The sequence below is a fragment of the Rhinolophus hipposideros genome (assembly GCF_964194185.1).
Source record: "Rhinolophus hipposideros genome assembly, chromosome: 15".
NCBI lineage: Eukaryota > Metazoa > Chordata > Mammalia > Chiroptera > Rhinolophidae > Rhinolophus > Rhinolophus hipposideros.
The window spans coordinates 65,534,451-65,678,629 of NC_138061.1; positions in this window are offsets into that span (position 1 = coordinate 65,534,451).

The following is a 144,179-nucleotide window of genomic DNA, read 5'->3' on the forward strand; positions in this document are numbered from 1 at the left end:
CTCTCACTTGGAGTGAGATCTGTGCTCTGCTGTGTGGGTCCCAGTGTCCTCTGCGCTAGGACCCAGGCTGGTTCCTCATGCACCAATTATCATTGTCTCCTTGCTCTCCCATCTCCACGATTTCTTATCATGGCCATGTGTCAAAATGGACTCATTTTTTAAAGATCAATTTCAATACGCCCTTCTACCAGATACTTATATTCCTCCCAGGTCCTTAGAGATTGTTCTTTGAACCTTTACTAGAGTTCTTGTTTATTTCTTATTTAACATGATGTAATAATAGAACATATTATTATGAGGGCAATATAAGACTCAGGAACAGGGGGGTGACCTGGAAATGAGAAAACTCTGAAAAGGAATTAGAAAACAAATTTAACAAAAAAATGTACCTCTGCATAAATGAAACAATTACGTTTACTGAAAGATGCAGCAAGACCTGAATAAATAGAGAGACCAATTATGTCCCTGAATGAGAAGACTTAATATTAAAGATACCAATTTTCCTCAAATTAATGGATGCTTCTTTGTCTCAATGGTAATCAATTCTTCTCTTGTTTTCTCCCTCCACATCATGATTTGTTTTAAAATTTACTCGAGTATTATATGTTTTTTGGCCATTGATACCTTTTGCTATGAATCTCATATTTATTTGTATTGGTTGTACTTATGTTTTGTATTCTAGAGGAGCTTTAAAATCTGCTTGTCAAGTTTCATAAAACATCCTGTGAGAATATTGATGAGTGTATCGAATCTACTAATTGATTTGTTAGAATTAATAATTTTTTGGTATGAAGAGTTCTCATCCAGAAACATGATCTGTCTGTCATTGATCCAGTGTTTTATATTTTTCAATAATGTATGATTGTTTTATTTATATACGCCATGTACATTTCTTATTAGTAATTTTTAGAAATCTAATTGGCTTGTGAATTTTGTTTTAATTAAAGTTTATTGAGGTGACAATTGTTAGTAAAATTACATAGATTTCAGGTGTACAATTCTGTATTACATCATCTATAAATCCCATTGTGTGTTCACCACCCAGAGTCAGTTCTTCTTCCATCACTATATATTTGGTCCACTTTACCCTTGGACACAGACAATAGTTTAGTGAATTTTTTAAAGAGAATTCTTTCTATTATTTTTTAAAAAGATATTGATTTCCACATGGTCTTCTTCTTATCAATCACCCACTTCATTGAATTCTATTATAGTTTTAATATTTAGTTATTTTTATTGGTATTCTAGTTCCATGATCATTTAAATCTGCAAATATAGATAAAGTTTTCTCTCTGTTTTTTTTTTGAAATACAGCATTATTTTTCTTGACTGATTGCATTAACTAAAACCTCTGTGGAATGCCGTGTAGTGGCAGTGATTACAGGCTTGTTTCATTTCTGATTTTGTTATATCTTTAACACCTAGAAAATGAAGCAATATTCAAAAATTTTAGTTCTATTTCCATCTTAGTTGCTACCTGTTGCCTATTTTCAATCCATTTATAAAACAAAGTGCTTGAATTCTTTGAGATCTTATTTCCCTTCCAGTTTATATATTCTTTTAACATGGGATTTAATGGCTGGACATGAAAAAAAATCAGCTTCTGAAAACAAAAATGAGAAAGCAATGAAGTCTCATTGATTATAATAAAATGGAGTCTATTTGATAACTAGATGCTCATTTCCCTAACAAAATTTAAGAAGTCAAGGAACCTGCCAGTTGGAGTTGCTAAATCCCAAAGAGAGGTTTTTACCCTTCTTGAAGTCTCATATACCAGAGAAACTCAGTGATTGAAAAAACATTTTTTTCTTTCTAAAAATTCAGTGTGCTAAATCAGCCAATAATGATTAACAATTAATTACCATAAACAACCATACCCCATCTACCTCCTTTGATTTTTCTTTTGTCAAGACTCTGATAATAATGGACAAAGTAGAAAGAAAAATTGGAGAGTATTTGATGGTTGTGCTAACAAAACATGGGATAGTGAGGGATGCAGTGCTAGTTTAGTCTTCAGTCCACGCATAATTCTTCAGACAAATTGTCTGAACAAGGATCCTAAAGAGTGTCAAAGAAAATGGAGTAGATCAGAGAGTTATGGGGCCTCCATCCACTCAAGAGAAAGCTACGGGGCCTTTTGGAAGACAGTGATGGATTCAAGCCATGTGAAAGAAACATATATCACGTACCTTGACCTCATCCCTATCTTTGGAGGATGTATGTAATTTATAGAGTGTTTAAATTAGACAAATGGCCCAATCGATTTAGAATAAGGGACAGGAAACACATGTTTCTTTTGCATTAAACTGAACTTAACCAGAGTAGAAATGCTTATGATCTCCCGAGTGATAGAGCGTGGTCTCCCTCCAAGTGTTCCTAATTACAGGGATTGCGCATTCCCACAAAGGCGATCCATTATGGAGTGTGCTGTCTCCATAAAGACCAGGAACACGCTAAGCAGCTCAAGCTAAGTGGTAATTCATATCATTGTTTATAGGAAGACAGAACAAGAGTGAGCAGGAGAGTGAGCATGAGAGCAGGAGAATGAGAAAGATCCTGAAGAAAGGACACTTTAGGCTAGATAGAAAAGGATTGAAACAAACCATGTCAAAAGACTGAAGATGACATCAGTCTTTTAGTCAGAGGAGTTGAGCTGTGAGGTGAAGAAAGAGAGGAACTGTGGAGGGTTAAGTTCAATTTTCTTTATATTTCTTACTTACACCTGGGTAAGTGACCAGAGTGAATGCTCAGGAAGCCAAAGGTGTAGGCCTCTGCTTGGTGTCTTTTCCTGGGAAGCGGATAAAGTCACTAAAAAACAATATGCTAAGGGCTACTTCGTTGAGAATCAAGTGACCAAATTCTAAATCATAGACGTGCTGTCTGATTTATTGAGGATTTCACTTCAAGGTTTAGTTTACTGTTCATTTGCATATAACATTGACCTGTGAATGGGACGGCTTTTTCTTTCTTTTTCTTTTTGGCTTGAATAATTGAAATTACATATGGTATACATTATGCATAAAATTACCCTTAAAATTTTTTTTATTAGTTTCAGGTGTACAAAACAATGTAATAGTTAGACATTTACACCCTTCACAAAGTGCTAACCTCTCCCCCAATCTACTACCCCCTCTGATATTACAATTCCATTGACTCTATTCCTTATGCCATATACAAAAATAAATCCAAAATGGATTAAAGACCCGAAACCATAAAATTCCTAGAAGAAAATATAGGAAGTAAATCTGCAGACATTACCCTATCAATAATATTTTTACTGATATATCCCTGAGGGCAAGGGAAGCAAAAGAAAAAATAAACATGTGGGATTACATCAAACTAAAAAGTTTTTCCATATCAAAGGAAACCATCAATAAAACAAAAAGACATCCTACTAAATGGGAGAAGATTTTGTCAATGATACATCTGATAAGGGGTTGATATCCAAAATTTATAAAAAACTCATACAACTCAACCCCAAAAAGCAAACAATCCAATTAAAAAATGGGCAGAGGACATGAAGAGACATTTCTCTAAAGAGGACATACAGATGGTCAACAGACATGAAAAGATGCTCAATGTCACTAATCATTAGCAAAATGCAAATAAAAACCACAATGAGATACCAGCTCACTCCTGTCAAAATGGGTATCATCAATAAATCAATAAACAGCAAGTGTTGGAGAGGATGTGGAGAAAAGGGAACGCTCGTGCACTGTTGGTGGGATTGCAGACTGGTGCAGCCACTATGGAAAACTGTATGGAGGTAGCTCAGAAAACTGAAAATGGAACTACCTTATGACCCAGCAATTCCATTCCTGGGTATCTATCCAGATAAATCCAAAACACTAATTCAAAAAAATACATGCTCCCCTATGTTTATTGGGAGGGCTTCTTCTTAAATGCAGTTCACTGTGGTGGCCCCCTGTGGATTTATGGCCTCATCCTGTGTTTGGCACTGCCTTGGCCTCTGCCTCTGCTTCTGTCAGCAAAGCAGCTGTAGCAGCCTATCTTACCATGTTGAAGATACTCATCTGATGGACATTGTGAATTGGCTTTTGGCAAATTGACTTTCAGTGAATTGGTCCATAGCCTTTCTGTAGGTTAATCAGGGTTCCCTTACATCCAGGCTATCAGTCTGCCATATTCCTGTAGGCTCTTTACGACCCACCTGAGCCCAGCTGGGAGTCACTGGGGAGGTGGCAGAATCACATCCAAAATGTCACTCCTCCTCCTCCCCCCATCACCCTCCAGTGTGCATCAATTACCAGCAAGCTCTAGACCTCGAAAGCAGTCCCCCAAATGCAGATGCAAAGGCAATATGTCCTACTTTCTTCACAAAGCCCACATTTCTTAGCACGCACACGAGGCCATACATAGCCTGGCATCAGTCTCCTTTTCCATCTCATCATTGCGGTCCTCAGACTGCATTGTTTCTGGAGCAAATCATTCTCTCCGAGGTCACTGCCTGTGTCTGAAATGCCCCTGTATTCCTTCACTGTTTGCCAGAGCCCCTTTGCCTGCCTAGAGCAGTTTAAATGCCACCTGTGTCCTTCCCAAACACCTCCAGGCAGACCCGTTTCCTGTTCCAGTCTCTGTCTTTTCATAGCTCCTCAGAGATTCTTCTATTACAGGGCCTGACACCCCCGCGCAGAGAACCTCCCAATGGAATGTGAGTTCCATGAAGCAAGAGGGTGTGTCTTACTTTCCCTGGTGTCTCTATGGCCCAGCACAAGGCCTGGGCTGAGTCACTGCTCCATGTGGGGGGTTAGTCATCAGTGGACAGACAACCAAAGTGATGGGCCTGAGAGAATAGGACCCCATGCCAAGGGCACATTGAGCTTTCATGGGCTGAACAAGAAGAATGCCAGGGGAATTTGAGGGAAGATGGGAAAGGAGTACAGGGTCTCCTTAAGGTATGAGTCTTTTCCATCCTGGTACATCTAGAGTAGGGAATGAACGTTCGAAAGCTCAGAATTCTCTGTCTGTACCATCTAATCATTTACACTCCAGGACCAGCTAACAAGATGGTAAACCTTTTAGTGAATTCAAACAAGGATCTCCAATTTATTTCTAGCTAGCAGATTATTTAGTGATTCATATCACATGCTCTATACCAGCATTGCCCAATCAAACTTTCTGCAATGACAGAAGGGTTGTATGCTCACTCTACCCAATATGGCAGCTTCTTGCCACACTGACACTTGAAGTGTAACTAGTGCAACTGAAATACTGATGTTCTCGTTTTTCAAAAACATTCATTAATTTTTGGCTACTGTGTGGGACAGTACAGTGTTACACAAACCACATGGACTCGAAACCATATACCTCTGCCAAATATATACTGGCTGTTTGCCCTTATTTCCTCATTTATTAAATAAAGATAATAGTATACTTACTCCTTATTTTTTGCAATGATAAAGTTAGTTATTAATGTGTTAGTTATCTATTGCTGCATAAAACATCACCCCAAATTTAGTGGCTTAAAAATACAATAATTTATTGTCTTCCTGGTTTCTGTTGGTCGGAGATTTGGGCAAGGCTTGGTGTGTAGTTCTTCCTGGTGTGTCTTGTGCAGTTGCAGTCACGCCAGCCTGGGCTGCAATAGTCCGATGGCTCGACCGAGGGAACCCTCTTTCAGTGACTCATTCACATGCCTGGCAGGTTGCTCATGGGCCTCCCAGCATCGCATCTGCTTCCCCCAGAGTGCATAACCCAAAAGACCAGCGGAAGCAGAAATGCCTTCAAAGTGTAGCCTCAGAAGCCACACACTGTCTCACAACCTGAGGGCCATCTTGGAGGCAGCTACTGCACTCTGAAGTGTTTGAAGGGGTGCTTGGCACACAGTGAATGCAGTGATTAGTGGTTCACTAATTCACTAATTATCTGATGCTTCCCAAGTGCAACAAAGCCTTGTGGCTCCCAGCTGACATTCACAAGTGCTGGAAGCCCCTGTGCTAGGGCAGAGCAGGGGGCCTGGGGCTGCAGACCCCCTCTGAAGTGTCCATAGCCTGGCACTGACTCCCACTGTCTCCCTCCCAGGGCAGCACCGGAAGACAACTTCATGGGAACTTTTTGTGAGGGTCAATCAAAAATGGCCAGGGCAGTCCCACCCAATTTAGGATCTGACATAACTTTGAGAATGCAGAATAGGAAAGGAACTTAGAATCAGAAGCTCTGGCACCAACTCCCAGTTCTTACACTCAGGATTAGGAAAAACAAAACAGAAACATTTTCAGTTCATGTGCCCAAGAGGGAATGCTATTCTTGTCCTATATGATGATTGTTTAGATTAATCCATTTGACTGGTTTGCACAGGGGGCTTCCTGTGTTCCAGGCACTGTGAAGACTGTGGGAAGGCCCAGTCTTCACGCATGAAACAGACTGCAGCACTGATGTATGTGAAATGCATGCAGAGCTGGGAACTCTGGCTGTGTTGATGCCTGGTATGAAGACCCAGTGGAGGAAGAAGCTAGCTCATCAGAAATGCAGAGAGATAGCCTCTGTGACCAAAGACAGCCAGGACACAAGTGTCAATGCTAGCATGCATGTGAAACGGGTTTGTAAACTGCTCTCGTTTATGCACTGATCCTTTGCTGCTCCCAAGGCTCCCTTTTTACTTTTTTCTGCCCTCTATTCTTAATAATATTTCCAAACGAGTAGTACCAACCACAGTTCTGGGGACGGTGTGATGGCCTGATATTTGGGGTTTCTCTTGATCCTCACATGCCTGGAGATTTCCTCCTTCTGGCAGGTCCATAGCTCAACCATCAGGACTGGCCTCTGGATGGAGGGTATGTCCCCTTTGCAGAACACAGTAAGAACCTGGGTTGCAATTCATTGTTAAATGGCTCTTGTCTTGCCACCTGTTCCCCTAGTACAAATGTCTTAGGAGACAATGACATAGGTGTCTGACAAAGCTACTTGGCCATCACTCTACAGCCATATATCACCCTGACCCTTGCCTTCACAGCCCCTCTCCCTCAGCAGACAGCCGGGAGCCTGGACAGACGCCGTGCTGCCTCTTCTTCTGAGCCATCGCTCTCCCTAGACAGGCCTGTCTGGCCCCACTGGCTCTGTGTGCACATTAATAACAGACAGGCATTGGCCTCCCTGTGGCCTCCCCTGAGGGCCTCTCAGGGTCTCTGCATGGGTCCTCTGCCCCTTCCCCATTTTCCTGGATCCAGCCAGCTATGAGCAAACACTCTCCTTCTCTGCAAAAGAACCCCTGGCTTCCTGTGGTTTTAGCACTGTGAGAAATGGCAATTTGGGATATTTTACAGGGCTGATTATCCTTTGTCCTCCATGGCCCACCTCTCCCAAGCTCTGAAATGTGAGGAGGCCCGTCAGCTACCCGGTGTGGCTGTCCATCCACGGGAAACTCTCTTGGCTATGGAAGATGGAGCGGGTCCTGGCAGCTTGTTTATTTATCTAGCTGGACTCTGACTCTTAGTAGTCAGCTCATAGAGGAAGAGGCTTTTGCAGCTCACTGTGGAGACAGTGAGCAGAGAAAGCACAAATATTCACTGAGGTCTGAGTTTCCCTTCGTGTTGTCTGCTGCACTGTTGAGCAGCTGGGGTTCAGGGTCACAGCGGAGAAGCATAGACTCACAGCCCTGGAGGCCTCAGGGCACCCAGCCCTCTCTTCCAGGGACCGAAGTACTTTGTTAATCTGATTGTGGAACCCAACCTCTAGCTTCCATCCATCCTCTCAATCTGACTCCCTCACCTCCCAGACAATATCTGTGTGTATTTCCAGATATTTGAATGTTAACATTCACCCATCTGGTTGAGATATTTTTATATACATGTAAGATGGACTGCAGTTGCCAAGGAACACTATCTGTTTCCTGTTGTATAATCGGAATGTTCAGCAAGACTTACCATCAAATAATTGCTCACTTAATAATCTCATTTGCTGAATGAGATAAGAAATGGAAGTTTCTCATAGATGAAGTGACTTACCCAGGCTGATGGAAATTCATTTGACCACTACAAATCAAGATTCTACTAACTTTGTGAAAGAGTCATTTGATCAGCAACAAAGAGGTCGGCACCTGGGCCAGGCAGCAGGGGACAGAGCCTGAGCTCTGGTGGTGGATGGCATCATGCTCCTCTGCTATCCATGCCAGGAGGGTCCCCCAATTCTGAGCTGAAAGACTCATCAGGACGAGGCTTCCTCTGGTTTCCTACTTGCCTCGTCTTGCTCTTGTGCTGAAGGGCTACTTTCCCCAGGCGCCATGCCCTGTCAGGCACACAGGCCTACGGGAGAATGAGGGAAATGCTGTTGGTCTTGCAAAGCACAGATCATGGAGGGGACTTCTACACGGACCCAGTGGCCTCTGCCCCTGTACATGTGTGGGAGGACACGGCTCTGCCTGGAAAGGTGGCCTGCTGGTTTCACCTGTGTGACATCACCTTAGCTCAGGCCTTCTCCTCTCCCACTCAGGCGTCAGGTATCAAATAAAGGGGTGTACATGATGGCCTTTACCATTCTTTTTGCATCTGACATTCTATGATGTATGAAATAGTTTTCAACTTGCTACACAGCAGTTATGTCAACATTTATATTTATGTTTTTGCTGCCTTTGACAGGGGATGGGTCCCTTGAGCTATCTTGCTTTCTTTTAATTCATAGAAAAGAACAACTTTGGATATTCCAATAGAGGAAGCTGTTTTTTGTTTGCTTGCTTGTTTGTTTGTTTGTTTTCCCTCTTCCCTAATGACCAGAGTTTGGCCAGTCTCCCTTTTCACTGAAGACCTGGTCTTCTGGAGATGCAGGCCTGGCGCCTTGTCCATTCCTGCCTACCTCCTCCCTCTTCCTCTCAGGGAAGGGGGCCAGATGTTCTCCTTGAACTCAGCACTCAGGACAGGGACTGCTTCCAGAAGGGGCAAGTATGGGGGTTTGTGCAGGTGGGAATGACCAAGTTCCCTGTCAGCCAAAGACTGAGGAGCTAGGAACAAAAGAGCGGAGTGTCCGTGTGGCCTCCCAATGGTCGAAATGTGTGCAGTCCTGCAGTGATAAAGCACAGATAGGTCCTAGCGACTGCAAGAGAAAGTAGAATGTGCCATTTCTTTTTACTTTTTTTAATGTGGGTTACTTGAATGTGGTCACTGGGACACATTAGAAATCACTTTCTCTGATTCACTGGTCAGTTAATTCCCTCCTGAAGAGAGACCTGCAAATGAGGGAGTGAAAGAGAAACAGCCAGGGAGCCTTACCTCTCTAGAAATGAGAGAAGCAGCAGGCAGGCAGGCCTCTGTAACAGCTTCCATACCCTTGTCTTAATCTTGTGTGTGTGGGAAATTTTGTATAAATAAATAATATATCTGATTTGATGTAATTTGAGAGTCTTTGTCTTTCAAAAGGGGAATTTAATCCACTAACAGTCATTAGAAGCAGTGACATACTTGATGTTATTTATGCAATCTAATTTTATGACTTCCATTTAATAGACTATCTCAAAGGAAAAGCAGCATAGTAGTTAAGTGTGTGGGCTCTGGATTCAAATTCTAGCTCTCAAAGCTACTAGAAGAACCACCATAAGCAAGCTAGTGGTTCTTTCTGCATCTAAAGTTTCTCTTCTTTAAGACTCATAACCCAGAATTGATAAAAAATTTGGTTGAATATTTATAAAGTATTTAAAATAGTACTTGGCAAAAGGAAATACTCTACTTGTTTTATTTTCAAGTTTTGCAATATTTCTTAATTTTTGGCTGGTTATTTTTTCCCCTCTCAGACAGGTTTGATTTAAAAGTCCTACCTTTTATTAAAGCTGCCCATTTTAATTAATATATATTTGCTTTATATTATGTTGTAAATTTTCCTGTTAATTAAAGAATAATTAATCTCAAGACACTGAGATGTATGGTTTAAAGATGCTTTGAATACTACTGAAAATAACAACAAAACCTAAAAGAAAAAGGAGAGAAAACGAGCAATTTAAATGAAACAGCAAATTGCCACAACTTCAAACCAGAAATGAGGTAAAACACCTGCAAATGTCATGCCGTTCAGCCAACAGGAAACGAACTTACCTTCAGCACCGGGACCACAGGCCATGCACAAAACCTCCCAATGGTTATTACCACCTAGAAATTGCCTTTAACCTTAGAATGGCCATGGTCTAATCCACGGATGGCTTAACTATGGAACCACTTGGCCACAGTCAACACGACTCACCTGCACAGACACTTTGAAATCTGTGGACTCCTGCATGAGATTACCTTGTGTTCCCTGCTGCCGATGCATTAGCTAGTAAAATGCTTGTGCTCTACTTTATTGACTTCCTTTATGTGATGAAAGAAAATCCAACACACTGCCTTTGTTTTGACAGTTCACTGTGGCAGAAATAACCTCAGTGAGATGTGTTTGCATGAGATCAATTTAAGGCGCTCTTTGTCTTGGCAGGAAACATTTTCCTGGTGCAGCCTTCCTAGGTGGAGTTCCTTCTTGCAGACTGTGGCTTCTAGAGCAGAGATGTTATTGTCTTCCCCTGAAGTGAACTGATGCCCCTCTGGGAGATTGGATAAAAAAGTTTCGACATTTCTTTTAGGGGTGGTCAGCTCTTTTGTGAGGTCAATCTCCTTACCTGCCTTTCTTCTAAAAGTGGCCAGGCCAGAGTGATGCCTTTGTCTTAGCTACTGGGGTTGGAGGTGCTCCCCACCAAGGCCCCTCCTCCAAGCCTGCAGACCTGCTGGCTCCCACTTGGCTTCCAAGTACCCACACACCCAGGGCGGCCCCTCACCTCCAGAGTCTTCACATCCCCTCTCATCCTCTCTGGGACAGCCTGGCTTCCCATCACCTCAGCTCCACATTCCAATGCTTTGGGGTCTTCTCCACTCAGTTTCACTAGGAATAAATGAGGCCTTGTCCCGTGAGCTGGGACAGGCTAAGGCTCTACCTTCTTGTGTGTTCTCCCATCTTAGGCAATATGCCTGCACTCACCTGGGTTCAATGCCTTTGGGAGGCCTAAGAGTATAGGAGTTACATTTGAGTTAACTCTAAAGACAAAATTAAAAGCGATTAACATAAAATATTTTTTACACAGAAGCTAATTGTGTGAGTATCAGACAGTGAATGTTTTGGAGTGTGGATGTCTTGTAGCTTCAGTGGGAACCAACATCATCACACTTGGCTAAAAAGGCAACCTTGGCCTGTACTAATGGAAAATGGGGTGTGGATAAGAGGAGGAGATAGTTCTTCTGTCCTCCATGCTGGCTATTTTGCCTGGAGCTTCATATTTCAACTGTTGCATAATAGAAAGAAACTTGAAAATGAATATTGGAGAGAGTAATTAACATCTTGCGGGAAGTAGAAAATATGCTGTGTGGAGAGGAGTGAAAGAACTGTCTAATCAAAAAGAGCTGTCTAATCTGGAAAAAAAAAAGCGATGGCTTTGGGGAAAAGGTTGCTGTCTCCAGATGTTTTAAAGAAATACGTGGTAGAGAAAATAAACTGATTCTGTGTAGTCACCATAGGGTAGAACTTTGATCTGTAGGTGGAAATAATCAGGGACGGATTTCATTTCATTCTATTTTAACAACACCAAGGGAAGCTGTCGTGGGAAAGTGGTCACCATGTCACTCCAAACTGGCTCTTTTTCTCCAGGAACTCGGGTGGGTATGCTCCAGGTTTCTTGCCTCTGAGCATAAGCGATTCTACATTTGAGGAGCCAGAGGTGATGGCATCCCTCTTATGGCTCCTGAGGTTCGTAAAGAGAGCAGCAGGACCACACTGTGCTCATGCAGGATGCTGGCCTGACCACAGCGACAGGGATGTTTGTTCAGCTTTAAGTCTTGAGCTGATGAACCGGGCCTGGAATTTCACCTGCAGCCCCTCCTGCACTCCTAACATCTGAAGGGAAGGCTCCAAACCCCAACTCAGTCCATCTGTACCGAGTTCAAGGTGGAGGGTGATTCACTTTGGCCTGAGGATGAAAGGCAGGGGCTGGAGCTCTGGGGTGAAGGCTGGGCTGCAGACATGCTGTGTGCGGCTTTCTCTCTCCCGGGGTTCTTCCCTGTTTGTGAACCATTCCCATGAACAATTTAGGTGCTGTCCTTCTCGGAAGGTTAAAAGCTAAGCTGGCTCTGTAGGAAGCAGCTCTAGTGTTTATTCAGATCCAGTGAAGTTGTCTGCCCTGCGCTAGTCCAGCTGAAGGGCACCTGGGCCAGTGGGCTTCAGTTGGCTCTTTCTGCCTTTACTGATGGGAAACTCCTCGGTATACTGGCAGACCAGTTTGATGGCGCTGAGCAGGGCTCTGAAGGCTGACCCTGACACCAACGTTCTGCGTACTTACAGCGTTTCATTTGATCACTCAGGAATAAGAATCCTTCCCCACGTCTTAACAGGCAGATTCTACTGGTTATATATGACAGTAAAAAGCCGAAGCAAAGGAAAACTGATGTTGAATTTACTAACAAAATCAAGTTCCAAGGGAATCCTGAAGTTGGTTCTCATTTTTCCCAATTAATCTACACCTTTATTTTGCTTACATTTTAAAATGTACATTTTAATATGATTTTATACTTTCAAAGGGAGCAAAAACAGTACAAAGGATTCCTGTATACCTTTTGCCAAAATTTCCCAGATGCTAGTGTCTTATACGCAATGATCAAAACCAGGAAGTTAACTTGATATGACACTTGTCTAATTTATAGACTATGCAGGTTTCACCAATTATCCCAAAAATGTCCTTTTCCTGGACATTTCCCAAAAATGTCCAGGCTCCAAACCAGTGTTGTATGTTGGATTTAGTTATTCTAGCTCCTTAGTCTCATTCAAGCTGGAATAGTCTCACCTATACCTTTAGCCAATTCAAATCTAGAGGAGAATGTATCCACTCGAGAAATACTGAGTGTCTGCTTGCCTTGTGCTGTGCTCTGCTAGGAATGAAGGAATGCCACATTGAAAAGGACAGAGACCATCCCTGCCAACCAAGGGCTCTCAGTCTAGTGTTGAACACACACAAGAAAACTAGAAGTTTCCATGCAGGATGGCAATTACTGTAAGAGGAAATGAAGGGAGCATACAAGCTGGGAGGACAGACAACTAAACCAAGTTGGGAAGAGGAAGGAAAGGACTCCTGGAAGAGATGATATTGAAGGTAAGTCCTTGAAATGACTAGGAGGTATTCAGGCTGGGAGAAGGACACTGCTGGCTTGAGATTTTACAGGCAGTGGCAATGGCAGTGGTGAAAGCCCCATGGCACAAGCCATCTGCTCTAATCACTGAACTGAAATGCTTTCCAGAGTCTGGACATGATGGGGCTGGAGAGGCAGGGAGTGACCAGATTGAGCAAAGGCTTGGAAGTCATATCAAGAGTCTATTGTTGACTACAGAACAATGGAGACATTGAAAAATGTTTTGTACAGGAGTGTGATTGGATTGTGTTTTAAAAAGAGAAGAAATGATGTTGGCCTGAGCCAAGGTTAAACAGTGGGCATGGAGAGATGTGAACAAATCCGAGATTTGGAAGAAGCAGAACTGACAAAACATGGAGATTTGTTGGATGGAGAGGAGGAGGGAGAAGTGGTGGTGAAAGATGAAGACAGGCTTCTGGCTTTGGCACTGAATGGAAGTTGGAGCCGTTCTCTAAGGTAGAAGACAAGAGAAGGAAGAGTTCTGAGGATGTTTTTATGCTAAAGTGTTTGGGTAATGAGTGTAAATTGGAGTGTGAAGCTGAGGTTCTCTTGACTCTCAAGTCCGGGGCTGTTGACTTTCTGGCATGCCTCCTAACTCTTCATCCAGCAAGCCATGAGGTATGAAACACCAAGACAGGCGCTTCTGAGAAGCAGGCGGTGTGGTCTGGTCCTTCTTCCCAGGGAACTCATAGCCTGGGGCCATCCCAGTGCTGGGCAGACGGTACAAGGAGGCCCATGCCTGGGTGGTGATTCCACAAGGTAGGAGAGACTGGACAGATTGGATCCCATGGAGATGGAGTCAGACTGGCGCCTTAGATGAGGGGAGTTGTCCTGACACTGCAGGGTGGTTTGTTGAGAGCAGATGGAGCATAAGGCCAGGCCAGAACAGGACCCAGGAAAATGCCAGGGAGTGGTGGTGGGTGCACCTGTGGGGACAGAGTTTCGAGTGCAGTTTCCAGGCTCTTGGCCTCACATGGAAAGGTGTTGGCTCAGGTAGTAAATGGCCATCAACTGTGATTGGATGCCATCAGCTGTGGCTAGTTGGCCATCAGTTGTAACCAGTGAACCATTGGCAACTAATATAACTGCCGTGGCTACGCTAGTAAAAAATGGGGGCTAGCAAGTAGATGGTGGCTCAGCTAGCACGCGCGGATTGCAGCATGCACGGCGGATTGCAGCTAGCGAGGGGAGTTGGTCAGTTGGCAGAAAAGTGGACAGCAGGTCGCACGTCGTGTGAATCCAGTCTCCAGTGAGACTATAGTGGTGTGACTCTCCTACTTATGGCTCCGTGGGTGTTCCTGTTTGGCCTCACCATATCCTGCATTCTCATGTGGGGAGCGGGAGCAGAGACCCTGCAGGCTGTCCCGCCCGACAAATAGCGCAGCAAGCAGGGTCTCCTGTATGACTCCCCACACGACAAATGGCACAGCGAGCAGGGTACGGTGCCGGCCAAAGCTCTCCGAAGGGTGGTGGAGCAGTTTGTGTGTATGAACACTCAATTTCAGGAAGACCAAGAGGAGAAGTTGGAGGAGAGCTGGACCCCCATGGAGGGGTGGGAAGACGTGGACGGTTCCCCAACCAGCAGAGGCCGGAGAAAGTGAAGGTCGTTGCAGCCCTGTGGGCTGGGAAGTGCTTGCTGAGGCAGCCCAGATGCAGGACTTGTAGTCCCAGGAGGAAACACTTGCTGAGTCCTCCATGGGAGATGAGGGTGAGGTCAAGGTCATCCCTCAACCCCAGGACCGCCCTGGTGAATGACTATGGACTATGGAGAATTGCCTTCCATCCCTGATTTAATGGACACTTGACTGTTTGGGAACATACCACCATGTAGTGGAACTGGCGGATGTTTGCTTTTGTGTCTCGACCGGCCGCCATTGAGAATATGTAAGCACCTTGACTGTGAGTCGCTGTTGTTCCAGCACGGCACCCCGAGAGGCCCAGAGAGAGAGTGGCAGTGCCCTGAGACCCTGGCTGTGTCCAGGAAGTCTGGCTGTGCCCAGAGAGAGTGGCAGTGCCCTGAGAGCCCTGGCTGAGTCCAGGAAGTCTGGCTGTGCCCAGAGAGAGTGAGAGTGGCAGTGCCCTGAGAGCCCTGGCTGAGTCCAGGAAGTCTGGCTGTGCCCAGAGAGAGTGGCGGTGCCCTGAGAAACCTTGGCTGTGCCTGGGGAGACAGGTGGTACCCTAAGAAGCCCAGGAAGTCTGGCTGTGCCCAGAGAGAGTGGCGGTGCCCTGAGAAACCTTGGCTGTGCCTGGGGAGACCAGTGGTACCCTAAGAAGCCCGGGAAGTCTGGCTGTGCCCAGAGAGAGTGGCGGTGCCCTGAGAAACCTTGGCTGTGCGTGGGGAGACCAGTGGTACCCTAAGAAGCCCAGGAAGTCTGGCTGTGCTCAGAAGAGCTAGTGGTGCCCTGAGAAACCCTGGCTGAGCACTCTTTCCTCCAACCTGTCAAAGAAAGGCTGGCAGGGACAAGGGAATGAGTCAGCGTAGAGCTTCTCATTTCCATTCTGCCATTTTACTGCTGAGGAAGGCAGGGCTCTGAGAAGTTAAGTGATCTGCCCAAGGTCACATAGATAGCATGTGTAGAGCCAAGATTTGGACAAAAAGCTGACTCTAAAGCTCTCTCCTGTGCTCTATGCCTTCTGATATCAAGTGGAAATTCAGGTCCAGTTTAAGCAACTGTCCGAGTTGTCCAGGTGTGGGCTGGTGGGGGGATGCCTGGATGGAAGGAACAGAGAGGAAGTTTACAGTTCTCATCTGAAGTAGTCATTGGCACCACGCGAAGCCCTGGGCTCATCAGAGAAGTCCTTCCCTAAGAGGAGAGGCCTAATTCTGGGAATGTGGTTGAGGGTGTAGCAGGGAGAGAGGTCACACAGCACTGGATTGGGAACAGGCTGGCTTCCGGCAAGCAGAATCCAGCCAGGGCAGTGATCAGTCAGGCCGGCCCATCTGGGGTGAGTGAGGCTCAGTCCCAATGCTCCTTCTTCGTTCCTGATTCAGGATCTTGTTCTTGATCCACTGCAAGGTTAGTCTTGGGTGAAAGCCGGTCTAGAAGTGGTGATGCTCCAGCTCAAGCCTCCGCTCCAGGGGCTTTTGCTAATGTTTTTTACAGACACTGTCTCTTCCCTTCTGACGTGCATTCACCCCAGTTTGTAGACCTGCTCTCTGCAGACTGGCTGGCTGGAAGCACTTAAGAAGAACAGGTCTCAGCTGGACTCTTCCTTTCCTTACAGCATCGGATAGACAGACGTTTGCTCCCGCCCTGCTGTCTGTACGCCTCTCAGCAGCTCAGCTGGAGGGGGAAGTCCAGGGAGCGTGGGGCAATTTGGCGCAAGTGAATGCTCCAGGGTGGGGCACTAAGAACAGGAAAGAGAACAGCACTGGGATGAGAGCACTGGGAGAGCACCCTGCCCCAGTTTCTCATCTGCCAGGATTGTAACCGAGGAGCTGGCGCCATCAGGCAGAGTTAATTGACATCCGCAGTCACATCTTCTAACCACTGTGCCCCCTCTGCACTCACAGGCTGATTATAGATCTGAGAGGCAGGATTGATGGCTAATGTAGAAAGGGACTTACTCCTAGCTGGGTACAGGGTTTCTCCTTCTGTCAACATACCCTGGGAATCCAGTTCGAAGGAGCTTTTTGGCCGTGTAGAAAGAGCAGAGACAAACAGAGGCAACTACTTGTACTTATGGACCCACTCAGTCCACCACATGTAGCTGGGCTGTGCCTCTGCAGAACGAGTCAGGGGTCTGCCCTGCAGAATCGGAGGGAGGAGGTGAGCCATGTGAAGATTTGTGTGTGTGCTAAAATTTGACTTATATCCTGGGAAAAGAACCTCAAGCTTCTTCAGTCCCCTTCTATCATGTATTCTTGGCAGCCCTAGGAGATATTTTCCCTATTAAGCAAACCAACAGCTGCTGATTTTGGCTACAGTTTGCCGTGTTGAGTTCTTGGGAGGAAAGAAGATGCTCAGCTGCCCTCAAAAGCTACCAGTGGAAATCAAAATAAAAAACACAGAACAGATGGGCCTGGAAGATGGAAACCCAAAGGGGCATTGTGGGTTCCCATCCTTAGCAGAAAGCTGTGCACACTTTACCGTTAAGGAGTTCTCCTCCTGCATAGGCATTGCCCAGTGTGCTCACCTCTACACGGCAGGGCTGCATGGTGTCCTCAGGACTCCTCCCATCTGACCTTCAAAGTAGGAGAATTAGGTAAAGTGGCAGATTACTATGAGGGGACAGTGAGCAAGGCACTGGGAAATTTCTTGGATCAAACTTCTTCACCCGTCATCACATTACCAATTCTACCATAAATGACTCATTCCTGTGGGTGTCAGTTTCTCCAATACTAGGTTCTGATCTGAACCAACTGAAACAGCACTTAATATATGTTATTACTGGTTTCTATGTGTCAGGCACTAGTGTACAGATTTGCAGGTTGCGTTAAATCCTCATCCTATTCTTGTGCTGTACTCATTGTACTGATTAGAAAGCTGAGGCTCAAAGAAGTCAAATAATTTATGCAAAATCAGAGAGTTAGTAATTGGATTGACATTGCTGGTTAGTCCACCACCAAAAATACTTAAATATCAGGATAGACTGCCTACCTGGGAAGACTGATGTCATTCATTCAATACATATAAATGTAAGTAGAAATATCAAACCTAACCCAGCAGCAATATATGTCCATCTACTCTGCAGTCAAGGGAAATAATGCAAAGATGGCCATACACCAAGAATCTCCAAATTACATGAAGAAGATACTGCCTTAAAAAACAAAGTTTAGGAGACGCAGCCCGCATCTTCGGCTGTGGAGACGCGGCCTGCATCTGCAGCGGTGGAAACGCAGCGGGCATCCGCAGCTGCAGAGACGCAGGGGATCCCAGGACGGAACAGAGAACACAAAAGCCAGGAAGTGGGTTCTTTCCTTGCGTCCCACAACTGACCTCTCCCGCCCAGGGGGCAGCATATCCAGCATTTGAGGCAATAACCTCAGCTGAGACTTCCAGCTGGGCCCTAGGTTGGACAAAGGACACAAACTCCATACCTGGGCCCCTCCCCCCACTCTTCCAATCCTATCCCTGCTCTTCCAGAGACTTAAACTGGCCCCTGAACTGAGGAGTAGTGTCAGATTACAGAGCAGCCTTAGTGCTCAGGCTCTGGGAAGACTGGCAGGCAGCTATGGCCCAGGGAAGAGGCTGGGAAGAGTGTAATTTTTGCTGGGCTAGGAGAGAAGAGACTCCTCCACCTCCAGCCACCACCTTTTCTGGTCTGCGGGAAGAGTGTTACACAGCTGGGCTGGGAGAGAAAAGACCCCTCAATCCCCAGCCCCCACCCTTTCTGGCCTGCCTAGGGCGGGGCAACTGCAACTGCGGAGGCACTCCCAGAGATCAGCAGTAAGAAGCAGATGCAGCTTTGGGCTTTCAGCAGCTCAGAAATCTCCCATCTGCCACACACACACACACACACACACACACACACACACAGAAGAAGTGCCCTAAGACTCAGGAGAACTGGACACAGGGCTGGTGGTGCTACTCTCAGTGCACATATGTGCAGGCAAGGGCAGAAACTGCACTGACTTTGTAGAAACTACCATCCAGACCCCTAAGCCCCACGCATTTAAATCTGCAGTCCCAAAGTCACTCTGGGCACCAGGTGACCGGCTCTGCCAAGACAACACACAGAGGACTCTTTGGTACAGCAGAGGACAACCTGGAGATTACTTGGTGGGCTTAAACCAAGAATGGCGCTGCTTTTTTTGTTTGTTTTATTTCATCTTTATATCTTTGATATGTTTGCCTGTGTTGAGTGTGGGGTGTCGATTGTTTTTACATGTAAATGTATATGATTTTTTTCTTTGTTGTTGTTGTGCTTGGTGATTTGCTTTGTTCTGAAATTGACCTACCAGGGCCCAGCTTAAGAGGCACAAGATTCAACACACCCAGAGGCCAACTCCAGACCAAACCAGAGTTCTACTGGGTTTGACCTACAAGTGACACACACAGAGGGAATTCTCTACAGGCACAAGACCCCATAGAGGCCAAACAACATTTAAGCCATCAACCCTCATGCAGGAGAACACCCTGCTGTGGGCAGAGCCAAGTCTCACAGCTAGTCAGCCTAGGAGTTAACCCCACCTCATCACAAGCGAAAAGCAATTAAAGATCTTCTTTAACAGGACTATATACACAACTCAAGAGTCACCTTTGGAGTTCATGCAGAGAAGAAGAACGAAGTAGTGCAAGTCAAATATAAAGGACACATACTACATGAGATAACCAAGCAAGAACTAAGAACTCTAGGGGATCTGCCTAATACATCAAAGCAAACACAGAGTAAGCCAGAATGGGGGAAACAAAGAAACGTGTCCCAAATAAAAGAACAGAAGAAACCTCCAGAAGTGGAACCAAATGAAACAGAGGTAACCAACCTATCAGAGACAGAGTTCAGAACACTGGTGATAAGAATGTTTAAGGAGCTTAGAGAAGACATAAAGAAGGATGTAAAAATTATAACAAACAACCTGTTAGAACTAAAGAACACAATTACTGAAATAAAGAACTCACTTGAAGGAATTAACGGCAGCTTAGATGAAGCAGAGAATCGAATCAGCGACTTAGAAGACAAGTTAGCAGTGATCACAAAACAGAACAACAGAAAGAAAAAAGAATAAAAAACAATGAAGATGGTTTAAGAGACCTCTGGGATAACATCAAGTGCAACAACATGCGCCTCATAGGAATACCAGATGGTGAAGAGAGGAAGCAAGGGATCGAGAACACATTTGAAGTAATAATGTCAGAAAACTTCCCTAACCTGATGAAGGAAACCAACATACAGGCCCAGAAAGTGCAGAGAGTTCCAACAGGATAAACCCAAACAGGTCCACACCACGACATATTATAGTTAAAATGGCAAAGCTTAAAGACAAAGAGAGAATCATAAAAGCAGCAAGAGAAAGACAGAGGGTTACATACAAGGGAACTCCCATAATACTATCAAATGACTTTTCTACAGAAACATTGAATGCCAGGAGGGAGTGGCAGGAGATACTCAATGTGATGGAAAACAAAGGCCTACAATCTAGATTGCTTTATCCAGCAAGGCTATCATTTAAAGTTGATGGAGAGATAAAGAGCTTCCCAGAAAAGAATAAGCTAAAGGAATTTATTACCACCAAACCAACATTGCAAGAAATACTAAAAGGACTTCTGTAAATAAAAGAAAGATGAAAACAATCTAACTACAAATTTAAAAATGGCAATAATTATGTACCTATCAATAATCACTTTAAATGTAAACGGATTAAATGCTCCAATCAAGAGACATAGGGTGGCTGAGTGGATAAGAAAGCAAGACCCTTGTATATGCTGTATACAAGAGACTCACCTCAGATCAAAAGACACACACAGGCTGAAAGTGAAGGGTTGGAGTAAGATATTTCATACAAATGGAAATGAGAAAAAAGCTGGAGTTGCAACACTTATATCTGACAAAATAGACTTTAAAATGAAGAACATATTAAAAGACAAAGATGGGCACTATATAATAATAAAGGGATTGATCTGACAAGAGGACATAACCCTAGTAAACATCTATGCACCCAACATAGGAGCACCTAAATATATAAAACAGATATTAACCGACATAAAGACAGAGATCAACAGTAACACTATCATTGTAGGGGACTTCAACACACCTCTGACAACAAGCGACAGGTCTTCCACACAGAAAATCTATATAGAAACAATGACCTTAAATTACACATTGGACCACTTGAATTTAATTGATAATTTCAGAGTATTTCACCCCAAAGCTGCAGAATACACATTCTTCTCTAGCACACATGGAACATTTTCCAAGATAGACCATATGTTGGGCCACAAAACAAGTCTTGATACATTTAAGAAAATTGAAATCATTAGAGTTGTTTTCTCTGACCACAGTGCTATGAAATTGGAAATGAACTACAGGAGAAAACTGAAAGATACACCAATTCATGGAGGCTGAATAACATGTTACTAAATAATAAAAAAAACAGAGCTTTTCCCCATTGAGTATGATGTTAGCTCCCAAACCCTATTTACGAAGCCACTATCACCTGATCCCAAAATCAGACAAAGACACCACAAAAAAAGAAAACCGCGGGCCGATATCTCTAATGAACATGTAAAAATCCTCAACAAAATATTAGCGAACAGAATTCAGCAATACATTAAAAAGATCATACACCATGATCAAGTGGGATTCATCCCTGGTATGCAAGGGTTGTTCAACATCAGTAAATCAATTAATATGACACACCATATCAACAAAATAAAAAATAAAAATCACATGATCATATTGATAGATGCAGAAAAAGCATTTGATAAAATCCAGCAGCCATTTATGATAAAAACCCTTAAGAAAGTGGGAATAGAGGGATCATATCTCAACATAATAAAGGCCATATATGATGAACCCACAGCTAACATCATACTCAATGGGGAAAAGCTAAAACCATTCCCCTTAAGATCAGAAACAAGGCAAGGTTGTCTACTTTCTCCACTTCTATTCAACATAGTGCTGGAAGTTCTAGCCACAGTAATCAGACAAGAAAAAGAAATAAAACACATCCAAATCGGTAAGGAGGAAGTAAAATTGTCATTATATGCAGATGACATGATACTATATATAGAGAACCCTAAAGACTTCACCAGGAAACTATTAGAGCTGATAGATGAATTTAGTAATGTAGCAGGATACAAAATTAATATTCAGAAATCAGTTGCATTTTTATATACCAATGATAAAATATCAGAAGGAGAAATTAAAAAAAAATCCCATTTATAGTTGCTTCAAAGACTATAAAATACTTGGGAATAAATTTAACCAAAGAAGTAAAAGATCTGTACTCAGAAAATTATAAGACACTGAAGAAAGAAATGAAAGAAGACATAAATAGATGGAAACACATACCACGTTCATGGATAGGAAGAATTAATATAGTTAAAATGTCCATATTGCCTAAGGCAATATACATATTCAACGCAATTCCTATCAAACTACCAATGACGTTTTTCACAGAAATAGAACATATAATCCTAAAATTTATATGGGACCATAAAAGAGTCCAGATAGCCTCAGCAATCTTGAGAAATAAGAACAAAGTGGGAGATATAATGATATCTGACATCAAATTATACTACAAGGTTACAGTAATCAAAACAGCATGGTACTGGCATAAAAATAGACACATAGATCAATGCAACAGAATAGAGTCCAGAAATAAATCCATGCCTATATGGCCATTTAATCTACCACAATGGAAGCAAGAATGTACGATGGGGTAAAGACAGTCTATTCAATAAATGGTGCTGGGGAACCTGGACAGACACATGCAAAAAAATGAAGCTGGACCACCACCTTTCACCATATACAAAAATAAATTCAAAATGGCTTAAAGACTTAAATGTAAGATCTGAAACCATAAAATTCCTAGAAGAAAATATAGGAAGAAACTTCACAGACATTAACCGGAGTAAGATTTTTACTGATACATCCCCTCGCACGAGGGAAGTAAGAGAAAAAATAAACATGTGAGATTACATCAAACAAACTGAAAAGTTTTTCACAGCAAAGGAAACCATCAATAAAACAAAAAGGGATCATACTGAATGGGAAAAGATATTTGCCAATGATATATCTGATAAGGGGTTGATATCACAAATTTATAAAAAACTCACTCAACTCAACTCCAAAAAAACAAACCCAATTAAAAAATGGGCAGAGGGTATGAGGAGACATTTTTCTAAAAAGGACATACAGATGGCAAACAGACATATGAAAAAATGCTCAACCTCACTAACCATCAGAGAAATACAAATAAAAACCACAATGAGATACCTCCTCACCTCAGTCAAAATGGCTGTCATCAATAAATCAACAAACAACAAGTGCTGGTGTAGATGTGGAGTAAAGGGAACCCTTGTGCATTGTTAGTGGGATTGTAGATTGGTGCTGCCACTATGGAAAACAGTACGGAGATATCTCAAAAATCTGAAAATGGAACTACCTTATGATCCAGCAATTCCACTCCTAGGTATCTATCCGGAGAAATCCAAAACTCTAATTCAAAAAAGCTTTATGCACTCCTATGTATATTTCAGCAGTCTACACAATAGCCAAGACATGGAAACAACCAAAATGCCCATCGGTAGGTGACTGGATTAAGAAACTGTGGTACATTTATACAATGGAATATTACGGAGCCATAAAGAGGAAATCTTACCATTTGCAACAACATGGATGGACCTAGAGAACATTACGTTAAGTGGAATAAGTCAGACAGAGAAAGACAAGTACCATATGATCTCACTTATATGTGGAATCTAAAGAAAAGAATAAGTGAATGAACTAATCAGAAACGGTTTTGTAGACATAGAGGAAAAACTGAGGGTTGCTAGATGAGAGGGGGTGGGGATAAGGGGGAAGGTGAGGGGATTAGAAAACAGTTGGTAACCACAAGACGGCCACGGGTTTTGATAATTAATTTGTGGAATGTAATCAATAATGTTGTAAGGATTTTGTAGGGTATCCGATGGACATGCGTCCTATTTGGGAGACCACCTCAGGGAAGATGTAGATGCCTGATCACTGCACTGTACACCTGAAGCTGAAGCTGAACAATAATGAATTTCAACTACAAGTTTATATATATGTGTATATGTATGTGTGTGAGTGTGTGTGTGTATGTATATACTTACAAGAAGCGGAGTACAGCATTAGGAATAGAGATAGTGGAAATGTAATGGCTCTGTGTGATGTCAGAGGGATAGCGGATGGGGGGAGAGGGGTTCACACAGTGTGAGGGATATAAATGATAAACTTCGAAGTATTACTTTTTTGTGCACCTGAAACGAATAAAAAAAAAGCCTACAAAGCAGAATAGTTATAAGTATTCTATTAATTAGCTTAGCTGTATAACATATATTCTGTTGGTGATTGAAATGTAAATTATATATTTTTTCTTCACCCATTTGTTTTCTAAACAAAAAGTTAGATAAATGAGTCAAAATTCAAACAATTAAATAAAATTTACTTAATGTAATATGTAAAAAAAACCAACAAAGTTTAGTGTACCAGGATATTCTTTCTAATAAATATAATTAATGTTAATATATGATATAACATTGCAGAAATAGATGAAAGTATTTTATATATAACTAAAAACAAAACTTTTATATCTCTATGGTAATATGTGGCTACAAATTTATGCTTTCTAATCCCCTCATCCCCATCCCCCTTCCATCTAGCAACCATCAGTTTTTTTCTATATCTCTGAGAGTATTTCTGTTTAGTTTGCTCATTTATTCTGTTCTTTAGATTCCACATATAAGTGAGATCATATGGTATTTGTCTTTCTCCATCTGACTTATAAAAAAAGTGAAAAAAAGAAAAAAAGATTAAAAACAGAACAAAACAAAAAAACCTTAAAGATATGGAGAAAAAAATATCAACAAAATAAAAGAACACGTTAAAGAGCAGAATTAAAATAGCTGAAAATTGAATTTGTAAGCTGGAAGATGGCAACAAAGAATTCTTTCAAAATGGCATTCCAAAAGACAAAGAAATCAGACGATTAAAGGAGCACTGGGAGACAGAGTGGGTTTCTTAAAGAGTTCAAGACTTTGCCTAATTTAACTTGCAAAAAAAGAGAGAAAAACAAAAAAGGAAACCAAAGTAGACAAGTGTTGAAAGGAGGCAATAAATAACAGATGATAAAATTTTTAGAAAGGAAGACATAAGCTCTCATATTGAGGCAGCCCACTGGGTGTTAGGTAGGACAGCAGAGAAGTCATACCTACACACCATGATGACATTTCAGAAAAATCAGTGATGCAAAAAGTGTCCTGAAGCCTAACAAAGCAAAACAAAAGAGAATGTAGTTTCTCTATGAAGGAATGAGTATCAGATTGGAATCATATTTCTCAAAAATAAAGAAAGGATTTCTGAAAGCAGTACAGCACTATCGTCAAAGTTGTTGGACTATGATTTTGAACTAGAATCTATTCCACAAAAAAAAATTAAATACAAGGTAAAAATAGTTTTTTATTTTTTTAAAAGCTCTTTAAGGACTCAAAAAGTTTACCAATTAGAAGCCCAATCAGAAATTTCTGGGGAATCTATTCCAGGAAACTAAAACAAAAATATTGATAATTAAATCGAGGAAGACACGAGATATGGAGAATAGTGCTTAGCCAAAAGAAATAGTTAATTATGAATTCTAAATATTATTTTAAATATATTTAATGACAATAAAAACTTGAATCCATAATCCTAAATGGTTTCAGAATAGTTCAGATCATGGAACAAAGGAAAAACTTTATATTTGAGAACTTTTAACAGCACTTTTTCCAGCTTTTGAACAAAGGGACTCACATTTTCATTTTGCACTGGCACCACAGTTTATATGGCCACCTCTGTCATTCACACACAGAAGACTTGAGATTTCTTTTACTGAAGAAACTGGAACAAAGAGGATCCATATTTGGAGACATCATGCACATTAGAAAATTGGGTGAAAAAAACGAGAAATATTTTACTTATTAACTGATTTAGAGACACCTCAGACCTCCACTACCAAGGTGGGGGATTGTAGGGTCTTTTCCTGGAACAATTGAACCACTAATGGAAAAAGGCCTACATATCCTGACATTTAAAGGTCACTAATGTCATTGTTGGTGGGCATTCCATCAACCTGCAGTGAAACTCTCCAATACGTAAGCTCTTCCAGGCACACACACTAGTTCCAAATCATTTCATCACTTCCAAACAAGACTGGTGTCCAGGGCTTAATGCCTTCACTCCCACTTCCCCTCCTGACTTTAAATTTGGGAATTGCATTCATTTTCATTTAATATAATTGTTAATGTATTGCATCTCGAGTTCTATTTGGTTTCTTCCCAACATTTATCACAACACACAATTACTTCACTATCATTGACTTATGAACTTTTTCCTGCTTGTCTGTCTCCCTACCAGGCTGCATGCTCCCAGAGGAGAAGGGCCACCACAGTCTTATTCATGGTTTCCTCCCCAGAGTCTCACACCGTACTTTCCCCAGTTTGTTTTGGTAAATTGAGTTGGATGAACAAACATGAAAGGACTTACTAACCATACATTTATGTGAACAAAATGACAGCTTCTTATTATAGAATGGATGGAGAGCAGATTTCAACAGGGCCTGTGGTTGTATGATGCTGATTCTAAGAGCATGAATGATAAGTATGCTACCTGGGTCCCCATTCCCCCATGGGCATCCTGGGAGTCAGGCAGGATGCATGATTGCATGGTTTCTTAGCTGGAGGGGAGCAGAAGCAAAGATGGAAATACCCTTCTTTACTCTTCCCCCTCCCCACCCCACATGAAGTTTGATTTGATCCTCAGGATTCTTATTCTCCGTTGCATTTCTGGACCCTTCTAACCTTCTGTTATCTCTGGTTTGAGCCCTGATAATAAATTTCTTGGTCACACTCTTCAATCAGGTACTTACAAAGCACCTGGCTGCAGGAATGACAGGAGCCAGACTTCAAACAGTTTTCCAGGAGCCCAGGAAAGTAAAGGCTTTTCCTGCAGTTCCTCGAACCAAAGAATTAAGGAGAGGCTCTGGGTCACTGAGCTACATCATTGTGAGGAGGAATTCCAGGGCTTCCTCTAGGACAGGCGGGGAGGCCAGCTTCCTTCGCGGCAGAAGCCGCCTTTGTCTTTCCATGTTGACTTTAGAGCCTTTTTTCCATCCCTGAGAACTACCTTTTCCCTTCACAAGAGAGTCCCACCTCCCAGCTGTTGCTCGAAGCACCATTTTCTTTCTTTCTTTCTTTCTTTTTTTTTTTAATTTATTGGGGTGACAATTGTTAGTAAATTTACATAGATTTCAGGTGTACAATTCTGTATTACATCGTCTATAAATCCCATTGTGTGTTCACCACCCAGAGTCAATTCTCCTTCCATCACCATATATTTGATCCCCTTTACCCTCATCACCCACCCCCCACCCCCTTACCCTCTGGTAACCACTAAATTATTGTCTGTGTCTATGAGTTTTTCTTTCTCATTTGTTTGTCTTGTTCTTTTTGGTTTATATACCACATATCAGTGAAATCATAGGGTTCTCTGCTTTTTCTGTCTGACTTATTTCACTTAGCATTATACTCTCAAGATCCATCCATGTTGTCACAAATGCTCCTATATCATCTTTCCTTAACGCGGAATAGTATTCCATTGTGTATATATACCACAACTTCTTTATCCATTCATCTATTGAAGGACATTTTGGTTGTTTCCATGTCTTGGCCACCGTAAACAAAGCTGCAATGAACATTGGAGTACACGTGTCTCTATAGAGGAATGCTTTCAGATTTTTTGGGTAGATACCCAGGAGAGCGATTGCTGGGTCATATGGTAATTCTATTCGTAATTTCTTGAGAAACCTCCACACTGCCTTCCATAACGGCTGCACCAGTCTGCACTCCCACCAACAGTGTAGGAGGGTTCCTTTTTCTCCACAGCCTCTCCAACACTTGTTATTATTTGTCTTATTGATGAAAGCCATTCTGACTGGGGTGAGGTGATATCTCATTGTGGTTTACATTTGCATTTCTCTGATGATTAGCGATGTTGAGCATTTTTTCATATGTCTATTTGCCATTTGTATATCCTCTTTGGAGAAATGTCTCTTCAGGTCCTCTGTCCATTTTTCAATTGGGTTGTTTGTTTTTTTGTTGTTGAGTTTCATGAGTTCCTTGTATATTTTGGATATTAGCCCCTTATCAGAGGCACTGTTTGCAAAAATCTTCTCCCATTCAGTCGGTTGCCTCATTATTTTGTCAATAGTTTCTTTTGCTGTGCAGAAGCTTTTCAGTTTCATATAATCCCATTTGTTTATTTTAGTTTTTACTTCCATTGCCTTTGGAGTCAAATTCATAAAATGCTCTTTGAACCCAAGGTCCATAAGTTTAGTACCTATGTTTTCTTCAATGCAGTTTATTGTGTCAGGTCTTATGCTTAAGTCTTTGATCCATTTTGAATTAATTTTGGTACATGGTGACAGATAGCAGTCCAGTTTCATTCTTTTGCAAGTGGCTTTCCAATTCTGTCAGCACCATTTATTGAAGAGGCTGTCTTTCCTCCATTGTATGTTTTTAGCTTCTTTGTCAAAAATTATCTGTCCATATTTATGTGGTTTTATTTCTGGGTTCTCAATTCTATTCCATTGGTCTATGTGTCTGTTTTTCCGCCAATACCAAGCTGTTTTGATTATTGTAGCCCTGTAGTACAAGCAAAAATCAGGGAGTGTGATACCTCCAGTATTGTTCTTTTTTTTAAATATTGCTTTGGCTATTCTGGGTCTTTTGTGGTTCCAAACAAATCTGATGATTTTTTGTTCTATTTCTTTAAAAAATGCCATTGGGATTTTAATGGGGATTGCATTAAATCTGTATATGGCTTTGGGTAATATGGCCATTTTAACTATGTTGATTCTTTCAATCCATGAGCACGGAATGTCTTTCCATTTCTTTGTGTCTTCCTCAATTTCTTTCAAAAATGTCTTATAGTTTTCAGCATATAAATCCTTCACATCCTTGGTTAAGTTTATTTTTAGGTATTTTATTCTTTTTGCTGCAATTGCAAAAGGAATTGTTTTTTCTATCTCTTTTTCTGAGATTTCATTGTTGGTATATAGGAAAGCAATGGACTTTTGTACGTTGATTTTGTAGCCAGCAACTTTACTGTATTCATTGATTGTTTCTAATAGCTTTTTGGTGGAGTCTTTAGGGTTTTCTATATATAGCATCATGTCATCTGCAAAGAGGAAGCACCATTTTCTTCCCAATGACCTCTGTCCGCAGGTGTCCCGAGGCATCACAGGCCTGTTTGCCTGGTCCCTGCTCACCGATGATGCATTAAGGAGCACGCGGCAGTCACTGCCTGCCTCCCGCAGAACGCCAAGGCCCACAGGAGGAGCCACCACACTTATTTGGAACAGGTAGCTAGCATGGATCGCGGGCGTCCCTAGGCGCAGTACATAAAGTTTAAAAGAGAAGTCTGTGTCGTGCAACAGTGCCAACAACTCAAGGTTGCAATCAAGATAAAAACCGAAAACAGAAAACCCGCTGGAGACCTACCACTCCGTGGCCCGCAGTGCCCTCCCCACAGATTTCAACCATTCCCTGCCTCTGCCGGACTTTTCTGTGCAGAAGCTTCCAGGCTTCTTCTCCAAGTGGCATCACCCGTCAGGAGCTGACGGAGCCGCCTCCCTGGTTTCTCAAAGCAGCTTCTCTGGATCCCTTTTCTGCCACGTCGGATTCTCTTCTCCATGTCCTACCACTTTAACGTCCTCGTCGTCGTCATCATCATCATCATCATCATCATCATCATCATCATCAGTTCTGTTACCTGCTAGAAACTTTCACATGTATTAATAATGTTCTTCCTGACAACTCCAAATAGGATTTATTTTTTATTATATTTTACAATATTTAGACAAAGCTTAGCTTGTGGGAGGCACAGAACACACATACAGAAATAAATGAGACCGTCAGCACAGCAGAATCTGTGTTCAGCTCCATCCCTGACCACCCTAGGCCACCAAAGAGGTTACCTTTCTGTAAGGAGGAAATGACACCCAAGCACATATTCAGACTCTTCTGAGGGCTCCTCACTGGGTAGAGCAGAGGCCAAGTCTTGGTTTAAAACACTCCTGAAAGAACTGGACTATAAAGCAATTCAGTTTTGCGCAAAATTACTGTATTGAATGTCTATTGAAAAGCTTAGTACAAGTTCAAAAGGAAGAGACTAATACTCATTCTAAAGTCACAGAAACAAACTTGTTCTCTACACTTATTTTGTGCTGACTTCTTTTAAGCAGTCTAATGAGCTATTTTAAGAAAAGATATACAGGAAGAAAATGAAATGTATTTATTTTAATGTTACGTGTATTCCTAGGTTACGTGTATTCCTAGGTATTTTATTCTTTTTGCTGCAATTGCAAAGGGAATTGTTTTTTGTATTTCTTTTTTCTGAGATTGCATTGTTAGTATATAGGAATGCAATGGACTTTTGTATGTTGATTTTGTAGCCGGCAACTTTACTGTATTCGTTGATTGTTTCTAACAGCTTTTTGGTGGAGTCTTTAGGGTTTTCTATATATAGCATCATGTCATCTGCAAAGAGTGATAATTTAACTTCTTCATTCCCAATTTGGATGCCTTTTATTTCTTTCTCTTGCCTGATTGCTCTGGCAGGGACTTCCAACACTATGTTGAAAAGCAGAGGTGATAGGGGACAGCCCTGTCGTGTTCCTGAACGAAGAGCAAAGGGCTTCAGTATTTTACCATTAATTATGAGATTAGCTAAGGGCTTGTCATATATGGCCTTTATTATGGTAAGGTATTTTCCTTCTACACCTATTTTATTAAGTGTTTTAATCATAAATGGATGTTGTATCTTGTCAAATGCTTTTTCTGCATCAATTGATATAATTATATGATTTTTGTCCTTTATTTTGTTTATGTGATGTATCACATTGATGGATTTGTGGATGTTGAACCATCTTTGTGCCTCTGGGATGAACCCTACTTGGTTGTGATGAATAATCTTTTTAATGCATTGTTGTATTCGATTTGCTAGAATTTTGTTTGGGATTTTTGCATCTGTATTCATCAGAGATATTTGTCTGTAGTTTCCTTTTTTGTGTTGTCCTTACCAGGTTTTCGTATCAGGGTAATGCTGGCCTCATAAAATGTGTTAGGGAGTACTGTCTCTTCTTAAATTTTTTGGAAGAGTTTGAGCAGGATTGGTGTTAGATACTGTTTGAAGGTTTGGTAGAATTCACTAGTGAAGCCATGTGGTCCCGAACTTTTGCTTTTGGTAAGGTTTTGGATGACTGATTCAATTTCGTACTGGTGATCGGTCTGTTTAGATTTTCCAGTTCTTCATGGTTCAACCTTCGAAGGCTATATGTTTCTAAGAACTTGTCCATTTCTTCTAGGTTATTGAATTTGGTGGCATATAGTTATTCATAGTATTCTTGCATGAATCTCTGTATTTCTGTGGTGTCTGTGATAACTTCCCCATTTTCATTTCTGATTTTGTTAATTAGTGTCTTCTCTCTTTTTATCTTAGTGAGTCTAGCCAAGGGTTTGTCAATTTTGTTAATCTTTTCAAAGAACCAGCTCTTTTCACATTAATTTTTTTCTATTGTCTGTTTGTTCTCTATTTCATTTAGTTCTGCTCTGATTTTTGTTATTTCCTTTCTTCTGCTGACCTTGGGTTTCACTTGTTCTTCTTTTTCTAGTTCTTTAAGGTGTAACATGAGGTTATTTATTTGTGATTTTTCTTGTTTCTTGAGATAGGCCTGTAATGATATAAATTTCCCTCTTAAAACTGCTTTCGCTGCATCCCAAAAATTTTCGTAGGATGTATTTTCATTGTCATTTGTTTCTATGTATCTGTTGATCTTTCCTCTAATTTCTTCTTTGAGCCAGTTGTTCTTTAAAAGTATGTTGTTTAATCTCCATTTATTTGTGTTTTTTTTCCTGCTGTCTTTTTGCAGTTGATATCCAATTTCAAAGCCTTGTGGTCAGAGAATATGCTTGGTATGATTTCAATCTTCTTAAATTTGTTGAGGCTGATTTTATGTCCCAACATATGGTCTATCCTTGAGAATGTGCTATGTACACTCAAAAAGAATGTATTTTAGGATGAAGTGCTCTATGTATGTCAATTATGTCCATTTCATCTAATGTGTCATTTAGGGCTGCTATTTTGTTATTTATTTTTTGTTTGGATGATCTATCCATACATGTTTTTATGATCTGTTAATGATGTATTTAAGTCACCTAATATAATTGTGTTTTGGTCAATTTCTCTCTTTAGTTCTGTTAGTAGTTGCTTGGTATATTTTGGTGCTCCCTGATTGGGGGCATAAATATTGATGACTGTTATGTCTTCTTGTTGTATAGTCCCCTTTACCATTATGAAATGTCCATCTTTGTCTCTTGTTATTTTTTTCACCCTGAAGTCTGTTTCATCTGATATAATTATGGCCACACCTGAGTTTCTCTGGGTACCATTTTCTTGGAGTGTCAATTTCCACCCTTTCACTTTGAGTCTATGCTTGTCCTTGTAGCTGAGATTTGTCTCTTGGAGACAGCATATGGTTGGGTTTAGTTTTTTGATCCAATCTGCTACTCTGTGCCTTTTTATTGGTGAGTTCAGTCCATTTACATTTAGGGTGATTATTGATATGTGAGGATTTCCTATCTTTCTATCTTTAGTTTTCTGGTAATGCTGTGTCTCTGTTGTTTCTTTGCCTTTTTGTTGTTCTCTATTATTTCTGTGTGGTGGTATTTTATGATGTTTCCCTCTTTTTTTTTCTTTTGTTACAGTATGTATTTGAGTTCTGGATTTTTTTTTGAGTGGTTACCCTTAAGTTTATATAAAAGAAAGTTTGATATTTATAGTATTCCATATTTATTTTAATTTAAAATGCCATTATTTATTTACATGAAAAATAGTACTGAATAAGAATGATATTTGGCTTTTAGTCTGTTGAGCTCAGCTATGAAATTCACATCTCTCTTCTATAACATATATTGAAAGGTAGGAAAATTCAATTTGATTGATGGACATTATTAACTAATTTGACATATATGCCAAAGCTTGGATGAATGGTGAGCGACAGATGAGCAGTAAGTGTGGGTATGTGATGAGCAGATGACATTCAGCATGCTCTACAGGGTCTAACACAGAAGGTGTATTTCCACTGATTGAAGGTAACAAGTTGCTCTCTGTGAATCTTTAAAGGAACTAATTCCAAAGCTTCCAGCTCCTGGAGAAGGATGGTGTCTTTTAAAATTTTCTCCAACTCATTGTTTTTTCTAGCTGTTTTAATTTCTGCTTGTTCTTTCAAGGTGCAATTGCTTTTAGATCTTCTTAGGCTCTTGAAGTTTTCATCTGTCTCAGGGTCTCCAGATGTTAACAGAGACAATATTCCATGGTGTACTCTGTGGGGCAAGGGTAGGTGCCATGTCTTGGTTCTTGTCACTTATTATTTTCTGCTTTGCAGCTTTCTTAGCCTCATATTTCTTTTGATTTTTGAGGGCTGCTTTTGATAATGCTTATCATTTCCTGCTTATTTTTATTTGGGGGTAGTTTCTCCTGAGGCCACCTTGGAATTGGTGACTGGTTTCTTTCTTACATCTGGGAGTCTATTAACCATTGCAAACTTAGGTTCCTCATATGGGTACTTCACTTGGAACCCCTTGGTAAGCTATTGTTTTTGCTGGAAATATTATAGTTCATACATACATGGCTGCTGTGATAGAGCTGGTATGTCAAACCTTGCACTTAATATTAACATACAACCTGGGAACATGCATGGTAGTCAAAATGTGTTACCCATTTCGGTACCAAGCTAAATATGTAGGATCAGAGGCTACTGGTTTAGAAATAAGTTTGTATTTTTAAACATCCCTTCATTATATTTGTCCCTCAGATTTCTAAATCCAGTAACATTAATATATGTTTATGAGGACTAAATAAACTGCATTTAGAACACCAGTTCCAAAGTCAAACACAGTACCACATTTCAAGTTGAAATTGTTACTTTGGCAGACATAAAACCATAAATACCATAAAACTAAGTAGAACTAGAATTGCAAATTATATCCTAAATGAGGCTATGTTTTGGTAATTGAATGGATTCAGCACTTTCTCTACTTTCTGCCAGCTAATGCATCATTTGTACCCTGTAGTAGGAAGTTCCTGTCTTGTCAAATCTCTTTTAGCTATTACAATGCAGCAATACCTTTTCATTCGGTAGCACCATAACCTTATCAACCTTAGAGGAACGGTTGTTGTTGGCAGCTGCATGAGGTCCACTAAAATTGGGGTATCTAACAAATGGAAGAACACTCTTACTCTTTGGAGCATAGAGTCCCCTTGTATCCTTGTATCCAAGTGATAATAAACAATAATTAATTTATTGGAAATGCAAATTACTTGCAGTTTTATTACAACTGTCTTTAAAGAAGTGAGCTTCATTGCTAACATTTTAGGCACAAATAGTTTCACTATCTGAGCAGGATGGATACCAATTTTGCATTTTTTTCTGGCTGAAAGACTTCAAGCACGTCCCAGTGTTCACATTATAGAACTACATTTCGAGTCTCCCAGGGATACATGCATGCGGGAGGGTAAGGCTTCTCTGTTGCCAGGCCACGTTTTTTATTTGTTTTGATCAGTCAAACTGCCTTTGGAGGTCAGAGGAGTGTAGTAATCCAGTATTAGTGAATTGATAATATTTATTGTTTTTTCCTTGCCTTAGCAAACAAGGTCCTACACTTACTAAAGGTATAGATTTTGCAATTTTCCCAAGATTCCCTTGGAAACATAGTGCTTTGTGTAAAATATGGTGACCCATTCACTATAGAGCGTCATTTGGACCCTCAGATGGGTTCATACACTGACGGTGGGGTCTTGGAAACTCTTCCCCAGAAGAACGTAGGCTCTGTGAGGGAAGGGAGCTTCTTGGTCTCACTCACCACTGATCTCCAGCCTGTAGCACAGAGCCTGGCACCTAGTAGGTGCTCAGTATATATTTGTCCAATAAATGGACGTTTGTCCCTTCCCTAGCTCTTAGTGCCCAGTGTGCTCCATAAATAGCTACTGGATGAAAAATAAATAGGTGAATGAAACAGTAAATGCATATTTGTATTGTTAATCCTGCTGCAAGTGCCCCCCAGACATGGTGTAGCAGCGCCTGACCACAGAACATCTCTTCCCCATCTTCCCTCCTGGTCCTGTTCACATGACAGCATTGTTTATAACTAGGTTTCCTTTGATCAATTCCAGAACAAGGATGAATCACGTCTAGGTAGAAGACAGCATGACTGTGGAATCCTGAAATATCTCTCTTGGCTTGACTTTTTCAATGAAAAAGAAGAGCCTGGGGATGGTGAGCCCTGAATGAGAGAGAAAGTTCTGATTTTCCTTGTTTGTGATTTAGATTGAAACAAAAGCGAGTCCCTGACCTGATCATCCCTCTGACCAGGTCTCCTACTCCTGTGCAAAAGGGGAGGCCATGCCAGGAAGGGCACAGCAGTTGCAGAACTCTGTGAATCAGTGGGTCACAAGCCAGCCAGCATCTGGGGCCAGAGCTGCCTGGAAGCTTGTCAAGTGGTCAACCTGGGAAGGTATGAACAACAGTGGAAATGGTTGGAAGAGAAGCAAGAGAACTTGCCACAGCAGCTACCAAGACCTACCTCCAAATGCGCCTGCTGTCTTTCCTTATAGGGTGGAGGTGTCTAACCCTGATCCTCCCCATTAGAGAATGCGCCTCTTTAGACTGAGTGTAAAGTGGAATGCATCCCTCCAGATCTGACTGCCACCCCTCAGGTCCCAAAGATAAACCCGGATGAGAAACAAAGGATGCTGTCCTGACTTGCCAGAGTTCCCTCTTCTCACTGCTGGGCCCCGCCCACGGAAGGAGCTGTCTGGGCACACCGGGAGGAGTGGATATTCAAAATCATGTGGCCAGGTCTTCTGTCCAAGTAGTGAAGCAAGGCTCCTCCACGGGAACCCTCCCTCATGTGCCTGTCCTCCCTGGCGCCTGGCTGAGTGGGAGACCCTCTCTTTTCCACCAAGGGCCAGAGTCCTGGTTTGTGTCCTGAAGCTGCTTCACACATTCTTGCTTTTAGGTCCTTTGGTGTTTAGCTCACTGCTGGTGAAAACTTGGCACACTCCACATCTGCATCCAAGTAACTCATTTGTTTTAAACTATGGAAACATCTGAAACATTAAGGCAGTGTTAAAATGTGTGTGTGTGTGTGTGTGTGTAACAGCAGATGGGAGAATCCCTTTCCTCGGCTATTTATAACCTTTCCCAGGCACTAAAAGCACAATCAAAGCACTTTGATTGTGCCGTAACTCGGCCGTAACTCTCCCCATTCAAAACACGCTGAGTGCAGTACTTTCTTGTTTTATGCACTTTTTTGCTCTTAAGTGCTCTCTGTTTGAGTTTCTGATCTGATAACTTTATTTAAAAAATTGAGTTTTATTGAAATTTCACAGTTGTCTGAGCTCTTTCTTCTGACCTCTGTGGCTGCTTCTCCTTGTCTGTGAAGCTGGGCCAGGATGGCGCCTCTCGTCAGGGCCATCAATTGTCACATGTCTTGGTCACTCAAATACAGTTACCCAGGAGACCCTTACACCGCAGAAGAAATATTGTGCGGGAGACGCAAAGTCCTGAACCTTCTGTCCCTTTCACTTCATCCCTGCCTCTTGACAGAAGCCTGGTGCCCAGAAGGTACTCTGGAAATGCTTGTTGAGTGAATGTTCCTGCCTCTAACCTCTTCTTTCTGCTACCCAAGTTCTTAAAATTCTCCAGTTAAATCATGATCTTTCCTGGATCTGAGCCTATGAACAAGCCCCTTTGTCTTTCCACCTTGTTTTAAGAACTCACCTTTTCCAGGTTCACAATGGTAAATTGCGTGCATGTATTTATCTTTGAAATGAAGAAATTGAAAAAGATCTGTAAAGGGGTTGGAAAACTGAAAATGATGCCGTAAAGAGTGTTGAGACATAAAGACAGTTTTGGATGATAGGAGGCATTGCAGCCAGCAGTTTCTAGGATTCAGCCCAGAGGGAAAGGACAAATTTCCCCAGAGAGCTCGAGCAGTGGACCACACAGAAGACTTGGAGGGAAAGGCCGCGGGGACCCTGCTGAGTTCTGTGTAGCTTCCCTTTGCCCATTCTGTGTGTGTTAGAGAAGGAAGATATGTCTACAGGCTCTGAGCTTGAGTGGGCCGGGGCACAGGGAAACTCAGCTGAAAATGGACCACAAATCAGGAAACACCAACCGAATAACTCACCCTGCAGTGAACTCCTAATCTCCCGGCAGCAGAGGCAGGATAAGCTAAGTTGATATCTATACAGAAGGGAGAATCAAAGTTAACTATTAAGTGAAAAGTGACTCAGACACAAAAATTATATGTATATACATACAACACATGCACACACATACACACTCCTGGGAGAATAATTACCACCACACTAACACTAGATTTAGACTTTTAAATAGATATTCTCTTACAGATGTTTTCTGATTCCTTGTTCCATATGATGGCGTGGTGGCTGATTCGGGTTGCGCTGGTGGTCCATGTTCTGGGAGCCAGCTCCTCATCCCACAAGCACATTTCATACCCCTATTTTCCTTTCAGTGCGGCTCCATTTCTGCTCTGCAGCCAATTGTTTGCTAGGTTGACTATGGTCTCTCAAGAGAGTCAATAGAGTCTTTGGGGGATATTTACATGTCATTGGATATGGTTTGATGTGAGAACCTTTGATTGAAAACCAACTTTTAAGTAATTCATTGATTGTGTCAATGGAGGCCGCAAGGGCTTCCCCACTTCTAAGGGGCATGCAGAAAAACTTAAATTTTCTTTTAAGGTTGAATGGAACCCTAGCTCAGCTCCCATGTCCCTGGTCTCTTTTGGCTTTTGCATAACTGCTGGGCAGTACTGGCACAGGGTGGAAAGGCAGTTGTGCCTCCTGGTTCTGGGCCACAGGGAATACTAGGTTCTGAGGACTCAGCCGGAGGTTCCAGAAATACCCTGCGGGGACTCTCACCCAGCCAGTCATTGGCTGTCTTGGCTGAAGACCCAGTCTTCCTTCAAGGTATTTAGAAAGTGCAGCATGAATGCTTTTGACATGGCCCCAGACATGGGAAAACAAAATGCATCATAACTCGAGGACAATTCTTCTTCTTCTTTTTTTTTTTTTAAACAATCTTTCTTTCTTTCTTTCTTTCTTTCTTTCTTTCTTTCTTTCTTTCTTTCTTTCTTTCTTTCTTTCTTTCTTTCTTTCTTTCTTTCTTTCTTTCTTTCTTTCTTTTCTTTCTTTCTTTCTTTCTTTTCTTTCTTTCTTTCTTTCTTTCTTTCGTGACAAGTTCTGTCACCAAGCTTTTTTTTTTTTTTCTTTTTTTTTCCTTTTTCAGGACTTTCTTCCCCAAGTCAAGTTGTTGTCTTTCCAATCTTAGTCATGGAGGGTGTCGTTCAGCTTCAAGTTGTTGTCTTTCAGTCTTAGTTGTGGAGGGTGCTGCTCAGCTCTAGGTCCAGTTGCCGTTGCTAGTTGCAGGGGGCGTAGCCCACCATCCCTTGTGGGACTCGAGGAATTGAACTGGCAACCTTGTGGTTGAGAGGACGCGCTCCAGCCAACTGAGCCCGGATCCGGGAAGCAGCTCAGCTCAAGGTGCTGTGTTCAATCTTAGTTGCAGGGGGAGGAGCCCACCAACCCTTGCGGGACTCGATGGGTAGAACTGGCAACCTTGTGGTTCAGAGCCCACTGGCCCATGTGGGAATCGAACCGGCAGCCTTTGTAGTTAGGAGCATGGAGCTCCAACCGCCTGAGCCACCGGGCTGGCCCTCAGGGACAATTCTTGGTAGCAAGTTCATGTCACTCAGGTGTTCCCAACAAAAAATATGTGCTTGCCTGTCTCTAGAGAATCCTCCATCCTCAACTGCCTGTAGAACAACTGCAGGCATCATGTCTCAGGAGACTTCAGGGGACCAGGAACTACTGCCCAGAGGACAAGGGACAACCAGAGAGTGACCCTGGTTCTGCTTTCTATGAAGAAGAAATTCACACTATCTGAATTCACAGTATCCTAAGATAATCATTTTTAATAGTCTAGAACCAATCTTTCATGTCTATTTTAAAAAATTTTTTAATTAAATTTATTGGGGTGACAATTGTTAGTAAATTTACATAGATTTCAGGTGTACAATTCTGTATTACATCGTCTATAAATCCCATTGTGTGTTCACCACCCAGAGTCAGTTCTCCTTCCATCACCATATATTTGATCCCCCTTACCCTCATCACACACCCCCCACCCCCCTTACCCTCTGGTAACCACTAAATTATTGTCTGTGTCTATGAGTTTTTCTTTCTCATTTGTTTGTCTTGTTCTTTTGTTGTGTTTGGTTTATATACCACATATCAGTGAAATCATAGGGTTCTCTGCTTTAAGAATACACACAAACACACACACGTGTGTATGTGAGTGTGTACAAACATATACCCTATGATTTCATATAAATGGTTCATCTTCACAGCCACTCTGAGAGGTGTTTTTATTCTTATCCTAATTTTAGAAGGAGCAAATATAATCTAAGCGAGATTCACTTGTGCAGGCCACAAAACAACTAAGTGATGGAGCTGGGATTTAAAACTGAGCACTTCTGAGTTATGGCGACCTCTCTTTCTGGTATTGGAGCCCTGGGTTGGGGAGACTGGTGTGAGGCTGGGGTTCCTTGCTCCTCAGGGGGACCTCTGCAGGGACATCCCTCCCTATTTTTAACTGCTACACATGGGTTGGAGACCACCCTGTTCCATGTCTCCAACCCTCCTACTAGTCTCAACTTGGCTCCTTCTGTGTGTCCTTAGTTATAGGACTTCTGTTCAGCTGTACTTGAGATGATTCTCAATGATGGTTGTTCTGTAGTTTAGTTGTAATTTTGAGGTGGTTGTGAGAGGAGGCAAACACAGCACTTACCTACTCTGCTGTCTTGACTACAATATATATATATATATATATATATATATATATATATATATATATATGTATATATATATATATATATTCCTTTTCTTTCTTATTTTAAACACCTATGGATTTGTTGCATAGTGAGTGTACTCAGGGTTGAACTTCAACCATTATAGATTGATTAAAGTCTTCTTCAACCATCAGTTTCAATCCCAGCTTCCTTTACAGGGATGACTGTTAGAATTTTCTGTGTTTTCTTCTACATGTTTTCTTTTTCTTTTTTCTTTTTTTTTAAAATCTAAATAAACTCAAGTTTATTTGGAAATATATTTATGTAGTTCACCATATTATCAGATTAAAAGAAGACAATTACATGATCACCTCAGTAGATACAGAGAAAGTAGTTGATTAATCACCCATTTTGGGGAACTTTCCAGAATGCTGGGTGAGAAGCGAAGGAGCGGCGGCTGCCAGAGGTGCACACAGCAACATGCTCCTCCTCCCTTCCCTACACTGCTGGCCTCGGCCTTCTCACAGGCCGTCAAAAATGGTTCCACATGTTTTCATAGAAATACAGGATGTTATTTTGTGGTTGGCTTAATCATTTTTAGTTGGCCTTTTAAAAGTATAAAAATACTTAAAGCCAAACATTGTCCTTGAATGCAGTTTTAGTTGTAGAGCATAGATATTGATATGAAAGTGTCTCCTTTTCATTAAATTATAAGTAATCTTCTATAAGTAATTTCTTTTTTGACTCAGGGGATAGAGACGATTTTTAAATTTTCAAATGGATATTTTAGTTATTTTTTGTTGTTGTTGTATTTGGTTTTATTGAATAATGGTTGCAAATACAACTTGTGCAATTCCCTCTTCTGGAGATTAATTGAGATTTTATTTGCTATCAATTGCATGGTTTGCTTTTGTAAATATTTCATGAAGACAAGAAAACATTCTCTGTAGGGCTGTAGCAGACACCTTTCTATATATTCATGAAATCAAGTTCCCTGATTGTATTATTACCTTGATCTAATGTTTTTATGTCTGGTACAATCTTCTATACCTGAACTGAAGGAAATATATCAAAATCTTCTGCTATGATTCAGCTGCTTTTGAAAGCTTTTAAAAGTATTTCCATCAAGTTTTGTTTTATGGTTAATGACTATATATATTTTACGAATCGTATCTTTTATTATTGGTGCTATTGTCTCAATTTAATTATTTTTGCCATAAATTCTACCTAATCTGATTTTTATTTTGACTAACCCTACTTCTTTTGTGTTATACTCTACTTATTATATCTTTGCCATATCTCATTTTTGTCATTGTGGGCTTTTTTTTTTGCATGTTTTAAACTTTTTAGTTTGAAATAATGACAATTTCACTGGAAGTTGCAAAGATAACACAGTGAGATTCTTTGTTCCCTTCATTAAGTTTCCTATATGGTTACATCTTACCTAATCAGAATAGGGAAATTGACACTGGTACACATTTATGTGTAGTGCTATGTTGTTTTATCACTGGTATATATTTGTATAAACACCAAATCATTCAGGGTACTGAACTGGTTCATCATCACAAACATTACCTTCTTGTCGAATCTTTTTTTTTTTTTCATGTCGAATCTTTGTAGTCATCTCTGTAGTCATCTCTGCCTCATCATCCTTGAGTGCTGGCAACCACTAATCTGTCATTTCTATAATTTTGTTATTTCGAGAATTTTATATACATGGAATCATATAGTATATGAGCTTTTTTGATTGGCCTTTTTTTTCCCCTCAGGGTTTTTGAGATCCATTTGAGTTGTATGTGTTAATAGTTCATCTCTCTCTTTTTTTTTTGTTTGCTGAATAGGATTCCACGGTATGGGTGTTCCACAGTTTGTTTGACTATTTACCCATTGAAGAATATTTAAATTCTCTCCAGTTTTTGGCTATTACAAATAAAGCAGCTGAAAACAATCACATAAGTTTTTGTGTGGACATAAGTTTTCATTTCAATGGGATAAATGACTGGGAGAGCAGTTGCTAGGTTATATAGTAAGAGTATATTTATTACCATATGACCCAGCAATCCCTCTCCTGGGTATCTACCTGAAACATCTGAAAACATTTATACAAAAAGACACGTGTGCTCCAATGTTCATTGCAGCTTTGTTTACGGTGGCCAAGACATGGAAACAACCAAAATGTCCTTTGATAGATGAGTGGATAAAGAAGTTGTGGTATATATACACAATACTATTCAGCAGAAAAAGCAGAGAACCCTATGATTTCACTGATATGTGGTATATAAACCAAACACAACAAAAGAACAAGACAAACAAATGAGAAACAAAAACTCATAGAGACAGACAATAGTTTAGTGGTTACCAGAGAGTAAGGGGGGTGAGGGGGAGGGAGATGAGGGTAAGGAGGATCAAATGTATGGTGATGGAAGGAGAACTGACTCTGGGTGGTGAACACACAATGGATATATAGGTGATGTAATACAGAATTGTACATCTGAAATCTATGTAATTTCACTAACAATTGTCACCCCAATAAATTAAAAAAAAAGAGTATATTTATTTACTTTTCTAAAACCCTGCTGGACTATTTTTGAGTGGCTGTAACATTTTACATTTCCACTAGCAATGTATGAGATATATAGTTTCTCCACATCCTTGCTACAATTTGAGATTGTTACTATTTTTTTAATTTAGCTATCCTCATAGATGTACAGTATAGTTCATTGATATTAATTTGTGTTTCCCTCGTGGCTACTGATGTTGAACATTTTTTTGTGTGCTTGTTTGCTTTTGATGAAATCTCTTGTCTTGTCTTTCCTCATTTTCTAATTGGAATGTTCTTTTTTATTATTGCTGAGTTTTCAGAGTTCTTTATAAATTTTAGATATGAAGCCTTTGTCAGATATGTGGTTTGCAAATATTTTTTCCAAGTCTGTTTCTTGTCTTTTTATCCTCTTAGAAGGATCTTTCACAGAGCTAAACTGTTTAATTTTGGTAGTGTCCAATATATGGATTTTTTATAAAATGGATCATGCTTTTTGTTTCATGTCTAAGAACTGTTCACCAAGTACTAGGAATGGAGTTTTTAAAGCTACCTTCTAAAAGTTTTATGCTTTTTACATTTAAATCTATGATGTATCTTGAATTAATTTTGTATATGGTATGAGGTTTAAGTTCAGGTCAACTTTTTTACCTAAAGATGCCCAATTGCTCCAGAGGCATTTGTTGTAAAGACAGCAAATTGAAATGCTTTTCAATTTGTAAAACAAAAAAAAGTGTTGGCTATACTTTATGAGACTCTTTTTTTTGACTTTTTGTCCTGTTCCATTGATCTATGTGTTTATCCCTCTGAAAATGCAACATACCCTTGATTAATAAAGCTATATAGAATGTAAGTTTTCCCACTTGATTCTTCTTTTTCAAAATTGCTTTATTTGTTCTAGTTCCTTTACATTTTATATAAACTTTTGAATATGTCTGTCTACATCTACAAAAGTTCTTGCTGGAGTTTTGATAGGAGTTTCATTAACCTTATTTTTGAATTTGGGGAGAATTGATGTTTTTACTGTGTTGAGTCTTTCAATCCATAAACACAGTGAGTCTCTCCATTTATTGAGATCATGTTTTGTTTTGTCATTAGTGTTTTGTAGTTTTCACTATGCAAGACCTGTACATTATTTGTTAGATTTTCATCTAACTATTTCACTTTGGGGAGAGCTATTGTAAATTGCATTGTATTTGTAAGTTTGGTTTCTATGTGTTCATTGCTAATATAGCGAAATATGATTGATTTTTGTGTGCTGATCTTTTATTCTGTGACCTTGCTGAACTAACTCATTTATTCTAGAATTATGTTTTGTTTTGTTTGACCCTTGGGTTATTTAGAAGTGTGTTGTTTAATTTCTAAGTGTTTGGAGATTTTTCTATTATCTTTCATTTATTGAATTCTAGTTTGATTCCACTGGAGCCAGAGAATAATATGCATAATTTAAATCTTTAAAATTTGTTTGTTAAGTTTGTTTTATGGGTCAGGTGTGGTCATCTTGGTATATGTTCTGCAAATTCTTGAAAAGGATTCTGCTGTTTTGGGGTGGTGTTCTATATATCTCAAATAGGTCTTGTTAATTGCTCATGCTGTTGACTTCTATATTCTGCTGATTTTCTACCCAATTTTTCTATTGATTGTTGAGAGAGGGGTGTGGAAGCCTGTAACTATAATTGTAGAAGTGTCTATTTCTCCTTTGAGTTATATCAGTCTTTCTTTCATATATTTTGCAGCTCTGTTGTTTGGTGTCTACAGGTTAGGATTGTTATATCTTCTTGGCATATTGACCATTTTATCATTATGTAATGTATCTCTCTGTCCCTGATAATTTTCTTTCTCTGAAGTCTACTTTGTTTGATATTAATGTAATCACTCCTGATTTATTTTTGATTAATTATACACAAAGTACACTTTTTCCATCATTTACTTTCAACCTACCTATGTGATTGTATCTGAAGTGAGTTGTTTTATAGATGCTGTACAGTTAGATAATATTTTTGGCTTAATTCACCTTGCAAATCTCTATGTTTTTTTTTTAAATTGTTGTATTTAGATAATTTATATTTACAATAATTGTTCATATGTTAGAGCTTAAGTCTGCCATTTGATTTTTGGTTTCTGATTGTTCTACATTTTATTTTTCTGTTTTCTTGTTATTCACTTCCTGTGGGTGATTTGACATTTTTTAGAATTCCATTTTCACTTATCTGTGGTGTTTTCCAGTTTGTTTTCTTACATTGTATATAGTTTTTTAGTCCTTCTTAGGTATTATATCATATATGTGTGACTTCCTTCTGACTTCAATGGTTTCTTATGAGAGATCCATTTTCATTTGAATTGTTTTTCCCAAATATGGGGAAAACTTATTCTTACCCTCTGGCTGCTTTTAAGACTCTCTCTTTATCTCTCATTTTTCAGAAAATTGCCTATAATGTATTTTGATATGAGTGTCCTTTGGTTTCATTCTGTTTGGAGTTTGTTCAGCTTCTTGAATATGTAAGTTTATATATTTTTCCACACTTGTGAAATTTTCTGCCATTATTTTTTTTAAATACCTTTTCAGTCTCACCCCCTTTCTCCTCTCCTTCTGGGACTCTTCTGACATAAGCATTAGCTCTTTAATTATAGTCCCACATGTTCCTGAAGTCTCTTTTCATATTTCTTCTATGTATTTTCTTTGTGTAATTAAGATTTAGTGGGGCTGCTTTTTAAATTTTTCCTCTGGTGTTTGGCTGGAGCAGAACTGTTATTGTCAAAACCTTTTCTGTCTTGTGAAGCCATCCCAATTATTCCCCTTTGGCTACAGAAAACAGCCTTTTCTTGGGGGGGGCGTATTTCTTTCTGTACCTCTTGGCACTTCAAGGTTGCTCTCTTCTCTACTACCCAGTCTAGGATATGCGAAGCCAAAAGAAAACCCAAGAAATTCACTTTGGCTTCTGAGGTCCATAACCAGTATGTCTTTTTCTCTCTACTTTTCAGTCTTTTAATATTTGTTGTATAATGTCCAGTTTTCAGCTGTATTCATCGGGAGGAATGGAAATAAGTATATTTACTGCATCATTGTGGAGGTTGAAGTCCTCCATCATTTTGTTTTTACTGTGTTTCTTCTGTCTAGAAGAAACTGATCAATTTTAATTTTGCCCTATCTGAATTGCTTTACATTTGGATAATAAAATTCAGCCCATTTACATTGATTTCAAATACTGATGCAGAGCAATTATTTTCATTTTATTTACCACTTTTTTTTTTTTTAACTTTGTGGTGATTTTTTTTTTTCCTTAGTTCATTTAATCAGGTAAAATATTATTTCTCTTCCCTGTCTCTCGGTCTCTCATTCAAAAGAACTTAGATATTCTATTATGCATCTCCATTGCACTCAGAGTGGCTTCTTATATTAAGTGCTTCACTGATAATAAGTGCAGTTTTTGATCCTCTGTGAGTATTTTCAGATACTGGTCAGTTTTTATCTAGGAACATAGAAACTGTGGCTTCTCAATCGTTAGTTGGAGCAAGGCATATGCTTAGGCCTCTCTTAACATCAGAAAGGTAAGTTGTGAAGGCAGGAAGCAGAGGAAGTAGACAGCATTGAACCTAGGGATATCTGAAAATAGTTGTCTTCTCTGGGAGTGATGATAATTCCTATAAGTTAAGGCAATGACAACACTAAAACCTCATTCCATTGTCCTCTGATTTTGTTGCATATTAAATGAGCCCACTAGTCACAGAACAACATGAGGCTGGCAAGTCCCCTTTGGATAGGAAACAATCTCAAAGACGGTTCTCTGGCCTCAAGCTGGTTCTTCTTAAAAGGTGACATGAGGGCATGACCTAGAATCTCAAATGTCTGTCTTTTGGGGACAGGCCTTTCTTATCCATCATAACGGTTTGGTGGATGGAGATGGAGTGCCTAAACCTGAAGCCACCTGGGCTGATAGGGCATTGGGTTAATGATTTCTGCCTGGTACTTGTCTGTCATTCCTGTTGTCTTTTAGAGACCCCTTATATTTAGGCCACAGTTGGTGAAGAAAAGCAGAGTTGTGGAAATTTTTATTTTATTTTATTTTTCTGAAGCAACTCCACTTCCTGAAAGGCTATGCCTTACAAGTCCAAGTATTTACTCAAGTTAGATCAGGATACAGCAGATTGAATATTAACTGTGTGTTTTCCCCATCTGACTCTGAACACTTGCTTAGCCTTTCTATGCTTCCATGCCCCCTCGAGAATTTGTTGTCAGCAATCCCAGGTTAGCTAAGAAATTACACGGAAATGTATCTCAGGATCAACAAAGGATTCATGAATCTGTCCTAATCCGACATGGTGATCATTCTCCTGTTGTGTGCTAATACACAAGAGAGTGCAACTGAGGTGTGTCTTAAACGAAATGAACCTATTTAATCTTCATGAAGTCCCTTTTCCAAATAGAAATGTCATACTTGTACATATAGAACTCAGTTCCTGAAAACATTGAAATCTTAATGGTATCAGCCCTCTTATTTCACAGTAGGAAAATCTTAGATCCAAAGCATGGCTATGACCGGCCCAGGGTCTCCTGGCCCTGCCCAGAGTGCTTTCCTCCACGCTCAGATCACCAGCCTTTTGGTGCTACTCAGCTCATCACAGAGCTGTGACAAGGGACACTCACATGGAGGGATGCGAACAAGGCTGTTTCACACCAAGAAAAGTGCCATTTTCCCGCTCCTGTTTCTTTCCCTTTGAGCTGTCTCACAATATGCTTTGTCTATGACCAGAACTTTATTCTTTGAACCACTTTATGGGTTCTCATTTAGTGATTCAAACCACCTTTGTTGAAAATTTGCTCATTTATTCTCCTCCCTCTCTTCCACAAATATGTATTTATGCTGGAAATGAAGCAGTAACAACACAGACAAAAATTCATTTTTTTTTCCCCTGAAGCTTTGCATTCTCATTTTGGGAGACATACAAAGAAAGGAAAGTACAAAGTAAGTCAGGTGGTGATAAGTGTTATGGAGAAAAGTAAATCAGAGAAAGGAGAGGAGGGGAGTTGGGGAGGGTGGGGGGAGTGATGCAGTTTTAAATAAGTTGTTGAGAGAAGTCCTCATGGAGAAAGGCAACATTTAAACAAGGAATTGAAGGAGATGAGGGGGAAATCCTATGGATAGCAGGGCAGAGTATCTCTGGCAGGGGGACAGCATGCACCAACTCGCTGAGCAGGGATGTCAGCAAGGAGACCACTAAGAGTCGGGCAAAGTGTGCAAGGAGCAGAGTGTTAGGAAATGAGACAGAAAGGTGATGGGATGGGGAGCTTGGGAGGGGGGTGGCAAGGGCAGGCTTGTCATGTCAACTGTAGAGGAAACTGTAATGACTTTGACTTTTATTCTGCTTTTCTTTTGTTTGTTTGTTTTTAAATTTCTAATAAGGTTGAAAATGTCCTTTCCTAAGGCCTGTCTGGAAAGAGGGTGGGTGCTACTGGATGACTGAAGGTGCTGGTCTGGAGCACCTTCTCACTTCATCTGGCATCAAGAAGTTGGGACTTTTGGGTTGAACTCTGCCCATGAAGAGAGTTGCCTTTTGATCTGTCTCACAGTTACTTGCCTTGTCAGTTGCCTGGATGAGCACTGCTGTGTCTAGATGGAAAAGAAGAAGCCAACTCTTCCTTTTGCGCGTCTCTTTAAAAGAAAGAGAATCTTTCCTGGTTTTCCATGGAGAAGCCCTTAGTGATTCAGGAAGGTTTAATGAACTCTCACTGAAATCCAAAAAGCTCATGGATGATTGGGTGACGTAGACAGAGGCACACATGACAACATACTCCATGATGTGCTGTGAAAGGGTCAACCACGGGGTTGCGGGAATGCAGAGACTGGGGGCTGCTGCTGCCTGGGGGCTAGAGCTCTCAAGGTGAACCTTGGCGGGGGTGTTCAAGGTGACATCCAAGCTTGATTTCTGATCTGCGTCCCAGGCTGGGTCTGGTCTTCAATGACAATTCCCATAGCATCCCCTCTAATGGAGTATATAAGCCAGGTTTTCATGTGTTGAAAGGTGATCAAATCAGACAAATTGTAAATCTACAGCTGTTGTTTTGTCAGCATGTATATTTTTATAGAAAGGAGCAAATCTCAGCTGAGATGGCTAGATAATTATCTCTGCTTTCCCTTACTTGTTCAGAGCTGTGAAAGAATGCCTTTGGCGAGGACCTGGTTTTAATCACTTCTGATTAACACGGAAGCTTTTGAAGGTGAAGGTGCTTTCTGTAAACTGTGGCAGGATCCCAAGGCATTAACATTTCAGCCCTTTCCCCAGTATGTGAACTGTCTAGAGCAGGGCCAAGGAATCAAGCCTGTGGAGACAATCCACTGCCCAGTGAGTTACTTTAATGCCTATGACTCATTCCTCAAAGGATTTTTTTTTTTCATTTTTGAAAGATTGCAGGCCATGCAAAGCTAGAGACTTCTGGGTCCAAGGAATGTTTCAGCTTGATTTTATTTAGTATGAAAGGAAGGCTTTTAGGGAAGATTTAGAAAACTAGAGAAAGTCTTGGGAATGGTCCCAGAAATAATTAAGAGGCTGAAAAGATTGAACCCAGGGGAAAAAAAGGCAAGAAAGTTTGGAGGACTTAGCTGGGGACAGTGAGGAAAGTCACCTTCTGCCCTCAAGGAAATTCAGAGTTAAAACAAGTTTTCCTGCTGTCCAGAGATTTCATTAAGAGCGGCGTGGCTTGGTTGGAGATGTAGGAACCCTTGGCAAGCAGGTAGGAGGTCAGGTCAAATCCCACAGGTCGTTAAAGCCAGGGCCGACATCCGTCCTTTAACCTGGTGTAAGTATTGGCCACTTAGGGGCAATGTGGGTACCTGATGCCTGACTTTGGGGCATGGCGCTTTAAGGAGAACAGGAGGGAAACGAAAGAGATGCCAAATGTTTGTGACATTTGCTTTCAGAAGCCTCTTGGAGCATAAGACTCTGGTTGCAAAGGACTTGAGTAAATACTGAATCAAATAGGTTCATGGGGCTTGGTCATGGCTGCAAAGGTCATGGTGACTATATTCTCTCCATTCCTTCTCAAGGTCAGGCAGCACCAGGACCATGTTTACTGAGGGAGCCTCTAATTCTTTTCTCAGAGGATGGAGCTCCCCTTGGAAAATGCAGCCACTGCTAAGAGCTCATCGTTGGCCTGGGCTTCCTAGAGCTCCTAAGTCTCTGATGCTCCTCACCTCATGATTAATTTTGCTGGTCCCAGGCGATTCTGCAGCATCCAGCCTACTTAGGATTGTCCAGGAAAGCCAGTTGACAAATTTGAGTTCCAGAAGCAGAGAGCTTCCCTTGGAAACAAGACATGTCAGAAGCTACCCCACTGGTAAGGAGTAGGAGAAAATATTCAGAGAGAGGCCCTGAACCTCACTAAGAACCTAAACATGTCTGTGTTCCATGTAGTATAGAATCCTCTCAGGGCTGCTGGGTCTCACAATATCACATTCAAAAGGAGCTGAGGGGGAAGGATGCTCGCTGCCCACCTCCCTGGACCTGGGCCTGAAGGTTGGGGTGGTTCTCCACAGTCTCTCTGTGATCTTCACACACACAATGTTTCCTATTCAGTCATATTTATTTCTCTAGATTCTGAAAATCAAAGCCACCTGGATCGACACGTGTTCAAATATATGATTCAGCTGTATTGGCTGGCTGGTTTCTGTGATCGCTTGAAAAGTCCAGACTGCAGCCTAGAGGACAGGGCCACGTGTTCTATAAGCTTCGGACCAGCAGCTGGTGTGTCAGATTTAACCCGTGGACAGATGGAGATTCCAGCACACAGGACATTCGTTTTCCCCGACCTCTGTGGACCTGGCAGGAAGTGCCCACGCAGGAACCGGGGTTGTGCTCTTGTTTTCTTCTCTCTGCCTCTGGCCTCTCAGCAGCTGCCCTGACCCCAGGCCTGGGGACTGCCTACTAATCCTCCCGGACAGTTTGAGTTTGTGCTCTCAATGGCAACATTTAAAAATCTATTTAATGTGTTTTTCCACAGTAAAATAATGTGACCATGTGATAAAATGTTTTTGAAAAAAGACGCAACATGAAATAATTATTGCAAATCTCAGCACCACATAAACGCTATTATTACTTCTTCCAGTAATTTTTCTTATCATATTTGTTCTCATGTCACACAATTATTTTTATGTACTTGATTTTATCTAATATTAAATTATGTTTTCCATGTGGCTCTATAGTTTTGTTGACCAATACTTTTAATTACTTTGTAATATTATGTATAAGTATGTGTCATTGTTTACTCAGCTTTTTCATTATTTAATGATAATGCTGCTATGATGAGCAGCATCATGAGAATTTGAGGTTTTCTATTTACTATAGATATGAAGACCAGTAAAGACACTTATATTTACTTTACTGCATATTGACAAATTTCTTTGCAAAAAGATTGTACCAATTACAACACTGCCAAGAAATATGAGTATACAAAGCTTGTAGCTTGTTTGGAGTTTTTTTTAATGAATTAATTAATTTATTAATCTAATTTAACTAGAAAAAAAATCACACATCTGGTCTGTAACATTGGACCTCCAACATGACATCTTAAGGTCTGAAACAGAATCAGAGGGTGGACCATGGACCGTCATTGTCACTGTGCTGAGCTGCAGCTCATGTGCTGGGAGAATATCTGCCACTGGCTACCACAGCACCAGCCGGTGTACTCATCTCTGCCCATTCAACTGTCTGTCCACCTCACCACCTATTTCCCTATATCGCTCATGCTTTGTGAACGGCTGAGTGCTGTCATACAGCATAATGAAATACCACACTTTCCAAGTAAGTGTATTAATGAAATGAGGGGACAATAAAGGCAGGACTGTCAGGACGATTTAGAGTCTTCATGGCCACAGACCTCATGGAGGCTGTAGAGGTGGTGCTGAGGTCCCCACTAACAAAAGAGGAGGGACAATCACAACTGGTGACAAGAGCTGCAGTGTCCATCAGGCAAAGCCACGGCATCTTCACCAGGAAAGCACACCAATTCTGAGCACCAATCAGGAGAGACTTTCCCCATGGTACTAGTGATGAGGCTGCCATGTGCTGTGATGGGCACATCCATCAGCACATATAGCATGGTTCTCAGAGGTGGTTTCCGCTCAGGCCCCCTGTATGCACTGATGGCCCAGCCCAATGCTCAGGTCACTAAACCAGTGCCTCCCAGAGCCTTGTGCAGAGGAAGACACACAGTGAGGACGGGGATCAGGTGGGGGCTCTCAGCTGGTTCAGCTCAATCCAGGAATTAATCTTTTAGGGTATCCGGAGAAATGGATGGACGAAAGTCTCTAAATTGCCATAAACTTTGTTTACCTCAGTCAAACTTACTAGTTTGAACAAGTCTGAGAGGTAGTGTGGTTATGGCGGTGGGATTTGACAAGTGCCCAATGCAACAAGTTCTCTGGTTGGTCAGCAAAAACTTGAGAACCAAGCAGCGTGGGCACAATTGCTTATCACCAACATCCAGGATATGAATGACAGCCCTTGTAGGGAAGAAAGGTGCCCCCCTCTGCTCAAAGGTAAGTCAAGGGAAAAAGCATAGGGAGGGTCAAGTTTCTCCTCAAAGGAGGTGAAAAGAACTGGGGACAAGAGCACCGGTGAAAGGGTTAGCCCGCATCAGTAGTTTTTAATGTGGTCCCTTGATCACTGGGAACTTGTTAGAAATGCAGGTTTTTGGGCCCACACCAGACCTGCTGAGTCAGAAACTCTGCAGACAGGCCCAGCACTCTGTTATGGAGGAAGGCTCAATTAACTTGAGACTTAGTGAGTTGGTGGAGGGAGCACAGTGGAGCTGAAAGAACAGTGAACATAGAGACCTGCCATCCGAGTTTCCTCCCAGCGCTGATGGGAATTTGTGGTACAACTTTGGGTAAGTTGGATTCAGTTGACTCATGTGAAAAATGATTATATTAATCCCTGCTTTTCTACTCCACCATGTTGTTATAAGAAATGAGAAAAGTCTTTGGAGACAATAAAATGTTATCTAAATATACTTTGTGTTTAAATTAAGTGCTTACAATTACTTAGAATCAACATGACAAAAACACAGCTGCACTTCTTTAAAAAAACAGTGTACTAGTAAGCACTCAAATATTTATCAAAAGAATGAGTGGATGAAGTGAATCAATAAATCAATAAAGGCATGGGCAGCTGGATGCCACTACATGGCATGAGGATTCCCTTCACTGTTGCAGGTAGGTGGCAGTTGTTGGTGACAGTTGTGTCTGTAGAGGCAGTGAATGAAGCAGAGGATGTGGTAAGTGTTGTGCCTTGCAGAAGTGGGTGCGCGGTGCTGCCATTCATGGAGAGAAAGATGAGCAGGTTGGTGGGAGTGGGTGGTGCTTTCAATCTTTGAACTGTTGACTTGAGAGTTCCTGGTCATCGAAGAGGAGATATCAAGGAGATAGTGAGAGGTCCAGATCCAGTGCTCAGTGAAGGGGCGTTGCTGGAGGTACACATCTGCGCATCATCTGGTTGTGGGTGGTAAGTGACATGTGCAGTTGGATGGCATCGATCATGACAAGAGTGAGAAGGGAAAGTACAGATTGATTGTGAGCAGTTCCCACATTGTGAGCAGTTCCCACTTTGATTGTGGGCAGAGGAGGCTGAGACTTCACAGAAGAAAGTAGAGAAGAGCCAGAGAGAGAGAAACAAGGCGAAGGTCATTTCACAATCTTTGAGAGCAAGCCTGGTTCGGATTCCACCTTCTCTGAGAAGCCTTCCCTGACCATTCTATTGGCCACTGTAACCCACATACTTCCCCTCAGCACTCCTGGTCTGCCTGACTCTGCTAATGCTTGTCGTAGCCTTTCACCTTCTGATAAACTATGACATGTTCCTCATTTTCTGTTGTTCTGTCATCACTAGAATGTGAATTCCTCAAGGGTGAGAGGTTTGTCTGTTTTATTATTGATGTACCCTCAGTGCCTAGAAAAGCAGTGGGACATCACAGGTGATGTTTGAATGAATGAATGAATGAATGAATGAATGAGGCTAGAGACCAAACTGGAATGGGCCTGTTAGTAAGAAGTGAGGTGACAGCCATAGGGAGAAAGAAAGGATGGACACCCTGCAGATGTTTGACTGGAAAGAGAAAAATGGAGAGGGGTAGTCGGAGGGCTTGGGGTATTTGATGGGGGGTTCTGGTTGTAATTTGTTTAGGGATAGATATGAGAATGTTTAATAGCTGATTAATTGGAAGGATTTAGTTGACCAGAAGTTTAAGTGAAGTGAAAGAAAGGATAATTATTAAGGAATTGTTTTTGAGGAAATGTAGGGAGGGGATTGCAAGTTGGGGTGAGGGAGGCTTTAGCCAGGTGGAAGGGGGCCATAGATGGGCACAGAGGTTGAAAAGCTCATTGTTATAGATAAAGAAGATATGCACATTCCCTTTCAAGGGCTCCAATGTTCTCTGCAGATCAGGAGAAGAAGACAGCATTCAAAAGCAAGGGGAGAAGTAGTAGAGAGGGCCCAAGCCTATGGTTTACACAATCGTCAGGAGGAAAGCCATTGCTGGCTTTGCAAGGGCCCTGTGAACTCAGTTCTCTTAGATAGGCGGCCTTTCTTTGTGCTTGCTTGGCTCTGGGCGTTTGGGATTTTGCTAAGATAAATAGGCAATAGTTCTGACGCCTTGTCCTCACATGACAAAAAAATGTTCAGAAGACTGTAGTCCACGTGGATCGTGTGTGATACACCATGATGTTTCACAGCAAAGGGCGTAGAGGGGCAAACACACTGCAGTGTCACATCTCTCCTCACCCTGTGTTTCCTGGTGACCAGCCACAAACCTTCAGACCTTTTAAGGTACACACCCTGCATCTACCAAACTCAGTGCCCCCAGGGGTTCTTCCAATTTAGTGCCTGCTGCTGCTGTCTACACCCGTGCTTTGACCAACAGTGCTGGCTAAGGGCTTGCCCCTGGCCATTCCTGCTCATTCACATGGGGTGTGAGTACCTCGTGCAGAGATCCAGACCCTAGTACTGCTGTGCCTCAGACTGGTACGGCAAGGATTTGTTTCAGCCTGTGAAAGGTTAACCAGGTTACTCTGAGAATTAAAATTTTGGATTAGGAGACATTCTGAAGAAATATAAAAGGTGGGGGGAGTAGGAAATGGGATAGGGATTAGGAACGTGTAAGTGATGAAGTGAGGATCAAGCATGGTAGAGGCTTACCGCTGTGAAGGATGGTGTCATGAGTAGAATCACATCACTGATACAGATACACTGGAGTCCTAAAGCCCAGGACCGCACAATGTGGCCTTATTTGGAAACAGGATTGTTACAGAGGAAATCAAGTTAAAATGAGGTCATTAGGGTGGATCCTAATCTAATAGAACTGGTGTCCTTATAAGAATATGAAATTTGGACACAGACGAGCACAGATGGAAGACCATGTGAGGATACAGGGATAAGATGACCACCAGCAGGCCAAGGAGAAAGGCCTCAGAAGGACTCCACCCTGCCAACACCTTGATTGTAGACTTCCAACCTCCTAAACTAAAATAATACATTTCTGTTGCTTAAGTTGCCCCATCTGCAGAACTAGAAAATGAATACAAACAGGTGAGGATTGGGGGATAGTAACAAATTTGGTAACAAAAATGCAGGCGCCCTCCCCCTGTTTTCAATTTTATATCCCACACATCAGTGAAATCATAGGGTTCTCTGCTTTTTCTGTCTGACTTATTTCGCTTAGCATTATACTCTCAAGATCCATCCATGTGGCACTATTGCACATTTTCTTATGGCAGAATATATTTCATTATGTACATATACCGCATCTTCTTTATCCATTCATCTATCAGAGGACACTTCGGTTGTTTTCATGTCTTGGCCACTGTAAATAAAGCTGCAATAAACATTGGAGCACATGTAACTTTATGGATAAATGCTTTCAGATTTTTTTGGATAGATACGCAGGAGGGGGATTGCTGGGTTATATGGTAATTCTATTCTTAAATTTTTGAGGAACTTCCCACTGCCTTCCATAACAGCTGCACCAATCTGCATTCCCACCAACAGTTCCTTTTTCTGCACAGCCTCTCCAACACTTGTTATTATTTGTCTTTTTTGATGATGGCCATTTTAACTGATGTGAGGTGATAATTTTCGACAAAGAAGCCAAAAACATACAATGGAGAAAAGACAGCCTGTTCAATAAATGGTGCTGGAAGAACTGGAAAGCCACATGCAAAAGAATGAAACTGGACTGTTATCTGTCACCATGTACCAACATTAACTCAAAATGGACCAAAGACCTAAACATAAGACCTGAAACAATAAACTTCATAGAAGAAAACATAGGTGCTAAACTTATGGATCTCGGGTTCAAAGAGGGTTTTATGAATTTGACTTCAAAGGCAAGGGAAATAAAAACTAAAATAAATGAAAGGGACTATATCAAACTGAAAAGCTTCTGCATAGCAAAAGAAACCATCAACAAAATAAAGGGGCAACCAACCAAATGGGAGAAGATACTTGCAAATAACGCCTCTGATAAGGGGCTAATATCCAAAATATATAAGGAAAGCATACAACTCAACAACAAAAAAAAACCAAACAATCCAATTAAAAAATGGGCAGAGGATCTGAACAGACATTTCTCCAAAGAGGACATACAAATGGCAAATAGACATGAAAAAATACTCAACATCACTAATCATCAGAAAAATGCAAATAAAACCACAATGAGATATCACCTCACCCCAGTTAGAATGCCTTTTCATTTTTTTAAGGTGACATTTCACATAAGAATTTCAAGAAAAGTATAGGCCTGTTGCTGGAGGTGAAGAGGGCAATTTTAATAGAGGACAGACCGAAAGCAGAACTGTTCATCTCCTGTAACGCTTCTCCTTCTTTGTCAAGAGATTGAAAAGGGCTACATGAATATTAAACTGAAGCTCAAGCTGGTGGAGCTCTGTTAAAGCTCTCAATGTTGGCCTCTGGAAATGTTTGTCCCTGGGCCCAAAAGGACCTGAGTCCACAGAGTCACCCTCTTCCTGCACCTTGGCCACGGAGGAGGGCGGGAGTGTTGCTGGGCCAGAGCGAGCCTTAGTGTTCCTTGTCATCCTGCACCAAAGCTCCACCTGTTATATTCCACACTGAATCACCCTGTCACTGCAAACACGGAACATTTCACAAAGTGTTGGATAACCAGTAATTACTGCAAAGCACTGGCTCCTCTCTAAACAGTTTCTTCACTGTGCAAAGAACCAGGTGCCCTATTTTATTTTTACTGTACACATTTAACAGTTCTAGAAGTCTCCTAATTTGACTAGTTTGTATTTTTTTGAAGTATAACAAACCCTTATATAACAAATCAGCCTTACCTGTATTCTCCCTTCAGCCTTATGAGTTCTTATCAATTCACCAGAAAGGTAGTTCTCCCGATGGACTCACCTTACAATAGGATGGTGGATGCCCAGCTCTCAGGTGGCCCCCACCTCACCCCGGCTTCCTTAGTGCGGGAGGCACACTCATTCATCCATTGAATCAAAGACGGATATTCATGGGGTAGAGTCACTGGGCTGCGGTGCTCCACTAAGTATTTCGTGGTTGAAAACCACAAAGTAGAGGGTGCAATGATTTTTTAAATTGAGGAAACTAAGTCTGGGCTTTGTCCTTACTAACTTCTCACCTGGGGCATCATTTACCTTCTCTGGATGATGGGATGGGGAGAAGGTTGTTCCAGGGCAATTGTAATAATAATAAGACTTAAGAGAATTCATGAGTTTCTATTATAAAATAAATAAGTCATAGGGATGTAATGCACAGCATGGCGACTATAGTTAAGAATACTGTATTGCACAATAGCCAAGATATGGAAACAACCGAAATGCCCATCGGTCGATGACTGGATTAAGAAGCTGTGGTACATTTATACAATGGAGTACTACGCAGCCATAAAGAAAAAAGAAATCTTATCATTTGCAACAACATGGATGGATCTAGAGAACATTATGTTAAGTGAAATAAGTCAGAAAGAGAAAGACAAGTACCATATGATCTCACTTATATGTGGAATCTAAAGAAAAGAATATGTGTATGAACTAATCAGAAACAGTTTTGGGGACACAAAAAAACAAGAGTTGTTAGATGGGCGGGGGGGAGGGGGTTGGGGATGGGGGAAAGGTGAAGGGATTGGGGGGCGGCTGGTGACCACAGGATGGCCTCAGGGTTTTTTGAGAATTACTTTGGGGAACTTATTCAATAGTGTTTGGGGATTTTGTTGGGTGTTCGATGGACATGTGTCCTGTTTGGGAGACCACCTCAGGGATGCTGTGGATGCCTGGTCATGGCATTGTACACCAGAGGCTGGACATTAATGAATGCCAACTATAATTTTATGTGTATAATGTGATGGCTCGGTGTGAGGTCGGGGTGGTGGTGGATAGGGGGGGGGGTTCACGGTGTGAGGGATGTAAAAATAAAACTATTAAAAAAAAAAGAAAATCCACTCCTTTGCTTTCTTCACACTCCAATGTTGTTTCTTCTTTTGTGTGAAATTGATTAAAAGGAATAAATAGATAAATAGAAAACAAAAAGAATACTGTATTGTATATTTGAAAGTTGCTGAGAATAGGTCTTAAAAGTCCTCATTAGAAAGAAATAAAATTTGTAACTATGATGGTGATGGTTGTTAACTAGACTTATTATGGTGATCATTTCACAATATGTACATACATGAAATCATTATGTTGTACACCTGAAACTAATGTAATGTTATATGTTAATTATACCTCAATAAACATTTAAAAAGTGAGAATTCATGGGGAATCTGCAAAGACTAATCCTCTGTACAAATTGAAATATTTAAGCTACGTTTGTCTCTTTACAGAATAAAAAATAATATTTAGGAGGGAAATATGCCTATTAGGAGCCCCGGAAACTGGAGGTGGGAGAGTCACAAGCTCTTTTCAGGAGCCAAGCTGAAGTCATGCATTGAGGCTCAACAAGATAGAGCAGGCTAATGAAGACATAAAACGTCTTTGCTCTCTGCTGGTCATAAACCCACTCGGTGAGACAAGATGATTATTCCCTGCTGATTAGAACAGAAAAAGAAATGTCATTTGTTTGTGAAAACAAACTTGTACAAGAAAATATGGGAGTGTGATCCTTGGGATGAACAGGCTATTAACGTTGGTCTTCATTTATTTTCTTCCTGCTCCATAGCAACTTCCAGCTGAGCGAATGGGACCCAACATCAGAAAAGCCACATTTAGGAGCTTCACAGTTCTCCTAAGGTCCTGGCACCCTCCACGGACATTCTTTCCAGTGCATCCAGAAACCAAATCAGACTGGTTTCACAAGGACAATTACAAATTTCATCCATCATGGAGAGTTAGAGGCAGGCAATTTATTGCATCCAACTTAAAGGTTATGAAAGAATCATTCAGACTTGGGTGCCTTCCACATCTTTTAGGTAAGTTGAACATATCCTTTCGTTCTAAGGAAAACAGCTTGTAAAATGTTTGGGAGCTCTTGGGACATCAAACAGCTCTTAGAGGAGTGCTTTTTAATGGTTTACTTGTAAAAGAATCAATAAAAGAAGCAGAAACATATGGTTTAAATTTCTCTGAATAATATGAGGTATTTTTGTAGGTGTCTTTTTTTTTTCTGAAGGTCTCAACACATCTTTGAGTGCTTATCCTAAAAATACTAAAACTATCCTTTAGATATGCTGACACCAGAGCGAAGGAGACATGCATGGTAACATCGTCTTTTCCGTAGGCCTGGGGCTCAGATCCTAGCAGTCCCCTGGGCACATCAAGAAATGGGTATGGAGGAGGGAAGGGACGAGACCGTCTGTGGAGCTGAGAGGAATTAGAGTTGCAGAGGCAGCTAGTCCAGGAGTTCATGGCTCAAAAGCCTACAAACTCCAAGCAGGTTAACAATAAGGCTTGAATTGTGTTCTGGGTAAACAACTTGAAAACTGTTGAGCTCTTGCTTGCCCAAGGGCATTCAAATTCAATTAACACAATTAAAACAATGTGCTGGTCAGACAAAATAGGCCTGTGGGCAGCACCTGCCACCAGCTTCACCCTTGCTTCAGCCTGAATTTCTTGGCTGTAGATTAGAACAAGACAGGGAGAGTGACTTCCCCTAAGTCAAAGGGGTAGAAAATGGTGGTCCCTGGCATTGCATTCCATCGCGGTGCACAGGCTGGCAAGAGGCTGTAGAATACTTGAGGACAGATCTGGGCCAAGTTCACATGCCCTTGGGTCAGTGACATCACTTTGTTAGAGTGAGATTTCTCAAGTGTGAGCTGGGGGCAATAATGACTACCTCCCTGACTTGTGAGGATGGAGTATTAGATATTAAATTGATTTTTCCTCTCTTAGACATTAATTTAACAAATAGTGATTAAGAACCTACTGTGTGGTCTACACTGGGATACGGTGGTAAGTCAGTACAGACACCGTTTCTTTGCTCTTGCAACTCTGAGTCCTGTGAGAGAGACTGATATCTCTGAAATAACCACACAAGCAAGCATAGTAGTGCACTGGGCCAGACAGAGAGTGAGTCTGTTTGTGAAAAGTTCAGAGGCTCTGGACTAATAGAGAACTGAGGAACAGGGCCAGGTGACTCCAGACACCCTGGAAGTTACGAGGAATAAAGGGTGTGATGGGAGCTCCACTAGTTTCTGATTCAATGACTCTCCAGGATCATCTGCAGGGTGCTCCACCCACCTCTGTTCTCAGCGTCTCCACCCCATGCTTCTGTCCACCCACTCACTGCTCTGATATGGCTACCCCAGCTTTTTTGTTTGTTTCTTTGGTTCCATTTTCATGAAATAACTTTTTTCCGTCCCTTTACTTTCTGTCTGTATGTCTTTCAATCTGAAGTGAGTCCTTTGTAGGGAACATTTGCAAGGGCTTTATTTCCCTATCCATTTAGCCCTCCGATGTATTTTGGTTGGAACATTTAATCACTTACATTTAAAGTAATTGTTGATAGATATGGAGCTATTGCCATTTTATTATTTACAATTTTGATTTTTTTTTCCATCTTAAAGAAATCCATCTAACATTCCTTGTAGTACTGGTTTGGTGGTGATGAACTTCTTTAGCTTTTCTGTCTAGGAAGCTCTTTATCTGTACTTTAAGTGACACAGTTGCTGGGTAGAGTAATCTTGGTTGTTGGTCCTTTCTTTTCATCACTTTGAATATTTCCTGCCTCTCCCTTCTGGTCTGCAAAATTTCTGTTGAGAAATCAGCTGACAAATCTTATGGGAGCTCCCTTATAAGTTACTAGTTGCCTTTCTATTGCTGCTTTTGTGATTCTCTCATTCTTTAACCTTTGCCACTTCAATTATAATGTGTCTAGGTGTGGGCCTGCTGGTTTTATTCTGCTTGGGAATCTTGGTATTTCCTGGACTTGTATGTCTATTTCTTTCACCAGGTTAAGAAAGTTTTCAGTCATTATTTCTTCAAAGCGGTTCTCAATCCCTTGGTTCTCTCTTTTCCTTCTGGTACCCCTATTATGCGAATGTTGTTATGCTGGATATTGTCACAGAGGTCTCTTAAACTATCCTCATTTTTAAAATTGTCTTTTCTTTTTGCTGTTCTAATTGGGTGTTTTCTCCTACCTTGTTTTCCAGATAGCTGATTTGATCCTCTGCTTCATCAAATGTGCTGATGATTCCTTCTAGTGCCTTCTTCATTTCAGTTATTGCATACTTCACTTCTGATTGTTTCTTTTTTATGGATTCTATGTCCTTTTTTTTTTTTTTTAGTTTTATTTTATTTTATTTTATTTTTACATCCCTCACACCGTGAACCCCCCTCCCCCCATCCACCACCACCCCGACCTCACACCGAGCCATCACATTATACACATAAAATTATAGTTGGCATTCATTAATGTCCAGCCTCTGGTGTACAATGCCATGACCAGGCATCCACAGCATCCCTGAGGTGGTCTCCCAAACAGGACACATGTCCATCGGACACCCAACAAAATCCCCAAACACTATTAAATAAGTTCCCCAAAGTAATTCTCAAAAAACCCTGAGACCATCCTGTGGTCACCAGTCGCCCCCCAATCCCTTCACCCTTCCCCCATCCCCAACCCCCTCCCCCCCGCCCATCTAACAACTCTTGTTTTTTTGTGTCCCCAAAACTGTTTCTGATTAGTTCATACACATATTCTTTTCTTTAGATTCCGCATATAAGTGAGATCATATGGTACTTGTCTTTCTCTTTCTGACCCTATGATCCAGTAATTCCACTCCTAGGCATCTACCCGGAGAAATCCAAAACTCCAATTCAAAAATCTGTATGCACTCCTATGTTTATTGCAGCACTTTACACAATAGCCAAGATATGGAAACAACCGAAATGTCCATCAGTCGATGAGTGGATTAAGAAGCTGTGGTACATTTATACAATGGAGTATTACGCAGCCATAAAGAAAAAAGAAATCTTATCATTTGCAACAACATGGATGGATCTAGAGAACATTATGTTAAGTGAAATAAGTCTATGTCCTTTTTAATGCTTGCTCTCTCTTTGTTGAAGTCCTCACTAATTTCCTTGAGCATCCTTATAACCATTGTTTTTTTCTTTAAAATTTATTGTGGTGACAATTGTTAGTGAAATTACATAGATTTCAGGTGTACAATTCTGTATTACATCATCTATAAATCCCATTGTGTGTTCACCACCCAGAGTCAGTTTTCCTTCCATCACCATATATTTGATCTCCCTTACCCTCATCTCACACCCCCCAACCACCTTACACTCTGGTAACTACTAAACTATTGTCTGGATCTATGAGGTATTGTTTCTCATTTGTTTGTCTTGTTCTTTTGTTGTTTTTGGTTTATATGCCACATATCAGTGAAATTATGGGGTTCTCTGCTTTTTCTGTATCACTTATTTCGCTTAGCATTATACTCTCAAGATCCATCCAGGTTGTCACAAATGTCCCTATATCATCTTGTCTTACCGCCAAATAGTATTCCATTGTGTATATATACCACAACTTCTTTATCCATTCATCTATCGAAGGACATTTTGGTTGTTTCCATGTCTTGGCCACATAAACAAAGCTGCAATGAACATTGGAGCACACGTGTCTTTATGTATAAATGTTTCCCTCTCCCCCAGGAGAGGGACTGCTGGGTCAGATGGTAATTCTATTTGTAATTTTTTGAGGAACCTCCACACTGCCTTCCATAGAGGCTGCACCAGTCTGCATTCCCACCAACAGTGTATGAGGGTTTTTTTTTCTCCACAGCCTCTCCTACAATTGTTACTATTTGTGTTGTTGATGATAGCCATTCTGACTGGGGTGAGGTGATATCTAATTGTGGTTTTTATTTGCATTTCTCTGATGATTAGTGATGTTGGGCATTTTTTCATATGTCTATTTGCCATTTGTATGTCCTCTTTGGAGAAATGTCTCTTCAGGTCCTCTGCCCATTTTTCAATTGGGTTGCTTGCTTTTTTGTTGTTGAGTTTATGAGTTCCTTATATATTTTGGATGTTAACCCCTTATCACAGGCACTGTTTGCAAAAACCTTCTCCCATTCAGTTGGTTGCCTCTTTATTTTGTCCATGGTTTCCTTTGCTGTGCAGAAGCTTTTCAGTTTCATATAATCCCATTCGTTTATTTTAGCTTTAACTTCCATTGCCTTTGGAGTCAAATTCATAAAATGCTCTTTGAACCCAAGGTCCGTAAGTTTAGTACCTATGTTTTTTTCTATGCAGTTTATTTTGTCAGATCTCATGCTTAAGTCTTTGATCCATTTTGAATTAATTTTGGTACATGGTGACAGATAACAGTCCAGTTTCATTCTTTTGCACGTGGCTATCCAATTCTGCCAGCACCATTTATTGAAGAGGCTGTCTTTCCTCCATTGTATGTTTTTAGCTTCTTTGTCAAAAATTGTCTGTCCATATTTATGTGGTTTTATTTCTGGGTTCTCAATTCTATTTCATTGGTCTATGTGTCTGTTTTCCTGCCAATACCAGGCTGTTTTGATTATTGTAGCCCTGTAGTATAAGCTAAAGTCAGGGAGGGAGTGCGATACCTCCAGTATTGTTCTGTTTTCTTAAGATTGCTTTGGATATTCGGGGTCTTTTGTGGTTCCAAACAAATCTGATGATTTTTTGTTCTATTTCTTTAAAAAATGCCATTGGGGTTTTGATGGGGATTGCATCAAATCTGTATATGACTTTGGGTAATATGGCCATTTTAACTATGTTGATTCTTCCAATCCATGAGCACGGAATGTCTTTCCATTTCTTTGTGTCTTCTTCAATTTCTTTCAAAAATGTCTCATAGTTTTCACCATATAGGTCTTTCACATCCTTGGTTAAGTTTATTCCTAGGCATTTTATTCTTTTTGCTGCAATTGCAAATGGAATTGTTTTTTGTATTTCTTTTTCTGAGATTTCATTGTTAGTATATAGGAATGCAATGGACTTTTGTATGTTGATTTTGTAGCTGGCCACATTACTGTATTCGTGATTGTTTCTAATAGCTTTTTGGTGGAGTCTTTAAGGTTTTCTATATACAGCATCATGTCATCTGCAAAGAGTGATAATTTAACTTCTTCATTCCCAATTTGGGTGTGCTTTATTTCTTTCTCTTGCCTTATAGCTCTAGCAGGGACTTCCAACACTATGTGGAAAAGCAGAGGTGATAGGGGACAGCTCTGTCGTGTTCCTGAATGAAGAGCAAAGGGCTTCAGCTTTTCACCATTAATTATGAGATTAGCTGAGGGCTTGTCATATATGGCCTTTATTTTGTTAAGGTATTTTCCTTCTATACCTATTTTATTAAGTGTTTTAATCATAAATGAATGTTGTATCTTGTCAAATGCTTTCTCTGCATCAATTGATATAATCATGATGTATGTCCTTTATTTTGTTTATGTGATGTATCACATTGATGGATTTGCGGATGTTGAACCTTCCTTGTGCCCCTGGGAGGAACCCTACTTGGTCGTGATGAATAATCTTTTTAATGCATTGTTGTATTCGATTTGCTAGAATTTGTTTAGGATTTTTGCATCTGTATTCACTTACAGATGAAAAAAACAGACCAACAGAGATATTTGTCTGTAGTTTTCTTTTTTTGTGTTGTCCTCACCAGGTTTTGGTATCAGGGTAATGTCGGCCTCATAAAATGTGTTAGGGAGTACTGTCTCTTCTTCAATTTTTTGGAAGCGTTTGAGAAGGATTGGTGTTAGATCCTGTTTGAAGGTTTGGTAGAATTCACTAGTGAAGCCATCTGGTCCAGGACTTTTGCTTTTGGGAAGGTTTTGGATAACTGATTCAATTTCATTACTGGTGATCGGTCTGTTTAGATGTTCCAGTTCTTCATGGTTCAGCTTTGGAAGGCTATATGTTTCTAATAACTTGTCCATTTTTTCTATGTTATTGAATTTGGTGGCATATAGTCTTTCATAGTATTCTTGCATGAATCTTTGTAATTCTGTGGTGTCCGTGATAACTTCACCATTTTCATTTCTGTTTTTGTTAATTAGTGTCTTCTCTCTTTTTATCTTAGAGAGTCTAGCCAAATGTTTGTCAATTTTGTTAATCTTTTCAAAGAACCAGCTCTTTGTCACATTAATTTTTTCTATTGTCTTTTTGCTCTCTATTTCATTTAGTTCTGCTCTGATTTTGTTATTTCGTTTCTTCTGTTGATCTTTGGTTTCACTTGTTCTTCTTTTTCTAGTTTTTTAAGGTGTAACATGAGGTTATTTATTTGGGATTTTTCTTGTTTCTTGAGATAAGTCTGTAATGATATAAATTTCCCTCTTAAAACTGCTTTCACTGCATCCCAAAAATTTTGGTAGGATGTATTTTCATTGTCATTTATTTCTATGTATCTTTTGATCTCTCCTCTAATTTTTTTTGACCCAGTCATTCTTTAAAAGTGTGTTGTTTAATCTCCATGTATTAATGTTTTTTCCTGCTTTCTTTTTGCAGTTGATATCCAATTTCAAAGTCTTGTGATCAGAGGATATGCTTGGTATGACTTCAATCTTCTTAAATTTACTGAGGCTGATTTTATGTCCCCATATATGGTCTATCCTTGAGAATGTTCCATGTACACTAGGAAAGAATGTATAGCCTGATGTTTTAGGATGAAGTGCTCTATATGTGTCAATGATGTCCATTTCATCTAATGTGTCATTTAGGGCTGCTATTTCGTTATTTATTTTCTGTTTGGATGATCTATCCATAGCTGTCAATGATGTATTTAAGTCACCTAATATAATTGTGTTTTGGTCAATTTCTCCCTTTAGTTCTATTAGTAGTTGCTTGGTATATTTCGGTGCTCCCTGATTGGGGGCATAAATATTGATGACTGTTATGTCTTCTTGTTGTATAGTCCTCTACCATTATGAAATGTCCATCTTTGTCTCTTGTTATTTTTTTCACCCTGAAGTCTGTTTCATCCAATATCATTATGGCCACACCTGATTTTCTCTGGGTACCATTTTCTTGGAGTGTCAATTTCCACCCTTTCACTTTGAGTCTATGCTTGTCCTTGTAGCTGAGATTTGTTTCTTGGAGACAGCATATGGTTGGGTTTAGTTTTTTGATCCAATCTTCTACTCTGTGCCTTTTTATTGGTGAGTTCAGTCCATTTACATTTAGGATGATTATTGATATGTGAGGATTTCCTGTCATTCTATCTTTAGTTTTCTGGTAAGGCTCTATCTTCATTGTTTCTTTGCCTTTTTGTTGTTGTCTATTACTTCTGTGTGGTAGTATTCTATGGTGTTTCCCTCTGTTTCTTCTTTTATTACAGTATACATTTCAGTTCTGGATTTTTTTTTGAGTCGTTACCCTTAAGTTTATGTAAAAGAAAGTTTGATATTTAGAGTATTCCATTTTCTTCAGCACACTTACTTTCTCCATTCCCATATTCCAGTTCAGGCCTTTACTCTTTCCCTTTTTTCCTTTGTGGAGTTATGGTTGTTCGATTAGTTGTAAATTCCAGGGGAGCTTTACAGAGGCTCACCTGACACTGCCATTTTGTTGACGTCTCTCATAACCATTATTTTGAACTCTGTCTCTGGGAGGTTGTTTGCCTCCATTTTATTTAGTTCATTTTATTTAGTTCTTTTTCTGGATTTTTCTCCTGTTCTTTCATTTGGGATGCATTTCTTTGTTTCCTCATTTTGGCTGCCCCTCTGTGTTTGTTTCTATGTATTAGGTAGATCTATGTCTCCCAGGCTTGACCAGGTGGCCTTATGTAGTAGGTGTCCTGTGGGACCCAGTGGCAAGTCTCCCTGGTCACCTGAGCTGGGTGCTCCAGGAGTGTCCATTGTGTGGGTTGTGTGTTCCCTCCTTTTGTTTTTGAGACTTGGTTGCTATTGGCACATCAGTGGGCGGAATTGACCCTCAGGATGACTGACTGTGAGGTGTAGCCCCACCCACGGCTTATAGGCTCCTGTGTTTGAGGCTTACCCCACTGAGTGGGATTTGCCCCAGCAGGCTCTGGTGCCTGTTGAGACCACCTCTTGTGAGTGCCACTAATTGGGTGTTGCTCTGCTCTGGTCTGAAGGCAACCTCCAAGTGTATTGATTCTGGGGCCACTTGGGAGATGCTCTGGTGCTGGCCCAGGTCAACCACAGCTTGTGACTGCCTGGGGCTATCTGGTAGGAGCTACAACATGGACTGCAGTTGTTTGCTGCCTGTGTGAAACTTGGAGATGTGTGGGAGAGGCCACGCTACAATCTGAGGAGAGTTGCCATCAGTACCAGGCCTGAGGTAACTCTGAAAAAAAACAGAAAACCTCGAGACCTGCCACCTACCAGCTCCCTTAAGGTTCAGCCACTGAAAAAGCCTCATGCAGTATGTGAGTTAGTGACGTAGGGTTTCAGGGAGTCATTAGAGTGGGAAGAGTTGTGTATACCAGGTTAATATAGACTCTGGTTTGGTGCCATTGCTGAGCCTGGAGTGATTCAGCAAATGTCTCAGAGCACACCGAGGCCAATTGCTGCCCTCCTGGGGCCTATGGACTCTGACAGTTTTCCAAAAAGGAGTACAAAGTGGGAGAGGCTGGCTGCTCACATAGCAAGTGCATCTGGGGGTGTGAGAGTTAAGTGGGGCAGGGTTCCAGATGAGTCAGCAAGGTGAAGCTGCAGAGCTCACCAGGGGAATCAGATTCAGATTTGCCTATGGGGGGCATGCTCAACATAGGAAATATGGCACCTGCTGGTTGATGTGAGAAGGACGCCTTATCAATAAATTGCCAAATGTCCTCCAGTTCTCCCTCTGAAGCCACACACCTCAGCCTGTCCCCTATACATCTCCGAGGCCCCCTGAGTCATCATCCCTTCAGTGGAGTCCAAGGTGAGTGCCTGTGAGTGAGTGAGTCTGTGCAAGGACAGTTTAAGAGGACGGCCGGGTTTCCTGTAGCCTTCTGTCCCACCCAAGTAGTCAGAATCCCACTGTTTTTCACAGCCAGATGTTGTGGGGGCTTCCTCTTCCTTGCACCAATAGTGCAGGCTGGGGGGCCTGGTGTGGGAGGCTGGGGTACCTTACTCGTCTGGGAAAATCACCATGGATGAGATATCCTTCCTGATTCTCAACCACCACAGGGAGGTTTGGGACTCATTCTGTGTCTCTGCCCCTCATACCAATCTCAAAATAGCTTCTTCTTTATGTTTTTAGTTATAGGACTTCTGTTCAGCTAGACTTCAAATAGTTCTCCAGGTTGATTGTTATATAATTTAGTTGTAATCTTAATGTGTTTACTGAAGGAAGCAGATGCAGTGTTTACCTACTCCTCCATCTAGGATCAGCCTCTCATTCTATTTTCAAGAGGAACTGTTTTTCTAAAGCACTACAACTAATTCTAAAAACATCTGTACATTCTAGGTCACTTAGTGGGGTATTCCTGGGAACTCACAAATAACAATAAAGAATCTAGACATGGTAGGGATACTGGTATAAAACAAACTGAAATAGGTCAGCGAAGGGAAAATGATATGAAACAAATGTGCAAAAAACGTAGGAAACAGAGAAGGTCAACTTGGAAATAAACATCGTCAAGGAGAGGACTAGTCAGTGACAATGGGCCCCGGCGGCTTTCTTCCACCTATGGGAAATGCAGCATCAGCTCTATGCAGAGTCCAGCTGTAACTCCAGGGTATGCTAAGGTGACAAACAAACAAACAAACAAACACACACACACACAAAAAGGAAAATCACAGTATTATATACCCTTAAATGTATCTGTATCTATCTACATGTTCATGTACATTTATTTATTTTTTTTAAATTAAATTTATTGGGATGACAGTGATCAGTAAAATTACATATGTTTCGGGTGTACAATTCTATAATTAATCATCTGTATATCACATTGTGTGTTTTTATTTCTAATCCAGCTACATCTGGAATGAAAAACAGAAAATACACATATATATTATCTCTTTTATTTATTTGACTTTTTAAAACTTTTCAATTATAGTTGACATTCAATATTATTTTATTTTAGTTTTAGGTGTACAGTGTAATGGTTAGACATTAATATAAGTTATGCAGTGAATATTAATATTATATTATGCAGTAATATAAGTTATGCAGTGATAAGACTAGTACCCATCTGGCACTATAACTAGTTATTACGATATTATTGTCTATATACCCTATACTGTACTTTACATCCCTGTAACTATTTTGTAACTACAAATTTGTACTTCTAATCCTTTCACCTTTTTCACCAAGTCCCCCAGCCCTCTTTCATTTGGTAGCCATCAGTTTGTTCTCTGTATCTGTGCACCTGTTTCTGTTTTGCTTGTTTATTTATTTTGTTCTATAGATTCAACATATAAGTGAGATCTTATGGTATATGTCTTTCTCTGTTGGACTTATTTTATTTAACATAATAACTTGTAGATTTGTCCATATTGTCACAAATGGTAAGATTTCTTTGTTTTGTGTATGTGACTGAGTAATATTTTATTGTATATATGTACCACATCTTCTTTATCTAATTTTCTATTGATGGGAATTTTTGTTGCTTCCATATCTTGACTATTATAAATAGCACTGCAGTGAACATAGAGGTGCATACATCTTTTTGAATTAGTGTCTTGGATTTCTTTAGATAAATACCCAGAGGTGGAATTGCTGTGTCTTAAGGTAGTTATAATTTTAATTTACTGAGGAACTTCCAAACCATTTTCCATAGTGTCTACATCAATTTACAGTCCCACCAACAGTGCACAAGATTTCCATTTTCTCCACATTCTCGCGAACACTTATTATTTGTTGATTTATTGATGATAGCCATTCTGAAAGCACTGAGGTGATATCTCATTGTGGTTTTAATTTGCATTTCTCTGATGATTGAGCATCTTTTCATATGTGTATTGGCTATGTGTATGTCCTCTTTGGTGGAATGTCTATTCAGGTCCTCTGCCCATTTTTAAAAACTGGATTGTTTGTGTGTTTTTTAGTGTTGAGTTGTATGAGTTCTTTATAAAATTTAGATATTAAGTCCTTATCAGATGTATCATTGGCAAATACATTCTCTTATTCAGTGGGATGTCTTTTCATTGTGTTGATGGTTTCCATTTCTGTGCAAAAACTTTTTAGTTTATTTTTTCTTTTGTTTCCCTTGCCTAAGGAGATGTATCAGAAAAAAAAAATATTACTAAGAGCAATGACAGAGAGTTTACTGACTATGTTTTCTTCTAGAAATTTTATGGGTTTGGGTCTTAAATTTAAGTCTTTAATTCATTTTTAGTTTATTCTTATATATGGACTAAAAAAGTGGTCCCATTTCATTTTTTTTGCATGTATCTGTCCAATTTTTCCCAGCATCATTTATTGAATAGACTATCTTTATCTCACTTTACATTCCTGCCACCTTTTTTCATAGATAAAATGATTACATAGGTGCGGGTCTATTTCTGGGCTCTCTATTCTGTTCTACTGATCTATGTGTTTGTTTTTATGCCAATACCATTTTGTTTTGGTTACTAAGGCCTTGTAGTATAACTTGATATTAAGTAGCATGACACCTCCAACTTCGTTTTTCTTCTTAAGATTGCTGTGGCTGTATATGGTCTTTTATAGCTCCATATAAATTTTAGGATTATTTGTTCTAGTTCTGTGAAAAATGCCATCTGTGCTTTGATAAGGGTTGTACTGAATCTATAGATTGCTTTGGTTAGACATTTTAACAATGTCAATTCTTCCTATCCCTGAGCACAATATATGCTTCCATTTATTTGTGTCCTCTTCAATTTCTTTCTTCAATGTCTTATAATTTTCTGAGTACACGTCTTTTACCTCCTTGGGTAAATTTATTCCTAGGTATTTTATTTTTTTGATGCAACTGTGAATGAGATTGTTTTCTTAATTTCTCTTTTATATTGTTCATTATTGGTGTATAAAAATACAACTGATTTCTGAATATTAATTTTGTATCCTGCTACTTTACTGAATTCATTTACCAGTTCTAATAGTTTTTTTTTTTTGGGGGGGGGTTGAAACTTTGGGCTTGTGTCTATGTAGTATCATGTCATATACAAATAATGACAGTTTGTTTCTTCTGTTGCAATTTGGATGCCTTTTATTTCTTTTTCTTGTTTGATTGCTATGGCTAAAACTTCCGATACTATGTTGCATCAAGTGGTGAAAGTAGACATCCTTGTCTTGTTCTGATCTTAAGGAGAATGCTTTTTAGCTTTTCCCCATTGAATATGTTGATAGCTGTGACATATATGGCCTTTATTATGTTAAAGTATGTTCCCTCTATTCCCACTTTGTTGAGAGTTTTTACCATAAATGGATGCTGGAGTTTCTCAAACACTATTTCTGCATCTATTGATATGATCCTATGATTTTTATCTTTCATTTTGTTTATTTGGTGCATCACATTAATTGATTTGCAGATATTGAACCAACCTTGCACCTCAGTGATCATGGTGTACGATCTGTTTAACTTATTGCTGAATTTGGTTTGCTAATATTTTGTTGAGGATTTTTGCATCTATGTTTATCAGAGATATCAGCCTATAGTTGTTATTGTTGTTGTTGTTATGTAATGTCTTTGTCTGGTTTGAAATCAGGGTAATGGTTTTTGAATCCTTGCTTTTCATCACTTTGAATATTTCATGTTACTTCTTCTGGCCTGCAGAATTTCTGTTGAGAAATCAGCTGACAATCTAATGGGAGCTCCCTTCTAAGTAACTACTTATCTTTCTCTTGCTACTTTTAGGATTCTTTCTCTGTCTTTAACCTTTGGCATTTTAATTATGATGTGTTTGTCTTTGGCCTCTTGGGGTTGATCTTGTTTGGGACTCTCTTTACTTCCTGGCCTTGTATGTCTATTTCCTTTGCCAGAGAGTCCCTTAATCTGTCTTCATTTTTTCTTTCTTTCTTTCTTTCTTTCTTTCTTTCTTTCTTTCTTTCTTTCTTTCTTTCTTTCTTTCTTTCTTTCTTTCTTTCTTTCTTTCTTTCTTTCTTTCTTTCTTTCTTTCTTTCTCTCTCTCTCTCTCTCTCTCTCTCTCTCTCTCTCTCTCTCTCTCTCTCTCTCTCTCTTTTGTTCTGCCTGGGTGTTTCCTGTTACCTTATCTTCCAAATCATTATTTCAATCTTCTGCTTCATCTAATCTGATATTTCCTTCTAGCATATTCTTCATTTCAGTTATTATATTCTTTATTCCTGATTGTTTTGTTTTAATTTTTTCTAAGTCCTTCTTTATGCTTACTATCTCTTTGTTGAAAATCTAAGTTCCTTAAGCATCCTTATTACCAGTGTTTTGAACTATGTCTCTTGTAGGCTGGTTACCTCCATTTCATTTAGTTATTTTTCTATAGTTTTCTCCTGTTCTTCTATAATGTTTCTTTGTTTCCTCATTTTGTCAGCCTCTCTGTGTTCATTTCTATGCATTAGGTTGATCTCCTATATCTCTCAGTCTTTGCTGGGTAGCTTTATGTAGTAGGTGTCCTGTGTGGCCCTGTGGCACCCTCTCCCTTATCACCTGCACAGTGTGTTCCAGGAGTGTCCCTTGTGTGTCCTCCTATTGTAGTTGTGTCTTGATTGCTTATGGAAAGTCAGTGCATGGGATTGACTCTCAAGCTGTGAGGATTGGCCATGTCCACAGTGTGTGAGCTGCTGTGTGGGGGCTGAACTCTCAGAGGGGGATTTGTCCCAGCAGGCTCCTGTGCCTGTTAAGATTACTCTTTGGGTGTGGCATTGTGGCGGTGTTCTGTTGTGGTCTGAACCTGCCCTCTGAGTGTGTTGTTTTTGGTGCCTCTTGGAAGGGGCTCCCATGTAAGCAAAGTTCAACTGTTATCTGTGTCTGCCCAGGGCTACCTTGTAGGACCTACAAAGCTGTATGTGGTTGGTCACTTCCTGTACTGGACCTGGAGGTATATGGGGGTGGCCATGCTGAGACCTGTACTTGGCTGCCACCAGTATCAGGTCTGGGGAAGCTTAGCAAAAGGTTCAGGGAACCCCTAAGCCTGCTGGCTGTCCATAAGGCTCAGCCACTGAAAGAGCCTCTTTAGGTGTTTGGGCCCAGGCTAATTGTCCCACTGCTAAAAGTGCCTCTAGTTGTGCTGTGAGAGTTTGGTGGGGTTGGAGTCCCAGGGAATCACTGAGGTGGGTCGTGTTCACGATGTTAATACAGATTAAGTTCTTGTTCCAGTGCCGAAACTGTGGTCACTTTGCAAAATGCTCAGAGGACACCGAGCCCAGCCACTTCTCACCTTGGGCCCACAGATTCCCACTCCCCACCCTGAGCTGTTCAATAAAGCCTACAGCATGATCTGGGCCCAACTGCCCACCACTGTCCCAGGTGGCAACAAGCCACTGTAGTCAATCTACTACTGGAAAAGTCTCCCACAGTGTGAGGGGTAGGGATGGCTACCCAGGCACTGAGAGTGCCCCAGGTGATGCCATGTGAGTTGGGCAGGGTGGGGACCCAAGCAGTCACTGGGATGGGGCATGCAGAGTTCACCTGGAAAATGTGATCTCACATTTGGCTGTGTGGGGTAGGGTTCAACACAGGAAAGATGGTGCCCACCTTTAGGCTACATGTGATGCAGTCACTATAGAGGGATAATGGAGGCTATCCATTATTAACACAAGTTAGTCCCACCCTGTATGTCTCTGGTGATTCTCGAGTTGCTGCCCCTCCACTGGAGCCCAAGTGTGAGTGTGTCTTAGAGCTAGTGAGTCTGTGCATGGACCCTTTAAGAGGATGTCTGTATTTCCATCCACCCTCCGTCTCACCAGGACAGGCAGAATCCTCACTGATTTTCACAGTCAGATATTTGGACTCCTCCTCCTAGCACTGGACCCCCTGGGCTGGGGATCCTGGTGTGAGGTTGGGACAACTTACTCCTCAAGGGAGACCTCCACTATTGAGAGATCCCTTCCAATGTTCAACCACCACCTGTGGGTGTGATGTCAGCCCATTTTGCATCTCTACCCCTCCCACCAGTCTCAACTTGTCCTTCTCTTTATAGTCTTAGCCTAGGGATTCTGTTCAGCTAGTCTTCAGATGGTGCTTGAGATTGACTATTCTATAATTTAGTTGTACTTTTAATGTGTTCACGGGAAGCAGCAGGCATAGCATTTACCTATTCCAACATCTTAGAATCCTCCACACAGATATTATCTCTAATTTGGCCCTCTAGTGGTGATTTTTTTATTTTTATATTTCTCATTTATTTTCTGAATTTTCAACTAGTTCATTCAAATAAAAATAGCTTTGTTTTTTTCTAAAGGTAACTGTAATAAATGCTCAAATATCAAATAATTGAAACAGTCAAAATAAGTGGAATCACTGCAATTTCAATACATGTTCAGTCAGATTTTGTTTATCATTCCAGTTTTTTTTAATTGTACTTATACAGATGAATGAGATTACTTATAAAGGCAAATCCACACATATGTATGGTATAAGGAGTTCAGTATTTGCAGTATTTAAATTGGTTTTGTTTATTTCACTTTTTTGAAATGTCACAGACACAATCTCTTTGAATAAATATCAATGTAATTCATCATTTTAATGAGCTGGTTAGTATTGCATCCTATGAATATGTAATGCATTATTCACATATATTTGACCAAGTTTCCTAGAAGTAGGGTAATATGTTAAAAGAATGGAGATTTTAAAGCTCTTTATGTATATTTCAGGTTATTTTCCAGAAGATTAGACCAACTTGTACTCTGCTATCAGGATTTAGTACTATCTCAGTATACCTTCATTTAATTTTTTGTTAATGTCAGTATTGAAAATATTGTCTCTTGGGTCTTAGTTGGCTCTCAGTGAAAACTTTCAGTCAAAGCCCAGCATGGAGGAGCAGTGGAGACTCTTCTGAAAAGGAAAACATGTTATTAATTCAAATGATGAGCATTTCAAACCTTCATATATGTAGACAATTCATTTCCACATATCAAGAACAAAAAGTAGAGATCTTAAATATCATAGCTTGAGAGTATATAAGAAACAGATTTTGTGGGTGTCATCCAATTCCAGTGGAAAGTCATGCTTTACCTTTCATCTCTTTATTTGTTGCATTTTTTGCCAGTTGAAAATGAGTTACATATATTCAATTAAAATAAACTTTTGGCACTGTATTGTTTTTGTTATGAATGCCCCAAATATTTACTTCTGACTACCTTCTTATTTTGTAAAACATCTTTCTTATCTTTATATCTACATACATGTTGATTTTTCATTCACAACTAGACGTAATATTTGCATTTTTCACTTACAAAATGCATTGAGATAGTCAAACTTAGGTAAACTGTGTGCATGTGACATGTATGTGTGTGTGCATGTGTATCCTTGGGTTGAGGCACAGGGCAAGATAAGGTCAAAAAAGAAATCTGGGCTGCTCACCGACCCCTTTGGAACTGCATCCCATGGTGAGGACCTCCATTTGCAGTGTGGCCATTATAGTCCCAGGCAGCTGACTGAAGCTGATAGTATCCCCATGGGGCAGGCAGACAAGAAGCTAGAGCTTGGAAGAGTCAGTGGCCTGCATTCAAGGCCTTCAACTGGAGGTGAGAGGGATTCCAATTACCCCATTTACTGATTCCCAGCCCAAGTTCTTTCCCTTCCAAGCTGTTGCCTCAGCCTTTAGCAGTTCAAATTCCTCTTCTTCTTGTGCCCCACACCAGAGACACTAACAAAATTTGGCAAGAATGAGCCAGGATAGGTGGGTCTGGCCCCATCCTTCCCAGGCATCTGGGAAGTATAGAGCAGAATAGAGCTGCTCTATTCTGATATATTCATGCATCCTACTGTAGTTCCTCTCTGTGATTTGTGCCCTCAGGGGAACATGGCCTTTCTGGTCATAATTCCCCTTTATCTCTTACTTGTGAGGAGCCCGGAGCTCAGAGGACACTATCTATGGGCAGACAAGCTCTCTTCCTGAAGCTGAGCTCACTTGTCTGGCCTCAGGATCTGGTTTTCCTAGTCGTCTTCACTTTTTCCTACTCACCATTGTGGCAGATTAATGAGATCTTGGCATGGAAAGAATTACACAAAGGCCCAGAAACACCAACCTCAGACAGACTTGCAGACTCTGAACATAATCTGTACTTTGGGGACTGTTTTGGTGGAAGATGTCAATCACAGAATCGCCCTTCCTGTGGTCCAGCTCAGTTGAATGGTATCTATTTGGGTCTCTTCCAATTTTGCCTTTAGGTAAAATGATTCCTTGCTTTCATCCCTGCAGTCAGCTAGGCACCACAAACAAGAAACTGCTTGACCAAGCAGCAAGGGTTGACATGTTCTCAGTGAGCCTTGACTATCACCCAGAAGCCTTATCTCTGACAAAGTGACCCCTCAAGTCAGCCCCAAATTCTTCGTTCATTGGAGGAATAGCTTGTAAAAAAGAGTTTAACGGAAAACAATATGGGCACATTTTGTTCCGTTTGCAACTGGCATATCAAAGTAACCTCATCTCAGAGCACCTCAGAGAAGGTTAATACTTCAGATATCTCAGACAAACTTGTCCTAAAAATCCACCAGCTTTCTCACCCTCTACCTCCTTTGCCTTTTTCTCTGCCTCAGACCTGCTCAAGGATTCCTCAGCTTTGCTTGCCCTCTTGGTGCACACCATGAGCAGGATCTTATACTGCTAAAGTTCCCCAACGTACCCAACACTCTCCTCAGGACACTCTCTCTCTTCTCCTTCTTGCTGCAGCTCCCACTTTGCCCAATTTCTAAGTGGCCCACTTGCAGGAGAAGCCTAGCAGATCTTTCTATGGGCAGATGGATCTAAATAGTGTACTGCCATAGAGCTAAATTGCACCCCACCGCTCAGAAAATACCTTTAGTTCAAGTGTAAACAAAACCAAGGCCCCACAGTTATTTGTTCTAAGATATAATTATCTCACTTTTAATTCTCACCATAAACTCCTTATAGTATGCTATTGGGTGATGTGGTAGGCACAATTATACTCCCCAAAGATGTCTGTGTCCCAATCCTTGGAACCTGTAAATATATTGTCTTCATGGCAAAGGGACTTTCCTGTAGTAACTAAGAATGGTGAGATGGGGAGATTACTTGGATTACTTAGGTGGGCCCAAGGTCGTCACATGGTTCCTAAAATGGGAGTAGCTCCTGGCTGTGGTCAGAGAGAGAGATGTGACAATGGCAGCAGTGTCAGGGGAACAGGGACAAAGGTGAAACATTACAAGTTTTGAAGGTAGAGGAAAGGGCCACCAGCCCAGGGAATCCTCTAGAAACTGAAAAATGGATCTGAGCAAAGGCATAGATCTTCCCCTAGAGCCTCCGGAAGGAATGTAGCTCTGCTGACACCTTGATTTTTTTCCAGTGATGCACATGTCAGACTTCCAATCTACAGAGCTGTAAGATCACACATTGATGTTGTTTTAAGCCATCCAGGCTGTGGTGATTTGTTATGGCAGCCATAGAAATATAATACAGGTAAGATAGAACCGCTGTCACCCTTCATTTCAGGCTGGTCTCCCTCATGCTCTGCTTACCAATGTGAAAGATTTCCCTTTGTTTCCTGCAGAATCATGCTCCTTCTAACCGATTTCCATTTTGGATTCCCAAACTCACAGCATGCAGTTGTCTTTCAGTTTGCTTTTAACCCCAGGTAGGTCCGTGGCTTTTTTGAAATGGCCCACCTCCAATAAAGAGAGACACTTTATCTTTTCTGTCATCCAATTAGGCAGCAGCAATGTAAGATGGGTTGTATGAAAATTGCTTCTTTACCTTACTCTCTTCAGGAGTTGAAAGTTCCTTTATTTTGAAGGAACAAAGCAGGATGGGAATATAATTCCAGAATTGTGTGTCCCAAATACTGGTTTACCTAGCATTGCTCAAGAGATACATTAGCAAATATTGAAAAAAACTCACTCTGCTACTCACACTTCTGCACTGTTTTCTCCTTGTACTTTTTTATTGTTGCAGATCTCTTTATTTTTTTTAAAATTAAAGCTTATTGGGGTGACAATGGTTAGTAAAGTTACATAGGTTTCAGGTGCACAATTCTATAATACATCATCTATATATCGTATTGTGTGTTCACCACCCAGAGTCAGTTCTCCTTCCTTCACCATATATTTGATCCCTTGTACTTTTGTTTTTGTTGCTCTGATGGCTTACTGGGCTTTTAGAAATGCACCCAGAGCCCCTCAGAGTGAATTTCATTTGTGCAAGCTAATGTGAAATTTAGGTACACCATCTGACATATACCTTCCCATATCAGGAAATCTGGCTGTTTTCCTAAGGCACTACTTTTAATAGGTGGACAGGAAAACAGAAATTCCATGTGTACAGATTCCCTGCATGGCATCTCTGAAAGGGAAAGCTGTACTTAATATTATACATGGAAAGAAATCAGCCTTACAGAGTACACGGATCTTAAGAAGGTCTCATTACTAGATGTGATTTGTGCTTTCTAATGGGGTTCTTATTCTAATCTCCCACTCATTTGAGTGCTACAGAGGTAAATTTTCTCTTTATAGTCAAGCCAGTTCTGAGGTAATTGTTTATTCTATTGTATCTCTTTCATTCTGCAAGTTCCTTAATTTATCTCAAATAATGCAATAAAACTTGAAACCTGTGTAATTTTACTAACTGTTGTCACCCCAATAAATTTTAATAAAAAAAGGAAAAATATTTAACACAGTGCTGACCTATAGCAAGTGCTTAATAAATGTTAGCATTATTATAATTATTGCTGTAAAATTATTATGATAATTAGCTTAATTGGAGATCTTTTAAGAAATAGATTAGGTATAGAATGTTCTTCTCAAATTTATGTAGAAAAAAATCCAAATTTCCTTTGAATTCCATTTCACTACAAGAGATAAATTCACAATAGGAAATGAATTGAAAATGAATTTTAAATTCAAACTTTAAAATTTTATACTTCATTTATTCTTTTTCTCATTTTTTAAAATGTAATGCTAAGTTGTTTATTTGAGATTTTTCTTTTTTCCTGAGATAGACCTATATGTTTATTGCAGCATTATTCATGGTGGCCAAGACATGAAAACAACAAAAGTTCCCTTCACTAGATGGTTGGATAAAGAAGATGTGGTACATATATACAATGGAATATTACTCGGCCATAAGAAACGATGAAATACTGCAATTGTGACAACATGGGTGGATCTTGAGATTATCTTGTTAAGTGACATAAATCAGAGAATGTCAAGAACCATATGATGTCACTCATATATGGGATATAAAACTGAAAGCAACAAACAAAAAAGACAAACAAACAAAGAAACACAAAGTCATAGACACAGACAACAGTTTAGTGGTTACCAGAGTAGGTAAGGTGGGAGAGTCTTAGAAGAGGAAAAAAGGGATCAAATATACGCTGATGGAAGGAGAACTGACTCTGGGTGGTGAACACACAACGTGATATATATATATATATAGATAGATAACATATTTTGGAAATGTACATTTGAAACCTATGTTATTGTACTAACAAATGTCACCCCAACAAATTTAATAAATAACAAAATTTATACTTCATGTCAACTAGTGGGCTTACTCATAATTTCCCATACTTAAACTATATTTTAGAACTCATTTAAGCCTGTCCACAATATTTCATTTAGCTGTATAACTTCTCTTCTTCTCTTACATATATACTTGTATAGTTCCCAAAAAGAGAAATATAGTTCCTAAAGGAGAAATTTAACCTCCTTTCATTTCACAACACAATAAAAATTGGCTTGAGCCATTAAAACTACTTATTAATATCTTTGAGGATTGCATCAATGTATTTACTACATCAACACTTGATTCCTTATGTATGTCCATTTTCTTGAAACTCTTTTTATGTCTTCTTTTTTAAAAAGATTTTTTATTAAAATATATCTAACATACAATATTATACTAGTTTCAGTTGTACATCATAGTTATTCATTAGTGCCCACCTGGCACTATGTAGAGCTATTAGCACATTATTTGTTATATTACTTATACTAAAGAAGTGATCACCATGATAAGTCCAGCAACATCTGGCACTGTACCACGCTATCACAATATTATTGACTATATTTCTTTTTTTTTTAATTAGATTTATTGGGGTGACAATTGTGAGTAAATTTACATAGATTTCAGGTGTAAAATTCTGTATTACATCATCTATAAATCCCAGTGTGTGATCACCACCCAGAATCAGTTCTCCTTCCATCACCATATATTTGACCCCCTTACCCTCATCACCCACCCCCCACCCCCTTACCCTCTGGTAACCACTAAATTACTGTCTGTGTCTATGAGTTTTTGTTTCTCATTTGTTTGTCTTGTTCTTTTGTTGTTTTTGGTTTATATACCACACATCAGTGAAATCATAGGGTTCTCTGCTTTTTCTGTCTGACTTATTTCACTTAGCATTATACTCTCAAGATCCATCCATGTTGTCACAAATGCTCCTATATCATCTTTCCTTAACGCTGAATAGTATTCCATTGTGTATATATACCACAACTTCTTTATCCATTCATCTATCGAAGGACATTTTGGTTGTTTCCATGTCTTGGCCACCGTAAACAAAGCTGCAATGAACATTGGAGTACACGTGTTATTGACTATATTTCTATGCTGTATATTACATCCCCAAGACTAATTTATTTTTATATCTGGAAATTAAATCTCTTATTCTTCTTTATCTTTCCTATCCTTTTTAATTTTTCAATTAGAGTTGACATTCAATATTATTTTATATTAGTTTCGAGTGTACAGCATAGTGGTTAGACATTTATATAATTTAGGAAGTGATCCCCCTAACTAGTACCCACTGGGCACTATACATAGCCCCCCTCCCATCTACCCCCCTGATAGATCTAGTACCCATCTGACACTATTCATAGTTATTGCACTATTATTGACTATATTCCTTATGTTATACACTACATCACCATGAGTACTGTGTAACAACCCATTTGTACGTCTTAGTCTTTTTCCCTTTTCACCTACCCTCAATCCCCCTCCCATCTAGCAGCCATCAAAGTGTTCTCTGTATCGATGAGCTTATCTTTGCTTTGTTTGTTTATTTTGTTCTTTAAAATGTAATGTTTAGATTCTACTTATAAGTGAAATCATATATGACATTTGTCTTTTGATGTCTGACTTATTACACTTAGCACAACACCCTCTAGGTGCATCCATGTTGTTGAAGATGGCAAGATTTTGTTCTTTTTCATGGCTGAGTAATAGTCCATTGTATACATGTACCACCTCTTCTTTACCTATTTATCCATTCAGGGACACTCAGGTTGCAGTCATATCTTGGCTTATGTAAATAATGCTGCAATGAACATAAGGATGAGCATGTCTGCTAGAAGTAGTATTTTGGGTTTCTTTGGATAAATACCCGGAAGCGGGGTTACTAGGTCCTTCTTTGTCTCTTGTTATAGTCTGTTTTAAAGTCCAGTTTGTCTGGTATAAGTATGGCTACTCTAGTTTTTTTGTTTGTTTGTTTCCATTTTCATGAAATATCATTTCCCCATCCCTTTACTTTCAGTTTGTGTGTGTCTTGATCTTAAGTGAGTCTCTTCTAGGCAGCATATATAAGGGCCTTGTGTTCTTATCCATTCAGTTCCCTTATCTTTTGATTGGAGCATTAAATCCATTTCCATTAAAAGTAATTGTTGATAGGTATGTAGTTATTACCATTTTACTGTTATTGCCATTTTGCAATAAACAAATCATAGTTTATTTGTTTTTTCATCTTAAAGAAGTCCTTCTAAGTTTCCATGTAATACGGGTTTGGTGGTGATTAACCCTTTTAGCTTTGCCTTGTCTGCAATCTCTTTATCTGTCCTTCAATTTTAAATGATAGACTTGCTCAGTAGAGTAGTTTTTGTTGTAGATCCTTGCTTTTCATCATGTTGAATATTTTGTGCCAATCCCTTCTAGCCTGCAAAGTTTCTGTTGAGAAATCAGCTGATAGTCTTATGGGAGCTCCCTTGTAGGTAAATAACTGCTTTTCTCTTGCTGCTTTTAAGATTCTTTCTTTGTTTTTAACTTTTGACATTTTATTTATGATGTGTCTTGGTGTGGACATCTTTGGGTTCATCTTGTTTGGCACTGTCTATCTTCCTGGGTTTGTACATTTATTTCCTTCACTAGGTTAGTGAAGTTTTCCACTATTATTTCTTCAAATAGGTTTCCAATTCCTTGTTCTCTCTCTTTTCCTTCTGGTACCACTATGATGTGAATGTTGGTACACTGATGTTGCCCTGGGGCCCCTTAAATTATCCTCATTTTTTTTACTTTTTGCTGTTCTGGTTAGGTGTTTTATGCTGCCTTATCTTCTAAATTGCTGATTTGATTCTCTGTTTCATCGATTCTACTTTTGATTCTCTCTAATGTATTTTTTTTGAGGACTTTGGAAAATGGTCTGCCCATTGTACTTTTTTTTTAATAGTATCTTTTTTTTTATTAGTTTCAGGTGTACAAGACAAGGTAATACTTAGACGTTCATCATTTATATCCCTCACACTGTGAACCCCCCTCCCCCCATCCACTATCCCTCCGACCTCGCACGGAGCCATCACATTATATATATATAAAATTATAGTTGGCATTCATTATTGTTTAGCTTCTGGTATACAGTGCCATGATCAGGCATCTACAGTATCCCTGAGGTGGTCTCCCATTGATCCAGTAATTCCACTCCTAGGCATCTATCTGGAGAAATCCAAAACTCCAATTCAAAAATCTGTATGCACTCCTATGTTTATTGCAGCACTTTACACAATAGCCAAGATATGGAAACAACCAAAATGCCCATCGGTAGATGACTGGATTAAGAAGCTGTGGTACATTTATACAATGGAGTATTACGCAGCCATAAAGAAGAAAGAAATCTTACCATTTGCAACAACATGGATGGATCTAGAGACCATTGTACTTTTTATTCACTGATTTATCCAACCATACATTATACCTAATTTAATGTGTTCTTTATTTTAGTTATTTTATTCCTCATTTGTGACTGGTTCTTTGTTATGTTCTCTATCTCTATTTTTATGTTTCCTATCTCTTTATTGATCTCAGTTCTCCCTGAGATCATTGAGTATCCTTATAACCAGTGTTTTGAAGTCTGCCTTGGTAGATTGCTTGTCTCCATTTTGTTTAGTTCTTTTTCTGGAGCTTTGTTTTGTTCTGTTCTTTTATTTGTGACTTTTGTTTTGTCTTCACATTTTAACCGTCTCCCTGTATTTGTTTCTACATATCAGGTAGGATTTCTATGTCTCCCGGTCTGAGTAGAGTGGCCTCATGTAGTAGGTGTGTGTGTGGCTCAGTGGCATGGTCTTCCTGGTCACCTGAGCTGGGTGCTCCATGTATGTTCATTGTGTGGGTTGTGTGTGCCCTCCTTTTGTAGTTAAGACTTGATTGCTCTTTTCACATCAATAGAAAGATTGATCCACGTGCTAATTTGTTGTGAGGACTGGCCTTCACTACAGTGGACAAGCTGTTTTACATGGACTGACACACAGAGTTGGGTTCACTTTAGAAGGATCTGGTGCTTATCTAGTGTGTCCTTTGGATGAGTCATCCTGGGAGGCATCCAAGTGATTCCTCTGGCTGTGTTTAATGATGGCCATCAGGCATGCTAATCTTGGAGTACCTGGCATAAGCCATAAAGCGATCCATAGATAGTTGCTGCGTGATGGGCTTGGAGGTGCCTTGAGAGGCAAAGCCACTAACCAAGGCTAGCTGTCACTAGTGCCAGGTTTAGGGCTGCTGAGCCAGAAGCATGAGACATACCAAAACCCGATGCTGCTTTTTTTGGGTTTTGTGAACCTTTGGGAGATTTTAGGGAAGTCTGCATCATGAGACAAGGCAGGCCATTTATACTAAAAAGCCAATGGAAGAGATTTGGGTGGGCCTGAAAGTTGGGAGGGGCAGGGTTATAGGAAATCACCAGGGGTGGGGGAACAGTGTTAGCCAGCTTGATGGAAACTCAGATATGGTGGCAGTCTGTGTTTGCACACTGCGAAGGGGAGGATTAATCCAAGAAACAATAGCATGCCAACTCCTGTCTCCAAGAGAAAGTTGCCCCTTTAGCCCTCTCCCTTTAGCCAGACAATTCAGTTTCTCCCTGTATGTCCCTGGAATCTTTCGAGCTGCCGCCCAAGGGCTGAAGCTAAGAGTAAGTCCTTCAGTGAATAAGTCTGTGTGTGGGCCATTTAAGAGGAGCGCCTGGAACTGCAGCCAACCTAGCCTCCCTCAGCCACAATCTCTGTTGGTTTTCACAGCCAGAAGTTATGGAGACTTCTCTCCCTGCACTGAAACCCTGGGATGGGGAGCTTGGTGTGGGGCTGGGATCCCTTGCTCCTCTGTGGGGGCTCTGAAGCCGAGATGTCCCTCCCAATTTTTAATGTGGGTTTGGGACCAGCCTGTTTTTCATCTCTGCCTCTCCTACCAGTCTCAATGTGTTTTTTTCTGTATGTCCTTAGTTGTAGGACTTTGGCTCAGCAAGACTTCAGATGATTCTCAATGATGGTTGTTCTGTAGTTTAGCTATAATTTTGATGTGGTCATGAGAGGAGATAAGTACAGCATTTACCTACCCTGTCATCCTGATTGGATATAAAGTAATCTATAATTTTCATTCAATATCGTTAGAGTATTACAATGCTATTTGTGTAATGTAAAATTCTAACTTGGAAAATCATATGTCTAAGACAATTTGAAAAAGAAAATAAGCAATCATTTTCCTTATTGAATTTATCATTTATTATAAAGACAAGAAATGTAAAACAATGTTCAAGAATAGACACATATATCAAGAAATAGAAAGTTTATGTGGGTAGTCAATAAATGATGATAATTTTTAAAATTAATGGGGAGAAATAGACTATCTAATATAATTGCGTGGAACTTTAACTATCAACTTTGAAAAAAATAAAAGTTAGATCTCTACCTTACATACCATTCTTAATAATAGGTTCTAGATGAATTACAGAGTTTGATGATGATGATAATGATGATGATGATGATTATGATGATAATAACAATAACTAAAAAATAGTAGAAGGGAGAATGCTTCTGACAAGTAAAATAGCATCAACATTTAAAAGTATAAAATCAAACACATTTTTAAAAGGTTAAAAAAGTAATAGGCATTAATTTAAAAGAAAAAGAACAAATAAGTAAATATCAGTAACATATGTAATAGGGGCAGCCATTTAGCTCATTTGGTTAGAGCGCAGTGCTCTTAACAACAAGGTTGCTGATTTGATGCCCACATGCGCCACTGTCAGCTGCGCCCTCCACAAACATATTGAAACAACTGCTTGACTTGGAGCTGATGGGTCTTGGAAAAACACACTTAAAAAAAAAAGTTTAAATAACATATGTAACAGACATAAGACGAATATGCTAAATATATGAAGACCTTTTTTATTTAATGAAGGACAAACACACACACAAAAATGATCAAAATATTTGAAGAGGTTTTCACAGTAAAAGAAGTACAAATTGCCAGTAATTTGTATTGATTGATAGTAAAGTTCTCATCCAAAAAATTTCATTTAAAACAGCAATGATATCATTTTAAACCACAAGCATGGTGAAATTTTTTTTTTTAATTAATTTTATTGTGGTGACAATTGTTAGTAAATTTACATAGATTTCAGGTGTACAATTCTGTATTACATCGTCTATAAATCCCATTGCGTGTACAGTCCCAATAAACTTATCACCATATCACCAATTTTATCAAACTTTAAAAATTTCACCAATATATGGTGGTGAAATTTTTAAAGTTTGATAAAATTGGTGATATGGTGATAAGTTTATTGGGACTGTACACTGGCATACCTGCTTTCAAGGGCAACTTTATAGCAACTCTACATACACTTTGATTTAGAACTTCTACTTCTTGCTAACTCTCCTAGAAAAAGAATCACACAGGGTGGTTAACGGGCAGGTAGAGGGAATGTACAGGGATGTTAATTATAACATAATTGGTAATAGCAAACATAAAATAATATGAAAATGGAAACAACTTAAACTCCATCAGTCTGGAAATGGTAGGTGCTTAAAAGACATGGGGATACACATGCAGTGGCATTAAAAGATCTGCAAGACACGTTATTTAGTGACAAAAAAGTTACAACACAATATGTGCAGTGTAGTAAATTTATCTAAAACAAAACAGTCACACATCATATGAGCACAGAGACATATATTTCTATAGATCAGTACTGACCAACAGAACTTTCTATTATGATGGAAATAGAAACTTTCTATTATGATGGAAATTTTCGTATAATCTTTGCTTCCTAATATGGTAGCCACTAGTCACTAGTCGCTTTGAACATGTGAAATATGACAACTGTGACTAAGGAGCTGAATTTCAAATTTTATTTAATTTTAAATCATTTAAATTTAAAAGCTGTATGTGCCTAATGGTTCCCATATTGGACAACACAGCTAAAGATTCCCACATATGCATGAGAAATCATTGATGGAGGATTGTATTCCAGTGTTAGAATGCAGCAGACAAGCATATGTATTGTTGGTTTTATTGGAAAAGTAATGTTTAAAGAGTAAAATCACTTCACAAGAGATGTACAAAATCTGTTGAAAAAAAATTACCGGTTGAACCACATTTCCTTAGTAATTGTATGCCCCTGGAAAAGTAAGAGTGTGGCCAATTGGTCAACCCTACCTAGAGAAAGGCATGGCCAAAGAGGGCTGGTGCTGCCACTGAGGTGAGTCCCATTCTGGGTGGGCAGACAGGAGGGGCAGATGCCTCTGAGGGCTTACGCCTGAACTGGAACGACCTATGTCAGCCGCTAAATGAAAGTGGGGGTAGGGTTGGAAACATTATGGTAAGAAGGGTGAGGCAGGGCCAGGAACTCAAAGTAACTCAGCCTGTCTCTATAAGCCAGTGTTGAGGGCTGGGAGAACAGAGGCACATGGTGCACCAATGGTATCTTCTTGCTTGAAAGCCCCTGGATGTTTCAATTTGAGGATGAGCTGTGCTGGCTAAAGCACCTAGAGTCACAATGGGCATTGTTTTTATTGCACTTACTTAAATGTGTTGCATCCCTTCGGCCCATCCTTTTCATCAAGAGACATGTCCTTTATTGACAAATTGTTGATGAGCATAGTGGAGATGGATCAAGCACACAATCAGGCCAAAAGAGACATTCTCTTAAGAGCCCCTGTTGTTGTGCCCTGAAGACCCAGTGGGAGGAATCAGGCAATTGGATTTAATGATGGAGAAATGCCTCACTGCTTCCTAAGTACTGCAAAGTAGAAGGACGATTGCTGATGAGCTGTTTTATAGAGACCAACCATCCAGCTCTAAGGAGGAACAGACATGTGTTTGTTTATTCATTTACCACTTCCTGAAGATAATGAAAAGATCAGATTTAGTGAGCCAAAACCCAGAGATAACAACATCCTGAATTCATTGTCTTTCTCAAGAACAGGATCTGGCTTCAGAGAATAACATTAGAAGCTGAATATTCTTCATTAGAATATTTTGTACAAGGTGCTAAGTGCTTTTCACTGCTCTGCTGCAATGTATGCAGGTAAAAAAATGATAATGAGGAAAAACTCGGATTAAGAATGACCGAATGCTGCATGTGTGACAGTGTCCACTGATTATTCAGCGCAGCCCAGTGACTTTTCCACAAGTACTCAGTCTGCACGACTCCCTGCACTATATTTCGGAGTGCTGCAAACACAGATAAGGCTGTGGTGAAGAAAACCTGGGATAAAGAGTAGTAGAAGCCAGAGAGTGGCTGAGGCAAGATGGAATCCAAATGGGGATGTGCCCAAACCAGGCCACACCAGGCTGGCAGTGTGAGTTAGATGGGACGGCCCAGGCCACCTGAAGCAGGCCATGGACACAGCCTCAGAGGAGCAGAGTGGTGAGGAGGAGGCTCTCGCAGACCAAGGTGAGGTTGGTGAGCAGCAAAGCTGACCGGCATGAGGGGGCAAGCAGGGCCTGGCCAAACATGTGGGACCTAGGTTCAGGAGCGGACTTCTGGTAGTCATTCCGCTTTGCCCACACTGTACATTAGTTCGCTGGTGTCAGAAATGGAGTGGTTTAAACAATGAGAATGTAGTGTCTCTCAGTTCTGGAGGCTAGAACTCTGGAAGGTGGGGTTGGTCCCTTCTGAGGGCTGTGAGGGACAGTGTTTCAGGCTGGTCTCCTTGGTTAAAAGATGGGCACTTTCAGGTTCACATGGCATTCTCCCTGTATGGCTGTCTGTGCCCAAATTCCCTCTTCTTATAAGTACACTAGTCATATCTGATTAGAGCCCGCCCTAATGACCTCATTTCAACTTGGTTACTTTGTAAAGACAGGATCTCTACACACAGCCACATTCTGACCTACTAGGTTAGGACTCCCTATCTTTTTTTTTGGCAGCACAATTCAACCCGTAACACCCTGGAAACGTTTTTTCTCACAGCGTGTCTCTCACTTTTGTTTCTCTGTTTAACTTTTAAGCAACCTGCAAAATCTCACTTCTGGTGTGACTTCTTCCAGAAAATATTCCCAAACTTCCAGGCTGGGCTAAATGTTCCTCCTTTCTGCCCCAAACGCCTCCTACCCAGTTTCCTCCTCGATTTTAGCATCTACTGAATCCTGGTGTGTCACTTATGTGTCCTACAGCCACTGTGATACCATGTGAGATACATTTCTGTGTTCCCAGGGCCCAGTGAGACAATGGGTGCAGAGCAAGGTGTGTGGTAAATGTTTTCTGGACTCAGCCACCCGAGACACCCTGACCACATGGCTACATCAGCAGTCTTCCCCGATGTGGTTTTCTAGGACACGTTGACACCCCAGAGGAGCATCGAGTGCCTGGAATGGAAATCCTGTGGTGTGGGCTGTTTGTGACCCCCACCCCCAAATTCATATGTTGAAGTCTAATAACCAAAGTGATGGTTATAAAGCCTGCCTTGAACCACAAAATCAGCCTATAGGTAACTTTTTAAAGATTATCTCCCCAAACTGGGACAGGCCAGTTGAGCTCAGCCAGCTGCAAAAAAGACCTCAGACTGCTGCCTTTGAGCTGCTGTAACTCAATATGAAAGTAAGAAAATCATATGTGAACCGAACACTGTGGGAATTTTTGAATCCTGACTTCACACAAGCCCGTGAGAACACTTCACATTTTACACCAGTTCCCTATGCTAAAGAGGTCCATATGGACTCAGATTGTCTTGACCTTTGTTCATCTGCTATTTCCCAAGTGGGTTTCTCAGAAAGCGTAGAGTTGACCCTTTGCATGAAATGTGCCCAGAAGCTCAGATTGATCAACAGAAATACAAAGGTACTCAGGACTCAACTATTTTCCACACATCCAGTTTCCTAACTTTAATGTGTGCAGGTGTTGAGTCTGTTTCCAATTATCCTGGGAAGCTGCACCCTGGTTTCACCCTTTGCTCAGGACACTGTTGGGCTTCTGTGGAGAGAAAGACATGGAGCCATCACCGAGAAGGGGCATTTCCATTTACGGGCCATTGGCAAATTTATCTGTGTGGTCACATTGTATGAGAAATGAGACTGAAGGGAACCATATTCCTTCAACATGTATTTATTGAGTACTTTGATGTTTCAGGAACTATTCAAGGCATTAGGGAAAGAAAAATGGAATAAGATAAACTGCCTGTCCGTGTGAAGCTTTCATTCTAGTGGAGCAAACAAACATCTATATCTGCATCTATACCTACACCTAAACCTGTATGTCTGTATCTATCTGTATATCTTCTCTACATTATGGGTGTGTGTGTGTGTGTGTGTGTATTCTAATTACACATAGTGATACATCTTATAAGGTCCAATAAAGGAGGATCAGGGACTAGTAGAGGGGTGTGAGTCTCATCTTTCTCCTTTATTCTTCCTTCCATCTTTACCACTTTCCCATCATATTAGCTGAACATTTTATGAATCTATTTTTAAACATTTTATTGAAGAATAATAAATATACAGGAAAGGACACAGAGATGCACATCTGGATGGGTTTTCATGAACTGCACACACTCAGACTGAGACACTAAACATGACAGTACCACAGACGTCCTCCCACTCTCTTCCTTAAACATCTCCCTAGAGTATCTAACAGCTTAGTTAATTTGGCCAGTTTTTGTTTTTCATTTGATGGAATCATAAAACACGTGCTCTTTACTGTCTGGTTTCTTTTGTTTAATTTAACATAATATTAGTGAGATTCATCTGTATTATATGCAGTTGTGCATCATTCATTCTCATTGCTTACGGTACTCTGTTGGAAAATACCACAATTTCTTACTTTATTACTAATGGGCATTTGGACAGTTTCCAGCTTTGGGTTATTTACAAATAGTGCTGTAGGAATGTTTTAGAATATGAAATTTGGCAAACACATGTATGCATTTTTCTTGAGCACATGCCTAGGAGTGGAATTGCTCAGTCGTCGAGTAGGTGCATATTAAGATAGCGTAGATATTACCAAAGGGATTTTCAATGTTGTTGTTTTTAAATGATACTTATTTTTATGATAATAAAAGTTATGCATATCCATTGTTGGAAATTTGGAAAAAAGAGTAAAGTAAAAGGAACTAAAACTATATATTAGTCTTTATTTCTATAATTACATAATTGGGACCATGCTATATATTCTTCTGTTTTCAGTTTACATTGTAGCATTTTAAATATTTTTAAATGTTTTATTTTTCTGATGTGCTTTCTTTTTTAAAAAAAAATATATTAAGTTTATTGGGTTGGCATTGGTTAGTAAAATTATATAGGTTTCAAGTGTACAGTTCTATAATATATCATCTATATATTGCATTGTGTGTTCACCACCCAGATTCAGTTCTCCTTAATTATGTCAAATAAATTTAGCAATTTGAATTGTTTTTAATATTTTATTATTGTAAACAGTGCTGCAATGAACATTACTACCTAGATTTTATGCACACTTCTGATTACTTCCTCAGAATATATTTTGAAAAACAGAATTTCTTTATCAAAGGACTTACTACATTTAAAGTTCTTGCTTTATATTGCCCATTTCTCTCTCAAAATAAAGAAAACAATTCATTTACAGTCCTACTGGTATTTGGCTGATTAATTTCACTGACAAGAATATAATATTTTATTAATTAGCATTTACACGATAGCTATTAAGACTAAATATTTACATGTTTATTGGCCATATGCATCTTTGATAACTTTTAGTTGGAATGAAAATTGGAAGTGTGACCCTCTCCCATTGTTCTTAAGCCCATATAAAAAGAAGTAGAAGTGACCTAAGGGAGTATCTCATCCAGTGTCCTCATTGCACAAGTGGGAAAATTGAGGCATGTAAGAAACTTGTTAAAGGCCATAACCACAGATTGGTGTCAGAGAATCAGAACACAGGTTTCCTCCCACTCATTACCTCATGGACTCTTGGAGGACAATTACACCCTCTTTCTATGAATTTCTTTTTGTGTTATGTGCACATAGATGCACACATTGTATCTCTAATTTTCTCCGGCAATTGTGTTCAGTTTGTGGGGCACTCCAGCAGCCGGAGGTCCCTGAACTTCAGCACCTGGGAGACCCTGCAGAACACCTGGCTTGCCCCTCCTTGGGATCCAGAACAGAGGTCCCTGCCTTGGGTTTGACTTCTCAGACTGCTGGTTAAACCCCACAGCAAACACACTTGTCCCTTATATCTACTCGCGGTCTCTTCTGCAGCCCTGGTGCCCGAATTGGTTTCCTCCATGATTCCTCTCTGGTGTCAGCTCCATATGTAGAGGTAGAGCCTAAATGAGCTCCTGGAGCATTTCCAGAGCCTTGTGGGAAAGTTGGAGTATGACCGGTGCCAAATGGGCCTGTGCACAGGTTGGATAGGATCCAGAGATCGAAAGATGTCTGAATTCTTCTGAGCACATCCTTTCAGTGGACATTTCCCAAAGCAAGACTGGCCCCTAAGGATGACATTTCATTAGAGCTCAGTTTCTTGGCAATGTTCTTTGTAAATCTACAAGGAAGTTTACTTCAAAACCAAAAATCTGGACTATATCTCTCATCATAAAGTCAAACTTGCAGAAAATTTCAAAGTGGCATGAGAAATCAAGGTCTAGAGTTTAAGAATCATATTGAGCCACAGCTCATGGTTGGCTGTTTATGACAGTGAGATGGATTCACCAGATTCACCCCCCTGCCCAGCTTGAAAGCATCTGGCCTCAGGGGATAAATTAGGGACTGTCAGGTAATTCAAGAAGAAATCTTGCAGGAATCTCTGAATTGTAATGCCTACATGATTCCTATGTAGACTAGCATTAAACAATTCACACATTAACCCTTTCCTGATTGCAAAAATAAACATGTAAGGCTTTCATGCTGCACAAATTTACAAATACTCCAAGGTTAGAATGCATAATATGTGACTAGCATTTATTTCTCTTGTCCAGCTTCAAGAAACTTAAAAGTGTAGATAAGCCAGAGAACACTGGCTAATGTCTAGAGTAAAACAATCCGTAAGTCACTGATAGTTTTTCCATAATTCAGGTAAAAGACAAGGTTTCTTTTCTTAGCAGTAAGTTTATTGGTTTTAGATTCTGTATCTATTAATAAAATAATTTCAAAGCTAAGGTAGGAATTGTTTAAATCATATCTTCTATTTAATCAAGAGAACAAAGTTAAGCCAATACTTTCAAATGGAAAAATAACATTAATCAAAGGAAAAGTATGATTTAAACCAACTGCCACTGGAATTGAGCAATGAAAAAGGAAATGCTCTCATGTGTTCACTGTTCTTTCCTGCAGTGAAAATATCCCGTGCTTTGCTTTTAGACTTCACCAAGGGAGACACAGCAGAAACTGCATCACAGCTGGAGGACCTCTTCCTTCCAACTGTCTGCATGGTCTGTATTGATCACCACTGACATAGCTGTGGTTCAGGTTGACTTATCCACACAGCACCCGTGGTCACTAGAACAGCTCCCTTCATTCCCAGAGCTTCTCCTTGGGAACTTGGAAAAGGATCTCTGGCTGAACACATTGTGCTTTTCCCCTCTACACCACTTACCGACAGGCGCCAGCTTACAAGAGCAGCCGGGATAATATGTAGGCTTATGAAAATGAGGATGCTGAGGTCCCTGCTTCAGTCAAAATGGCTGACTATGTTTTGGATGAGTCACCAGCAATCAGTCTGAGAATTGTGTGGCTGTTGTTGCTTAAACACAGTGTAGCAAAAATAGGCAGTCATGCCCGGTTCAGTGTTCAAAGCTGACTGTGCGCATTTATCTTTGTCTGTTTGTTTATATTTTTTGTTTTAGTTTATGATGTCATGAGCTCATTACGTTTTCCCCAGCTTTATTGAGGTATGATTAACAAATAAAAATTGTATATACCGAGGGTGCCAAAAAAATGCACACACATAATCAGAAGAGTCTGGACGCTGATGGGAACCACTTTGAACACCTCTTGTAATTGCAGAAGTCAAACATGATTGTATTCATCTTTTGTTATCAGTATATATTGAGTATTACAATTAATACATTTTTTTCCTTTTTTAAAATATGTATACATTTTTTGGCACCCTTTGTATTTCAGTTATATAATGTGATTTTTTAAAAATTGCAGTGTGTGATGATTTAATATACATATACGTTGTGAAATGACTACCACTATCAAGTTAATCAACACGTGTATCACTTCACATAGTTACCCTATTTTTGTAGTGAGAACACTTAAGATCTACTCTCTTAACAAATTTTAACTATACGATGCAGAATTATTAACTATAATTGCCATGCTGTACATTAGATATGCAGAAATTAGTCATCATACAACTAAGTTTGTACTCTTTGATCAACATGTCCCCATTTCCACTTCCCCCAGCCCATGACAACCACTGTTCTACTCTCTGGTTCTATGAGTTTCACTTTTTAAGATACCACATATAAATGAGATCCTATAGTATGAAAATGGGCATCCTTGTCGTGTTCTTAATCTTAGAGGAAAAGCTTTCAAAAGCTTGTCATCATTTGTATGATGTTAGCTTTGGTCTTGTCATATAATATGTTGAGGTATATTCTTTTTAACCTAATCTGTTGAGAGATTTTATCATGAAAGGATGTTGAGGTTTTAAAAAATTTTTGCATCTGTTGAGATTATCATATGATTTTATCCTTTATTCTATTAATGTGTTGTATCACATTTATTGATTTGCATATATGAAAATATCCCAGAGATAAATCTCACTTGATCATGGTATATGGTCCTTTTAATGTGCTGTCGTATTTGGTTTGTTAGTATTTTACTGAGGATTTTTGCATCTATACACAAAAGGCATATTGGGTTGTAATTTTCTTTCCTTGTAGTGTCCTTGTCTGGTTTTAGTAGCAGGGTAAGGCTGACCTTATAAAATGAGTTTGGAAATATTCCATCATTATTAAAGGAAAGATTTAGTGAAATTTCAGAGATTAGTAGGGATTTGCAGGCTGCAGAATGAGCACGAGTAAAGAATTTCCTTTGTTTACTGACCATATGGTTAAGAGCACATCACTGAAGCTGTCTGAGACTCAGTGACTACGTCAGTTAAATTGGAACCATAATACCTGCCTTATCTTGATATGAGGGACTAACAGAGACAATGAGTGAAGATACACTCTATGAAACAGACCAGTAAAACAGAATAGAGAACCCATGCAAAGATTCCCAATTGATTTCTGACCAAGATGAAAAGCAATTCAATGTAGGAAGGATAGCCTTTTCAATAAATGCATAAGTGATGTGGGAGCAATTGGGGAACCACAGGGCCCCTCAAGAAAATTAACTTGGCTTAAATCTCATACCTTGTGCAAAAATTAACTCATAATGCATCACTGATTTATATGTAAAATGCTTTAATGAAGCTTTATTAGTAGTATCCCTGAACTGGAAGCAACCCAAATGTCTTTCATTGGGTGAATGAACATAGGGCTAGTTGAAGAATTCTTAGATTTAACATAAGCATGACCCATAAAAGAAAAAATTGGTAAACTAGGCTTCATCAAAACTAAAATCTTTTTGCTCTGTGACTCTGTTAAGAGGTTGGAAAGATAAGCTGAAAGCTGGGAGAAAGTACTTGAAAACCACATATCCAACAAAGATATATCTAGAATGTATGAAGAACTCAAAAACTCACCAGTAAAATTTTTAAAAAGATCAAATTAGAAAATAGGCAGAAGACATAAACAGACGTTTCACTGTAAAGAATATACAGATGACAAATAAGCACATGAAATAATGTTTAACATCATTAGCCACTAGGGAAATGTATATTAAAAATCACAACGAGATGTCACCACACACCTATCAGAATAGCTAAAATAAAAAGTGACTATGACAAATGCTGGTGAGGATATGGAGAAACTGGATCACTCACACATGGCTGGTGGTATAAAATGAAATAGAGAAAAAATATAGACGTTTATAACAAAAGTAAAAAATGCACTTACCTCATGACCTAGCAATTTCCTTTTAGGCATTTATCCCAAAGAAATGAAAACATACTCAAACAAAAATCTGTCCATGAATATTCTTAGAAACTTTATTAGTAATAGTCCAAACTGGAAATAACCCAAATGTCCTTCAATGGATGCATCGTTAAACAAACTGTGGTACATCCATATTATGGGCAAAAAAGCAATAAAAAGGAAAAAAATATTATTGATACAAACAACTTAGATGGATCTTAAGTGAAAAAGGCAATCATAGGTTACATAGCATTTTAAAAATACTGTATCATTTCTTCAAATGCTATATCGAAAATTGTAGTGATGGAGAACAGATCAGTGGATGTTAGGTGCTGGTTGGGGAAGGGAAGGTGTCTGCAAGGGGTAGAACCAAGGATCTTTGGGATGGAACTGTTTGTTATCTTGACTGTGGTGGTGGTCACGTACACCAACACATGCAGTAAAACTGTATAGAACTACTGCACGCACTCACATATTAATGAGTAAATATCTAACTGGTGAAATCTATATGCGGTTGATAGATTCTATCAGTGCCAATTTCCTCGTTATGATGTTATGTTATAATTATGCACGATATTACCATCGTAAGAAATTTGGTAAAGTGTACACAGTATCTCTCTGTATTATTTCTTACAACTACATGGGAATCTACAATGATCCAAAAATAATAAAGTTTTTTAAAGTGTAAATAGTGATGGAAGATAAACTAAATTAACTGCAAGATATAGAGTATAAAAGATGAAAAGACAGATAAAGTGCATGAGACAGGGAAAATATCTGAACAACAGTCACATACAGAGAGTGGTGAGGAAACACTTGGTCACTAATACTGCTTGAGGATATACTGCAGCAAAATAGAAAACCGGAAACAAACAAACAAACAAACAAACAAGCAAACAAAATAAATGGGATCCTGAGGCCCAGAGACACAGTAAATGGAAGTCTTAGCATGACAGCTGCAGCTTCCCAAGAGAACAACCTTTGAGATAGTGGGAGCAAATCAGAAAACTCCAGGAAGGACGTCTCTGGGGGAAAAATAGAGTATTTAATGCCATAGCCATTGTAATTTAGGAGTTGGATGAACTTTAAGATATGTTGAAGGAACATTATTCTTCTTACAAAAGAAATAAGAAAGACAATTAGAAATTCTAAGAAAAACAGAAAGCTCTGAAAACTGTGGCCCAAATGTGAAACAAAGTCAAATGTGCCATATTTTAAGCAATTGACACAGAAATAGGAACCCAAATATATTTTATCTCAATGCTATCTATGAAAATTTGCCACCCAGGGATCATATCATGAGACCATACAGAGATATAATTCTTGCAGTCCATTTTACCATGAAATGCACAATATTTTTAGTAATAACAATGTTAGTGTTATTCCTTAACTTTTAAACTTTTGAATTCAACCACAGACAAAATATGGAAGACATAATTATGATTACAAAACATACTAAGATTGTTAAAACCTTGACAATATAAAAATGAAATTGATAGAAGGTAGAATGTAGAAATAAGAGAGACTGACAGAGAGAGAGGAGAGAGAGAGAGAGAGAGAGAGAGAGAGAGAGAGAGAGAGAGAGAGAGACTAAAACTAATATTTTGATATTTTATTAGGAAAACCTAGGATAAGCAATAGAAATACACATGCCATTTAAGTGAACAAATGAAGAGACATACCAACAAAGACAGGCAGTATGGATGAGTGGTTTCAAGTCTGTGTTCTGGTGTTAGCCAGCCTGGGTTCAAATCTCATCTCTGGCACTAGTTGCCTCATTACCTTCAGAAAATTAGTGAAGCTCTTTGTACCTTTTCTTCCTCTTCTGTAAAATGTAATTAACAATAGTGTCTATCTAAAGATTGTTATGAAGATGGAATGAGCTAATATTTGTAAAACGCTTAGACAGTGCCTGGCAATAGCAGGTATGAGGTATGACATAAGTACTTGGTAAATAAACCATGTTCTGGAAAAGGCTGATGGGAGCAGAGGTTAGCAGGTGTGTATTAGGGGAGCTGACTTATCATATTCATTGTGAACACTAGCCTAGTGTTGAAAAATAAGGAATGGAAATATTTTCATGTTTTAAAATTGATGAAGAGAAAAATGAAAACTAGAAAATATTAGAGAATGGCTGTAGGAACAAGGACTGGGCATGGAGAGGGATAGGATATGACATTATATCTTTTTAATTTAACACACACCCCCCGCCCCTACACACACACACACACACACACACACACACACACACACACACACACACACTGTTAAGCATAGGCATAGGTGAGGGTGAAGGCCTAACAGATTCAACTGGTAAATGAATCCTTTCAAATAGAGTTTGTTACTCACATAAACAGAAGAAGGAAGGTCAGCCACAGGTGCCAGCTCTCGGTGGCTCTTGCCCAGGGTGACCCCCAAACAAGAGTGACCAGATGACTGTAGCATGAGTGATAGGACACCCTTTACTGAGAAGATAATTCTTGCCTGTGGTGAAGGGGTTTTATAGTCTGCAGCTGTATCCTGAGGGGAGCAGCTGAAGGCTTCCTACTTCATAAGTTCTTGGGAGGAGATGAGAAAGAGTTTTATGACAACCTCCCCAAGGAGGCCCGAAGGTGAGAGGGAGATGCTTCCCAGAAGCTCCTCACAGGCCTCCCATACTCTTATGTTCTGGATGGTTACAGGCATTCAGCCAAGATTTAGGTCAGTGGTTCAAGCCTTACCTGAGTGTGTGGCCTACATGGATACATGGAAGATGGCCGTGACCATGATATACATACACGCATAGATGTGTATATATGTATATACTTATATACACACATTGTATAAAGCAGTATGCCTAAAAATGTTGCTCATTTCATGGTAAAGTGTTTTTCTCCCTATATATGTGTGTGTATGTGTACCGTACATGGTAGTGTCCTAATAGAACACAGTATATGTTATCACAGTACCTTGTACACAGTGGAGGAGCCGCTCACATCTAGGCTGAGTCTTTTGGCCCTGTAGAAAGAAGGCTAGATGACCCTGAGCAGGAGGGCAGAGGGATGTGGGCTGACCAGTGTTTGAGAAAGAGAAGCAATTACATCCTCAAGTCTAGAAAATGGTCCTCAGGGCTGAAATTTACCTGAAAGTTCAGAGAAAAGTAGAGCTACTGGCTGGTTTGAAAACGAATAATGGAAATAACTAAACTAATCTGAGAATGAATAATGGAAATGACTGAGTTAATCTGGTTCATTTAAAAACTGTACTTTCTCCTTTGAAAGTGTTATTGAAAATGATAAGGAGAACAACGGGACAAAAATCAGCAGGGGAGTCAATAGGTAACGTAGTATTATTCCAAACCCTCAAGATAAAATGATTTCCCATAGAACAAAAAGGGCGGGAGTTGACTCCTTTTAGGAGAAAAGGAGTAAGGAGCTATCAAAAGAAAACTCTCTGATCTAGAGTTTTCCATCTCTAAAAGTAGGATTAAAAATTGTTCCCTGCTTATGTCACAGGTTGTTTGTTGTAGGGAACAACTGAGAGTGAGATAATTCAATATGACCTTGCCCTGCACCTGCCCACATTCCACACGGGGAGATCATCACTCAGGTGTCTGAGTGAGAGGGCACACAGGGACCCCGATCCTCGGAAAGGCTTTGTAAGAGAACTCGTGGAACTAGAGTACTGAGAAAACGGGACGTGCCATTGCCATGATATTCCAGCTATCTAAAGAGTCTGATCCAAGAGTTTGAAACCTTTCTTACTCTTGGGTAATTCTTTTCAATACAGAAGTTATGATCGGCTTTATCTCTTCCTTCATAAAGAGTTGTGCTGGAGTTAAGGCTCTGACCCTTTTCAGCTGTGAGACGGTACGCATGCGTTTTACTTCCTTAAATCTTAATTTCCTCAAAATGTAAAAGTGCTTGATGACAGTCTTTGCCAAGTTTTGAAAATTAAGTAAGAATGCATTTAAATGCTTGGCACAGTTCTTAGCACCTACAGACCATAAAAATAGCTATTAAAGTGCTATTATTATTTGAGTTACTATTTTTTATGTCTTCGCTACAGTAAAGACAGTAACTGGTATGTGCAATCACCATGGACTGAATTAAATAAAGTATTTTGATGCTTCAAATAACACATGTACATTATTTTCTCTTCATTAGAGTGTGTCCTCATTCATAATCTCTGTTAGTCCCTTATGTCAAGGTCAGACAGGTGTATGGCTCTAATTTCCCTGATGCAGACAATGAGCCTTAGAGGGTTTCAGTGATGTGCCCTTGGCTTATGTCCAGTAAAGGGGGAAATTCTGTTCCTCTGTCTTATGTCCATTTTGCGACATGCAAATACATACTGTCTTTTGATATTTCACTAAATACTTTATCATTAAAAACTGGCTTTTCTTAGTTCTATGATGAAAGAAATTTGCTTTAAATTTTATTTTTTATTTTTATCATAGAATGTCAGACCTGGATGATCTCTCAGAGGCTAGCTCCCCAAACCCCTTAACTTAACAGGGTGGAAACAGGTTTCCCAAGAAGAGGAGACTGAAAGTCACAAAGCTAGTGAATATTGATAGCAGAACCCAGATGGTCCATGTCTTATGGAATTGCCTTTTAAATGTACCTCATGGCTTCTCAAACAGACTGTGGTTTGTTTTGTGTTTGTGTGCATGTGAGCGTGTTTTGCATACCGTAAGTGTACATGTTATGCAGACACACCTGTCTGTCCTGTCAGAATGCACACAGACTGACTTAGCATGAGTATGTAGCATGTCTAGCATCCCTGAGAGACCGGGCATTCGCCATGCTGCAATATACTCACAACACAGGCCAGCTCTGGTCATAAAATGCACTCTACAGCCAAAGTTCCTGCAGCCATTTAGACTGCCACGCTCATTAAAAAGGTGCAGCAGGAATTTTCTGCAGGCTCCTGCCAAATTGGCACAGAACTAGAGGAGCTTGTCTGATACAGATACCCAAACCTGAGATGCTCCTCAGGGGAGCTGGAAGGATATTGGTGAAGTGAGAACTTCACTGCAATCATGTTAAGCAATTAGTGGCAACATTAACCCATCAACAGAACTCAGGCTCATGAGAAATGAAATATTGCCCAATTCACCAACCTAAATAACTGTGGCCATGGCTGGGCAGATTGTGTAAATAACTACTAAAACCTCTCTCTTCCATGAAATAGTGACCTGTTGTCTGTTGCCAAAATCAATAAACCACCTCTTTGGCTGAGTCATCTAAACATTTTCTTTGACAACAGCTTTCAACTCCAACTGCAAGGACAAGTTACATGACAAATATCTATCTGTCTATCTATCTATCTATCTATCTATCTATCTATCTATCTATCTATCTATCTATCTATCTATCATCTATCTATCTATCTACTATCAATCTATCATCTATCTATATATAACAAATACACCATTGGACCTGTATTTGGATATGAGTGATTTAATATGTATATATATATATTTTTACCAGCTCATTAAAACACATACCCTGCTGTTGTGGATGAAGTGCCTAAAGTCCTTGGAAAACACATTGTAAAGAACAATGGATCATTTTTCCATGGCTCTGAAAACTGTATAAGGATTTTGTTGAAAAGACTTAGTTATAATGCCATGAAATAAACCTTTATCTCCCCTCGATGACTGCCCCTTCCATATGTGTGTACATACAGGCACATGCCATCTTATCTTTAAATTGTGTGTTGGAGATGGGGTTAAATCCCACAGGACCTATCTCACAGATGATTTTGAGGCCTGCCTGGTGCTTCCTTTTCTCTTGGAACCACTAAACTAAAAATAGTCTGTAATTTATAGACTGTAAATTACCCAAAGTTCATCTGACATTTTCCAGATTCTCTCAACAATGTCTCTATACAAGTTTGACAGATTTCCAAATCCATCCTCTGTGGATGTGGCATATCCACATTTCAGCACAATTATACTTCTCATCTGTCTGAACTGCGTAGAGGGTGTCAAGTACAAACTCACATAGTTAGCATGACTAGGACTGGTTAGTCAGAACATGCTGGTAATGCAGGAATTCTAAAGATTCCAGACATTAACTTTAACTATTTTATTTCAACTTCAAGCACATGAATGGGACCAAGCTGTGACTTATCACCTTTCTTACATAAACCATGTCTGTAATTATTTGCAGATATTTAAGTAGAGCTTTTGCAAAGCAATCTCAGTGAAGAATTTCTCTAGACTTTTTTAAATGAAAAATTTCCAGTGCTTTACAATTGTTTCTCCCATTCACATTCTTTTTAAATTTCTTTTGGGAGTTCTTCAAAAATATCCAGTTAATTTTATTATATTCAGTGGCTCTTTCTTCATGCGTATCATGCGTATCAGTTTCATAATATTTGATTATAGTTTAAAACAGATATAAGTGATATAAACAGTTTTAGAAAGGCAGAAATTTGAATTTAGGCTAAAGCTTGCTAGTCCCAAGCATTCTGCACAGCCATATATGTCAATATGTTTAAAGAGGGAATGAGAAGCATCAGTTAATTCAGTGAGTTGAGTCAAGAATATATAAGGTAGCTTCTGCTGTGTTATTTCTTGATTTTTTTTTTTGAGTTAACATAGTTTAAAGGATATTGAATAGAACATCAATAGAAAGAACAGAAACAAACTGTATCATAAAGTCATTGTATAACAATAACACATAATAACATGAGCATGAGACATAGTCAATGCTTTCTCTCTATACCCTTTAAAAGTTAATATACTTTATTTTTTAGAGAAGTTTTAGGTTCACAGCAAAATAGAGCAGAAAGTACAGTGAGTTGTCGAATAAATGCCCCTCCTCACACACACACAAAACAGCCTCTGTCACCATCAACATCCGCACAGAGTGACACATTAATTATAACTGAGGAACCAACATTGATACATCATTATTAACTAATGTCCATAGTTTAAACTGGGGTTTATTGTTGGTTATGGGTTTTGATAAATGTATAAAGGCATGTTTCCACACTTACACAAAATTAGTTTCATTGCCCTAAAATCCACTAAGTATTTAGAACTACATGAAAATGACAATAAAACTTATCAAATGTATGAGATGCAGCTAAAGCAGTGTTTAAATGGAAATATGTAGTATTAAAAGCACATATTAAATACAAAAGAAGAACGATCTAAAATTAATAACCTAAGCTTCCATCTTAGGAAACTGAGAAAGAAGAGCAACTTAAGGTTAAAGTAAGCAGAAGGAAGAAAATAAAATTTAGAACAGAATTCAATGAAGTTGAAAACAGGAAAACAATAGAGAAGATCACAAAAACAAATTCTGATTCTCAAAAAATCAAAGAAATTAATAAATTGCTAGGCAGGCTAATGAAGATGATAGAAGTTAGAAATTTCCAGCGTTAGAAATAAAAAGAGAAACTTTCATTGCATGGAAATACTATACACAACTCTGTGTCCACAAATTTGATAACCTAGATGGAATGGACTGACTCCTTAAAAAAAGTAACTACCAAAACTCACGTAAGGGGAAATAAGTAACTTGAATATCTCTATATCTATTAAATAACTCATATTAATTATCAAAACCCTTCCCACCAAAGCACCGATTCCAATTCTCCACAATTTCTTCCAGAAAATATAATCAGAGTGAGCCTGTCCTAACTAATTCTATGAGCTTTACTACAATACTAAAAGAAATTAAGATATTATATGAGATGAAAACTACAGGCAAATATCTATAATTAACATAAATGCAGAAATCGTCAACAAACTACTGGTATATTGAATACAATGTATAAAAATGTATACACCACAAACAAATGGGATTTAGTCTAGGTATACAACATTCAAAGTTAAATCACAGTAATCCACCATATCAACAGCTTAAGAAAAAAATATGTAATTATATGAATTAACTGAGGAAAAGCATTTAACAAAATCTCAAACTCATTTATGACAAAAATTCTCAACTAGCAACAAACAATTGGAATTTGAATTTTAAAAAAATCAATACAATAGCAAAAAAGATGTAGGACTGAGGTATAAATCTCAATCAGGCATACTGGGTCGCTACCGTAATCAAGGTAATGGTATAAGCAGAGGGATGGGAACAGATCAAGGGAACAGAATACAGACCTCAGAAATAGACTCACAAAAATATGCCCAACTGATTTTTGATAAAGATTAAAAAGCAATTCGATGCACAAAGAATAACTTTTTCAATAAAAGGTGCTGAACTAGTTGGACATTCACAGGCAAAGAAAATGAATCTTGACCTAAAGCTCACATCTTTTATAATAAATTAACTCAAAATAGATCATAAATCAAAAATGTAAAGCTATGAAATTTTAAAAATTAAATGCAGGAGAAAATCTTTGGGATTTGGGGTTAGGGATTAGAAGCACAATCCATGCAAAAAAAAGTTGAAAATTTGACCTTATCAAAATTGAAAACTTTGCTCTGCAAAAATCTGATAATAAGATGAAAAGGCAAGCTACAGAATGGAAGAAAATACTTGCTAACTATGTATTCATAAGAGGATTATTATCTGGGATATATGTAGAACTCTCAAATTAAACAGTACAAAAATCAAAGAATCTAATGAGAAAAAAATGGATTTCACCGATAATCTTTTATACACAGATGGCAAATAAGCACACAATAAAAGATTCAACATACTTGGCCATCAGAGATATGCGAATTATCACTGCCGTGAAATATCACTACACACCCACAGAATAGCTAAAATAAAAGTAGTGGCACAGTCAATGATGGCAAGGATAAGAGGTATCTGCATCACCCTAACATTGCTGGTAGGGATGTGAAATGGTTTTGGAAAACAGTTTCTCAGTTTCTTATAAAATTAAAAGTGCAGTTGCCATGTAACCCAGCAGCAATTGACTCTTGGGTATTTACTCTAAGGAAATGAAAATTTATGTTCTCACAAAAAGTACTCTACAGGAATAGTCATAACAGCTTTATTCATAAATTGGAAACAACCTGGATGTCTTTCAATAGGTGAATAGTTAAACAAATTGGTATATCCATACCATAGAGTACTACTCAACAATAAGAAAGAATATTGATAATAATGACATCAAAACCACTTTTTTTGCAAATAGTCATTTTAAAAATAAATTATTTGCTTTCAATTACAAATATTGTGTCAGACGATGCCTTTTTTTGAAAAATCGATTAATACAATAACAAATTTAAAACATATGTGATTCATCCAAGATACTTGTAAAAAACAAGTCTGATTTTTTTTCAGTATTGAAGAAATCAATAATCTCTAACCTTTCAAACAATAAATTTGAAGGCATGACTCAACTGGAGAGACAGAGAGAGAGAGAGAGAGAGAGAGAGAGAGAGAGAGAGAGAGAGAGACAGAGAGAGAGAGAGGGAGAGACAGACAGAATCTTATAGCTGCTTTAAATAGCTTCTGAAAATACTTTGAATGTACCTCTCTTTCTTCACAAAATAGCTGAATTTAAAATATTACTAATGAACTGATTAATGGGGGAAAATAAAATACATATTAAATATATATGTATAAACATTGCCATAAATAATTATGCATATCAAAAAGACACTAACTTTAAAAAGTTACAAAAAAAAGTGAGGAACAACTTGAATTACCTAAAAGAACATCAAATTCATTTAATGAAAAACTAGACTTAATAAAAATTAGCAAATACACACACCAAATATGCACACATAGCAGGACTATGTATTGACTCACGGAGGGGAAAACAGCATCTAAGATGACTAAGAAAACAGCACTCAACATGACTTGTTAAAGCGAAAAAAAAAACAAAACACCCCAAACACATGCACACATGCACACACATACACGTGCAAGCTGTTGGTACATGCTACAACTTGCATGAATCTCCAGGAAATTATGCTGAACAGGAAATCTGATCCCAAACATTCCATATTGTATGGTTCTATTTATGTAATATTTTGAAATGACAAAATTAGAGAAAAGGAGAACAAATTCGCGTGTGCCAGAAGTTTGGAATGGGAAGGGGGAGAGCAGAAGGGAGGCTGATGTGGTTATAAAAGTGCACGAAGGGATTCTCGTAGAGATATAAATGTTTTATATGTAAACTGTTGTGAGTACACAAACCTATGCTTGTGATAAAATTGCAAGGACTCAGAAGACACACACAAGTGGAGAAACGAATACGAGCCTCAGAGTGGGATCAGTAGCTCCCATCAGTGCCAACACTCCAGCTATCAATATGCTGTGTCAGTATACTGCATTGCAGGGGGAAGGTGCCAGGGCTCTCATCTGATTTCTTACAACTGTACGTGAATCTATATTTTTTCAAAATAAGAAGTTCATTAAAATTCCTTTGAGCTTTGTCCTGGGATGCAGTTATGTGGAAACATTTTGATCCTTTAGAGATTTGCCTTTAAATTTTGTTAGTCTAGAGCTAATTTTGCCCCAATATTTCTACTTGATGCCCAGTTATCACATGGTTTTCTCACTTTGACCAGTGGGAACATGTACTGTTCTGGCCCTGGGTGGGTTCTGGAGGTTGATCTGCCTGCTCTCCTAATGTTTTTAGCCCTGGTCTCTGGTTGTTTCGCATACATATGAGCTGATCATCCTCAGCTGAAGACTCAAGTGCTCCTCTGCAGACCTCTAGGGACCTCTCTGCGAAACACTCTCGTTTTTGGTTCTCTTCTCTGCAAACGCTAGTGGCTTTGGCAAGCAAAGCTCCCAGGTCTGTCTCCTAAACTTGTGAAGACGGCTGTGTTCCTCCTGGGCTTCTCCTTCCTGCAATGCCCACTTAAGTCTGCAGCAGCTTTAAACCATTGGGTATCTGAAATGATTATAGACTCAGAGCTTTTGTCCTGGAATGCCTGTTGTCCAGGGTCTGGACATTGTCATTTCACAAAATTTGTCTTAAACATTTCTGTTTTAACATGGAGGATAAATTCAGTTGCTCTTGTTTTATCTTGGTTGGAAGTAGGGGTGGACCCCAGCCTTTTTTTTTTAATAAAGAAAAATTTTAAATTACAAAGGTACATTAAAAAGTTAGGGATTCTCTGACCACAGTGCTATGAAATTAGAAATGAACTACAGGGGAAAAAAACCAGGAAGATACACCAATTCATGGAGGCTGAATAACATGTTGCTAAATAATGAATGGGTCAAGCAGCAGATCAAAGAAGAAATCAAAAGATATCTCGAGACAAATGAGAATGAGAACACGACGACCCAAAATCTATGGGATGCTGCGAAAGCAGTCCTAAGAGGGAAGTTCATAGCACTGCAGGCCTACCTAAAGAAACAAGAAACATCACTAATTGACAGTTTATCTTCACACTTAAGGGATCTGGAAAAAGAACAGCAAAATAAACCCAAAGGGAGCACAAGGAAGGAGATAATAAGGATCAGAGCAGAAATAAATGAAATAGAAACCAGAAAAACAATACAAAAGATCAATGAATCCAAGAGTTGGTTCTTAGAGAAGATAAACAAAATTGACAAACCTTTAGCCAGACTCATTAAAAAAAGGAGAGAGAGGACCCAAATTAATAAAATCAGAAATGAAAGAGGAGAAGTGACAACAGACACCACAGAAATACAAAAAATTGTAAGAAATTACTATGAGCAACTATATGCCAACAAATTTGACAACCTTGAAGAAATGGACAATTTTCTAGAGGCGCACAACCTTCCAAAGCTAACTCAAGAAGAAACAGAAAGCCTGAACAGTCTGATTACCACCAGGGAAATTGAATCAGTAATCAATAATCTCCCAACAAACAAAAGCCCTGGACCAGATGGCTTTACAGGTGAATTTTTCAAAACGTTCAAAAAAGAATTATCACCTATTCTCCTCAAGCTCTTCCAAAAAATCCAGAAGGAAGGAAGACTCCCAAACACTTTTTACGAAGCCACTATCACCCTGATCCCAAAAGCAGACAAAGACACCACAAAGAAAGAAAACTACAGGCCGATATCTCTAATGAACATAGATGCAAAAATTCTCAACAAATTATTAGCAAACAGAATTCAGCAATACATTAAAAAGATCATACACCATGATCAAGTGGGATTCATCCCTGGTATGCAGGGGTGGTTCAACATCCGCAAATCAATTAATGTGATACACCACATTAACAAAATGAAAAATAAAAATCACATGATCATATCAATAGATGCAGAAAAAGCATTTGATAAAATACAGCAACCTTTTATGATAAAAACCCTTAAGAAAGTGGGAATAGAGGGATCATATCTTAACATAATAAAGGCCATATATGACAAACCCACAGCTAACATCATACTCAATGGGGAAAAGCTAAAACCATTCCCCCTAAGATCAGGAACAAGACAAGGTTGCCCACTTTCTCCACTTCTATTCAACATAGTGCTGGAAGTTCTAGCCACAGCAATCAGACAAGAGAAAGAAATAAAAGGCATCCAAATTGGTAAGGAGGAAGTAAAATTATCATTATATGCAGATGATATGATACTATATATAGAGAACCCTAAAGACTCCACCAAGAAACTATTAGAACTGATAGATGAATTTAGTAAAGTAGCAGGATATAAAATTAATATTCGGAAATCAGTTGCATTTCTATATACCAATGATAAAATAGCAGAAGGAGAAATTAAAAAAACAATTCCATTTACAATTGCTCCAAAGACTATAAAATATCTGGGAATAAATCTAACCAAAGATGTAAAGGATCTGTACTCAGAAAATTATACAACACTGAAGAAAGAAATGAAAGAAGACATAAATAGATGGAAACACATTCCATGTTCATGGATAGGAAGAATTAATATAGTTAAAATGTCCATACTGCCTAAGGCAATATACATATTCAACGCAATTCCTATCAAACTACCAACGACGTTTTTCACAGAAATAGAACATATAATCCTAAAATTTATATGGGACCATAAAAGACCCTGGATAGCCTCAGCAATCTTGAGAAATAAGAACAAAGTGGGAGGTATAACGATACCTGATTTCAAACTATACTACAAGGCTACAGTAATCAAAACAACATGGTACTGGCATAAAAATAGATACATAGATCAATGGAACAGAATAGAGAGTCCAGACGTAAATCCATGCCTATATGCCCATCTAATCTACGACAATGGAAGCAAGAATGTACGATGGGGTAAAGATAGTCTGTTCAATAAGTGGTGTTGGGAAACCTGGACGGACACATGCAAGAAAATGAAGCTGGACCACCTCCTTACACCATATACAAAAACAAATTCAAAATGGCTTAAAGACTTAAATGTAAGATCTGAAACCATAAAATATCTAGAAGAAAATATAGGAAGAAACTTCATGGACATTACCCGGAGTAAGATTTTCACTGATATATCCCCTCGCGCGAGCGAAGTAAGAGAAAAAATAAACATGTGGGATTACATCAAACTAAAAAGTTTTTTCACAGCAAAGGAAACCATCAATAAAACAAAAAGGGATCCTACTCTATGGGAAAAGATATTTGCCAATGATATATCTGATAAGGGATTAATATCACAAATCTATAAAAAACTTACTCAACTCAACTCCAAAAAAACAAACAACCCAATTAAAAAATGGGCAGAGGACTTGGGGAGACATTTCTCTAAAAAGGACATACAGAAGGCAAGAAGGCATATGAAGAAATGCTCAACCTCACTAACCATCAGAGAAATGCAAATAAAAACCACAATGAGATACCACCTCACTCCAGTCAAAATGGCTATTATCAATAAATCAACAAACAACAAATGCTGGCGCGGATGTGGAGAAAAGGGAACGCTAGTGCACTGTTGGTGGGACTGCAGATTAGTGCAGCCACTATGGAAAACAGTATGGAGGTATCTCAGGAATCTGAAAATGGAACTACCCTATGATCCAGTAATTCCACTCCTAGGCATCTACCCGGAGAAATCCAAAACTCCAATTCAAAAATCTGTATGCACTCCTATGTTTATTGCAGCACTTTACACAATAGCCAAGATATGGAAACAACCAAAATGCCCATCGGTAGATGACTGGATTAAGAAGCTGTGGTACATTTATACAATGGAGTATTACGCAGCCATAAAGAAGAAAGAAATCTTATCATTTGCAGCAACATGGATGGATCTAGAGAACATTATGTTAAGTGAAATAAGTCAGAAAGAGAAAGACAAGTACCATATGATCTCACTTATATATGGAATCTAAAGAAAAGACTATGTGAATGAACTAATCAGAGTCAGTTTTGGGGACGCAGAGAAAAAACCGAGAGTGGTTAGATGGGTGTGTGGGAGGGGGTTGGGGATAAGGGGAAAGGTGAAGGGATTTGGAAGCAGCTGGTAACCACAAGATGGCCTCAGGGTTTTTCTTTTGAAAATTAATTTGGGGAAGGTATTCTATAATGTTGTAAAGATTTTGTTGGGTATCCGATGGACATGCGTCCTATATGGGAGACCAACTCAGGGATACTGTGGATACCTGATCATGGCATTGTACATCAGAAGCTAAACATTAATGAATGCCAACTATAATTTTATATATATAATGTGATGGTTCAGTGTGAGGTCGGAGGGATAGTGGATGGGGGGAGGGGGGTTCACAGTGTGAGGGATATAAATGATGAACGTCTAAGTATTACCTTGTTTTGTACACCTGAAACTAATAAATAAATTAATTAATTAAAAAAAAAAAAAAAAAAAAGAAAAGCAATGAATATAAAAAAAAAAAAAAAAAAGTTAGGGAAAATGTAGTAGAAACTGAGACATCAGAGCAGCGTATTGGGGAAGAATGTTAAATAGACAACATTGAGAGGAATTGAGAATATTCATTAATGAGTATGGGAGAGTATTGTGCAATGGGGAAATGAATTGCCTTGAAAGAGAGACAAGCATTGGGTTGGTTAGTAAACTAAGAATGGAGAAAGTCAACAAACTAAAGTAGTGTACCTTATGGAGTAATAGACAAATTTAGAAAGAGAAATTGTAAGATAGTTGGGAAATTAGCAAGTGGCCTGGTAGCCCCACCCCTTCATCTCATATGGAATAGACACACTCAGAAGAAGGTATAAAGAGGGAAGCAATTCAGAGTATAAGGGAAAGACAGTTGTATTATTAGAAAAATATTAAAAGATCCAAAATGTATTACATCCAATAAGGATTTAAAAGCATTAAAATGTCATATTTAATAAATGAGAGATACGTACAGAGAAAAAAATAATATGAAAATGTAAGTGGCCTCACATCTCACAGTATTTTAGCACCAAGTAGACACATGGAAAAGATAATCAATCCATGAGACGTCTGTAACTGAAACAGCAAGTGAAACACAGATGGATCAGCCTAACTCCAACTATTGTCACAAAATATTAAGGAAAAGGGAACATAAACCCACTTATTATCATGACATAATGGAGGGAACTAAAATGAGAGCCTCGTAGATGCCAATAGTGAGTAGCAGAGGAAGACCATGCCAAGGGAGACACTGAGGAGGACCCTGGCTGAAAATGAAAGGTTCTCTAGATTTGTATAAATATGCTAGGATGTTTCATGGGTACCTCAGTCTTTCTGTGTCTCCTACTGACTCTGGTCAAGCCCGAATATTGGCCACACACAACCATTTATGTGCCTCTCCCAATATTTCTAGGGATTTAGGGCTGCTCAACTTCCCCTCTCACAACTGGCCCTGATTTCCATCTTCTGTTCTCCTCTTTCCACTTGATGTTGCCTCATCAGATATTCTGATCGCTTTATTCCCCAAAGTGCCACCATGTGGCAGCTGTGTGTGAAGCAGACTTTATCAAAGGTGGGCCACTGGGAAGGGTTATATCAGAGAGAAGTACATTAAGCAGTTTAGACAAGAATAGTAGATGTCTCTGTTCTTAGAAGGCCCGCAGACATTTCCATCCCTGAGAAAGTTTTAGTTGTTGTCTCCTCTCCCAGGTCCTGTCTCTCATTACACATATATTGACAGTCCTGAGCACCATGCCTGACCTCCTAAGTCCTCCTTCTCTGTAATCACAGTTTGGTTGCTTTTGACTCCAAAGAGATCTTTTCATTATATAGAACAATATTCAGTCTAATCACTTTGCCTTCAAGCAGATTCAAATGAAGCCATCCAGGGATTCATGGGATTCCCCACAGTAGGCAATTACAGTTTCTTAGTTTAATATTTATCTCTCAAAGTAGACTGTGAGCTTTATTAAAACTGGGCTCGTGTTGTTTTTGTTTGCTGTTTTGTAACCAGGAACTTGCTCAATCCCCACAGCATAGAATACAGTTTAGCCAATATAAGAGTTGTGATCACACTATATGGTAAGCAATATGTTTAAATAAATAAATTACAGTATAAGTCACATTGCCATTAATTCCCCTCAAAATACTTCCCCTTGCTCCGAACACACATATCCCATCGTTTTTGCCACTTTCTGAAGCAGTTCTGGAAGTCCTCTTTCGTGAGTGTCTTTAGTTGAACTGTCATGGCTGCCTCAACATCCTAAATCGTTTGAACTTTGGAGAAGAGCCAGAAGTCACACGGTGCCAGATCCAGTGAATAAGGAGGATAAGGACACACCATAATGATTTATTTGACAGAAAATGCCTTACCAGAAGCGATGTGTGACATGGGGAAGTTGTCATGATGGAGGATGATTTACAGGACACTATAAATCACACCTTCTCTTTTTTTTTAATTAAAGTATATTGGAGGTGACAATTGTTAATGAAGTTACATAGATTTCAGGTGTACAATTCTGTATTACATCATCTATAAATTACACCGTGTGTTCACCACCCAGAGTCAGTTCTCCTTCCATCACCATATATTTGATCCCCCTTACCCTCATCTCCCTTCCCCCACCCCCTTACCCTCTGGTAACAACTAAACTAATGTCTGAGTTTATGAGTTTTTGTTTCTCATTTGTTTGTCTTGTTCTTTTGTTGTTTTTGGTTTATATACCTCATATCAGTGAAATCATAGGGTTCTCTGCTTTTTCTGTCTTATTTCGCTTAGCATTATACTCTCAAGATGCATCCATGTTGTCAAAAATGGTCCTATTTCATTTTTTCTTACCTCCAAATAGTATTCCATTGTGTATATATACCACAACTTCTTTATCCACTCATCTATCGAAGGACATTTTGGTTGTTTCTTGGCCACCATAAATAAAACTGCAATAAACAATGGAGCACACTTGTCTTTATGGATAAATGTTTTCAGATTTTTTGGGTAGATACCCAGGAGAAGAATTGCTGGGTCACATGGTAATTCTACTCGTAATTGTTTGAGGAACCTCCACACTGCCTTCCATAGCAGCTGCACCAGTCTGCATTCCCACAAAAAGTGTGTGAGGTTTCCTTTTTCTCCACAGCCTCTCCAACACTTGTTACTATTTGTCTTGTTGATGATAGCCATTCTGACTGGGGTGAGGTGGTATCTCATTGTGGTTTTTATTTGCATTTCTCTGATGATTAGTGATGTTGAGCATTTTTTCATATGTCTATTTGCCATTTGTATGTCCTCTTTGGAGAAATGTCTCTTCAGATCGTCTGCCCATTTTACAATTGGGTTGTTTGTCTTTATGTTGTCGAGTTGCATGAGTTCCTTGTACATTTTGGATATTAACCCCTTATTGGAGGCACTGTTGGCAAAAATCTTTTCCCATTCAGTTGGTAGCCTCTTTATTTTGTCGATGGTTTCTTTTGCTGGGCAGAAACTTTTAAGTTTCACATAGTCCCACTCATTTATTTTAGCTTTTACTTCCCTTGCCTTTGGAGTCAAATTCATAAAATGCTCTTTGAAACAAGGTCCATAAGTTTAGTAACTATGTTTTCTTCTATGCAGTTTATTGTGTCAGGTCTTATATATGTTTTAGGATGAAGTGCTCTATATATGTCAATTATGTCCATTTCATCTAATGTGTCATTTAGGGCTGCTATTTCGTTATTTATTTTGTGTTTGGATGATCTATCCATAGCTGTCAATGATGTATTTAAGTCCCTTAGTATAATTGTGTTTTATTAAATGGATGTTGTATCTTATCAAATGCTTTTTCTGCATCAATTGATAGAATCATATGATTTTTGTCCTTTATTTTCTTTATGTGATGTATCACATTGATGGATTTGCAAATGTTGAACTATCCTTGTGCCCTGGGATGAACCCCACTTGGTCATGATGAATAATCTTTTTAATGCATTGTTGTATTCAATTTGCTAGAATTTTGTTTAGGATTTTAGCATCTGTATTCATCAGAGATATTGGTCTGTAGTTTTCTTTTATTGTGTTGTCCTTACCAGGTTTTGGTATCAGGGTAATGTTGGCCTCATAAAATGAGTTAGGGAATACTGACTCTTCTTCAATTTTTTGGAAGAGTTTGAGCAGGATTGGTATTAGATCCTCTTTGAAAGTTTGGTAGAATTCACTAGTGAAGCCATCTGGTCCAGGACTTTTGATTTTGGGAAGGTTTTGGATGACTGATTCAATTTCGTTACTGGTGATCGGCCTGTTTAGATTTTCCAGTTCTTCATGATTCAGCCTTGGAAGGCTATATGTTTCTAAGAACTTGTCCATTTCTTCTAAGTTATTGAATTTGATGGCATATATATATCCTTCATAGTATTCTTGGATAATCCTTTGTATTTCTGTGGTGTCCGTGATAACTTCCCCTTTTTCATTTCTGATTTTGTTAATTAGTGTCTTCTCTCTTTTTATCTTAGAGAGTCTAACCAAGGGTTTGTCAATTTTGTTAATCTTTTCAAAGAACCAGCTCTTTGTCACATTAATATTTTCTATTGTGTTTTTGTTCTCTATTTCATTTAGTTCTGCTCTGATTTTTGTTATCTGCTTTCTTCTGCTGACCCTGGGTTTCACTTGTTCTTCTTTTTTGAGTTCTTTAAGGTGTAACATGAGGTTATTTATTTGGAATTTTTCTTGTTTCTTGAGATAGGCCTGTAATGATATAAATTTCCCTCTTAAAACTTCTTTCGCAGCATCCCAAAAATTTTGGTTGGATGTATTTTCATTGTCATTTGTTTCTATGTATCTTTTGATCTCTCCTCTAATTTCTTCTTTGACCTAGTCGTTCTTTAAAAGTGTGTTGTTTAATCTCCATGTATTTGTGTTTTTTCCTGCTTTTTTTTTTTTGCGGTTGATATCCAATTTCAAAGCCTTGTTATCAGAGAATATGCTTGGTATGATTTCAATTCTTCTTAAATTTGCTGAGGCTGATTTTATGTCCCAATATATGGTCTATCCTTGAGAATGTTCCATGTACACTAGAAAAGAATGTATAGTCTGATGTTTTAGGATGAAGTGCTCTATGTATGTCAATTATGTCTATTTCATCTAATGTGTCATTTAGGGCTGCTATTTCGTTATTTATCTTCTGTTTGGATGATCTATCCATAGCTGTCAATGATGTATTTAAGTCCCCTGGTATAATTGCGTATTGGTGAATTTCTGCCTTTAGTTCTGTTAGTAGTTGCTTGGTATATTTTGGTGCTCCCTGATTGGGGGCATAAATATTGATGACTGTTATGTCTTCTTGTTGTATAGTCCCCTTTACCATTATGAAACGTCCATCTTTGTCTCTTGTTATCTTTTTCACCCTGAAGTCTGTTTCATCGGAAATCGTTATGGCTACACCTGATTTTCTCTGGGTACCATTTTCTTGGAGTGTCAATTTCCACCCTTTCACTTTGAGTCTATGCTTGTCCTTGTAGCTGAGATGTGTCTCTTGGAGACAGCATATGGTTGGGTTTAGTTTTTTGATCCAATCTGCTACTCTGTGTCTCTTTATTGGTGAGTTCAGTCCATTTACATTTAGGGTGATTATTGATATGTGAGGATTTCCTGTCATTCTATCTTTAGTTTTCTGGTAAGGCTGTGTCTCCATTGTTTCTTTGCCTTTTTGCTGTTGTCTATTATTTCTGTGTGGTAGTATTCTATGATGTTTCCCTCTGTTTCTTCTTTTATTACAGTATATATTTCAGTTCTGGATGTTTTTTGAGTGGTTACCCTTAAGTTTATGTAAAAGATAGTTTGATATTTAGAGTGTTCCATTTTCTTCAGCACACTTACTTTCTCCATTCCCATATTCCGGTTCAGGCCTTTACTCTCCCCCTTTTTATGTTTTGGTTGCCACAAGTTGTCCCTGTGGATGGTGGTCTAATAGCCTCCTTTAGTATTTCTTGTAGTGCAGGTCGTGTATTAGAAAATTCCCTCAGCTTCTGGATATCTGGAAAGGTCTTTATTCCTCCTTCATATCTAAAGGAGAACTTTGCTGGATATATTATTCTTGGCTCATAATTTCTCTCTTTCAATAGTTTGAATATTTGTTTCCATTCCCTCCTAGCTTGTAGAGTTTCTGCTGAAAAATCTGATGATGATCTAATGGGCTTTCCTTTGTAAGTTATCGTCTTCTTTTCCCTGGCTGCCTTGAGGATTCTCTTTGTCATTGATTTCAGACAGCTTCAGTACAATGTGTCTTGTTGAAGGCCTGTTGGGATTGAGGTAATTAGGTGTTCTATTTGCTTCTTGGATTCGAGGATCCAGTTCTTTCTACAAGTTTGGGAAGTTCTCATCGATGATTTGTTTGAATATATTCTCTGTTCTCTCTCTCTTTCTTCTCCTTCTGGTATGCCCATTATTCTTATATTGCTCTTTCTGATGGAGTCAGAAAGTTCTTGTAGAGTTTTTTCATTTCTTTTCAGTCTCAAGTCTCTTTCTTCTTCCATCTGTGTAAATTCCAGGTTCCTATCTTCGATGTCACTGATTCTTTCCTCCATCTGGTCAACTCTACTACCTAAGCTGGATATTTTATTGTTAATTTCTTCTATTGAGTTCTTAATCTCCAGAAATTCTATTTGGTTCTTTTTCAAAATTTCAATCTCTTTTGTAAAATGCTCATGGTGTTCTTTGATTGTGTTTCTGAGTTCATTAAATTGCCTTTCTGTGTTTTCTTGCATCTCGTTCAGTTTTTTCAGAATTGCAATCTTGAATTCTCTGTCATTTAAATCACATATTTCCATATCTCTAAGTTCCATTTCTGGAGACTTTTCACTTTCTTTCTGAGCTATCTTGTTGTCTTGGTTATTCATGGCAATCACTGATTTACTATTTCTCTTCCTAGACATCTACAGGAGTGGCTTCTGCAACAGGTTGATAGGTATGCGAAGAGCTTTTGGAGTTCCAAAGCTCTTTCTGCACCAGTTTCAGAGCGGTATGTTTCAGCAGTTCTGTTTACTTTTGCAGGGATCCGCCCAGATAGGTGGGGCCAGGGGCGGGGTGAGTTGTGAGAGGTGGCCCAGAGCAATGGTGGCGACCACCACCACAGCCAGTCCTGCTTCCACAGCTCCCTCCCCTTTGCCGGAACTAGTTGAGCTGCGAATCTGTGTCTGTGGTCCACAGTTCTCAGAGCAGCAAATATTCTGTGCTTTGATCTGATACTGCTACTTTATCGCTTCTAGCACCGTGCAGGTGTGGGCGTGGTGAGATGTGGTAGTGTAGGGTGGGGACGGCTAGTCTTCGTGCCTATGGCTTCCGTTCTCCGCTCCGCAGTGAGGCCTTATACCACCGATTTCAGCCCTCTTCCCCTCAGTCTTTGCTTCGAGGTCTGTGGTGAGCTTTGGGTTCAGCCATGTTATATGCTGCCCCCTCAGCCCTGTGGGCCGTAAGCGCAGCCCTAGCAGTCCGAGTTCTTCCCTCTCCAGCAGCTGCGGTAGTTCCGGGAGCAGCGGGCTCGGAGCACTGAGCTAGGTCTGTGTCCTGCACACGCGCAGCTCCGTCTCCACACTTCTCCTCTCCCTCTTCCCCACTCTTGCGGTTCACCCACCTTTAGGGGAAGTCAGTAGTGGGCCTCTTTGTCTTGCCTGTCTGCTCTGCAAGGAGTCCTTTGTGGGGTTATTGTTGTCCGATTCGTTGTAAATTCCAGGGGAGCGCTACAGAGGCTCACCTCACGCCGCCATTTTTTCCCCTTCTCCCCATCTTTTTAATTGTTTTTCTTTTTGTCTATATTTCATTTATTTCTACTCTGGTCTTTATTATCTCCTTCCTTGTACTCCCTTTGGGCTTATTTTGCTTTTCTTTTTTTAGATCTCTTAAATGTGAAGATAAACTCTTGATTAGTGATTTTTCTTGTTTCTTTAGGTAGGCCTGCATTGCTACAAATTTCCCTCTTAGGACTACTTTCGCTGCCTCCCACAGATTTTTGGGTTGTTTTGTTGTCATTTTCGTTTGTCTCTAGATATCTTTTGATTTCTTCCTGGATCTCCTGCTTGACCCATTCATTATTTAGTAACATGTTATTCAGCCTCCATGTATTTGTGTGTCTTCCAGTTTTTTTCTTGTAATTTATTTCTAGTGTCATAGCACTGTGGTCAGAGAAGACACTTGATATAATTTTAATTTTCTTAAATTTATTGAGACTTGTTTTGTGGCCTAAAATGTGGTCTTTCTTGGAAAATGTTCCATGTGTGCTAGAGAAGAATGTGTATTCTGCAGCTTTGGGGTGAAATGCTCTAAAAATATTTATTAAATCCAAATGGTCCAATGTGTCATTTAACGCCACTCTTTCCATATTTATTTTCCATCTGGTGGACCTGTCCCTCATTGTCAGTGGTGTGTTAAAGTCCCCTACTATGATAGTGTTACTGTTGATCTCTGTCTTTATGTTTATCAATATCTGTTTGATATATTTAGGTGCTCCTATGTTGGGTGCATAGATGTTTACTGGGGTTATGTTCTCTTGTTGGATCGATCCCTTTATTATTATGTAGTGCTCATCTTTGTCTTTTAATATGTTCTTCATTTTAAAGTCTATTTTGTTGGATATAAATATTGTTACTCCAGATTTTTTCTCATTTCCATTTGCATGAAATATCTTACTCCAACCCTTCACTTTCAGCCTGTGTGTGTCTTTTGATCTGAGGTGAGTCTCTTGTACACAGCATATGCAAGGGTCTTGCTTTCTTATCCACTCAGCCACCCTATGTCTCTTGATTGGAGCATTTAATCTATTTACATTTAAAGTGATTATTGATAAGTACATAGTTATTGCCATTTTGTTATTTGTATTTTTGGTGTTTCTTAGTTAGATTGTTTTCATCTTTCTTCTGTATACAGAAGCCCTTTTAACATTTCCTGCATTACTGGCTTGGTAGTAATGAATTCCTTTAGCTTTTTCTTTTCTGGGAAGTTCTTTATCTCTCCTTCAATTTTAAATGCTAGCCTTACCGGATAAAGCAATCTAGGCTGTAGATTTGTTTTTCACCACTTTAAATACCTCCTGCCACTCCCTTCTGACCTGCAAAGTTTCTGTAGAAAAATCATTTGATACCCTCTGTCTTTCTCTTGCTGCTTTTAGGGTTCTCTCTTTTTCGTTAACCTTTGCCATTTTAACTATGTGTCTTGGTGTGGACCTGTTTGAGTTCATCTTGGTTGGAACTCTCTGCTCTTCCTGGGCTCGTGTGTTTCAATTTTTTTGTGTATACCTAAGAATGGAATTACTGGGTTTTATGGAAATTCTGTTTAACATTTTGAGGACTTGCCAAACTGTTTCCCATACCAGCTGAACCATATACATTCCTACCATCAATGTACAAGTGATCCAATTTTTCCACATCCTCACTAATATTTTTTTTATTTTCTTTTAAATTATAGGCATCCTAGTGTGTTCAAAGTGGTATCTCATTGATTGTGGTTTTAATTTGAATTTCTCTAATGATTAATGATGTTGAACATGTGTTTTTTTTGCCTATTTGCATATCTTATTTTGAGAAATGTCTATTCAAGTCCTTTCCCCATTTTTTTAATTGGGTTGTTCTTCTTTTTGTTACTGAGTTGTTGACGATTTTTACATCTATGTTTATAAGATATATTGGTTCACAGTCTTATTCCTTGTATTGCTTTTATCTAATTTTGGTATTAGGGCAATTCTGGCCTCATAGAATGAGTTAGGAACTGTTTTCTCCGCTGTTACCATCTGGAAAAAATTGCAGAATATTGGTATAATTTCTTTCTTAAATACTTAATAGTATTTATCTGTGAGCCAATCTGGGCCTTGTGTGTTTTCTTTTTGAAGGTGATTAATTATTGATTTAATTTGCTTAATAGACATAAGCCTATTCAGGTTGTCTATTTCTTGTGTCTTGTGTGAGTTTTGACTGATTGTGTCTTTCAAGGAATTGGTCCATTTCATCCAGGTTACAAAATTTGCAGGCATAGAGAGTTTTCATAGTATTCTTTTATTATCCTTTTAATGTCTATGGGATCTGTAGTGGTGCTCCTTCCTTCATTTCTGATATTAGTAATTTATGTGCTCATTTTTTTGTTTTACTTAGCTTGGCAAGAAGTTTATTAATTTTATTATTCTTTACGGGCTTTGGTTTAACTGATTTTTTTCTATGGATTTTCTGTTCTTAATTTCACTGATTTGTGCTTTAAATTTTATTATTTCTTTACTACTACTTACTTTAGATTGAATTCATTCTTCTTTTTCTGTTTTCCTCAGGTGGAAAGTTTGATTATTAAATTTAGACATTTTTTCTTTTTCTAATATATGCATTCAATGTTATAAATTTCTCTTCAAATACTGTTTTTGCTGCATCCCACAAATTTTGTTTAGTCTTTTCATTTTCATTTAGAGTTAATATTTTAAAAATTCTTTTGAGATTTATTTTTTGACCCATGTGTGTTTATATATAAACCCAAAATTAGTATTTTGAGTTTATATATTATATATTATATATGAGTTTATATATTATAAATTAGTATTTTGGGTTTCTTCAGATAAATATCCTGAAGTGGAATTGGTGCACCCTTCTTTGTCTTTGTTATAGCCTTTGTTCTAAAATTTATTTTGTCTGATACAAGTCTTGCTAACCCATCTTTGTTTTTCATTTCCATTTCCATGAAATATTTTTTCTCATCTCTTTATATCAATTCTGTGTGTGTCTTTCAATTTGAAGTGGGTCTCTTGTAGTTGGCATATGCATAGGTCTTGTTTTTTTATCCATTCTTCTACACCATGTCTTTTGATGGGACCATTTAATCCATTTACATGTAACATAATTATTGATAGTATGTAGCTATTGCCATTTTATTATTCATATTTTTGTCTTTCTTCTTCTTCTTAAAGACATACACAAGACATACATTTCTTCTTTAACATTTCTTATAATACTGGTTTGGTGGTGATTAACTCCTTCAGCTTTTTCTTCTCTGGGAATCTCTTTATCTGCCCTTTGATTCAATTGATAGCCTTGCTGAGTAGAGTAATCTTGGTTGTAGGTCCTGGATTTTCATCACTTTGGATATTTCATTCCCTTTGAGCCTGCAAAGTTTCTGGTGAGAAATCATGTGACAATCTTATGGGAGATCCGTTGTAGGTAACTAACTGCTTTTCTTTTGTTGCTCTTAAGATTCTTTCTTTGCCTTTAACATTTGGCATTTTAGTTATGATGTATCCTGGTAAAAGCCTCTTTGGGTTCATCATGCTTGTGATTCTCTGCACTTCCTGGACTTGTATGTCTATTTTTTTCACCAGGTTAAGAAAGTTTCCTGTCATTTCTTCAAAGAGGTTTTCAATTTTTTCCTCTCTCTCCTCTCTTTCTGGTACCTCTATAACACAAATGTCAGTACACTTGTTAATGTCCCAGAGGCCCCTTGAATATCTTCATTTTTAGGAGAACTGACACTGGGTGGTGAACACACAATGGAATTCATAGATGATGTAATACAGAATTGTACACCTGAAATCTATGTAACTTTACTAACAATTGTCACCCCAATAAACTTTAACTAAAAAAAAAAAAGTCTTCATTTTTTTGGATTCATTTTACTTTTGCTGTTCTAATTGGGCATTTTTTGCTATCTTATATTCCAAATCTTATGATTCAATCTTATGTTTCATCTAATCTACTGTTGATTCCCTCTAATTCAATCTTCATTTCCATTATTGTATATATTTTTTTTAATTCTGACTGGTTCTTTTTGTGTTTTCCACCTTCACTTTTATATTTCCTATTTCTTTGTTAAAGTTTACACTGAGTTCATTGAGCATCCTATACCCAGTGTTTTGATCTCTGTATCTGGTAGATTGTTGGTCTCTCTTTTGTTTAGTTCTTTTTTCTGGAGTTTTGTTCACTTCTTTCATTTGGGACATATTTTTTGTCTCCTTATTTTGGCTACCTCCTTGTGTTTGTTTCTATCTATTATCGTGTTTCCCCCAAAATAAGACCTAGCTCTAATATGTCATTTGGAGCAAAAATTAATATGTGACCCAGTATTATATTATATTAAGACAATATCATCTTATATTAATTTTTGCTCCAAAAGATGTATTAAAGCTGATTGTCTGGCTAGGTCTTATTTTCAGGGAAACATGGTAGATATAGCTTCTATGTCACTTGCTATTGGTAGAGTGGCCTTATGTAATAGGTATCCTGTGGGGCTCGATGGCACACTCTCCCTAGTCACTTGAGCCAGGTGCTCCAGGTATGTCACTTGTGTGGGTTGTGTGTGCCCTTCTATTGTAGTTGACTCTTGATTGCAGTTGGCACTACAAGTGAGGGATTAGCCTTCAGGCTGAGTGGCTGTGAGGACTGCCACTGAGTACAGTGGAAAAACTGTTGTACTCCATGGCTCCATGTACTCCACTGGCTTACTCCATGGAGCAGGATGCACTTCATTGGAGCTCTGGTGCCTGCTGAGTTCACCCTTTGGTCATTTGTGGAGGTGGTTGGGTGATGCTGTGGTGTGGTCTGAAGCTGGCCATCTTGTGTGTTAGTTCTGGGGCCTCTTGGGAGGGTCTCTGGTATAGGCCAAGGTCAACCACTACCTGTACCCTGCCCAGGACCACCTGGGATGAAATAAAAAGTGATCTGCCACTTGTACTGGACTCGGAGGTGACTGTGAGAGGCCAAGCTTGAACCAAGGCTGACTGCCACTAGTGTCAGGCTTGAGGCTGCTTAGCAAGAGGTCTGGGGCATTCCAAGGCCAGATACTACTTGTTTAGCATCTGTTAACCTTTGAGCGATTTTAGGAAAGTCTGAAGCATGGGTCAAGACAGGCCATTTGTATGGAAAAGCCCCTGGAAGGGGCTTGGATAAGCCCACAATTTAGTTCCTCTCCTTATGTGCCTGATGCTTTTTGAGCTGCAACCCTAGTGTTGGAGCTCAGAATGAGTGAGTCCATGAGCACAGGCCCTTTAAGAGGAACACCTGAGAATCCAGCAGCCCTTCACCTCACTCAGCTACAATCTCCGCTGTTTTTCACAGCCAGAAATCATGGGAAATTCTCTTCCCTGCACTGATACCCAGGGCTGGGGAGCCTGGTGTGGGGCTGGAACCCCTTGTTCCTCAGTGGGGACATCTGCAGCAGAGATATTCCTCCCAATTTTTAACTGCCATATGTGGGTGTTGGACCAGCCCATTCAGCACCTCTGCCCCTCCTACCAGTTTCAGTGTGGCTTCTTTATGTCCTTAGTTGTAGGTCTTCTCTTCAGCTGGACTTCAAGTGGTTCTCAATGATGGTTGTTCTGTAGTTTAGTTCTGATGTGGTCATGAGAAAAATGAAAGTACAGTATTTTCCTACACTTCCATCTTGACTGGAAGTCTTCTTTAATTAATTTTATTGATTATCAGTTGTGGCCAAAATACAGTGAATGTTTAAATAAAAAAAATATTATAGTAAAAAAACACATTGTCTTTAATCCCCCTCAAAAAGAGAGAGTCTCACTTCAAGCACATCCCATCATTCTTTCCACTTTCTGAAGTAGTTTTGGAAGTCCTCTTTCATGAGTGTCTTTTGTTGCACTGTTGTGGCTGCCTCAATGTCCTGAATCGATATTCAAAATGTTTACCTTTCATGGTCATTTGGACTTTGGCCAAGAGCCAGAAGTCACACGGTGCCAAATCCAGTGAATGAGGTGGATGACAACACACCATAATGTTTTTATTTGACCGAAATTGCCATATGAGAAGCGGTGTATGACACGGAATATTGTCACGATGGAGGATGAAGTAAAGACAGTCATGACTGAGGACTACCAGAAATGCTTCAGAAAGTGAGAAAGTGGCAAGAATGATGAGATGTGTTCAAAGCAAGGGGGGGTATTTTGAGGGGGACTAATGGCAATGCGTCTTTTACTGTAATACATTTTTTTAAATTTAAACATCCACCATATTTTTCTATCACACTCCATACATTTGCTTTTAATGAGTTTTTCCTCTTCATAAAGTTTCAAGTTAAAAAGAACCTTTTAACTTATAGCAAGAGGAACTTTAACCTATTGTATATAATTATTATTTGAAATTATCTTTTGGTGCCAGGTTGATTGAATTTCTTGAAATTTATGTGTAAATAAGAAGTATTCCTGTTTGTCTCCAAAAATACTACAGAAATATCCGTCATTGGACATAGTCTGACAATATCATCCAGTTGGTGAAGTTATGTGGCTAGGTATTTTTTCTTAGATATAATCTGCTATATTGAGAAATATGGGAAAAACAAGCAAACAAAATTCCTATTATCTCTGTCAAGGTATAGATTTGTTACCACCTGTCTCTTAACTGTCAGTCACCATGCCACATGTGGCCAATAGAGTCAGACAGGCCCATGTTGTTGTCCAAGCTCTACTACTTATCAACTCTTTTGTCTAACTAATGCAGCATTTATTTGTGGGATAATGGCTAAAGACCTCAATCTCTGGAAAGAACTCTTTGAGTTCAAATTCTGATCTTTTCATTACTCACTTTGTATTTTTAGGCCAGTTACTTAATCTCTTTCATCAATTCCCTCATATTTAAAGTTTGATTTTTAAAAATCATCTACTTCATACAACTTTATATGCATTAAATGAGATAATCTACATAAAGTTCCTGACACATAGAAGGTTCAATAAATGTTTTTGTTCATTATTTCTTTCATCAACCATAAAGAGCCTTAATTTATTTATCTCTAATTAGGGATAGTAATAGTACCTACCTCTATTACTGTGAACAGTAACACTGTTCACATAACAGTGTGAATGTTTTTGATCATCTATTACTGTGTAACAAACCCTAATGTAGTAGTATAAAACAAACACCACTTACGTTCTCTACAAATGTGGGTTAGAAATTCAGATAAGGCACAGTAGGCAAGGTCTCAGCTAGGGAGACTCAAATGGCTGAGGTTGGAAAAGTCTGAAGACATCTTTGCTCATAGGACTGGCATGTACACTTAAATCACTCAAAGGGTGGGCTCAGATGCAACTGTCTACTAAAGTGCCTACATTTGGCAACTCTGCGGTTTGGACTTTCCACTGAATGGGAGTTGGATTTCAGGAGAGGGTGTCCCAATAGGGAATATTCAAAGAGACAAATACTAAAGTTGTAAGTCTTTAGAACAAGCTTCAGAAGCATACAGCATCCATTCTGCCTCAATCAGTTAATTGCAAATGAGTCACTAAGATCTGTTCAAATTGAAAAGGAGGTTAATTAGATCCCACCTCTTGATGGGATAAAGGCTATAGCACACTGCTAAAGTGTATGTAGGGGTGACAATATTGTGACCATCTTTAGAAAGTACAATATGCCACAGACAATGCATGTAGTTGACTTACAGTGCAGAGACATAGTAAGAACTCAATACAAATGGGTGATTATTATTGTTTTTATTATTATGCTGATCTGAATAGGGCACAAATCCTTACTTTTACAGGACTTATAATTTAGTAGATAAAAACATTATGTAAGGCGAAGCATTTAATAGTATGTTATGATGGAATTTCGTAATGGTTATGATAAAGTTTCAGAGGAAGGGACTGTTATTTTCCCTTTGAGTGTAAGCAGAGCCTTTCTGGAATAAATGGAACTTGCATCAATTTTATCCAAGGCAGGCAGGGGAAATTCCTTATATAGGGCCTTGGTGGGCCAGAAATAAAGTCTCAGAGAAATTCTAGCCCCTGTTGTTGAACCTCAGCTTTTTCTCACCATTTTAAAACCACCAAACTGGAAGTTAATGTTTAGAGAAATGCTCACTAAATTGTATGATTGACCCTCATGAAATAAGACTGATAAATAAGAAGTTATATCATCTCTAGTCAGACACAGAGCATCGTCTAAGTACAAAGAGACAACTTAAAATATTGGTCCTTCAGAGATGAAGCAGAAGGTGAAAAGTCTTGTTTTACTGGAAAAGCCGCCCTTGAAAAGCAGGAGAATCTGTTTGGTGGTCAGGCTCAGGATGGATTATGGCAAAAAGAAGAACAGAGATTCTGGCCAAGCTTTTTATGTATTGTTGCTGATTTATGGCTTTGAGATTGTTGGCCTTTGTGTTAACATTAATTGGATGTTTAAGAAATTTTCTTTCTATGTTCCTCTCCCCCCCACAAAAATAACAAGCTCCTAAAAAAGCAGACACTGTGCCTTTGTAATTCACATTGACAGATACATACTGTACCCTTAATAACTGTTTAACAAACAAAGAAAGATCCTTTATCTTTTGTCTAAGGACATGTCAGAGATTCTCTTTTATATTTTAATATTTAATTAGAACTAACCACCCCAGTTTCCAAATCTCCATATCACATCACAATTCTTGGGAAAACTAACCAATACATCTATCATGTTTAATCTGTGCATGCGTACATGCACAAATACGAGTAGGTATGCATGTGTGTATTAAGGAGAGAGGTCAGTGGAGAAATTTATGGCAACAGAGTTTCATGTAGATTTTCTTAATGAATAGCTATCTGGCAACATTTTTCAAGTTAAGGTCTCCAAGAGTGAATTGGAAACAAGGCACCCATGTTGATGTGCTTCTTTCTTATCCTTTGAGAGAATAATTGTTCTCCTTTTCCTTACAAGCAGCCCCAGGGGGAGTCTTAGATGACTTGGGTGATGGAAAGTATTTACAAATGTTTTCCTTCTGTCCCTAAGAAAATATTCTGGGCTATTTCCATGTTCCTTCAAATGAGTTTGGCAACAACAGGACAGGGAAGGGTTTTCATGCATAGCTTTCCAGTTGTATGCTAAATTGTCTGCAAGAATGGGAAGTGCTTTTTATTATAAAGTAGTCCTCAAGAACTGTCAGCCAGCTGCCCAGTAGTTTTGATGTTTCTGAAGATCCTCTTTCCAAGTACCTAGCATTAAAATTTGCCAACGCATGGAATTTATTATACATTCTGGAGTTGACTAAAGATATAAATTGCTTTCTGGATAATTTAATTTTTGTACTGTCTACAGGCACACCAATGCCTAATTTAAAATAATCTGTTTTGCAAAATGTTCTGTGCACTGTACATTTTCATTGCCATTAGTTGTCTGTGAGGGATTTAGGAAGGGACAATGGCTTGGAATGCAAGGCAGACGTGTCCCCTACATGTGAACCACTGTTGGAATCAGGCAGTTTACTACATTCCATATTTTGCTGAATCACCACATAATGGTTGGGATATTTATGTTTCATGTCTACATTTTATGAGGCATTTGCAGAATAAGAGGGGGCCAGGAGAAAGAACAATTTTTTTTCTTGCAGAGACAGCTATAAAGCAGTCATGCACAGCTATTGCATGATGTATTTAATTTTTCAGACTGTTCCTGTTAAAGCAATTATTCACAACATTTTTTTAAATATGACAAGGAAGACTTTATTTAAAGGGGGGCTACTATGATGGAGTTTTGTAGTAGGGGAGAGAAATCAGGCTCTACCGTGAATACAACAAGAAAAAGTGGGGATTTATAGCGAAGGAGCAAAGGAGGGGATTCAGTGCATTGAAAAATACTAAGATGTAGAGTACTTTTTTGCAAAACTTTTGCAAAACTTGCAACTTAACAGGATTTTAGCTAGGCCAGGGTAACATGATATCAAGGATGAGGGATTTTTGCTAATCTGATTCATCAGGATACTTTCTAAAACTGGAATGAGCAGGCCAAGGACAGAGCCCCAGGTCAAAGCCTAATCAGGAGACTCATAGGAACCTGACTCAAGTTCAGTCATGGGAAGACTTTTTGTCATTCTCAAAATCTGTTCTCTAGGATACCTTACTCTACCAAACTAAATATCATTTCAAATTTTGATAAAGTTTAGTGGCTAATCAAAAAGCAAATTATCTTGAAGTTGAAAATATTATTTGGGTAAAATCTCTCTTCTTTTAATCTGGTTTTGTTGATAGGGTTAATTTTCTCACCTTTGTTATGGCATGGATTTAATTTTCTAATATTTTTATTTAAACATTTCTTGTTTTTATTATAGATGCCAATGAATTAAAAATGAATTCTTTTCATGGGCCAAAAGTCTCTTTTAAAAAAGTAGGTTGAGGTCTCAACTCCCTGAATAGTGGAATAAGGATCTAGGTGAACTCATTCTCACACTAAAGTAATGAAAACACATGTAAAACAACTAAAATCAACCATTTCAGAACTCTTCAGTTAACCACAACCATAGATAGATCTCAAAATTGTATTTCCAACTGCAACTACTGTACCCTGGCAAAACAGTGGGGTCACAACTGAACATGGGTAAAGCAGCAGGGTCTGTGACATTTAAACTTGGTTATTTTCATGCCCTATCCCACGCTGCTCAGTGATATGTGAGCCAAAGCTAGTAGCTTTGCCAAAAATGGAGAGATCTGGCGGTGTCTGGAGGCACACTAAACATACTATGCACAGAGAACAGTCAAGATTTCTCAACATTTATCCATAAAGACACGTGTGCTCCAGTGTTCACTGCAGCTTTATTTACGCTGGCCAAGACATGGAAACAACGAAAATGTCCTTTGATACATGAATGGATAAAGAAATTGTAGTATATATACACAATGGAATACTATTTGGCAGTAAGAAATAGGACCATTTGTGACAACATGGATAGATCTTGAGAGTATAATGGTAAGCGAAATAAGTCAGACAGAAAAAGCAGAGAACCCTATGATTTCACTGATATGTGGTATATAAACCAAAAACAACAAAAGAACAAGACAAACAAATGAGAAACAAAAACTCATAGACACAGACAATAGTTTAGTGGTTACCAGAGGGTAAGGTGGGTGGGGGGAGGGAGATGAGGGTAAGGGGGATCAAATATATGGTGATGGAAGGAGAACTGACTCTGGGTGGTGAACACACAATGGGATTTATAGATGATGTAATACAGAATTGTACACCTGAAATCTATGTAATTTTACTAACAATTGTCCCCCAATAAATTAAAAAAGTAAAGAAAAAAAAGAATAAAAAAAATGACAACAACATCCAACCCAATACAGAATATCAATAAAGATACAGAAATTATAAAAAAAGAACTACATACATGCATCACTTAATGATGAGGACACATTCTAAGAAATGCATTAGCTTATTTTGTCTCTGTGTGAACATCATAAGAGTGTACTTACACAGACCTAGATGGTATAGCCTACTGCACACCTAGGCTGTATGGTGTAGCCTATTGTTCCTGGGCTACAAATTTGGACAGCATATTACTATACTGAATACTGTGGGCAATTGTAACACGATGGTAAGTATTTAAACATAGAAAAGGTACAGTAAAAAATATGGTATAAAACAAAAAAATGGTACACCTGTGTAGGGCACTTACCATAAATGGAGCTTGCAGGACAGAAATTGCTCTGGGTGAGTCAGTGAGTGAGTCCTGAGTGAATGTCAAGGTCTAGGACATTACTGTACACTTCTGTAGACTTTATAAACACTGTCCCACAAGCTCTCCCTCTGCTTCCTCTAACAAGGTCAGAAATAGAACTTGGAAGCTGCTCATGAACAGGGATGTGGGCTAGATTGATTGAAAATATTGAGGAGAAACTGGCTGGGTAATGCACAGATTACTGTAATAGTGTCAAGAGAGAGTGAAAGGTGGACTGGAGATCTGTAGGAATCAATCAAAATGGAAAGATAAAGGAACATAGAGGATTATCATGGTAACACGGTTTTGGTTATTGCATGTTGGATCAGTAGTCAGACTAACTTTGTGGTTATTCATGAAAAAAAGGGTGTTTAACATGGGAAGGATGTGAAACTGAGAACTCAATATTTTGACTTTGGAAATTTGTTTTTGGTTCCATTGACTCTATCTGGCATCAAGGGCTCTCTCTGGCATTGAACTGATGGAAGAAATAAAACTTATCTATGATATACATCATTACAACTTGAACACATTTCCAAAGTACAGGGACAGGCTGAATCCACACTATCACAGAAAGCTTTCACTAAAGTGACAGTGGCACTTAATACTTGTTAACATAGTTCCTGTGGATCTGTACTTTTGTGTAGGGTCTTAGATCTTCAACAACGAATTTATAGCAATGTACTCTGAAGACCACCAAGCTAGATCTAGGATATAGCAACTTTTGAATATGTAGTGCTGGGCGGGCAGGCTCTTCTGTGCTGAAACAGGTCAGTGGCCAATTGATTGGGATATAACCTATGTACTCAAAATTGAGGTGCTGTGATGAGAGGGAATCTATTGTCAAGTCTCACAGATATTGCTCCCATCAGAGAAAAAATTTGCATATACCTTATTCATCTGGGATGGAGATAATTAGACCTCACTATGGTTGGACCTCAGTAAGACATAATGGAATATTACTCAAAATTCTTCCACATCTCTATTATATATGCATTTTAATCTCTCAATTAAAAATATCCACCTTCATGAAGCAATAATTTGGTATCTTGAAAAGTGGGTCTCATCTGAGCTTGATTTCAGTAAATTGGTTTCCTGGATCAGAACTATGTGTGCCCTGATGAAGTGACTTTAATTTACTAACTCAAGCCAAGAACTTGTCTTGAGAGTCCCAAACATATGGTAGTACCACATGTCTGCATAATGAAGGAGTGACCAAAAACATTTAGAGTCAGATAGACCAGGTTTTAGATCCAACTTCATCTCTGTATGGCCTTGGACAAATCTCTTAATTCCCAGAACAACTATTTCCTCATTTGTAAATTAGGAATAATAAGGCATACTTTACTGAATTATTGTGAAGTTTGGAGATGTGTGTACACACATATAGCACACCTTAAACTTTTACTAAATGATAGTTGTTATCAATATATGTCAAATGAAGCCTTAGAATCCAAGTTATTTTCAATAACTAAACAGCACCATCAAATCAGTTTTGTCTCCCTAACTATATAAAACAATAATATTCATATAAACCCCTCAAATCTTCCAATAAATACTTACTGAGCACCCAACATATGCCTGGCACTGTGTTCCAAATTGGAACATACCAGTGAATGAAATCAGACAGCTACTCCTTATGACAGGAAAATAGTTCGATGAGAATTGGTGAAGTCCCAAGAGTATCCATATTCACGGAGGTTTGATACTTACTCTGCATCCTGTAGCTAATTCCCTCTTTGAGTTTCCATCTTCTTGACAATAAAAACCAGGAATAATTCTTCATATTTGGCTGCTAGAATAAAGTGTCAAAGGGATCTGGGCAAATGAATTCAAGAGGAGACTTCCCAACATAGCCTGGGGCAGGCCAGAGAAAATTCCTATCTGAGGACAGCAAGATCCTGGCTTTCATCAATCTCGTGCTCACCTCCCATTCCCAGACTCTCCAATGGGAAATTTTAAGTGTGATTGTGTCTTTCGTGGGCCCAGGCTCTTCCTTGATGGTCAACAGCCTTCTCTGCCCCAGATAAGATGGTCAGCAGAGTCTCATCCACTCTGGTTGTTCATATCCCTCCTTCTACACCAGTGAACTTCTTGTGACTTGCCCCCTGGGGCAGACAGTTTTTTCCTTCTTGATGGAAGTTACTTCAGTTCCTCACTCATTCTGTTGAAAAAATTTAGTCTTATACTAGAAAAAGACAATCTTCCATCTTGCACATGGCGCAGCACATCCCTTCAGATTGTGAACACTATCATTGTACCAAAGTTACCACAATTGAAGCCATCTGTAGATGTCACTCAGAAATGATGAGATGAAAATGATTCTCTCTGTCCAGTACAATGTGGGATCCTCAGGTTTCTATGCTGAGAGGTGAGATCTGCATACACAGTAATTAAGACACCAAGTTTGGGGGTCACTGCTATGCCCAAGGTGTCCCAAGCCAAATCTGGTCTATTTTTAAGAAAATGTTATCATAAAAGTTAAAGCTGAACTATCCTTCTACATTTGTAGCATCCTAGGCACCACACAAATAGCTCAGAGAACTTCCACCAGACTGCCTGCATTTCTGCTTTCCCACCACACCCAGCCCCCCAGGGCTTTCTTATGAGAACACTTCCAGCCCAGGAACTGAATTTGGCAGCTATTGAGCATAAACTCCTTTGTAAGAAGGTCATGGTGACTGTGATTTCTGGCCTGAAGATTTCAGTTTGTAATAGATGAGGTGTCTGAGGAAAGCTTCAGGGAAAAGAAAAATGAGTAAATAGGCTCTGGTCTGTACCTCCTGACACCCTTCACTTGACCTACTAGGCCTGTAGAACATTGTGGATTTTTTTGCTTCAATGGCTCCAGCATTTTTCTGTTGTTCATGGATTTGGAACATCATTTGATATATGTCAACTTCTCTCACATTACAATACCAAATTCATTGTTATAGCCATCTCTTCTTTGAATAATGCTGTCCCAAGTGGTGGGAAAACATTATCTAAATTAAAAGAAAACACCATTCCTTGAGCTACAAGCCAAGGTCTCCACAAGTCAAAAAAAAAAGCCCTTACTAAGATGTAAAATAAAATGGCAGGCAGATCTGAAATATTTTATTGTATGATATTTGAAGGAAAGTCCAACATTATCTAAGCAGAGGGTTCAAGTCATTTTCAAGCAACAATAAGCTGATGATTATTACCTATTATAGGAAAAGAGAGTTAAGCCTGTGTAATGCACAAGTCAAGGGTATTTGAGTGAGTTGACTTGAGCAAAAGAGGCAGCTGAGAGATAAAGCAAAAATAGTAAATCTAAATGTAAAGCAGAAGATCCAAGAAGTAGGGCATCAAAGACACTGAGTTAGAACCCTGAACAAGAAAGAGACTAAAGGTTTCGACATTAGTCAGATGAGAGTCCAGGCTGGTACATAACCTTGAAAAATTTACCTACTTAATGGAAGATCTGAGGACTTCATGTGAATAATATTGTTTTATACAGTGAGAAAGACAAAACTGTAAATGAATTATGCTGTTTAGAATTTACTGTTATTTAAAATAACTTGTAGTCTAAGGTTTCATCTGTTATGTTAATAATAGCTACCATTTAGTAAATATTTAAGGTGCTTTCTCATCTATAAAATGACAGTTGTCAACCTTATCTCATTGGGATGTCATGAGGATTGAATTAGATTATGTGTGTTACATATAAACATACAGAATGTTTAGCATTCTGAATGACACATAGTCAGTGGCGGTTACTTATAGAGGGACATTGATAATGTACAGAAGAACCAACAGATTGCAAAATACACTGTGCTGGACACAATTATGCTTTTAATACATTGCAACAGAAGGAATTACAAGGAATCCAAGTAATATCAGTAGATAAAACTCTCAGAGAATATCTGTGGCAAGCTGAACAATGCCCCGCCCAAGGATGTCCACACCTAATTCCTGGAACCTGTGACTATGTCATCTTCCATGGCAAAAGGAGATTTGAAGATGTGATTTAGATTATGGACTTTAAGATTTCCAATCAAGATGGCAGAGTAGGTAAATCCTGTGCTTACCTCCTCTTGCCACCACATCAAAATCACAACTAAACTACAGAACAACCATTATTGAGAATCGCCTGAAGTCTAGCTGAACCAAAGCCCTATGACTAAGGACATACAGAAAAAGCCACCTCAAGACTGGCAGGAGGGGCAGAAATGCAGAATGGGCTGGTCCCACACTCAGAAGTGAATATTCAAAATCAGGAGGGTATCTCGGCTGTGGAGGTCCCCACCAGGGGAGCTAGGGGTCCAGCCCCATATCAGGCTCCCCAGTCTATGGTTTTAGTACCAGGGAGTGAAAACCAGCAGAGATTGTGGCTGAGCGAGACAGTAGGCCACTGTAGTCCCAGGTATTTCCCTTAAAGGGCCCCCACACAGACTTACTTGCTGATGGATGCACCCACTCTGAGCTCCAGGGCTGGGGCAGCAGCTGAAAAGATGCCAGGACATACAGGGAAGAACCATTTTGTCTGGCTTCAAAGAAAATGCTGGAGAAGCAGCTTTCTCCCAGACAGAAAAATTGGAGGAAGCCATTGTTTCTTTGTTGAGCCCTCACCATCCTGGAACGCAGACACAGGGGACCACCATATCTGAGTCTCCATCAACCTGACTAACACTGTTCATTTACCCTGCCATGGTTATTCTGAGACACCACTCCAATCAAATTTCAGGCATACCCAAAATCTTCCAGTGGCTTTTTTGTACAACTGGCTTACATTGGAGCATGCTGCAGACTTTCCTAAAATCTCTCAAAGGTTCACAAAATCCAAACAAGCAGTACCAGCATGTCCCATAACTCAGCTTAGGGCCGAGCAACCCTAAACCCAGCACAAATGACAGCTGGCCTTGGTTCACAGCTTGGCTTCTCCAGGCACCTCAAAGCACAGTGTGAGTGGCAGCCATCTGAAGATTGCTTTGTGGCACATGCCAGGTGGCCCTCGGCAGAGCAGAGTCTGCTGCTGAACTTGGCCTGTAGTGAGACCCCTCCCAGGAGGCCCCAGGCTCACACACCCAGTGGCCAGCTTTGTACCAAGCTAGAGCATCACAGGCAGCCTTCAAGGATGAAATATTCAAAGGGTAGACTGGCTGGGCACCAGAGCCTGGCTAAAGCAAATCCTGCTAAGTAGGGTTAGCCCCTGCACCAGAACTCCTCCACTGTACTCATAGCCAATCCTCAAAACAGATGAGCCCAAGGGTCAATCCCTTCCATTGACATACAAACAGCAACCAAGGCTCAACTACAACAGGAGGGCACACACATCACACAAATGGACACACCTGGAACACCTGCCTCTAGTAAACAGGGAGACTGGGCCACTGGCTTCCCTAGGACACCTAATATATAAGGCCACTCTATTAAGACTGGGAGACATAACAACCCTACCTAATAAATAGAAACAAACACAGAGAAGCAGATAAAAATGGGAAGACAAAGAAACATGCCCCAAATAAAAGAATAGAACAAAGCTCTAGAAAAAGAACTAAACAAAATGGAGATAAGCAATCTACCAGATAAAGAGTTCAAAGCACAGGTTGTAAGGATGCTCAGTGATCTCATTGAGAACTCCAACAAAGAAATAGGAAACATAAAAAAGAACCAATAAGAAATAAAAAAATACAATAACTAAATGAACAGTACATTAGAGGAAAGCAACAGTTGATTAGATGAACAGGGGATCAAAACAGTGATTAAGAAGATCAGGTAGCAAAAAACATCCAGTGATAATAGGGAAAAAAATCCAAAAAAGTGAGAGTTTAAGGGGCCCTAGCACAACATCAAGCACACCAACATTCATATTACAGGGATACCAGAAGGAGAAGGGAGAGAGCAAGGAATTGAAAACCAATTTGAAGAAATAATGACAGAGAACTTCCCTAATCTGGTGAAGGAAATAGATGGAAGCACCGAGAGTCCCAAACAAGATGAACCCAAACAGGCCCACACCAAGACACATCATAATTAAAATGCCAAAGGTTAAAGACAAAGACAATGTTAAAAGCAGCAAGAAAAAAGCAGCTAGTTACCTACAAAGGACCTCCCAGAAGACTGTCATCTGATTTCTCAACAGAAATTTTGCAGGTCAGAAGGGGAAAAGATGGGGTAGCAATACTCATACCAGCTAAAATAGACTTTAAAACAGAGACTATAAGGTGACAGATAGCAGTCCAGTTTCATTTTTTTGCACGTAGCTATCCAATTCTGCCAGCACCATTTATTGAAGAGGCTGTCTTTCCTCCATTGTATGTTTTTAGCTTCTTTGTCAAAAATTATCTGTCCATATTTATGTGGTTTTATTTCTGGGTTCTCAATTCTATTCCATTGGTCTATGTGTCTGTTTTTCCGCCAATACCAAGCTGTTTTGATTATTGTAGCCCTAAGTACAAGCAAAAATCAGGGAGTGTGACACCTCCAGTATTGTTCTTTTTTTGTAATATTGCTTTGGCTATTCTGGGTCTTTTGTGGTTCCAAACAAATCTGATGATTTTTTGTTCTATTTCTTTAAAAAATGCCATTGGGATTTTGATGGGGATTGCATTAAATCTGTATATGGCTTTGGGTAATATGGCAATTTTAACTATGTTGATTCTTCCAATCCATGAGCACGGAATGTCTTTCTATTTCTTTGTATCTTCTTCAATTTCTTTCAAAAATGTCTTATTGTTTTCAGCATATAAATCGTTCACATCCTTGGTTAAGGTTATTCCTAGGTATTTTATTCTTTTTGCTGCAATTGCAAAAGGAATTGTTTTTTCTATCTCTTTTTCTGAGATTTCATTGTTGGTATATAGGAAAGCAATGGACTTTTGTACGTTGGTTTTGTAGCCAGCAACTTTACTGTATTCATTGATTGTTTCTAATAGCTTTTTGGTGGAGTCTTTAGGGTTTTCTATATATAGCATCATGTCATCTGCAGAGAGTGACAATTCAACTTCTTTATTCCCAATTTGGATGCCTTTTATTTCTTTCTCTTGCCTGATATCTCTGGCAAGGACTTCCAACACTATGTTGAAAAGCAGAGGTGATAGGGGACAACCTTGTCGTGTTCCTGAACGTAGAGCAAAGGGTTTCAGCTTTTCACCATTAATTATGAGATTAGCTGAGGGCTTGTCGTATATGGCCTTTATTATGTTGAGGTATTTTCCTTCTATACCAATTTTAGTAAGTGTTTTAATCATAAATGGATGTTGTATCTTATCAAATGCTTGGATCAAAGACTTAAGCATAAGACCTGACACAATAAACTGCATTGAAGAAAACATAGGTACTAAACTTATGGACCTTGGGTTCAAAGAGCATTTTATGAATTTGACTCCAAAGGCAATGGAAGTAAAAACTAAAATAAACGAATGGGATTATATGAAACTGAAAAGCTTCTGCACAGCAAAAGAAACTATTGACAAAATAATGAGGCAACCAACTGAATGGGAGAAGATTTTTGCAAACAGTGCCTCCAATAAGGGGCTAATATCCAAAATATACAAGGAACTCATGAAACTCAACAACAAAAAAACAAACAACCCAATTGAAAAATGGACAGAGAACCTGAAGAGACATTTCTCCAAAGAGGATATACAAATGGCAAATAGACATATGAAAAAATGCTCAACATCGCTAATCATCAGAGAAATGCAAATGAAAACCACAATGAGATATCACCTCACCCCAGTCAGAATGGCTTTCATCAACAAGACAAATAGTAACAAGTGTTGGAGAGGTTGTGGAGAAAGAGGAACTCTCATACACTGTTGGTGGGAATGCAGAATGGTGTAGCCCTTATGGAAGGCAGTGTGGAGGTTCCTCAAGAAATTACGAATAGAATTACCATACAACCCAGCAATCGCTCTCCTGGGTATCTACCCAAAAAATCTGAAAGCATTTCTCTATAGAGACACGTGTACTCCAATATTCATTGCAGCTTTGCTTACAGTGGCCAAGACATGGAAACAACCAAAATGTCCTTCGATAGATGAATGGATAAAGAAGTTGTGGTACATATACACAATGGAATACTATTCGGCATTAAGGAAAGATGATATAGGAGCATTTGTGACAACATGGATGGATCTTGAGAGTATAATGCTAAGTGAAATAAGTCAGACAGAAAAAGCAGAGAACCCTATGATTTCACTGATATGTGGTATATAAACCAAAAACAACAAAAGAACAAGACAAACAAATGAGAAACAAAAACTCATAAACACAGACAGTAATTTAGTGGTTACCAGAGGGTAAGGGGGTGGGGGGTGGGTGATGAGGGTTTAGGGGGATCAAATATATGGTGATGGAAGGAGAACTGACTCTGGGTGGTGAACACACAATGGGATTTATAGATGATATAATACAGAATTGTACACCTGAAATCTATGTAAATTTACTAACAATTGTCACCTCAATAAATCTAATTAATTAAAAAAAACAGAGACTATAAGAAGAGACAAAGAAAAACCTAATATTTCCATTTTTTATGTATTTATGCAAAAAAAATCCCAAACGCCACTTTAAGGGGATGTATGTATCTATATGTCCATTGCAATATTATTTACAATAGCCAAGATATGAAGGCAACCCAGGAGTCCTTAAATAGTTGAATAAAGTGGTGGTACAAATATATAATGGAATATTACTCAGCCATTAAAAAGAATGCAATCTTTCCATCTGCAACAATATGGATGGACCTAAAGCTTATTGTGCTGAGTACAGTGAGTCAGATAGAGAAAGAAAAATGTCATATTATTTCACTTATAAGTAGAATCTAAATAACAAAATAAACAAACAAAACAGAAACAAACTCATAGATACAGAGAACATTTTGATAGTTGCCAGATTGGAGGGGTGTTTGTAGTGGGTGAAAAGGGGAAGGAATTAAAAAGTACAAATTTATTTTTACACAGTAGACTTAGGGATATAGGGCATAGCATAAGGAATACAGTCAGTAATATTGTAATAACTATATATGGTGTCAAATGGGGACTAGATTTATCGAAGTGTTAGATGGGAGGGTGTTGGGAGGCAGGGTTAAAAAATGAAGGGATTAAGAAACAGAAATTGGTAGTTACAAGTCATGGGGATGTAAAGTAAAGCATAGAAAATATAATCAAGAATGTGGTAATAACTATGTATAGTGCTAAGTGGGTCAGAGGAATAACTTCTTAAATTATATAAATGTGTAACCACTATACTGTTGCAACTGAAACTAATATAAAATAATATTGAATGTCAATTGTAGTTAAAAAATTAAAAACGACAGGGGGAGCTAAAGGGGAAAAGAGAGTCGAATTTCCAGGTATAAAACAAATAAGTCTTGGGGATGTAATATACAGCATAGGAAATATAGTCAATAATATTGTGCTAACATGGTATGGTATTAGATGGTTGCTAGACCTATCATGGTGATCAATTCTTTAGGTATGTAACTGTTAAATAACTATGGTGTACACCTGAAATTACTATAATATTGTTTGTTAACTATATTTTAACAAAAGTTAAAAAATAATAATATTGTGATAAGTTTATAGCATGACAGATGATTACCAGAATTAGTGAAGTGATCATATTGTAAGGTATAAATATGTTGCATGACTATATTGTACATCTGACACTATTATAACTACGGTTATAATGTAATATTGTAAACCAACTATACTTAAATTAAAAAAATAAAGAAAGAAGATTATGAACCCTGAGATGGACATATTATTCTGCATTATTTGGTTGGGTCCAGTCTAGTTACATGAGTCCTTAATAGTGGAAGAGAGAAGCAGAAGAGTGGGTCAGAGAGATAGAACATGACCAGGACTTGACCCACCAGCATGGTTAGCTTTGAAGATGGAGGAAAGAAGCCATAAGCCAGTGAATGCATCTACCTCTAGAAATTAGGATTGACTCTCAGCTTATAGCCAGCAAGAAAATAGGAACCTCAGTATTGCAACTGCAAGGAATTGAACTCTTCCAACAATCTGAATAAGCAGGAAAGGGATTCTCCCTCTAAAAAGGTCATGCAGCTTGCTGACACTTTGATTATGGTTTGGTGAGACCTGTACCAGCCTCTGATCTACAGAACTGTAAACTAATAACTATATATTATCTTAGCCACTACATTTGTTGTAATTTGTTATGGCAGTAACAGGAGACTAATCCATACCCCAAAATAAAAGATGTTCCTTCAGAGATCAGAGAGCCAGTGTCACTGAACAGGAAAGATGAAGGGAATTAACATTATGGACATCTCCTAGGGGCCATATATTATTTTGTTTTATACTTCAAAACTCAAAATAATCCAGTGAACTATACATTCATTCCATTTTATGAGTAAACGGGTTCAGAGAGGAAAGTTAGTAAATTACACAACACTAAACTGAATCCAAAGTTCATGCTGTGAGTAGTTTATCACTCTACCTCCCTTATGCTAGATATATTAAGGAGGAATATTGTGAACACTAAAGCAATAAGTGAGGGGTTGAATTCACATATTTCTTCTAGTTTTCAAACCCTTTTTCATTAGGATGATTAGTTTTTATTTTCTTCGACTTTCCACAGAGAACTTGGCTTTGTATAAATATCTAAAGCATTACATTTCACCTTGGTGACCAAAGCTAGCTTTCTCTCACTCCACGCCTCATGCTGATGTTGTCTTTACAGACTCTTATATCTGAATATTCAAGAGACTTCAGTCAAATGCAAGAAAACAAACGTGCTGTTAATAATAGGAAAACCTTGGTTAAGAGTGTAACTCAGAAATTTTGAGGCTTGCTATACAAGGAATATCTCCAGTGGAGAATCATAAGTAATTGCAAAGTCCCAATGATATCTCTTGGCCTCACCTGATCATTGGGATCCTTCCTTATTCCTAAAGTTGGCTCAATGTTGTCATGAGAAAGCTCAGAACTTGGCTCCTCTAAAAACAGCAGAGGCAGACTGGTTCATTCAAACATCTTTCTGGGATTTCCATTCAAGATCGTGGAGTACATAAACACTGTGCTTGCTTCCTCTTATGACTACATCAAAATTACAACTAAATTACAGAGCAACCATCATTGAGAATCGCCTGCTGTCTAGCTGAACTGAAGTCCTACAACTAGGGGCATACAGAAGAAGTTACCTCAAGACTGGTTGGAGGGGCAGAGACTCCAAACAGACTGGTCCCACACCTGCATGTGACTCTTAAAAATTGGAAGGGATATCTCAGCTGTGGAGGTCTCCCTATGGAGGAAAGTGGGGTCCCAGCCCCACACCAGGCTCCCCAGCCCAGGGTTCCAATTTGGGGAGAGAAGTCCCCATAATTTCTGAAAATCAGTGGAGATAGTGGTTGGGTGAGACTGAGAGCTGCTGGAGTCCTAGCCATTACAATTAAAGGGCCCATGCACAAACTTACTCACTGATGGATGCATTTGCTCTGAGCTCCAGGGGCAGAAGCTTGAAAGGCACCAGGACATATGGAGAGGAACTGAGTTGTCTGGCATCATGGCAAGAGCTGGAGGGGCAGCTTTTTTTCCACACAGAGGTGCTGACAAATCCATCGTTTCTTTTTTGAGCTCTTCCCAGTCTTTGTGTGCAGATGTAGGTGGCCACCATATCTGAGTCTCCATTGACCTAGCTAACACCATTCTTCTGCTCCACCCTGGTGATTCCCTGAGACCCTACCACACCAAAGTTTTGGGGACTCCCAAGCCCCTTCCTGTGGGTTTTCCATACAAACATCCTGTCTTGACTCATGCTGCAGACCTTCCTAAAATCTTTCAAAGGTTCAAGAAACCCAAACAAGAAGCATCTGGCCTCAGTGTGTCCTGTACCTTTTCTAGAGCAGTCCCAAGTCTGGCACTGACAGCAGATGACCTAGCTTTCTGGCTTTTCCTCTCAAGACACCTCCAAGTCCAACCATAAAGGATCCCAAATAGCCACAGCAATCTTGAAAAATAAAACCAAAGTGGGAGGTATTGTGATATCTGACATCAAATTATACTACAAGGCTATAGTAATCAAAACAGCATGGTACTGGCATAAAAACAGACACATGGATCAATGGAACAGAATAGAGAGCCCAGAAATAAATCCATGCCTGTATGGTCATTTAATCTATGACAATGGAAGCAAGAATTTACATTGGAGTTAAGACAGTCTATTCAATAAATGGTGCTGGGAAACCAGGACAGACACATGCAAAAAAAATCAAGCTGGACCACCTGCTGACACCATATACAAGAATAAATTCAAAATTGATTAAATATTTAAATGTAAGATATGAAACCATAAAACTCCTGGAAGAAAATATGGGGAATAAAATTGCAGATATTACCCTTAGTAATATTTTTACTGACATATCCCTGTGGGCAAGAGAAGCAAAAGAAAAAAAAATAAACATATGGGATTATATCAAACTTAAAGTGTTTTCACAGCAAAGGAAACCATCAATAAAATAAAAAAGCATCCTACTGAATCGGAGAAGATATTTGTCAATGATACATCTGATAAAGGGTAAATATCCAAAATTTATAAAGAACTCATTCAACTCAACACCAAAAAAACCCCCAAACAATCCAAGAGGACATGAAGAGACATTTTTCTAAAGAGTACATACAAATGGCAAACAGAAACATAAAAAAATGCTTGGCCTCACTAATCGTTAGAGAAATGCAAATAAAAACCACAATGAGATATCACCTCACCCCTCAGAATGGCTATCATCAATAAATCAACAAACAACAAGTGCTGGTGAAAATGTGGAGGAAAAAGATTACCTTATGCACTGCTGGTAGGATTGCAGATTGGTGCAACCACTATGGAAATCAGTATGGAGTCATCTCACAATACTGGAAATGGAACTATGTTATGACCCAGCAATTCCACTCTTAGGTATCTAGCCAGAGAAATCCAAAGTACTAATTCGAAAAAATTTATGCATCCCTATGTATATTGCAGTGCTATTCACAATATCCAATACATGGAAACAACCAAAATGCCCACTGGTAGATGACTGGATTAAGAAACTGTGGTAAATTTATACAGTGGAGTATTACTTGGCCATAAAAAAGAATGAAATCTTACCATTTGCAACCATATGGATGGACCTAGAGAACATTATGCTAAGTGAAATAAGTCAGACAGAGAAAGATAAATACCAGACGATCTCACTTACTTGTGGAATCTAGAGAATACAACAAATTAACAAACTAATTGGAAATAGTCTCAGAGATATATAGAAAAAACCGAGGGTTGCTTGATGGGAGGGGAGTGGAGATGAGGGAGAAGGTGAAGGGATTAGAAAGCACAATCGGTAACCACAAAATTGCTACAGGGATACGAAAGACAGCTTGGAGAATATAATTAATAATGTTGTACAGATTTTGTAGGGTATATGATGGACACTTGTGTTACTAGGGAGACCATTTCATGGACCGTGTAGGTGCCTGACCACTGCAGGGTACACCTGAAGCTGAAGCTGAATAATAATGAATGTCAACTGTAATTCAACATATATATCGTCACAGGGTGTGGAGTATAGCATAGGGAACAGAGTCAGTGGAACTGTAACAGCTATATATGATTCAGAGAGGTAGTAGATTGGGGGAGAGGAGTTATCACTTTGTGAGGGGTATAAATACCTAACTATTACATTGTTTTGTACATATTATACTAAAAAAAAAAAAAGATACCCCAAGTCCAGGCTGGGTGGTGGCCATCTGCGGATTGCTTTGTGGCTCATGCCAGGTGGCTCCAGGCAGGGCACAGGCTATGACTGAACTTCACCTGTGGCTAGGCCCCTCCCAGGAAGCCCTGGGCTGGCACCTCTAGTGCTCAGCTTTGGAGTGAGCAGGCGCATCATTCAGCCACTGCCAAGTATGACACATCCAAAGGACAGTCTGGGCAGGCACCAGACTGCTGCTAAAGAAAATTCTGCTTTATGGAGTCAGCTCCTGCACAACAGCTCCTTTACTGTAGTCATGCCCAGTCCTCACAATCAATCAGCCTGAGGGTAAATCCCTCCCACTGAGGTGCAAACAGCAACTGAGACTCAACCACAACAGGAGGTCACACACAACCCACACAAGAGACAAACTTGGAACACCCAGCTCAGGTGTCCAGGGAGAGAGTGCCACTTAGCCTCCCAGGACACCTACCATATAAGGCCACTCTATTAAAACTGGGAGACATAGTAGCCCTACATAATACATCGAAAAAACCACAGGGAGGCAGCCAAAATGAGAGAGAAACATGTCCCAAATAAAAGGCAGAAAAAGATCCAGAAAAAGAACTGAACAAAACGGAGACAATCAATCTCCCAGATACAGAGTTGAAAACACTGGTTATAAGGATGCTCAATGATCTCACTAACTTCAACTCATATAATAAAAATCTAACTCAGATAGTAAAAATAAGGAACAGGTTTAGAGAGAGTTTAACCTTTCCATTATTGAACATAGGAGGCCAAGTCACATCTCCCTCATGTCTTGGTTCTTGGTCTTAAGAAAGTCTCCCCACACCCCTCCAAGTAAATGACTCTTGTCCTTTGATTTAGACAAGATTTGATTCTGCTATTATATAAAATACTGACTTTGTTTCCATATACATACACAAAATCTTTTTATATAGTTTGCCAAAGCATGGCATTCATGTCTCTAGTGAGCCTCAAAATAATTTAATTGAAATTCTAATTCTTATTTATATTTTAATAATTATGACATTATTTTAGTATGTATACTTATTTTTATAATAAAATTTTAACTAGATTATCAAAATAATAATTTAACTAATATTGCTTATAATAAGTTCCAAAGGGTGTTTGAGTTAAAGGAAAATACTTTTGCATTCATCCATGAAGGGGTGACTCATTAATTATGCCATAAAAAACTAAGTGTCCATTAATAGATGAATGGCTAAAGATACAGTACATATCCACAGTGGAATACTACTCACCTATAAAAAAAAAACAAAATCTTGCCATTTGAGCCAATATAGATGGACCTAACGGGTATTATGCTAAGTAAAATAAGTCAGACAGAGAAAGACAAATGCCATATGATTTCACTTACATGTAGAATCTAAAAAACAGAATGAATGAACAAACAAAACAAAAACAACTCGTAGATAAAGAGAACAAAATGATAGTTGCCAGATGGCAGGGGGTTCAGGGGATGGATAAAAAATGTAAAAGAATTAAGAAGTGCAAATTTGTAGTTGCAAAATAGTCACAGGGATATAAAGTATAGCACAGGGAATATAGTCAATAATATTGTAATTAATTATGTATGGTGCCACATGGGTACTACACTTAACGTGGTGATCACTTCATAAGGTATATAATTGTCTCATCACTATTTTGTACAACTG